General features: G+C 44.1%; 22 protein-coding genes across 34 annotated transcripts in view; 10 read left to right on the top strand and 12 right to left on the bottom strand.

Annotated features, from left to right (window-relative positions):
• LOC128266441 (uncharacterized) overlaps positions 1-2,239 on the bottom strand; it is a 5,738-nt gene extending 3,499 nt beyond the window's left edge. Inside the window, exon 1 of the mRNA XM_053002959.1 lies at positions 448-2,239. Coding sequence (XP_052858919.1) covers positions 448-1,986 — 1,539 coding nt within the window. The 5' untranslated portion in view covers positions 1,987-2,239. The remainder of the gene's footprint in view (positions 1-447) is intronic.
• Positions 2,240-8,839: 6,600 nt separating this feature from the next.
• LOC128266191 (estradiol 17-beta-dehydrogenase 11) lies at positions 8,840-11,792 on the bottom strand. Its single transcript, XM_053002536.1, has 5 exons — positions 11,585-11,792; positions 10,605-10,760; positions 10,345-10,521; positions 9,979-10,051; positions 8,840-9,907 (listed from the first exon to the last, which is right to left on the bottom strand). The coding sequence occupies exons 1-5, from the start codon at positions 11,747-11,749 to the stop codon at positions 9,510-9,512; spliced, it is 969 nt and encodes a 322-aa protein (XP_052858496.1). The 5' UTR covers positions 11,750-11,792; the 3' UTR covers positions 8,840-9,509.
• Positions 11,793-18,380: 6,588 nt separating this feature from the next.
• Positions 18,381-19,295, top strand: LOC128261507 (uncharacterized). The gene has a single exon (XM_052995245.1). It carries the CDS (start codon positions 18,925-18,927, stop codon positions 19,198-19,200), a length of 276 nt encoding a protein of 91 aa, XP_052851205.1. The 5' UTR covers positions 18,381-18,924; the 3' UTR covers positions 19,201-19,295.
• Positions 19,296-19,441: 146 nt separating this feature from the next.
• Positions 19,442-21,499, top strand: LOC128261498 (uncharacterized). The gene has a single exon (XM_052995233.1). It carries the CDS (start codon positions 20,694-20,696, stop codon positions 21,489-21,491), a length of 798 nt encoding a protein of 265 aa, XP_052851193.1. The 5' UTR covers positions 19,442-20,693; the 3' UTR covers positions 21,492-21,499.
• Positions 21,495-25,111, bottom strand: LOC128261486 (short-chain dehydrogenase/reductase family 16C member 6). Of its 2 annotated transcripts, none has more exons than XM_052995212.1 (7): positions 24,606-25,111; positions 22,684-22,839; positions 22,447-22,623; positions 22,232-22,304; positions 21,992-22,169; positions 21,805-21,930; positions 21,495-21,736 (listed from the first exon to the last, which is right to left on the bottom strand). In XM_052995212.1, the coding sequence occupies exons 1-7, from the start codon at positions 24,894-24,896 to the stop codon at positions 21,649-21,651; spliced, it is 1,089 nt and encodes a 362-aa protein (XP_052851172.1). In that variant the 5' UTR covers positions 24,897-25,111; the 3' UTR covers positions 21,495-21,648. The 2 variants fall into 2 exon arrangements, with proteins under 2 accessions (XP_052851172.1, XP_052851180.1); XM_052995220.1 differs by lacking the exon at positions 24,606-25,111 and adding an exon at positions 23,297-24,210.
• A 1,957-nt stretch (positions 25,112-27,068) lies between these two features.
• LOC128256037 (cellular tumor antigen p53) lies at positions 27,069-30,978 on the bottom strand. Of its 2 annotated transcripts, XM_052986118.1 has the most exons (8): positions 30,839-30,978; positions 30,567-30,683; positions 30,466-30,502; positions 30,376-30,402; positions 28,277-28,586; positions 27,968-28,217; positions 27,471-27,892; positions 27,069-27,410 (listed from the first exon to the last, which is right to left on the bottom strand). In XM_052986118.1, the coding sequence occupies exons 1-8, from the start codon at positions 30,874-30,876 to the stop codon at positions 27,388-27,390; spliced, it is 1,224 nt and encodes a 407-aa protein (XP_052842078.1). In that variant the 5' UTR covers positions 30,877-30,978; the 3' UTR covers positions 27,069-27,387. The 2 variants fall into 2 exon arrangements, with proteins under 2 accessions (XP_052842078.1, XP_052842165.1); XM_052986205.1 differs by lacking the exons at positions 30,376-30,402; positions 30,466-30,502; positions 30,567-30,683; positions 30,839-30,978 and adding an exon at positions 28,655-28,812.
• On the top strand, positions 29,100-30,383 carry LOC128256158 (putative gustatory receptor 94a). Its single transcript, XM_052986332.1, has one exon. It carries the CDS (start codon positions 29,134-29,136, stop codon positions 30,346-30,348), a length of 1,215 nt encoding a protein of 404 aa, XP_052842292.1. The 5' UTR covers positions 29,100-29,133; the 3' UTR covers positions 30,349-30,383.
• Positions 30,979-31,810: 832 nt separating the features above from the next.
• On the bottom strand, positions 31,811-34,068 carry LOC128256203 (cystinosin homolog). Its single transcript, XM_052986473.1, has 7 exons — positions 33,954-34,068; positions 33,799-33,895; positions 33,565-33,747; positions 33,118-33,478; positions 32,573-32,861; positions 32,415-32,517; positions 31,811-32,047 (listed from the first exon to the last, which is right to left on the bottom strand). Exons 1-7 carry the CDS (start codon positions 34,030-34,032, stop codon positions 31,948-31,950), a joined length of 1,212 nt encoding a protein of 403 aa, XP_052842433.1. The 5' UTR covers positions 34,033-34,068; the 3' UTR covers positions 31,811-31,947.
• Positions 34,047-39,868, bottom strand: LOC128255965 (scaffold protein salvador). 2 transcript variants are annotated; one of them, XR_008267692.1, is made up of 5 exons: positions 38,904-39,868; positions 37,399-38,346; positions 37,269-37,327; positions 36,430-36,533; positions 34,047-34,074 (listed from the first exon to the last, which is right to left on the bottom strand). XR_008267692.1 is itself a non-coding variant. In XM_052985944.1 (3 exons), the coding sequence occupies exons 1-3, from the start codon at positions 39,746-39,748 to the stop codon at positions 37,273-37,275; spliced, it is 1,848 nt and encodes a 615-aa protein (XP_052841904.1). In that variant the 5' UTR covers positions 39,749-39,868; the 3' UTR covers positions 36,971-37,272. The 2 variants fall into 2 exon arrangements, 1 of the variants encoding a protein (XP_052841904.1); XM_052985944.1 differs by lacking the exons at positions 34,047-34,074; positions 36,430-36,533 and having other exon boundaries at positions 36,971-37,327.
• Positions 39,869-40,162: 294 nt separating this feature from the next.
• LOC128262870 (ubiquitin-like domain-containing CTD phosphatase 1) lies at positions 40,163-41,459 on the top strand. The gene is made up of 3 exons (XM_052997438.1): positions 40,163-40,275; positions 40,331-40,517; positions 40,583-41,459. The coding sequence occupies exons 2-3, from the start codon at positions 40,358-40,360 to the stop codon at positions 41,383-41,385; spliced, it is 963 nt and encodes a 320-aa protein (XP_052853398.1). The 5' UTR covers positions 40,163-40,275; positions 40,331-40,357; the 3' UTR covers positions 41,386-41,459.
• Positions 41,418-47,207, bottom strand: LOC128262864 (uncharacterized). Its single transcript, XM_052997424.1, has 8 exons — positions 46,481-47,207; positions 45,274-45,606; positions 44,986-45,175; positions 43,812-44,052; positions 43,528-43,708; positions 43,247-43,460; positions 42,474-42,671; positions 41,418-42,406 (listed from the first exon to the last, which is right to left on the bottom strand). Exons 1-8 carry the CDS (start codon positions 46,563-46,565, stop codon positions 41,482-41,484), a joined length of 2,367 nt encoding a protein of 788 aa, XP_052853384.1. The 5' UTR covers positions 46,566-47,207; the 3' UTR covers positions 41,418-41,481.
• A 3,795-nt stretch (positions 47,208-51,002) lies between these two features.
• LOC128252129 (proteoglycan Cow) lies at positions 51,003-97,720 on the bottom strand. Of its 4 annotated transcripts, none has more exons than XM_052979619.1 (12): positions 96,882-97,720; positions 95,833-96,457; positions 63,159-63,225; positions 62,959-63,061; positions 62,471-62,854; positions 57,658-57,806; positions 56,804-57,003; positions 56,615-56,734; positions 56,443-56,542; positions 55,549-55,944; positions 54,451-54,588; positions 51,003-53,088 (listed from the first exon to the last, which is right to left on the bottom strand). In XM_052979619.1, exons 2-12 carry the CDS (start codon positions 95,968-95,970, stop codon positions 52,982-52,984), a joined length of 1,902 nt encoding a protein of 633 aa, XP_052835579.1. In that variant the 5' UTR covers positions 95,971-96,457; positions 96,882-97,720; the 3' UTR covers positions 51,003-52,981. The 4 variants fall into 4 exon arrangements, with proteins under 4 accessions (XP_052835579.1, XP_052835580.1, XP_052835581.1 ...); XM_052979620.1 differs by having other exon boundaries at positions 55,558-55,944; XM_052979621.1 differs by lacking the exons at positions 62,959-63,061; positions 63,159-63,225; positions 95,833-96,457; positions 96,882-97,720 and having other exon boundaries at positions 56,804-57,001; positions 62,471-62,746.
• Positions 73,032-74,722, top strand: LOC128252133 (aminoacylase-1-like). The gene is made up of 5 exons (XM_052979628.1): positions 73,032-73,066; positions 73,180-73,276; positions 73,366-73,857; positions 73,935-74,352; positions 74,416-74,722. The coding sequence occupies exons 2-5, from the start codon at positions 73,186-73,188 to the stop codon at positions 74,618-74,620; spliced, it is 1,206 nt and encodes a 401-aa protein (XP_052835588.1). The 5' UTR covers positions 73,032-73,066; positions 73,180-73,185; the 3' UTR covers positions 74,621-74,722.
• Positions 74,827-76,711, top strand: LOC128252131 (aminoacylase-1-like). Of its 3 annotated transcripts, none has more exons than XM_052979624.1 (4): positions 74,827-74,951; positions 75,060-75,768; positions 75,821-76,235; positions 76,287-76,711. In XM_052979624.1, the coding sequence occupies exons 2-4, from the start codon at positions 75,153-75,155 to the stop codon at positions 76,489-76,491; spliced, it is 1,236 nt and encodes a 411-aa protein (XP_052835584.1). In that variant the 5' UTR covers positions 74,827-74,951; positions 75,060-75,152; the 3' UTR covers positions 76,492-76,711. The 3 variants fall into 3 exon arrangements, with proteins under 3 accessions (XP_052835584.1, XP_052835587.1, XP_052835585.1); XM_052979625.1 differs by lacking the exon at positions 74,827-74,951 and having other exon boundaries at positions 75,061-75,221; positions 75,277-75,768; positions 76,287-76,692; XM_052979627.1 differs by lacking the exons at positions 74,827-74,951; positions 76,287-76,711 and having other exon boundaries at positions 75,054-75,768; positions 75,821-75,936; positions 76,010-76,181.
• Positions 77,087-78,689, top strand: LOC128252130 (aminoacylase-1). The gene is made up of 4 exons (XM_052979623.1): positions 77,087-77,331; positions 77,389-77,877; positions 77,937-78,354; positions 78,410-78,689. The coding sequence occupies exons 1-4, from the start codon at positions 77,127-77,129 to the stop codon at positions 78,612-78,614; spliced, it is 1,317 nt and encodes a 438-aa protein (XP_052835583.1). The 5' UTR covers positions 77,087-77,126; the 3' UTR covers positions 78,615-78,689.
• On the top strand, positions 80,154-81,659 carry LOC128252134 (aminoacylase-1A-like). Its single transcript, XM_052979629.1, has 4 exons — positions 80,154-80,306; positions 80,377-80,868; positions 80,920-81,337; positions 81,399-81,659. The coding sequence occupies exons 1-4, from the start codon at positions 80,216-80,218 to the stop codon at positions 81,601-81,603; spliced, it is 1,206 nt and encodes a 401-aa protein (XP_052835589.1). The 5' UTR covers positions 80,154-80,215; the 3' UTR covers positions 81,604-81,659.
• On the top strand, positions 81,894-83,517 carry LOC128252135 (aminoacylase-1A-like). The gene is made up of 4 exons (XM_052979630.1): positions 81,894-82,181; positions 82,238-82,729; positions 82,787-83,204; positions 83,268-83,517. The coding sequence occupies exons 1-4, from the start codon at positions 82,091-82,093 to the stop codon at positions 83,470-83,472; spliced, it is 1,206 nt and encodes a 401-aa protein (XP_052835590.1). The 5' UTR covers positions 81,894-82,090; the 3' UTR covers positions 83,473-83,517.
• Positions 97,721-97,866: 146 nt separating the features above from the next.
• LOC128252128 (uncharacterized) lies at positions 97,867-101,805 on the bottom strand. The gene is made up of 8 exons (XM_052979618.1): positions 101,375-101,805; positions 101,185-101,279; positions 100,929-101,111; positions 100,678-100,866; positions 99,202-100,619; positions 98,812-99,138; positions 98,642-98,746; positions 97,867-98,574 (listed from the first exon to the last, which is right to left on the bottom strand). Exons 1-8 carry the CDS (start codon positions 101,412-101,414, stop codon positions 98,514-98,516), a joined length of 2,418 nt encoding a protein of 805 aa, XP_052835578.1. The 5' UTR covers positions 101,415-101,805; the 3' UTR covers positions 97,867-98,513.
• Positions 101,806-102,219: 414 nt separating this feature from the next.
• On the top strand, positions 102,220-108,024 carry LOC128255547 (arf-GAP with coiled-coil, ANK repeat and PH domain-containing protein 2). Of its 4 annotated transcripts, none has more exons than XM_052985216.1 (10): positions 102,220-102,613; positions 103,995-104,111; positions 104,193-104,286; positions 104,354-104,518; positions 104,588-104,731; positions 105,107-105,402; positions 105,620-105,733; positions 105,800-105,958; positions 106,027-107,181; positions 107,237-108,024. In XM_052985216.1, the coding sequence occupies exons 1-10, from the start codon at positions 102,561-102,563 to the stop codon at positions 107,421-107,423; spliced, it is 2,484 nt and encodes an 827-aa protein (XP_052841176.1). In that variant the 5' UTR covers positions 102,220-102,560; the 3' UTR covers positions 107,424-108,024. The 4 variants fall into 4 exon arrangements, with proteins under 4 accessions (XP_052841176.1, XP_052841168.1, XP_052841192.1 ...); XM_052985208.1 differs by having other exon boundaries at positions 105,599-105,733; XM_052985232.1 differs by lacking the exons at positions 102,220-102,613; positions 103,995-104,111; positions 104,193-104,286; positions 104,354-104,518; positions 104,588-104,731 and adding an exon at positions 104,802-105,021 and having other exon boundaries at positions 105,599-105,733.
• LOC128255575 (zinc finger protein 286A) lies at positions 107,756-110,197 on the bottom strand. 2 transcript variants are annotated; one of them, XM_052985251.1, is made up of 4 exons: positions 109,595-110,197; positions 109,060-109,558; positions 108,867-109,000; positions 107,756-108,807 (listed from the first exon to the last, which is right to left on the bottom strand). In XM_052985251.1, the coding sequence occupies exons 1-4, from the start codon at positions 110,123-110,125 to the stop codon at positions 108,094-108,096; spliced, it is 1,878 nt and encodes a 625-aa protein (XP_052841211.1). In that variant the 5' UTR covers positions 110,126-110,197; the 3' UTR covers positions 107,756-108,093. The 2 variants fall into 2 exon arrangements, with proteins under 2 accessions (XP_052841211.1, XP_052841203.1); XM_052985243.1 differs by having other exon boundaries at positions 109,060-110,197.
• A 458-nt stretch (positions 110,198-110,655) lies between these two features.
• LOC128252917 (uncharacterized) lies at positions 110,656-112,149 on the bottom strand. Its single transcript, XM_052981134.1, has 2 exons — positions 111,273-112,149; positions 110,656-111,200 (listed from the first exon to the last, which is right to left on the bottom strand). The coding sequence occupies exons 1-2, from the start codon at positions 111,991-111,993 to the stop codon at positions 110,863-110,865; spliced, it is 1,059 nt and encodes a 352-aa protein (XP_052837094.1). The 5' UTR covers positions 111,994-112,149; the 3' UTR covers positions 110,656-110,862.
• A 584-nt stretch (positions 112,150-112,733) lies between these two features.
• Positions 112,734-126,978, bottom strand: LOC128265095 (protein hedgehog). Its single transcript, XM_053000915.1, has 3 exons — positions 126,190-126,978; positions 117,798-118,059; positions 112,734-113,657 (listed from the first exon to the last, which is right to left on the bottom strand). Exons 1-3 carry the CDS (start codon positions 126,649-126,651, stop codon positions 112,984-112,986), a joined length of 1,398 nt encoding a protein of 465 aa, XP_052856875.1. The 5' UTR covers positions 126,652-126,978; the 3' UTR covers positions 112,734-112,983.
• Positions 126,979-134,570: the final 7,592 nt, after the last annotated feature.

Raw genomic sequence — 134,570 nt, 5'->3', positions numbered from 1 at the left:
CAATTTCCGTGATTGCCCTGCGCCGCACAATTCATCATCCCAGCGATGGCGCATCAAATGTCAACACGTGCATGATACAAACACAAAAAGGCAAACTAAAAACACACGAAATGGGTTCTCCACGAGAAAAGTCTTGTTTCGGACGCATAAACAAATGTAACCAGCTGGGCTGGCAAAAAGGAAAGATCCATATCAATTGTTTGATTTTGAAAAATGATATTCTATGAGGGATTGGAAAGGTTGGTAAACAGAGAGAAAAAACATCTAAATTTAGGAGTTCATATTTTGCCATACATGAAAATCCTTATAAAAAGTCTTTTTCTCAGAGACTTCGTAAGTAAATAAAAAAAAAAATAAATAAAATAAAAGATATATGTCTATGACAATGGAGTTTTTACTTTTTGAGCTTTAAAAGAAGTAAGCTTTGGGTACGTTTTCTATGCTTACCGGACATTTGTTGGGCTTCTCGCCGCTGTGGACTCGCATGTGGATGAGCAGCTTGTAGCGGGCATTGAAGGGCTTGTACCGCCTGGGACAGTCCAGCCAAAAGCAGGAGAAGTCCTCTCCCTTGCGCACATCCACATGGCACTTTTCGATGTGCTCCACGAAGGCCTGTTGGTGGGGGAACTCCTCGTCGCAGCCCGTCCAGCGGCAGATGAGTGGGATCGTGGCCTCGATCTCAGCCTCCGCCTCCGGATCGCAGCAGATTGAGTCCGGCTTGTTCTCATTCTCCATAGGTGGAGCAAACACTTCGTTGTCCAGTTCCTCCTCCTCCTCGTTGTAGTTCTCATCGTCCTCACTGTCCAGGTTATGGAACTCCTCGGCCTTGATATAGTCATCCGCCAAATAGTTGACCATATCGGATTTACAGATCTCGGATTGCTGTTGCTGCGGTTCATGTTGCTGATGCAGCTGCAACTCCTGCTGCTGCTGCTGTTGCTGTTGCTGCAACTGATGCTGATAGAACTGCTGCTGCTCGCCCAGCATTAGCTCGTCCAGCTCATCGATGGTCCAGATGGCCTTGTGCTCGCGATTGGGCTTCTCGATGGCCTGGGCCATGTTGTTCTGGTAGTTCTCGGTGGTGGTATACCCAGATCCCTGGTAAAGATTCGCGTAGTCCTCGTAGTTGCTGGCGCACATGGGAATGCATTTGGGGGTGCCGAAGGTCGAGCTCATCGAGGGAAGCTTCGTGGGCGAGGTAACCGCCTTGGCCAAATCCAGCTGCTGCTCCTGTTCCTCGAACACATTGCACAATTTTGGCGAGGCGGCACTCGCTGTGGCGACTGCTGAAATCTCGCCAAGATTAAAGTTCAGCCAGGCATCGAGGTGCGGCGATGAGCACGGTGATTGGTTTTTCGATTGGCAATTAATCTCGTCATAATTAAAGTAATCAATATCCAGATTGATGGAGTCACTTGCCGGCTGCACGGGAAGTTGGCTGTTCTGCCCGCTGCAGGGTGTGTACGGTGTGTAGGGTGTGTACGGGGTGTATGGCGTCTGGGGAGGTTGCAGCAGTCCGGGCAGATCCGATTCTCCAGTCAGCCGGGCTATGTCTTCCGGCTCGAAGCGAAAGATGTCCTCGCGATTGAGCTGCGTGTACTGGCCCTGCTGGTAGGGCATTCCCGTATTTCCCGCGGCGGCGCAGACTATGTCATCCTGATCCGAATCCTGCTGCTGATCCTGTCCAGCTGCGTAGCTGTGCTGGCAGTCACTGAACACCGAGTTGGGCGTCTCGGCGGCAAAGCAGAGGTGCGAAAAGTCAGGGAACTGCAACTCCGCCGTGGCAAAGTGACTATGGCCATCGGTTTCCACCTTTGCTGGCACCCGGAAAATGTCCCCCGTCTCCCTGTTGTTTGCCCCAATATTGGCACTCAGCGGGGGCGACATGAATCCGCCGTAGCAGCCGCCTCTCTCCTTGCCCGAAATCTCCGCCGTCTTGACGTACATGCCGCCACTCTGGCTGCTGGTCTTCAGCGTCGAAGACATACTATATTATATGGGGTCGTTCTGGTGATTTGCTGTCCGTTCTTCTTGGCCGGCCGCTTTCACTTTCGCATTTCCGCAGTTGTCTGGGAAGGTTGCCAATTCAGTTTTGTTTCTTTTTTAGTCTTTTTTACGGCCACCGAACGCGGGAAATCCCAGGAAAATCACACACTGCTACACACACGCACACGTAAATCCGAGAGTTCTATAATTTCTAGTTCTACAATATTCGGCTGACACTTGCGATGTTCACGCCACCGCGATCTGGCTGACAATAAGCCGGAGAGCTGCTGCCGCCCGATATTTAAATGCCCGGAACGAGAACGGGATGTCTTACGGGAATGGGAATGTGAACGGGGAGGGGGAACGGGGGGGGGGGAACGGAGATCGTGGAGTGTTGGATCCTGCCTCTGCCGACGTCGCTGTCGCTTTTCCTGCCTTTGGCACGCACATGTGCTACCGCCGCTGCCTCCGTCGACGCCGACGTCTCATTTCCCCTCCCCTCCTCCGCCAACCCTACACCTTGCCCTCTACCTCCACCTCCACCCCCATCCCCTTCCCCATCCCCTAGATTTTCCAGATCTTGGGTGTAGTTGTACTTCTCTTGTTTTAGTCCCAATGCTGCCGCTGTGGTTGTTGCTCTTGTTAATACTGTTATTTTAGGCTGATGTTGTGTATAGAAATTATGCGCGAGTTGTACCGAGTGCCCAGTGGGAAATTGGAAAAACCCATGAGCATTACAATGAATTATTATTGAAAAATTATATCATATATAGTGTAGTTGAATTTTCAAGTGAATGAGTATTATTGTATTAGGGTCTATGGGGTGTTGGATGATTATCTCTGATGAATAATTCACTGTTTTTATTTCTCTATATTTTAAAATCAACTAATTATTTATGTAAATATGTACTAAAACTTCGTATATTTTTTATGTACAACATATATATTTTTTAATCCAAAGATTTCATAAAAAATCAATTAACGAAACAGAATCTAATGAGTTAATGAATCAAAATGTATCTTCAAATTCAAGGTTACAAAAGTTATGATATTCTCTTTTATAATAATATCTGAAATAAGTCACTCAGTATTATTTTCTCTTCCAAATTGGATTTCACCATCAATGTAAGTCCTATTGCCATTGCTTTGAACCCATGAGCCCTTACATTTTCCACAGTGCACTTGACCGTGGCAGTGTCTCTGGATCCTCTGCCCATTTTTCCGATTATTTCCCCGCCCATTTTCCATTTCCAGCGGGACTGTGCACAGTGCACTGTGCGATCTTGGCGGTGCACACATGGTGTGCAAGTGTGCGATGCTCAGTTGCAGTGTGTGGTTTTTGTTGCAGCTAGGCTGTCGAATGTTTTAGCACTATTTTTTATTGCCACATCATTTTCTTCGTTTCACTCCTTTTATTTCGCTGCCTTTTTATTTTTGCTGCACAGAATCACCAGGCGGGCGTAAGTACTGTACTCTATATACATGGGCTAAATTTATTAAGGCAACTCATTTGCCAGTGCGACAAATAGCACATACACATGCTCTGGCTCCAGTGCATCTTGATGTGCATCTCGAGATCCCGCTCTCTTTTCGCTATTTTTAGCATTTTTAGCTCGTCCGCTAATGCCTGACAATATGTTTTTAATTTACGCCACAAAAATGCAATCGCAAAACTATTTGTTCCCTTCTCCATGGGCGTATTGTCCTAGGTCCTCAAGTGCATTGCCCATTGTGGCTGAGGTTTCCGGAGCATGAGTCAGTTCCCCTTTTCCCGCATCCACATCCAAATCCACATCCATTTCCCTTTTTTCAGCCCATCGCGGCACTTCATCATTAAATGATGCCATCTCCCCTATAATCGCCATATATTTTTTTATGATTTTTGGCAAGCGTTGTGCTTTGGCGCACGTTTACCCGGATGGGATGATTTTTGGGATGCTTGGGATGGGATGGGATGGGATGGGCTAGGCTGGGGATGGGGATGGATGGTCTGGCATAGGTTTGGCAGCTGCCCTGGTCGGGGGTTCTGCTCTCGGCCCGACCGCGTCGAGTCAATTCATAAACGTTTAACACACAATTCCTGCTACTTGCTCGCCCGTCGTTCGCGAGTCGCTCGGAGGGCTGGCCAAAAGATTGGGCTCGCGGCCAAAACTGTGTGGCCACTGCCTTTGTTGTCGCACGATTGCGACAACTTACATCATTCTTAAAATTAGTCGATTTTGGCCATACTTTTTGGCGTCAGTGTACTGAGAAAAAAAAAAACATAATCCAGGAAAAAAGTTCAAAATTTTTGAAAGAATTTTATTTTCATTCATTTTTTATAACATGTAAATAAATGCATTAAGTTAAGATTTTTTATTGTATATGAACATAGGTTGGATTTAATACTAAAAGAAAAATGCAACAACACAAATATGTTTGAAATACAACTAGCTAAAGATAAATTAGTAAATATTTTAATGACAACTCAGTCGTTTTCTCGTTGAATCATTTCAAATGGTGTTAGGAATCGATTTCACGTAAGATAATCAATTTTATCATCCAAAACATCGAAAAATAGACTTGGTATGTTTTAGGCACCTATTTAAATTTAATTTTGATCAATTCTCAACTACTTAAATTGCCAAGAAAATCAACCAATTTAATACAACTTAACTATAAGCAATTCTCTTTCTGAAACTTAACTAAATATTAAATATTTTGATTTCATACAAATTTTCTGAGTGTACCGAAGTTGCGTGGCTGACCAAGACCTATAGACCTGATGCCAATGCGAGTTGATGTTTATGAGAGTGGCGATGACGCGCGGCGACAATTCTTGGGAAAACACTCGACCATTTCCGCTGGTGATTATCAATTCTCGCTAGATTTAAGGTAATTTTTCTTGCGTGCGTGGTCAGCGCTGCTGTCGGCCAGTTTATGATTTGTCTGGGACAAGTTTCGATTTCAATTAAATCTCGGAGTGAATCACTTTCCCCAGCAAAACGTTCACCAGTGATAATATATAAAAACCATCCAATTAATTAGCTGCATAAGCTTACCACTTTATCGCTGAATGACCCTTGCCCTACTGCATGTGTGTAAACATTTTTTCGATGAAATTGTAATATTTTTTTAGCGCACTGCAAAAATACGCCGCAACATTAATGGATGAACTCGAAATCCGAATGTTTGGTCAACTTGGGCGGATGGGAATTATGCGGCGTGCCAAGTGACTTTAATGAAAAATCGTAAATAAAAGCGCACACAGATAAAGCGTACTTAATAAAATTTATTTGTTGCCAAGTAATGAGACGGTGCGGTGTCGATTTGTTAATGAAATTTTTAACTTTATGTTTTCCGCTCTCTGGTTCGAGAATATATATACGTAAACATTTACCCGTGTATTTGCTCTTGTTGAGTGTGTGTTTCGGGTGGGTTCATAAATTTGTCAATGATTTTCCACTTGACAATGCTGCAAATGGTCGCGTTTATTTACTCCATATTCTCCATCAAGTGAGCTGCTGATGTGGCGATGGCCCGGATTTTGGGTTGGGGCTATGTCTGGGGTAATTCTTGTTGTGGAAACTACGAAATGGTTATTGCTTTTGTTTATTTCCAATCGTAGACATTATGTGTACGCTTCGAATGAGACTTGGGACTGTCTTTAAATAAATAAATAAAGCAAAGTCTGGAAGGGTTGAGGTTGAGTTGTGATTATCTGTCAAAATAATGTTATTATCTTTTCGGGAAAATTTGGAGATAGAATTAACTTCAAACAATTTATAGCGAACTACTTATAATTATTGTATGTCCTTTCTCTGTATTTCATTTAGAAATTAAAACATCGCATTAATGGGACAAAATTGCCAATTCAATTATCTGAAAGGCAGAAGTGGAGGCAGGCCAAATAAAACATTGTTATTGTAAATGTACTTTTTCTTTGGCACTCGGAAAAGAGGAAAGTTACTTATGTTGAGGTGTTTAAACACAACACATTTTTCGTTCGCCTTCATCGCATTCAACAAGTAAATTTGTCAGGCGGTAATTTGATTTTGTTTAGCCAAGAGAAATGAAAAACTCTGACATCGTCGCTGTTTAATTTGTAATTTGAGGCGCGCAGGCGCGACATTCAACTTGAACTATCCTGCGGCACTCACGCTCCCTGAACCCCCAACCCCCAACTACCAACTACCAAACCCCAACCCTGATCCCGAAATCCCCCTCGATATCCTGTCAAAATGTCAAATGATTGCGCTGACATGCATGTCGGAGTAGTCGCCGCTATCGCTGCATTCAAATATGTTTTAGCATAATTCGATTCCAAACCGATTTCTGGGCTCTCTCTGGAATGGATGTCACTCACTCTATTCGGACTAGTCGGTTGCATTATAATAAGCCGCTGCCGTTGCCGTTGAACCCTTGACATTTTACAACTCGAAAGCCGAAGCCGAACACATGTGGCAAGTTCAAAAGTTGACAGCAAATTGACTGTATTTATAAACATTTTAAAGGCGTCGCACAATAAAAAGAATAATAAGAAAAAGAAAAAGGAAAAGGAAAAGGAAAACCGAAGCAGTTCACGCCCCTCGAAAGAATTTTAATATGCAATTTTTATGATTATTGTGCCGGGGGATCTATGCATCTGTGCAGGATTGGGGCGTTTTTATGATCGGTGCTCTCGTGGGCGTTTTAAGTCCACAGTTACGGTGTCATTTTGTCTACTCATTAAAACGCTGACCGGCCAAAGATCGTTATTTACTGTTTCGTTTAATTAGTAAAACATGTGATTTATGCACCCGAACGGTATCGTATCGCGTTTCCCGGCAGAAGCAGGTCTGTAAAATTACCAACAATTCGGCTGTCAGTCTCTGCTCTGCATACACCAAGAGAAAAGCCATTAGAACAAATAAGTTTCGAATAAAAAAAAGGTTATAATGAAATTAATTTCCAGTCAATTTTATATTTAAATTAAGAATACTAAAAACATTAGGGTATGTATAGGAATGTACAATGTTTTATTCTTAAATTTACAATATTATTTTTAAAAATAATTGTTAAACACAAAATATACTTAACAAAATTAACTAATTTTATTAAAATTATGAACAAAAAAATCGAATATTGTAATTACTAGATAAAAAAAATTTATATAGCATTAATTAAAATGATAATGTGTTCAGCTCTTTAATTTAACTAAATATATTACATTTAACATTTAAATATTTACAATTTGTTTTTATTATGATCTACAAATACGTAATACCTATAAATGTAAAAATAATAAAAATAGAGGGTTGCAATATTTTTTATCTGTGTGTAGAAAATCAATGGGCCATAAAAATTAGTAACGTTAGCATTAGCCGTGGCACTGGCCATGAAACGTGTCCTGGTCAGCTTTTTAATTAGTTTTGGACGGCCAGCAGTCAAAATTCGTCATTTGACAAAAGCGAAGGTTACCGAAAATGGAAAACAGAGATGGGAAAATGGAAATGCAAATGCAAATACAAATGCAAATGCACGTGCAACAGAAAATGAAATTTTGTGAGCAAACTGACACGGGGATACAACTCTTCATTAAATTGATTTCGCGGATTTGCAGCTGATGGAAATGCCCCCAACATGGATGACATGACTGCTCGATTGCCCAAGTCGGAAAATGTGCCATGAAAATGGGTAGTCGCAACCGCAGGTGAACGAAACGAGAGGCCGGGGCACTCAGCCATCCTTTGGGAACTGCATTCGATTTCCCACGCACTTCACTCACAGCTCATAATTAAGCCCAAGTCAGCAGCCGAGTACTATATATCCCAATGGATACCCATAATCAGATGCGGAAATGCCTCGTTTGTCCGCAGACAACCCATCGAAATTAAACAGAGTGTTCGTCGGTGGCGAAGACAAGCAATAAACCCCGACTTCGGGGGCGGATCGCAGTCGCACATTTGAGTTTTCAATCAGGCTGCCATTGAGGCGTTACGTGCGACACGTATGGGCCTTTGGGGTTGCGATTCCCTTGCTCTGGGCCACGCATCATTAACGGCTTTTTAATTGGGAATTACGAGAGGAGACGGAGACTTGGGAGCGATTCCCAATGCTGGCTGGGTTCCTGGGCTAATGCTTTCCCACACAATCGATTTGATTTGCTGACATAATATTATATTTTCCCTATCGACTCTTTCCTGAGAAAAAAAGCCAAGTGGCAGAGTCCTGCCGACTTTGACTCATTTCCTGATGTTATTTTTGCATTTGGCAGCATTATTTTTTCATTTTCGTAAAGCATTTCTATCATTCCACTCCTGCTGCTGGGACGTCTTTTTTTTATATTTTTCTTAATTTCACTAAAGTTTCCATGCATATGTCTTGGGCTCTGAAAGAAAGGGCAGATGCAGCAGGAAAGAAATTCCACATAAATGCAGTATCCTACAGTATCCAGCTATATGAATCTGTGTGTGTGGCGTGTGTGTGTGTGTGCGTGTGTGTGTGTGGCTAAAGCATTTCAGGTTGCAGTGATAGCATAAATAAAATAAAAGCAGCAGGACGAAGATGGGAGAAAAGCGCGTGCAGAGCAAAACGTGGAAATATGCAAGAAATTCATGCTATATAGTCCGCATGTCGGTGTAAGCCTCGCGCTGGCGAAAAAATGAGAAAAATGGAAAAGTCCTCGTCTGCTGCCGCCACTGTTGCAATATTTCTCTTAATGTGTTGCATTAATTTCGCCAGCATAAAGATAAAGGAACAATGAAAAACTGTCGGGCGAACAAAAAGACGAGCTTTTTTCTTCCGTTTTTGTACGGAATCACTTTAACCAAAATACTTTCTGTCAAGCCACTCTCTTTTAATGGTCTTCACTCGACCCTATTAGACTGAAATTTCGTTTGAAGTGGCAAAGAAAAACATTGCACATGTACTTTCACCGCATTGCTCTATAAACCCCTAATAACACATGAAATGCGAGTGAGTCCAAAGGCTTGCAGTTTTCTATTGCACCCGGGTATATGCAACACAAAATTTTGTTGTGGCTCTTTAAGCCTTTGTTAAGCTTTTTTAATTTCGCAAAATATATAAATCACACAGCCTCAATGACCCCATAAAAGTTGCATAATGAGATTCAGCACAAGGATGGAAAAGTGGGAGCGCTGACAAGTTGATTGCATCCCCGTATTTCCCATTTTCTCCATTTTTCCCGTTTTCGTTTTCCGCCCCTCTGCCAACTGACAAATGCAGACGAAGTGAATCCAGACGGAGCTCCAGAATTAAAGCAATGCTGGCTGGCTGGCTGGCTGGTCGGCTGGCTGGCCGGCTGGCTGGCTGAAATTAAATGGAGAGCACATGACTGGAGCCCGTGGCCTGTGGCCAGTTGTCCGTAACCAGCCGGCCGCAAAAAGAATCTTTAATCGGATTTTAATAAAACGCTTTTAAGCAGCGCCTCCACCTGAGAGTCCCCGGGCAGCAGAGAACCTGTTTTTCATTTTTGTTTTTATCCCAGCCCGGAATATACACACACGTGTATATGGTTTTATTCACCTTTAACCGAATCGATCTCAGGATCGCAATCGCACCTCGCAGAACCGCTTGAACTGATTATCGCTGAGCAGCAGAATCATTCGAAGCTGCCAGTCCGAGGGCAGAAGGTACAGCAGCCGGTAGAGAACGGATGCAAGTCCCGGCAACGTGATCTCGTGCTCACCCCGCATCATTCCGGACACAACTCGTTGGGCCACCTCCTCGCCAGTGATCAGGGGATATAGGTTATTGATTCCGATGGTTTTCGTTAGCTCCGTTATCTCATCGTTGGTGCGCAGAAAGGTGGGCAGCACGGTGGTCACATGGATGTCCTTCTGCTTCTCCAGCTGCAGCTCCATTTGCAAGGCCCTCATGTGAGCCAAAGTGCCAGCCTTGCTGGCTGTGTAAGCCGCACTGTAGGGCAGGGGAAAAATACCTGGAGAGAAAGTCAAATCCAGGTATTGGAGCCATCAGATGATTCTTATTTCTAGAAATGAGTTTTCTCACCTGCCAGCGAACTTATGGTGACTATAAATCCGCGGCGCAACGCCTTCATTGGCGGCAGGAACACAAATTTAGTCTGCAAAAAAACAATGAGCATTGTATTGAAAAATTAGGAAATATATCTAGGAATTGAAGGAGCTTTAGAAAAATGTAATATTTAAATTAAATACAATGCATATTAAATTGCATGATTTTATATTAAAATATTTTCATTAATGTTGAAAACATTAGATTTAAAACAGTTTATATGAATTAAATATGGTTTAAATTTAAATTACATTTTTGGATATTAAAATCCCCTTCAAAAAAGTCAAATGAAAATTTTTTAAAATATTTATAATTTCATATTTCAAACTTAAATAAACTCACCCAGAAGTGCGACGTTAGATTAACGTCGATCATTAGCTGCACATCAGCCGGTTCGGGGTCCAATGAATTGCGATGCAACATTACGCCGGCATTATTTATTAGAACAGTAACCGGTCCCAGATCACCAACCACTTTTGAATTGAGCTCAACAATTTCTTTATGACTAGTAACATTTGCCTATGGATTTTTAATTGATTGTTACATATAGTTAAGTAAATAATTACAAGACGCTAATTGATAAAGAATTTAAATTAAATTACCTTGTAGGCCTTGGCGCGAACATTATAGGTTTCCTGAATTTGCTTGACGGTGTTCTCGGCCCCGGACAAATTGATATCCACTACGGCAATGTGGCAGCCCTTCTTGGCCAGCTCCAGCGAAATGGCTCGACCTAGACCATGACCAGCTCCAGTAACCTAGGTAAAACAAAATGTATACTAAGACCAACGCTTATCAAGTTTATGACTCATAAAAAAAACTTTTAATTTAAAAGGTAATGGGGTACCTTATGTACAAATAAACATTTAATTTGTTCTAGAAAAGTTTTTTATAAAAATGCTTTTATAATAACTTAAATACTTTAAAAAGAATGATTTTTTGAAATGAATTTAGCTTATTACGCTGAATTAAAAAACAGAAACTCAGGGTAACAAAATATTTTAATCAAATAATTTTGTTAAATAAACCGATTTTACTGGTTATTCCAATTAATTGTTTTGTGATTGGAAACACAAAAATATCAATAATAAAAACATTATTGGGAGTGCAAACGCATTTGCCATTTATGCGTTATATACCCTATATCTTGTTCAAATTAATGAGTAAATTGCGTGATAATTGTTCTTATAATTATTGGTGCGATTACAGCAATGATTTGAAAATCAATTCTCAAAATTTCCAATTTTATAAATCAATTTTAAAAAAGTCATAGAAATTATTATTTTTTTTTATTATTTAAAATTTTGTTTTAGTTTTTATAATATTCTTGTCAATTTAATAAAAACACGATGTTCCTCAAATAGATTTTATATATCAAGTGTTGCTAAAGAAGGGCTGAAAGTCGCAGTTAAAAAAAGCCAGCAATCGAAGTGTAAGGGAAAGGTATTGCTTTGTTTTGTATTTACACCATTTAGTTCACCATTTATAAATCGAAAGTAATGCGTTGGAAAGCGCAAGTTAAGCCAAAGATTGTTATTTGGTTAGTTCGAGTTTTGTGTTTGTTTGCTGGCCAACAACTCACCACGGCCACTTCTCCCTCGATGCTCTTCGGCGGTGAGCAGCAGCAGAGTTTGGCGATCAGCCGGCTGAGAATCGCGGCCGAGACGAGCAGTGGAGTAAGAGCCACGAGGCCGATCAGTCCAAACAGGGCCTGCAGTTTTACCAGAGCGGCACGGACTTGCGACATTTTTCCGCCGATTGGAGTAACGACCGAGCCGCGAGAGTGGCTAAAACGCTTTGAGTCGCAAGTCGCGAATCTCGAGCCGTGAAACGCGGATCGATCGGCTAAAACTGGCTTGCCGTCGAGACTGCAATTCGAGTGATTCCGCACTGACCCGGTTAGCAGGGTTCGGCAATTAGCCGCGACTTCGAGCGCATTTATTAAATTCGAACGTGTGGCAAGCGCCGAACTGACAACCCATTTACCAATCGAATAGGCGGCCCCAACTCCCCAGGAAAATAGGGGGAGATGACATTGTCAGCAAATATGGTAAATAGAAAAGTCACCTCCTGCACAGATGAGACAGTCGCGGCCGCGGTAAGTAATGTTCAATATGGGCACACAGCAGCAGCAACAGCAACAACAATCACAGCACGAACGCAGCCCATTAGTAATAAATAAAAGCAATTTTTTGTGAACTACAAATGTACAACAGCATGAGCATCCAAACACATATACTTACACAAACATTCTGGGCTCCAGCTCAATAAAAAGAGAACGAAACGAAACGAAAAAAACATCAAGAGATGCCAACGAAAAAATGATTTTCTGACAATAAAGTGGATATCCATAAACGAAAACGAGTAGAGGCAAAAAATCGGAGCACCAGCATATATAGATATGGAAAAAAAAGAATAGAGCCAGCCAAAGGATAATTTTATATGATCGTGGAAATAGAAGGGGGAATAGAGTGGGACAGGGCGAATGCCGGCTGTGGTTTTAGTTAAAAATAACAAAGAGCGAACGACAAAAACGAGATTCGTGAAATATGTATATTTCATATTCAGTTTTTTGTAGGGTGCTTAAGCTGCTCAATACAACTTGCCATTAATTTGCAGACTAATGAAAATATTATCAATCCAGTAGTGGGCAAAAAATATTTACTGTATTTATTGTCATGCTAAGGAGATAAATAATTGATGAATTTATTTTATGTGATGCATTTTAAGCTGAAAAGACTTATCACAATTTATAAATAATTTGTTTTTAATGTTAATATTTTTTCAATTATATTTTATTTGTTTCTTTGTGACCTTCGGCCATATATTTGTTTTAATCTTTTTTTAGGACATTGAAATAAAAATATTAGACCTAAATTTGTTTAAATACAAGTTTCATGTGCAATATGTACACCATTTTTTAAAGGGTGTGGAAAATTTGCTTTTCTGAAAACTAGATGACTATTGCCCATCACATCTCTTTCTTCTCCCGCTCTGACAATGGCATTTTAATAGAGTTTTTGGCCGGGCCAAGGTGCTGCACCAATCGGAGCAGCTTAGCCGCCACTGCGCCAACCCGCGACCCATACACCCCACCCTCACCCAGGCCCACATTTGCGACAACTTTGTTTTTGTATCAATTTATTGCACTTGGCGCACTCGAGGGCATGTGTCGATCGCTGGCGGAATAGCTTTGGTTCAGATACCGCCACCACCACCACCGCATTTTCTTAGCCGCACATATGCGGCCTGGAATTCGACTTTGGGTTCGTTTCCATGCATTTTGGCGCAATTACGAATCCTACTTCTGGGCTGAGGAATCGCTATTTTTTACCACACTGCACGTGATGCAATTTTGTATTTATTTAAGCGAACGCTCGCTTTTAGATGTTGCCAAAATCGGGTCACACTTTGTGCACGTGGTGCCGCCGCGCTTTGCATGCGACTTTTTTGCGGCTATCGGGCTCTGATGATTTATGGGCACGGCGTCTGCGTATTCGGAGGAGCACATGGCACCAGCCAGTGCCTCCCCCGGTAAATGTTCCAATTGCAACCTTATCCGCGGTCCCAAGCTATAATGAAGATACAGACACTCGAGCAGCCCGCTGTGAACCCTTAAATTGTCAAAACTCAGTGCCACTCAGCGGTATTCCGACCAAAACACTTCAGCTTCAGCTCAAAGGGCACTCAAAGAACACTGGCGGTAAAGTGAGGAATGCAAATCAGTGTTGCCAACTCTGGAACACAACGAAAACTAGCCAAGTGTGTCAATACAAATTTATATTTAAACTAAATAAAATATTTATGAGAAATAAATTGGGTATATTCATAAACAAAAATTTTATTCACAAAAAGCCAAATTCATATTCGAAAAAATTAATTAGTGAGAGCACTACCTCTATATCTACTACCTCTAAACTTTTTTAAATATGTAACTTCAGCGTTAAATAGCTTAATTTAAATAGAAAATGCCCAAGTTGATTGCACTGCTTTTGAGGCAGCGCTAGAAAAATGTAGTAAAGTGCTTAAGGTAAAGGATTAGTGATGGTTAAACCTGTGCTCCGAAGTTTCCCACGGCAAAGGATAAGCCAAAGGCAGGAGCCGCAGCTGGCGTTTGATAGTGAAAAGAGTAGAGCGGATTTTGAGCGCTCAAACGCGTTAATCGCTATGCTCTATCCGTTTTTTTCCATTAGTTTTGTAATATATCACTTTAGCATGTCGAGCACTCAGAGCTTAGGAGTCTTGTAAAAGACAAGGGCCAAAAGAAAAAGGGAGAAGGCGAGGCAATTTCTCAGCGCGACTGTCAACACCAATCTGAAGTGCTACCGCATCAGCAGAAACGGCAGCAAACACAGGACATAATGAGACAGCCACGGTTAACAGGCCATTTCGATTATGATCCTCGAACATGTGTTTCAGTTTAGACATGCAAATGCAACAAGTACCCACACAGCCAGTAAAGTAAATAAATTATCTGGTTGTGTAATGCCTAAGGATGCGGAGTATCGAAAACATTCTGCAACACGACACCGCGGCCAGGACTCACCAGCAACGGCAACAGCTACAGCTATAGCTACAGCTACTGCATCCCGGCATCGAATGTGTTTGAATGTGTTTGTTTAGGTGCAAGGATAACGCATTCTCACGCCTGCCAGGAGCATCCGCATGGGCTGCAGTGCAGCCAAAATCCACTTGAACCCGCACTGACAGTTGCATGTCATAATTCAACGGTCGGCAGGTTGCCAGGATAATCAAGTTGCAGCTCCTGCTCCCGTCGCTGTTTGTTTAGCTGAGGTTTTCCTGCCTGCCACTCGTTCCCCATAGTCTTTTTCCCTTTTTTCCCTTCGTTTTATTGCTCCCGAAGATGGGATAATCCTTATTGACATATTTATGCACGGTTCAAGCAACGAAATGGAAATTTTTGGCGTCGCATGGCTCGCTGGCATTTGCCTTTCACGGGGGCGTGGCACTGGGCTAATGGGCACCACATGTAAGTGTCTCTAGGTGAATGAATTAATGTCCCGCCTCCAGAGCTCTTTTGAGGTTCACACAGAACAAATATGCGACACTTTTCAAAAGAGATCAGATCATAAAAATATTATTTTCAATTACAAGTGCTATGGATTTTTATGGAAATCAAAATTGACAAGAATATTAAAGATTGTTTTATTTGTTTACTATCAGATCTAAAGCCCCAAAAACAAAGGAACAACAAATGTTAATCGTACGCAATTATATTTTAATTTTAAAATATATTATATATATATTTTACATTTTTTAAAAGTGTTAAGCTCTATTGCTAAATGTTGCTCTTAATCTGAGTTTTGCTTTCAGATGTAGTAATATTTCTAAAAAATTTCAATCAAGGATACTGATTTGCATTAATTTAAGAGCCTTAAATTTTGTTCTGTGCAGCAGCAGTCTAAGTCTGAGTTTCGAGTTCAAGGTGCAGCACATGGCTGTCGAGTTCTGTGGGAATTATCTAAGGAAAATACGTTACAGCGGGCGGCCAACACCTGTGTCAATGCGGCAGATCGGGCGTTGCGCTGCTTAATTCTTGTAATTAATTATCCGTGCCACAGACAGACGCATTTGCACACACACAGATAAACACACAGACGGAGAAGGAGACGGTGACGGTGACGGTGACGGTAACGGTGACAGAGGGAAAGGACAATGGAGGATGTCCTGATGCAGAGCATTAACTGAGCATGCAAACGATGCGTCAACGATGGTCCTCGGCCCAGGCGTCTAACGCTATTATTTACACAACAAACACTTGTAATTACACAAAGGGCGGGTGGGTGGTTGGCCGCAGGAGCAGCAGGAGCAGCAGTAGCAGCAGAAGCAGCAGGAGGAGCAAAAGCAGGAGCCGCAATTAAAAGCGAAAGGATAAACACAAATAAATGAGCGACACAAAAGGGGCAGACAAGACGGCTGCAGCTGACTTGGCTGACTGGGGCCAAGACAAAGGCAAAACTCCGGACAAAGGACAACAATGACAGGCGGACGGCATTAAATAATTGCTCATACACGATTGCTACGCACAAAAGCAGTTAGAACAGGATCAGGAACAGGACAAGCCAAGCCGGACAAAAAATTGTCCAGCACGTGTTGCAGCTTGCCTCGACAAACCCAAGCCAAACCAAACCAAAGCAAGCCCCTTCCACCGTTTTTGACTCGGTGTGTGAAAACTAGTTAACAGCTTTTATTTACTTGGCAAACAGACTGAAACGTTGTAAAACAACAATTGCTTAAGCCGCAGGATATAAGCATAACAGCACTCACAAGCACACACGTCCTTCCACTGCGGAAAAAACCAGGATTAAGAAACATATCTAAAGTTCCTGATAGAAGACAGATTCGTTTTCAAAGAATTTAAAAATAGTTAAGTAAGTTGAAAGTCTAAATTAGACTTTTATATTTGTATATATTTATTATATATTTTATATTTCATGACATTATTTTAGGCATGGAGACGCAACTTATCGCTCTCAGTGTGCCCACGCAGGGACACGAACATGACCGGCTTGGCCAAAAAGTCCACGTTGTCCACTGTGGTCAGCGGAATGGAGGCGACGCTGATGGAGGCGAGCGTGCAACTGACTGCGGCGCTCGGCCATCTCATAACCAAAGTGAAAAGTTGAAAAACAATAACAGGCAACGAGGAGGCGGGGCACACATGTCCTGCCTAAGCAATCGCCTCGATAGCGGGAAAGCGGGCAAGCGGGATCCTCGGGGCAGGATGGCTTCCTGAACGAGGTCTGCGCCGTGACAAAGTTTATGGACCACAATGGGGCAGCTCACTCAGTATTCGCCTCGACTCACTCAGCTGCCAGTTGGGCAGGGCGGGTACAACGTGGCGTATGCACAACGCACAGCACTACCGCCCTTGCAGAAAGGCCATACACATAAATTATATGCCTTTATTGAGGCAAAACAATGTAAAAAGCAAATGCAACAGCATCAACTTGATGACATGAACAGCAGTACTGGGTTAATGCAACAACAGAAACAGTAAACGGAGCCAAAGCAATGGCAACAATGAAACTTTCAGCAAACAAACGAGGCAAACCAAGCGCTTTCAACTAATGACGTTGACCAGAAACCGAAATGCATTGAAAATGGGCTGCAACCAGTTGAGCCTTAGATTTAGGGCTCGTAAGCTGTGCGGAAAATTCAATAACCAGCCGATAACAGCCTCAAGAACAGATCCAAGCATATCCTTGAACAACCAGGCAGCAACTCGAAGTGAAGGATATCGGCAAGGAAAATGCGTATGCATATGTAGGCCGGGGCGGTGACAACAAAAGCCTGCTTAATGACAATAATAACAGATTTTAGCCAACCACAAAGAAAACGTCAGCAGAGGCAAAGACATCCTTTTTGTGGCCAGCACCAGGACCAGGTCGGTTAATGTCCTGCGAGTCTGGCAGGAAGTGCAGCTCTTCAGTTACGGACTGCTGTTCATATGCGTTCGAGTGCCGACACATCCTCGTTGCAGTTGCTGTTGCAGTGGCAGTGGCAGTGGCAGTGGCACTTTGAATGAAAATTCATTAAGTGAAAATGCGTAAGCCGGACAAAAGAAACAGAAACTGTGGCAGCATCTTCATCCTCTTAATAGCTGAAAGAGACCACATCGTTGAACAACCGCAGTTCGGTCACTTCCCCACTTCCATCAGCCATCAGCGATTGCCTCAATTTGCCTTCAATTAAAAATAAATTGAGGCACCTTGTTCTGCGGCTAACTAAATAGTCGCACCACACTTCCACTCGATTTCCCCCTTTTTTATTTCAGAAAGCGGGGTTCGGGGATTGGGGATTGGGGATCGGGAACGCGACCACCGCAGTATGGGGCCAAAAAAATTGATTTCAACCTCGGTTGCCGCTGCGTATTTATAGGCTGAACTGTCACTTTCCTCTTTTCTGGCTTTTTACTTTATACGAATCCAAAACCCAATCCCAACAAAGAGTTCTCGAAAAGAGAGCATATAGTAAAACAAACAAATCATGCACCGATACGCACACATAAAAATGCATAAATATTCTATTTTGAGTTGACATTTTGACAAGTGAATATGAATATTGCAGGCGTGGCGTACAATTTATAATTGATATGTATAAATAATGGACAAAGCCATTTTGTAAATGGATTTAATGAAATGTACGATTGTAGCTTTGGTAATAGGTCGCCCATTACAAACAAAGCAAAACAAACAAGCAATTAAAGGGGGAATAGACTATCAAGTACCCTAGCTTTAACTGTCAAGATAATCTTATCAGAAGCATCAATAATATGTTAAAATATACGAATATATGCTAAAATATACGAAATTTTAATTGGAAAATTTCAAAAATTGTATTAAAAACTATTGTTTGATTTGAGTATGACTATTTTTTTAACGTAATGATTTACAAATTGTGTCTCTATAATGACTCTTTAATAGACTTTAATGCTGTAAATAATTCAACTCTGAATCAGCTGCACTATATACCCAGAGACCCAAAAATTACAGGTGCAATCAGTTAAATAAAGTACACTTAATATTTCACATTTTCCGTTTATTAAAAGCAAAAGCGACCAAAGTCAGTTAGTTGCAGTTTCAATTAAATTAATTCCGCTTTTGCAAAAGTTACGTTTAGACGGTGAAACAAATTTAACAAAAGTAAATATATACAAAGAACATTTATGTTGTTTTCAATATCAATACATGATTTATGAGAAGGCATAGATCATTTTGTTCAAATACCTTGACCGTCTGACCTTAGCAACATTTGATAGGAATTTAAAACAAAGTTAAATATGTTATACACTTCAAATTTGTCGACTTAAAATAGCACCCCAAAAAATGTGTGTCAAAATCTAGGGTGAAACTAAATTTATGTCAAATTGGCAACTGATTTCCTGCCCTAGTAGTCCAGATGGAAAGCGGCGAGGAGCAGCTGCAGCTCGAGCTGGATAGGATTTCGGAGGCGAGTCACCAGTTCAGCAGCTTCGATGACCTCATGGCCCTGACCACCAACTCGGAGCGCTTAATGGCAAGGGTCAACTCGAGCCTGGACGCCCTGAACTCCGCCCTCGATCGTCTGGAGGAGCGGACGGATTACGTTCTCTTGGAGATTCGGCGGATAATCGGAGCAGGAACGCGGCTGCAAGGTCCGCACGATGGGTGCGGAGATCCAGATGCCAGGGCGTAGGCTGGCAAACCCAATGTAAATTGACAGGTCGTTTAAATATATGCATAAAATGTATTGAAAATATATTAATATTTTTATTTGTTTTACCGGAAAATAAATATTATCCTAAATTTTATAATGAAACAAAAGGGTCATTCTTGGCCAAATTAAAACAGTTATCTTTGCGAATTTCACCGGGATATTTTTATTTTTGCTATCACTATACTTTCGTTTTTAGTTTCCATATAGTCTTAAGTAATGTGGCTTCTTGGGCTCTTATATGATATTAGAATATGTTTTATTGAAAAAAGTCAGAAATAATTTATCAGTTTTTTCTGTTTCGAATCGAATTGGGATTGGAAAACTTCGCGGGGGCATTAAAGCCGGCAGAAGATCCATAAAACGGCAGACAGTTTGTTTGTTTTTTATGAGAATTGTAACCCTAGCACACAAATAATTAGTGAGCTATTTTTATGGATCGGCGACGGGGCTGCGCATGCGCATTAAGAACTGAATATTGAGATCTGAGTACAGAGCACTGGGTACTGAGTACTGAGTGCCGCGGGTGCAGAAGAATCAGGTGCTGGGGGTCTTCATCCACAATCGTAATTAGAATTTCCATTCTTGAGGAGTGTGCGAGTGTGTTGTTGATATTTGTGCACATGTTGCAATGCATTTGAAGAACTCGTCGTGAACTTAATAACTTGAGCCGTCGGCACCATATGGGGTCCTTTTTCTGTTTTTTATTTTGTGTTTTGTGTGTTTGTGTGCCGAAGAGCATCGGCATCTGGTGCATGGAACATAGACAGGCCGGTATAACCTGTTATCCAGATACGGGAAGTGAGCCGAAAATTATGCCACAAAGCTGCTGGCGAATCTGTCACTCGACTGCGTTTAATTAACAATTAATAAAACTTTTAATTTGCGACCAACTGGCACTGCACTGCGCCGTTGACAGCGCTGAATATTATGTTAATGGCAGTGGGGCAGATGGGGAATTGGATAATGCCCGCAGATCCCAGCCATTTGCCCTGGTAATTCTTCATTAATCAGCAGCGCAATCATTTACGTAAAGCGCGAGCGATGGTAATGCGTCGAGCAAGCAAACCTAATTACGAGTTATGAATATCTCATCGGATATTAAATCGATGGCCGGCATTTAAGTCCAACAAGCCACGACCATGATGATGGTGATGGTGATGATGATGATGATGGGAGCGATGAATGGGTTGGTTTGCCCGGTATCGTTGTCCGTCCGTTTGTCCATCTGTCCGTTTGTCCAGTCGGAAGTGGCGACACTTAATTGCGTATTGAGTGCATTTTCAATTTTTATTGCACCGCGCTTCCAGTCGAGCATTATGTGCTGCGGTGTGTCGTGGTAATTTAAATCCACTACCACTGCTGGGAATTTGCAATTTGCCGTTCCCACCATCAGATCCGCCACAGTGGGCGTGGCAGTGATGCCCCCGGACTCATTAACAGTATCTAGTATGCGATAACCACCATAATAATCGATGCTGGAGCTTGTAGCCTTTATCAAATGGCGCGCATGCAAAAATATTCCCAACCCACAATCGGAGATAAACGATGAAGTCAGTCTTCAGAAGTCATCCCAACATTGCGGGCGCAAGAAAATGAGAGCTGTCAAGTGGTTAACTATTATTTTGGTGACCTTGATGGGTCACCAACCCACCGCTGCCGTGGAATTCGCAGAGTGTGCCAGTGCCCCAGAAATGGGCATCTACGTGGCCAGCTCCAGTAATTGCTCCAAGTACATTTACTGCGCTGGTCCCGGATCCTTTGAGGCCGAGTGCCTGGCCGGCCATTACTACGCCGAGGATCTGGACCGCTGTGTTGATCGGGAGTTGGTGAAGAGGTGCCAGGATCCACTGGCCAGCACCACTAAGTCACCTTCGGTGGTTAAGAAACCCCAACCACCGCAGATGGCGGCTCAGAAGGCGGAACCACTGGCCATCACTCTGCGACTCTTACCAAATGCCGGACCCTGTTATCCTTACATGGTGTGCTTCGAAGGAGCGGGCCTCACGAGTGCCTGTACACCCGCTCATCTGGTGTCCTGCAACCGTCGCCAATCGCCGGAGATCATTACCCAGTGCCAGCCTGGAGTCTATGGATTTATGCCACATCCCCGAAACTGCGCCTACTTCTACTACTGCTCCAGTGGCTCGAAGCACATCCACCGATGTCCATTGAACTACACCTGGCACCACGAACGCAGGTCCTGTGTCCAGCCATCCGAGAAGCAGTGCTTCTCCGAGAGAATTCGCCTTGTCAAAAAGAAGCAGCCATAACTCTAATGTTAGGATATAGATTTAATTTAAGTTAAATATTCGTATAAATAGCTAAACGTGTACTCCTAGCGTAGGCAACAGTTTAATTAAGAACTGCAATTGGGAAACAAACAAGCGCTCCTCGCGTAAATGCTTCTGGGATGGGACGTTGCTCCTTCTACTTCCAGTAGAACAGGTGCGAACTGCGCACATCGAAGTGGTAGAATCGCAACAGCATGTAATCCTGCCACTTGGTGGGCAGCAATCTATAGGGAAGCGAAGGTAATAACCGTTGGACTTAATGAACAAATAGCTGGGCTAATTCAATTCCCACCTGAGCAGCCACACACTGAGTGCGAATATTTTTGGCACGTACACCATGCGCTCGTTCAGCAGCACGCCCTTGACAATCTTCTCCGCCACATATGGCGTGGGCAGTCCGGGATAGCTTTTCGCAATGCTGAAATAGGGAGTTGGATCAGATCAGGCTATATTCAGGCTATATAATAACCAATTCTAACCCCGCATCGCTGAGGAGTGGCAGATCCCCGCTGGTTCGCATCAGATAGGCATTGGCCACTGTGGTGCGAACGTAGTCGCAGTCGGACAACCTCAGTTCGGCCCGCAGCGACTCCATGAAGCCCTCGATTCCGTATTTGGTGGCCGTGTAGATACCCGCTCCCGGCAGAGGAACCAGACCTAAATGGAGAATGTGAGGATTCGTCAGAAAGTGCAGTTTAAATATTAAATAGTTTACTCACCCGCCAGGGCATTTACTGCCACCAGGTGACCAGTCTTGCGGGTTATCATTTTCGGCAGAAACTCCTTGGTGGTCTGCAATAAATAAATATATTAGAGTTTTATAAATTTAAGTTTTTAGGGAGATAAAAAAAATATTATTATATTATATAATATTATATAATAATAATTTTGAATATATAGCTTTAAGGCTTTATAGGATTATCTAAAAACTCACCATAATGTAGGAACCCAGATTGAGCTGCAGAATCGTGTCGATTTCATCGCTCTTGAGGGTGGGCGTGGAGGTCATGGGCATGAGGGAGGCATTGTTGACCAGAATGTCCACTGGGCCCAGTTCCTTCTCCACCTTGGCGGCCATCAGCTGCAGTTCGCGCGGCGAGGAGACATCGTTCTGGCATAGAGAAGGGTATTAAGTGGCCAGAATGTAACCCACAGTCCGATGGGATCTCACCTTGTAGGCCTTGGCCACGCACCTCGGGATCTTCGAGAGCAGCTCCACCGTTTCGTAACAGCCCTTGGAGTTGACATCCACGACGGCCAACTTGCAGCCACGACGAGCCAGCTCCAAACAGATCTCGCGACCCAGGCCGCTGCCTCCGCCGGTCACCTGCGTTGCAATCACAGGTTATTCACTGTATACTCAAGCAAATTAATTAGCTTAATTTGCAAACAATCAACTACAGCTAATGTGACTTTGCATTGAACAAAAACCTCATTTACGGACAATTATGTGAGTAGCAGCGGCGACTTATCAGACTTATGAATGGCATTACTCATACGCTCGGTGGGCCTACCCTCTCGGGCACAATTGAGTGACTTTTGACCGTAATTAAAGCGGACCTGGTGACCTCAGCCACCCGTCGGTTGGTGGTTGGGTGGCTGTGTAAAAATGTAACCCGGAATGAGTTCAATCGAAAGTTTGGCACGTTGGTGAACAGCAACGGTATAACAATAACAAATGCGCATTTGTTGTGGTTATAGCATCGCTGAAGAATTTCAATATCATATGCAAATTAACTGTGGCAACACCAGTTGAGTTTTATCTACGCATCTGAGAGATATACCCGGCGTGCTTCGCAGATACTTTTGCCCTCCAAAAGTTCCACACGCTGTTGTTTACAAACGTCAGCGATCGTTCGCGTTCTAAAAAACAAAAGTGAAGTTCCAGAGGTTTGCATTTTTGCGCTCTTTCGGTTCATCTTGGTATAAATATAGCGATACGGAAAACCAGTTTGTGGCTGTTCAGGGGCGCCCCAAAAAGGGGGACTTTGGGATCTGAAATACCCCGAATTCCCCAACAATGATGTCAATAGAATTTATCAACGAAAGTCAATCTTCTAATTAAGTTGCTTCTCACAGCTGGGCTGAGAACACCCCCGACCCCCCGCTCAGTGCACCACTGTGCAACCGCAAAAACGTATCTGTATTTGTATTTGTATCTGAGAAAACGATATCTGAGGGAACGATCGAAAAAGCTGAGACTAAAACAAAAATCGAGGCATCATGATTCATTAGTGCGCTACGTGAGACGCTTATGGCCGGCACACGCCCACGTTTAAAGCCTGAAAAGCATGCTAATGGGTTCCGAATTCGATCAGGTTCTTTACTATACAATATGGAGCATCGCCTCATCTCTCCAGTCACCTACACACTTGACCTTGTCCAGTGGCGTCGGCGCCCCAGCAATTGACTTTTCCACAATAAGGTGCCCCATGCTGCACATGTTATTAATGGAGCGCGATATGGTGTTGCCATGAGCACGATTTTCAGTTGGAGGTTTTCTTTGATTGTAGCCTTTTTACATGGAAATGATGTCACATTAGCTGACCGTGACACGATCTAAACAGTTGGCCAACTACTAAGCGAGCTGGTACCAAACGCATAAATATTTACTTAAACAACACAATCCTAAGCGATCGCCATCGGCCGCACCCAATGCCAGTGACATTAAAACAAGAGAAGAAAATAAAATAAAAGAAAAGAAAAGCGGGAAAGGGGAAAAGGTGGGCGTGGAAACCGGAGGCAGCCACTGGAAAAGGAAAGTGCGTGACGTTGCGACTTGTTTCTGGATGGCTGCTCGGAACCTAGATATTAAATCTCCTATTTAAGAGATACACTAAGAAAAAACATATATGACATAAAGTGTAGTTTGATATAATGAAATTTAAATTTTAATGGTTTTAAAACATATTTACTAATTGAAATAATAATTTGAACCCTTAATTTGCCACTTATGTGGTTAAACATTTATCAAATTTTTCTGTGTGTTATACCCATGTTAGATGTGTATCTGACTAGCCTTATTAATGGCTCATTTGCCAATCGCATATGGCAGCCATTAGTTACTGGTTGGAGAAGCTTTAACGATCTTACCAGGGCCACTTTGCCACTGACATCCTTCTCCTTGAGGCCCAAAGCAAATAGGTAATCCAGCAGATGCTTTAGGAAGACGGCCAGCAAAACCAGGGGCAGGAAGAGCAGAAAGACGATGACTTTCAAGTTGAAGATGGCCCGTGTGGTCTCATCATTGCGATGCGCCTGCGCGGCCACCTGAGCGGCAGTGGGCGTGGCCGCGGAGGCAGTGGGTCCAGTTACCGTTACCGCACCCGCCGGCACCGCCGAAGTGGTTCGCGTTATGGTGGTTGTCGTTGCCGTTTCCACCATCACTCACAGTTTGTTGCACTCAAAAGTGGTTAAAATGCAGGAGGTATATGTATATAGTAGGTATATGTATTTTTTAGGCCAGATATTTTCGCGGTCAAAGCAGTTGTATATGGCACACGCGACTCCACAACAGATGCAACGCGTCGAAGATCAGGCAGCAGACTAAAAGCGCCAACGCCAACGCCAACGCCAAAGCCAACAGCCAACAGCCGAATGCGAATACCAAACAACGTGTACAAGCTTTCGACTTTATGGCAGTATTTCTCCATTGAGTGAAGATCGCCGGGCGAACGCTCGTCGTTATCTGGTTTTCGTATCTACGACTGCAGATTTGAGTGGGCAGGCACCATTGAGTGGAAACGAGACGAGTGAAGTTACCACTTTTCACCTGACGTCTTGGCCGGGCTTTCTGTTTTTTGTTTGGCTCTGGCTTTGTTGTTTTTCCCACGCGCACAGTGGGCACTGCGGATGAAGATGGGCCCCGATAAGAACTCTACCGTGTGTTTGCTTTCCCTTTATCTTCATCTGGCCCGTAAAGATGTGGTATCTAGCTGGTTGAAATGATTAACAACCGCTTACTGTTTATCTCCCGCACTTGACTTCCTTTCTGGACTAATAACGCAAGTGATTAATCACCAGCACCCACTGTACGCAACTTTCGCATTGTCAACCTTTTGCCACCAGCCAATTTAAAAATACTCAAATATTTAATTGGACCTCTAAGGTGAATGCATCGCTGACGAATAATTACACGGACAGAAATTTATAGATTTTGACTTCGGTTAGATAAAAAATGACTTAAGAATCCTATGGTGAAAGCGGAGATTTTTTATTTATTTAAGAACTTTTTAGTAATCATTTTGTCTTACTTTTCTCAGCTCGTCTTTTAAAGCCCTTTCTATTGTAAATACTTCTGAATAACTAATCAAGTACCAAGAAATTTCTAGGGCATGACTAAATACATAATTGCAAATGTAAGCATACAGAATTGTGATGAGTAATAAATGGGTAATAAACGTACACTGATAATGTTATATTATACAAATATAATGTTTCATTTGATTTACACCTACAGGATGCGACAATGTTTCACCAGCTAAGTTACCAAACATTGTGACTTATTTGGTTTTATTATTATTGCACTTTTTTTTATTCATTTTTCATTTTAATTTAGTAAACATTCCTAAAAACTTTAAATTAAGCCGATATTAAGGTAAAAATGATTGCCCTGTTACATGGCTTCAAGTCAATTTTTAGGCCATGTTTTTCTAAATTTATATGGCAACTTTTAACTTAAGGCCAAGCTAAGACTATTATACCTTGAATTAAGAAATTTTTCCTAAAACTTTAGTGAAGTTGTCTTATATACAAAAATACGAGAATATTTCTATAATTTTTTAAGCCTGTTATAACATATTGTATAAAGTGGCTTTAGCTACAAAATATGAGAGTTAGTTTTGCTGAGTTGTCCCATTTAACATTTTCTATATGGAAACATCGACTTAGGCTCATATATTTTCCCTCACCTCAAGTGAACTCAACTTAAAAGCAAGACCGCTTCGTTTGGCGCTCGCCCAACGAGAGTTGAGTGAGTCGGTCCGGTCGCTGAGCGTTTTTCAGTCGACCCATTTTCGAGGTGCCAAACTGGTAGGCCAGCCAGGCGAAAAAGGAAAGGCCCCAAATGGAGGCCGATACATCCGCCTGTTCAGCATTGTGGCGGTGGCCACGATGGCTCCTCCATTCCGTTACAATTAAGGCATACTTAATGCCCTGCCCTAGGTCAATGAACAGCGATCGGATCGGTGTGCTAGCGTAAACATTCAGCTGCAGCATGTGGCAAAAGCTAAAGTCGCCTGCAGCTGCGGCACAGTGTCAACATCTGGTGTTTTTTATTTTTTGCTGCCTCTTTTTGCATCCTCGCACATGTGCAACGTTGGCGAACGCATGCGCCCTGCTTGAGGTTGTTGTTTTAAGCATAGAACTAAAACCAAAGACGCGCAGATACGGGTATAAATAAAATATGTAAATGCAGCCCGGCGATTTTGACATATTAGCAGACTAGCTGAGATGGATCCCGAGGGTATTGACCGCACACAAGCCACACATGTCACATAGCATGCGCTTTGCGGCAGGAGTACAGTAGGGTCTGGGCATTGACGAACACCACGGGCATCTGCTGGTAAAACATGGCCACTCTTTAATTACAATACTTAACTTTTGGCTTTTTTATACAGAGTATGGATAGTTCATTCTTGTGTCACACATAACTTACATATCTCCTTTAAATCTTAGTTAACATCGGTATAATATTATCAAAAATATAAAACTTTTTTCATTCTGGCCTATTTACACATGCCAAAATTGTATAGGAATATCACTGTTAAACACCTAATAAGCAAACAACTTAAGAGATGTATACCTATACCTCGCAGTTGCAAGGTGTCTGATGATTCTAGGAATAGAGTAGTAGAAACGTAGAGTAGCCCTCGAGTCATGGCAGCTCATGGGCGCAGTCTGTAAAGATAGTCAGGTAAGTACAATTGCAACTAACGATCAACCGATTCGTTTGCTCACTCTTCAGGTGCAACAATTTCTTGGCATGGCGACGAAGAGACTCCTGGTTGGGATTGCGGAGCACTTCAGCTGCCGCCTCCTTGATCATGCCCTCAATGCTCTGTAGCAGGCATTCCTTTTTGGGACAGGTAATGGCCAGACGGTACTCGCCGTTCTTATTGCGCGACACGTTCCAATCTGTGATGGTGTCGGCCTCGTGGCTGTCGTTGCTCTCTGTCTCCTCCTTTTTAATATCATTCTTATACGACCCTGTGCGCCGACGCAGCTTCGATGGCTTTACATCCGGCTCATCTTCATCGGTGGCGTCCGCCACGGACTTGCGTTTCTTGACGCCATTCAGTTGGCGTTCGTCTTGGTTACGATCGCGTTTCGGGCATGTGCAGATTTTGACTTCCATAACCTGCTGTCCCAGGATATCGCCACTGCAAGAGGGGGGAAAAAGTTTAAGAAATTAGTAGAGAGCTGCTGTATCTGAAGTTCAGAGTCTCCAATCTCACCTTGGGTTCTCCAGACAAAAGACCAGGCAGGTCTCCTTTCGACCAATGCACGAATTTTGGCAGACAAACTTGAAGGCCAGGGTCTGTCGCACGTGTCCACCGCTCCGGTTGCCAGAGCGACAAATGGTCAGGGGAATCAGCACGGAGTAACGTTCCGAAATGCCCTTGCCCTGTGCAGTTCCGCAGTACGTGCTGTTGGGATTCTCACAGCGCAGCAAACTCTCGCGCATCTTTGCGTTCTGGCTGGTCACTGAAGTATAGAGTAACATTTGAGATAACTACCAGATTTTTCCTCATACATCAACTTACCTGGCTCTACGCTGAGGTGATTCTGGCATCGCAGCACCGGACCGCTCACATCCTTGGTGAAGCAGAGAAAGACACGCAGATTGAGCGGCTGGATGGGCATCTTCGCCTTGAACTGAACGTCCACATTGAAGATCTTGTCCATTCGAATGTAGAGCTTGTTCAGCGGCACCGAAAACATCCAGTGCGACTTGGGCGGCTCGTCCAGAACCATGCTGAAGTTGTAGCCACCGATGTTGTGGTTCTCCAGCTTGGGCAGCGTGTTCACCTGGCTCTGGAGGTCCTGCAGCATCATCTCGCGCAGCACGGATTGCTGGAAAGAAAAGCAGGGCTTTGCATTTACAATGGTAACATAAGCCGGATCTGCTCAAGAGTTCACACTTTGCGCTCGTAAAGCTGATAGAGCTTCATGTCGTTGCTTGCTCGAATAACAAATAGACTGTCGATTTGTTTTGTTCTGGTCTTTCACAAGTGTTTGCAATTTTCACTGTCTGGTGACGACAAGTGGGAGTGGGCTCCTTACTAATCGGCTAGATAAGTGTGTGCTGTTCCCGGTTCTCTTACTAAAAATCGTCATGTTGCTCTTATGAAATTCCAGGCAGAGGCTGAGTCATCAAGGGAATGTCGCTTGCCGCTCGTTTATTCTGTTTTTTTTTTTTGACGAAGCCAACGCAACGCATGCTCAGTAGGTCTTTAAACGGCCAGCGAACAACAAGCGTTAAGCGATGTGTCCAGATAGTGTCGGCCAACATGACAGGTCCTTTAGATGGCATCGATTGGATAGTTGAAAAACAATTAAGCAGTCATTAGTGGATACTCAGTGGAAGCGCAGCCAGTTTGCATACATTGTGTGGTAAATAATGGACTTGACCAGCGACTACGCGCATCGGCGTATTGTGAAATTGCTGACGATCACGCTGGTAGTCTTTTTGACCGCCTTTGGACTCCTGGCCAACCGCTATCGCCCGGGAAGCCGTGAAAAGTTCCGCTTCTCAAAGGCTTTTCTGGCCTACGACTTGCTATGGACCACTGCATTCAGCTTGGTTTACGGACGGCAGATCTACAAGGACTACAGCCAGGGTGAGATCAACATGAAGGACGCCACCACACTGTACAGCTACATGAACATCACGGTGGCTGTGATCAACTATGTGACGCAGATGATGATCAGTGGCCATGTGGCCAAGATGATGAGCAGAGTGCCGTTCTTCGAAACCCTGAAAACATTTCGTCTCGACAGCCGGTCACTGTACAAATCCATCGCTCTGACTTTGGTCAAGTCATTTGGGTTTCCCTTGACCCTCGAAGTGGCTTTTATACTGCAGCAGAGGCGGCAACATCCGGAGATGAGTTTCATCTGGACCGTGTACAGGCTGTTTCCCTTGGTTATCTCGAATCTGCTGAACAACTGCTACTTTGGAGCAATGGTGGCGGTGAAGGTAATGCTCAATGCTCTGAACGCCAGACTGGAATCACAACTGCAGGAGGTAAACATGCTGCAGCGGAAGGATCAGCTGAAGCTATACACCAGCTACTACCGCATGCAGCGATTTTGTACCATGGCCGATGAACTGGACCAGCTAGAGCATCGCTACTGGCTGATATATGTACATGCCGGGAAGTATCTTACTCCCATGGCCCTGTCTATGATCCTGTCGCTCGTATGCCACCTGCTGGGCATCACAGTGGGTTTCTACACACTGTACTCCGCCATGGCGGACACCTTCATCATGGGCAAGCCGTACGATGGCCTGGGATCGCTGATCAGCTTGGTTTTTCTGCTCATTTCGCTGGCGGAGATCTCATTGCTGGCGCTCTTGTGCAGCAACCTGTTGGAGGCCACCCGGAGACCAGCGCTCATCCTCCAGGAGATGAATCTCCGGCACGCGGACTGTCGCTATCGCCGGGCAGTCCATGGCTTCACCCTGCTAGTCACCGTGACCAAGTTCCAGATTAAGCCGCTGGGTTTGTACGAGATGGACACGCGGCTGATCAGCAATGTCTTCTCGGCGGTGGCCAGTTTCCTGCTGATCCTGGTCCAGGCTGATCTCTACCAGCGTTTCAAGGAGTACTAAATATGTTACTTTAATGGTGTTACCCACCTGGCTGAACTGCATCAGATTTTCGGACTGTCGAGAGAATATGTAAACAAATTAGTAGGTGTATATTTATCTAAAAGAGGAGTAACTCACGTTTAATCCCTGCAGAAAGGCCATGGGTTCAGTGGTCCTGGAAGCATATAATAGTAAATAGTAAGTAAGTGCGAAAACCACCTGTGATCTGGTGTACCCACAGTTCAGCTGTTCCCACCACCGCCTGATCAATGTCCGCCGGCACATCCTCCACCGTGGAATCGGCCGATCCCAAGGAGGCTTCGTTGGTCACGTGGATATCATCTTCGGAATCTGTGCTGCGGTGCGATAAGCCAAACAGAATGAAAGTTAGTGCGGCGAAATTGCGACTTTGCTGGCTGAACAAACACGAACGAAGCAAGTACAAGCGTGTAGCAACATGCATGGCTTACGTTTTCCCCAACTTCTATAGACTGGGTATATATGTATGTACCTGATTTTGTGCCACGACATGGGCTGAGATATATACATTCCGGGCAGCTATACCTGATCAACGGATCGCGAGGGTGGGGAGGGTTAATATTATGGATTGCTAAAAACTAACAAATTTACAGCCACTGACGAGGGAACGGATTCTATCATTCACCGCGAAACGCACACACTCGCGCCCAATCCGATATGTATCGCCGCGAGCGCGTGGTTTTAAAATTGCTCACCGCTTGTCTAAGATTTTTGTATTTGATTTGGCATTGGAAATATTATTGGCCAGGTTTCCAAAATTGCTGGCAAACTGCATGTTATTGTTGAGGTAGGATCCTTCGGGTATTGGCAACTCCTGCGTCATCAAATGCGGATTTCCGCTGGCCATGAAACCCTGCAGCAGAGTGGATCCGCCGCTGATCGAGGATCTCAGTGGTGGAATCGCAAAGAGCTCATTGCTTACGACGGGATACAAATCCAGGAATTCCTCGAAAGATCCCAACAAGAAAGTCTGACTATTGTTACGCGAAACAAACGAAGTGTTTCTGTAGGGGAATAGAGCCACTCTTTAGTTTGACAAACTACTTAAATTGTATCGCCGCTTACTGGTTAATAGTCATGCTAATAGACGAGGTTTTCTTGAGCGACATGGCTGCGGATTAAAAGAAAGAAACTTTATTTCTGCATTTGCATTTGTACACAAAGTTGGCGTGCTTTCAGGGTTGTCGCCTTTCGCGAAATTGGCTGCTACTACGGCAGGTGGCAGGGCTGCCAGCCTTTTGCACGCCTATCGATTACCTATCGATTGATGGTTTTTGCCTCTTCCAAACAGTGCTGCCCATAATGCGCCAATTTGAATGTTAATCAATAATCAAATCTTTTTATTGGTTGTTTGCATATAGTACGCCACAGCAGGACAATTGATTTCGCTGCAAGCCCCTTTGAATTGCTGGCAACTCTTCCGTAGGAGTTTTTGTTTCTAAAATTAAATAAATCTTGAGCTTTATTTACGGCTTATTAAAAGCCGCAATTTAGATATAGCTTATGCAGCTAGGGCGTACACATATATTTACAATTCTTAAATGTACAAAAAGTCGCTATTGGCAGAACATAATTAATGAGCTAATATTTCTCAGTCGTCACATCGCTCTGCGATTCAGTTGATCGATTCTGGGCTTCTGTTTCGGTGGTAAGATCAGAGCTCGAAGTTTTTCTCGAATGCCTGGGTAGAAATATAAAACAGCACAGTAATGATAAGTGTACAGTGATGATGGAAATGATTTTGGTTTCAGTACCATACAAAAGACTTACAAAATTATTCTACAGTGATGAAAAATTATTCAAAATTAAACGATCTTTTAAAAATACTTTGACAAATTGTTAGCCCGAGTTAAGCTTAGTTTTATAAAAAAAAACAACTTCGATCGCTAGTTATCGTTTTACATTTGAATTGACTTTGATTTAATACAAATATATTTTTAACAACATTTGGTTGAGAACCAGAAGTTTACTGTCATGGTTTACTTTTATGTGGAAAACTTTAAGATGTCATACGTTATTCTAGATTATTTGAATATACCCCCTGTTACCTGTAGAAAACGTAGTGCTGCAGCATGAAGAAAATGTCGAAGAGCACTGAGAAGAGACCCAGTCCGAACTTGGTGGGATCTCCGAATATGGACACCCAGTCGTCTGTAATTCAAACCGAGATTAAGCCACACCAATCTATATTTAGGATTATACATACCGTAGTTGTGGGCATTCAGGATCATCTGCAGCATGCTTAGAGTGCCGCCCGTGAAGTCCAGCAGGATGTTGCCGATGCTCCAGCCGGAAGTGCTCTTGCGGCGGTAGTTCATCAGAGCCTGCGGCACGTACTTGATGATCGTGATGGTCAGCTTCACGTAGCTGCAGTAGTACAGGAAGTCCAGCCAGTGGATGACATTGCCTCCGGCCAAGCCGGCGGACACAATAACGACCACGGCAAAGATTCCCAGGATTCCATAGGCAATGTACGATACTCTTTGCTGAGCCCTCTGCCAGAAATAAATGTTATAAATAGTATGCTTAGCATAGAAATAAATTTAGTTGCAAAGATGGTATGGTATCTTATCTTACTTCTTATCGAAAATGTTCAATGTGATTCATTTGAATTGCTATTTTCGATTAATACCCATTTATGTTTAAGTACTTAATGGCAGTTCAATTCAATAATTGTTTTCACTTTCGTGATAAAAACGCTTAAAGGTTCATTTGTAGTAGGTAACCAGTGAACTTAACCACTTTTAGTACCTGGTAGAAAAAGCACTGCAGGATCGTAATGACGGTGGCAAACATGGCATGCAGGGAGAACACCACATCGTTGAGCATCACGGGATTCACGCCGAGGGGATGCCGCTCCTCGTACTCGTCCTGCAGATCCTTGACGAAGTAGAGGCCGCAGTTGAACATGCTGTACAGGGTGAAGCCCACGATGTTCAGGGTGACGAAGTCGAAGTTGAGACCCTCCACCGACTTGCGTCGGAAGTTGATCCAGATCTGCGGATAGAAGGACACCGACCAGGCCACAAAGTACACCCATCCAAAGACAAGAGAGGTGTATATTAGAGCCCGTGATTTGGCCACTGTCACGCGCACAAAGACATCCTTTACGCTGGAACGATAGATATAAGTTATTTATATTTATAGCATTTATAGGATACATATATAAATCTGTTCACATTCCAAGTAATTACTCACAGCTCATTGTTTGCAGCATCGCTATCGGCGACCACTTTCACATAGCCAGCACTGTGGCCAGTTATCACCACCGTCTGATTCTGGGTGCTGCCGGCCGGATAAGTGAATCGCGCCGGATTCAGGCTCAAGTGGTCATCGGAATCCGTGTTCAGCGTCACTTGCACATCGGTCGTAAGCACCTCGCTGCAATATTAGAATTTATAGTTTGAGTTGCTTGTAAAAATTACAACTCACTTGGCGAACACCACGAACGTTTCGGTTGTATTCAGGAGTACGGTGATGTCATGGGAATCGACGGTGAGTTGACTGGTTTGTGCCTTTCCCAGAGCAACTGTGGGTAAGACAATGTTCAAACACCTTTTCTGGATGCTGGGCAATCGGAATCTCACCTGTGACCAGGAGCAGGAAAGCCAGGCGGAATGTGCTCACATGCCGGTCCATTCTGGTTTGGTGTGTCTTCTTACTCATGCGTGAGCCTCCAGACCTGTTGGCATCTTCTTCAATGAAGCCCTATATGGGTATTGATTTAAGCATGAGCTACTTCAATTGGCCAATTGGCGACAATCGATGGAATCAATTCCCTGGAGTGTGCAGTGAAACTCCTCGCAATCAATTGCAAGTTTAAATTTAATGGATCACTTATCGACTGTCAATATGTAAAATGTTCAAAAGACATTTGCTCCTCTTAAATAAAATTTAAAAATTTTGGATATATTGTTTTTGTTTTAAAAATGAATTTCTTAATAATATTTTTAGAGCTATTAAAGCGCAAAATTAATGAATCTGTTCAGTGCAATCAATCTTTTTTCCGAGATAAAAAAAAATCAACTTGATCATTTAAAATTTGCAACATTTCATATAAATTAAAACAAATTCTGTTTATGTTTTCTTAGCAGCTTTTAACTCATTTATGTATCTATATCTACCAGATTCTACATGTACAGAATTTTTGTGTTGTGATAAAATTGCTGCGTGAATGGGCAACCTTCAACAAATGTCGCTCAATGTTGTTACAACTTTGCAATTGGAGCAAACTTTTGCACGGCAAACGATCTCGAGCACGCACTTTATTCTATATATTTCTGGGCCGTGGCAGGAAGTACACGGCTTTGTCGGCCAGTTTTGGTCGTAAAACCCAAAAGATTCCAGACTATTTATATGGCGAGTGGTTTATAGGGAGAGGGCCGTGACAAGGCGATTGCCAAGAAGTGTAAATACCGCGTGAGAACTGGCTTATCTCGATCAATGGAGCTGATAGTGTCGATCGAGTTTATTCGTATTATTACGGCAGTATGCCACAACTTACAGATAGCCAATGGATGGGGAAATGCACTACGATCGCCAGATAATTGCCTGTTGCTATTCTGATTGCAAGTCACGATCCGGCAGTGAACTTGGTTCCCCTATAAATCATTCATATTTGTAAAGATTTGTAAATCAGCAAATCGTTCTACAAAGGATCAAAAGGATATTACATTTTTCTTTGAAAATCTTTAAATATTTGTGAACATATCTTTCAATATAATTTTAAATGATTTTAAAGTTCATCAGTATCATTTGGTGGTATTCACTCTATAAATATTGTTCTGTTTAATATGTTTTACATAAAACTCAGATTTGTTGTCCTATCTTCACTATTTATCTCTCCCATCACCCTATAAATTTGCTTTTTTTCTGATAAAGACGTCTGGAAAACACAATTGTTTAAATAACAGCCATTCATTCACAATTCCGAGCACGAGATACGTCTGTTTTGCGTATGTTTCAGCCGGATTAGAACTTTCACTGGCGTCTGGGAAAGCAGTTCGGAGATTTCTGCGTCTAACGAAACACAAATTCTCCGCCCGTTTTGGTTGAAATAAAGATATAAAGTATTTCGGACAGGCTGTTTGCCAAGTGATATACATCCCATCACATCACATCACATCACATCACATCACATCACTCACGTTAAAATTAAAATTAAACAATGTGCCCAACTGACGATTAAACGGGTGTTAATGGCGTCAAATGAGTTTGGAAGCGATGGCGACTCTCCAGCAACTGAGTGCGCGATTCGATGGAGCCGTTTAAATATTGGAGCGGTGCAGTCGCTGCGCAGTCAGCGGCGACGACGACGTTGGCAGCGACGCCCCAAACAACAATAACAACAACAACAACAACAAAAACAACAACAATTGGAGTGAGAGCGAATTGCCGCCGCCTTTATGTTTTATTATATTTTATTTTTGCACTTGAGAACCCATCGTCCAAAAAAGTGGGTACTTGGCCGGAATAAAGCAAATAATTTGACAACTCACTTTGGGGATGAAAGCTACAACAGGTTTTTTGAAATGATCTACTCATTTCTTAGCTAGCTTTTTAAAAACTAAGCAATAGCAATAAACATTTAACTTAACTTGCATTGTAATTCTCAGTGAGCTGAACATTTTTAGATTGAAAAATGGTATTTAGAACTTTAAGTTCCTCCTCTGAGTTTCGCCTAAATTCCAATTGAGTCATGTATTGATAAACAGGACCCGTTCTGTTTACAATGAGTCTTAAAATTTGAATACATTTGGATACACTAGGGATTTTTCCAAAAACAGAGTTTATGTGTTCAATTCAGTTGATTCATTTCAAGCTGCATTCAGCAAAATGAATACTATTGTGAAATTTAATTGTTTTGTTTTTTAGAATAGATTTTTTAAAAAACCAACATTGATGTTGAATATCAATTGAATTTATTACTATAAATTTATTATTGAAAACATAAGCTTTCCCCAATCCATATTATTTTTGAAATTGGTTTGTTTGTTTAAAATGTTTCGAAAAGCCAGTTGAAAACAGCTATGTGAATAGTTTGGTGTTACAATGGAGTTTTACCTTTATTATATAAAATTCTTGAGACTCAACTGCAAAGGGTATTCCCCACAAGCATATTGCAGGCTTTTAAACTTCTTATCAGGCGAGGAAACAGTTTGAGGGACCTGCAGAAAGAGCAACAGTAAAGTTTTATTAGCATTCGATAAGGGCAACGACTCGAACTTATCAAGTTTGACTAAATGGTACACGAGCGTTCCACCGACGACTGAAAATAAGCCAAATCAAACGAAAACAAATACAAGATTCACTTTCTACAAACTTTTTTTTGCTGATGCAGAATTAGCCACGATCCGATCCACTTGTGCCCAATGCATAATTTTGCAAGCCAATCGAAAACTTGGCATGGAACTCGGAAATATGTGCCAAACGAAACTAAACGAAACTAAACGTAATCAAACGAAACCAAACCAAGCACGACTTGGCCACCAACTGCTTTGGTTCTGAATTTCCAAAAACATCCGGGGGAGAATCGGACTCCACTGGAATCACACAAAGGGGGTTCACATGGCACGTCGAATACGATTGCATTGATTCAGTAAGATGATCAGTAAACCAGTTTAATTTTCACATTTTACAAACAAACGCCAAGCTCAAATCACATTTAAGAATATATCGAACGTAACACATTTACATATACGTTGAATCAAGGCACTCGAACTGTCATGGATTAGCTTGGGCTCCCTCCTGCTCTTCCTCCTCCTCGTTTTGTCTTGTCTAAGGCACTGATTTCGCGATGAGTAGATGATTAAATAAGTTAAAGGTCGATTGCAGGACACTATAGACTATGTAGCTGCCAGCGAGTATGCGGTATGCGGTATGCGGTCTGATTCAGTCGTCACCTGGTCACTGGTTCTGGTTCTGGCCAGCGCGTCGGTTCTTCTCGAGTATCAAAGCGCGACTGAAAGCGAAATAAGTGATTAGTAGTTGTTGAGAGAGCAGAACATGGGGCCTAACGACTGATCAACTCACCGGTAGCGCTCGTAGAAGCCTACGATGGTGCCCAGTTCCTGCTTGAAGAGCCGCACCAGCATGCTGTCGAAGCCCTCCAGCTCCGGCAGACTGAACATGTTGAACTGCAACAGGTGGTCCTTGGAGGAGTCCGCCTCCGAGTAGACGGCCAGCCACTTGGGGATCTCCTCGAGCAGATACGGATTGGCCGGCACCAGGGCGTTGTGAGTGTGGGTGGGCGGAGCGTAGAGCGAGGCCTCCGGCCGGATGGCCTTCGGTGGCTCAGCCGACGTGGTGTAGACGTAGTAGGATGTCAGGCACGGATGCTGCCGCTGGCACTGCCCGGTGTACTGGTTCTCGTAGTAGGTGCCATGCATCTTGGACACCACCCGCCGCCAGCCCACCGGCAGTCCCTCGCGCTCCAACGGATGATTCCAGTGCGTGGTATGGGCATTGTGATCGATGTAGTACTTCCGGCCGTGCAGCGTGTACTGCGTGGCCCAGCCGGGGGGCAGTGGCAACTCTTCGGGCTCCGTGAGCGACTGCTGGGACGGCACCTTCTGCAGTGAGCCATTGCCTCCATTGGCACTGCCTCCCGCTCCGCCAGCCGCACTGGGCGGAGTTCGCGGCGGGGCGAACAGCGATTGCACTGAGGTAGAGGCGCCGCGAACGCTACCAGAGCTTCCGCCACGACCGCTGCCGCTTAGCGATCCTCCTCCGCCGCCGCTGCCCGAAGGCACAGCCAGGTGACCCTGGTGGTGGTGCGGCGGAACCACGGCCAGCGTGGCCGACGAGGCCGTCGTGTTGCTGTAGATCGGAGATTCCGAGCGCTGCGACTGGGTGGCGCGCATCGAGGAGACCCGGTAGGGGTTCTCGTAGATCGGATACGAGTCGCTGGAGTAGCTGCCGCCCAGATGAGCCGCCAGTTGCTGGTGCTGTAGCTGTTGCTGCTGCTGCTGCATTGGGGACCTGTGGACGCAGAAAAGGTGGTTTTGAGTAAATAGTTGATATTTTTAACTCTACACACTACCTGGTCAAAATCCTCTCACAGACCTTCGAGAAAAAGTATACATATATAGGTTCTAATTCATATATGAATTTTTAAACAATAAAAACATAAAAAAAAACTGATTTTATTGGTTTGTGTAATTTAACCTTTTTGATTTGCCTTAGCTTGCTATACATATATTATAATCATTCCTTTACCATTTAAATATTGATAAGCTTAAATTTCACATAGTCTTTGTTTTTATATTCGTCTTTTCAACATTTGTTAAATTAATACAAAATTGACATTGCAATTGTTTTTTCATTGATAACATAATTCCTGTTTGTGATTTGTTTACTATTTTTGAGCTACAAATTTAAGTTCAAAACTTGAAATTTTGCATTACCATTTATTAAACAGGTATATTGTAGAGATCACAGCTAATACAAATTAAATACTTTCTAAAGTGGTCTTTAAATTTGTATTAAATTTGTATTGACCCAAAAAATAAGACTGAAGTCGCAATTGAGTGCCTTACCTTGTGGGTTGGTACCGCGGCTGTCGCTCCCTGATGGACATGGCGGCCGGATCGAATCGCAGTGTGGAGCCGAAGGGCGTGGAGGCGTGCTGCTGGTGGATCTGAGGATGCTGCTGCTGCTGCGGCGGCGGAGGAACGGCGTAGTGGGCGGGCGAGTGGGGCCGCTGGGAGAGTTGCAGCATGTTGGCATAGGAGGCGCTCAGCAGGCCATGGTCGGCATCGTAGCTGGCGGCGCCCAGGTGCGGATGGTGCTGCCGCTGGGTGGTGGAGTAGCTGCGCTGGAATCCCCCGGCTCCGGGGGCAGGAGAGGATGTGGTCTGCAGCAGGGGCGACGACTGCTGGCGGCGCATCCTCTCGATCTGCTCGATGTTCACGTAGTTGCTGCTGCTCTGGCTCAGTTGGTTGCTGCTGGCCCGGAACTGGTGGGGCGGCAGGGGCGGATGCGTGTGCACATGGGGATGGGGGGCGGCGGCGGCGGGGTGGGGCAGCGAGTGGGGATTATGGCCGAGCGGCGTGTGCTGCTGCAGCGGCATCTGACTCTGGGCACGCCGCGCATGATAGTAGTCCGGCTGGGAGTCCGTGCAGGAGTAGGTGTTCCGGCTGGTGCTCGAGCTGCGCGGATGGAACTCGCAGCTGGGCGAGGTGCTGGCGCAGCGCTGGAGCGACTTCTTCTTGTTGGCCCGCTGGTCACTGGTCCACACATTGATCACCGGAATCTGCGGCGGGGTGTCCTTCTTCATGTACTTCCCCACCACGCCCTCCTTGTGCGACTGCGATTTCTCCTTGCTGCGCCGCGAGAGCATCGTCGGTTTTCGGTTGCACAGCAGAATCGTTAGATAGTTCATGCAGACTCTGTTTGCACTCTGATCACGGTTCCTTGTCTTTGTTTTAGTCCATTTTTCAGCTAATTTTACGCTATTTGCCCAACTTTTTGTTATTCAGCTGCGGGCCAGTGTTGGTAAACGCTCGACGATCGATACTATTGCTCATTGTTATATTTCAACATTTAGGGTAGTCATGTAGTGAGAAAGTGGCATTTCTGCAACAAAATAAATTATAAAAACATTTATAACATCAAACTAATATTAATCTTATACGGCCTTAACACAGCAACTTAAAAGAGTTATGTCTCTTTCTAGCACATGGACTTCTTACCGAAGAAAATAAATGCTGTTGCGGAATCTAGTCACTGTTGCCGCCAGTGTGAAAAGACTTTAACTATTGTGAAAGTTTTTTCAAACTATCGGATCCGGTCATACCCCAACTATCGATAGCGGCACCGATGACTTGTCATCCCCACTGCATCGACGCTCCAAGCTGTTTATTTGGGCTCCAAAGCGAAGGAAATTCTTAGAATTCAAGAAAAATTAAAGTATTACAAATAGTATAGTGCGAATTAGCTTGAAAAGCCATTGATGGTTTGACAGCCTTGTAGCAAACAATTCGACTCAAAAATGGAGGTCAAAGAAGTGGTGGTGATTGTAAAGTGGAGCGGCAAGGAGTACCCGGTGGACCTCACCGACCAGGACACTGTGGAGGTGCTGCGGCACGAGATCTACCACAAGACACAGGTGCGCCCCGAGCGCCAAAAGTTGCTCAACTTGAAGCACAAAGGTAAGTGGCTAATAAACTTCAATAAACTGGGGATTTCCAGTGATCCGATATCGAATGACTTGCAGGAAAAACGGCGGCCGACAATGTGAAGATCAGCGCCCTGGAACTGAAGCCCAATTTCAAGCTGATGATGGTGGGCTCCACGGAGGCGGACATTGAGGATGCCTGCAGCCTGCCGGAAGACATTGGCGAGGTGGTCGATGACTTTGACGACGCTGAGGAGCGCGAGGAGTCCGTGGAGCACTCCGCCGTATACTTGGCCAAAGTGCAGCGCCGCGTGCGTGACTACAAGATCAAGGAGCTGTCGCCGCCACGCGAGGGCAAGAAACTCCTTGTCCTGGACATCGACTACACCCTTTTTGATCATCGCTCGCCGGCTGAGACGGGCACGGAGCTTATGCGTCCGTATTTGCACGAGTTTCTGGCCTCCGCCTACGAACACTACGACATAGTGATTTGGTCCGCCACCAGCATGCGCTGGATCGAAGAGAAAATGCGGCTGCTGGGCGTGGCCAGCAACGAGAACTACAAGGTCATGTTCTACCTCGACTCCACGGCCATGATTTCGGTGCATGTACCGGAACGCGGGGTGGTGGACGTGAAGCCGCTGGGCGTAATCTGGGCCCTGTACAAGCAGTACAGCTCGAGCAACACCATCATGTTCGACGACATCCGCCGCAATTTCCTGATGAACCCCAAGTCCGGTCTGAAGATCCGTCCCTTCCGTCAGGCCCATTTGAATCGCGCCACGGACACGGAGCTGCTCAAGCTGTCCGACTATTTGCGCAAGATCGCCCACCACTGCCCGGACTTTAACTCCCTGAACCACCGCAAGTGGGAGCACTACCATCCCAAGAAGAACTCCTGAACTCCTCATACGCGATTGTAAGATTTGTAAGATTCGCATAGGTTTAGGTTTATTAAATTAAGATGCTTTTTGTACGCATTGCGTCCCAGCCTAATGTTAGAGTGTGTATCCGCCCTGGTCCGCCCAGTGGACCCTCCTGGCCTCCAGGTACTCCTCGTGCAGCCGCCGGCGCTCGTCCTCCAGCTTGGCCAGCCGGCGGTAGCGCTGCAGCACCATGCCGCAGCCGAAGAGCATGGCCACCTGGCAGATCAGCCAGAAGATGAACAGTGCGATCAGAAGACTCTGGTTGATGCAGACGTTCTCCAGGTGCAGCTGGTCGTCGATGCCGGCTATCAGCAGCACTCCCCGCTCGCCGTACAGATAGCTGTTGGCGTTGCTCTGGTCCGGACCATGCACCCGGATGTTGTAGTTGAGAGGCAGTTCCTCTTGCGCAGTGGACTGGTTCCGCTTGCCTTGTTCCGGTGCCACGTCCACCACGGTCGAGATGTACACTGGGTTCTGGACACGCAGGTCTTCCGGTCTGCGATCTGGCTGATCCGCCTGCCGCCTTCTCCGCTGCCAGGAGGCACTCGCACAGTTGCTGGGCGAGCAGCGCTCCACGCAGAAGCGGATCTTCACGTCGAAGCTCACGTTGGCGGTGCCCGAGAACTTGAAGGCATGGAAACGGGCGCGCAGCATGCTCCTGGTGGCCGAGTGAACCCTTTCCAGGGCCGGAAACACACTGGCGTCCGTGGGACAGCCGCGCTCATCGATCAGCAGCACGTAGTTCTCGTTGTCCGCGGTCTTGGCCACCAGCGAGGTGGCACGAAAGTCCGGCAGCGGTGCCAACTGCAACTCCGTGTGCTCGGCCAGCTGCTGCGGGCTGTACTCCGCCACGATCTGGAGTTCCAGGTTCTGGCCAATCTGTACGTCATTTGTCTCATGCTGGTGCGACATATCCATAATCTGGAGCGAGATGCTGGGATACGGACTGGGGCCAGTGCTGCTGTTGTAGTGGACGACGCCCTCGTGCGGGAACATGCTGCAGGGATTGGTTAGATTGCAGATAGAGGCTATCTTGGAGAGACTTGGATGTGCAGGGGACTTACTGTTCGGCGTACTCCAACGAGGACTCCAGGGCAATGGCACTGGGCACGTGCTCCGAGGCATCCACGCTGCTGTCCCGCACCGAAACGCCCAGCGAGGCGGTGGCGTTGCTCTGGATGCATCCCACCTTGATGAGCCGGTCGCCCTGGGTCTGCACATTTGGGTTGTTCTGGATGACCACCAGGGCAGAGATGAAGGTTCTGGGCAAAGACAAGATTTTGGATACGGTAAGACATATGATTAGATTGGAAAATAAGTTGGGCAGGGTATACTATTATCCATGCTACTTGAGATATGTTTAGGTTACGATTAAAGGTTCCGGTTAACTTTAAACTGGCTTTTTTGAATTATTAGGTATAGATGGGACGTTTTAAGTAGTTATAATTTTGCAATTTAGTCAACAAATTTGAAACTTTTCCCTATAATATACTTATATTTTAGCAATAGATCTAGCATTGTCCGTCCGTCAGTTTCACCAGAACAATCAGAAAAAGAATTTGAACAAAAATTCGAACTTTGCTGTTTTAAACTTTATACAAATATACCTAAATATACTCCAAAATAGTTTACTATTTAACTCGGTCAACGATGTCAACTATAGTAGAGCGAATTCGCCATAAATCTAGATATATTGTCGTTTTATAAAATACTTAATTTTTGATATAGCTGTAAGGGAACATGAATTTAAAAAACAACGAAAATGATTTAACAACTAGTTTAAGGGTACAAATAATCAGTTTGGATTAGATAATCGATTAAAGAGGTATTTAATCACCTTTGGTAGGCCTGAGTCATTTCGTAGGCACGCAGGATGCCACAGCGGTTCTCCTTGACCTCGCTGCCGATCTGGAGCGTCAGCAGGACACTGCCGTTGCCGGATCCTCGGGCCAGACAGTCCTTGGAGTGCATGCTGGCATAGATCTTCCCAGCGAACCAGTCCTTCGGGTTGTACTTGATGGACATCTCGTCGCGGGTGCAAAACACCCTGACTGGAGGGGGTATAGAAACGATTTAGACTCGCACATCCCGCATCGCACATCCCGAAGGGTTACTCACCATCCAAGCACTTGACCCTCCGCATGTAGACGGAGTTATCCCGGAGCTTCAGGCTGCGTGGACCCAGGGACACGATGTCCTCGGAGTGGAGGAGGCACTCGGACGGCGAGAGCTGGTTCACATAGTGGAAGGAGACGCCCTGGCAGTAGAACTTGGTCTCGTGCGAGCACAGCGCCTGACACTGCAATACGGATACGGAGGTGGAGGTCATCAATCACTCAGCCGACTCCCATCGATTTCGATTACAATCATAATGCGCGACAGGCGAAGCGCGGCGGACACACCTCTTTCTGGGAGAGTCCCAAATACCTGGCCTCCGCGTAGATGAAGCTGCTGTTGGCGTACAGCTCGTACGAGCAGTTGTCGCTCTCGACGGCCCGCTCGTGGCACTGGTTCTCCATGTACTCCTCGTCGTAGGGAGCCGCCCGGAAGGCGTCCGGCTGGATGGTCTTGTCCCTGTCGCTCAGCATGCACCTGCCCAGGCGGGGGGAGGGCCTCTGGCCATTACCCGACTCGCCACGGAACCTGCGGGCGAAGGCCAAGGGGGAATCATTGTTTAGTTGGCGAGCTTAGACTTTAATTTACACGGCGACTGATTTATGACCTTACTCCCTGGAAGCGATGGGAACTATGCACACAAACATTTACTTTCAAAAGTTTCTTGTTATTATTATTAATTTATATGAGTTATCCTATTTTTATAAAACATAAATATTTTGCAATAGATGTAGGTCATCTATTCGCCATGACACACATTAGAATAAGATTTTTTTTTGTTTTCATAGATTTCCCCGTTTTTCTCTTATTTAATTTTTTACATTTTTATTAAGGAATAAGAATTTCAATGTCAATATCTTGATACACATTACGCAATTGCCATAAAAAAGGGATAACTATCATATAAGATTTATAGTTTCAAGACATATCTTCCCAATATAGTCATGGTTACCTACTTACGTTATTTGACAAAAAAAACCTTTAAAAAAAAATAATTATTTAAAGTATTTTGAGTGTTAAAAAAATATGAATGTATTAACCACAGCAATCTATACCTTATTTAATAGTGGCTTTAAAAACACAGTATAGAACCCCAGCATAATTTTAATATTTTACCTTTTTTTGGAATTTTAAGTACAATTATTTAATTTTGAAAATATGTAATTGTCTAACTTACCCTTAGAGTTTTGTTTAAGAGTCGTATCCCCAAAGTTGTACTTAGTTCGTATTGATAAAAATTTGTAGACACAGAAAACTTTACTTATGGGGAAAAAAAAGTTCAGAATTCCCAACCTATCCCATCACAATCTGGAGTGATGTCATAAACCGGCCGAAATGCCATGCATTAAAAATGCACAATAAAAGCAATTAATTTGTCCGGCAACAAACGGCGACAACAACAAATTGCAAACAACAAAAACCAAATAACAAGCAACAACCAACCACCAAACAGTCAATTACCGCTCACGATTGTTCCGATACGAGGGCGCAAAGGAGGCGGAGAGGCATTTGAATTGGGCTTCGAAGAAGCAGCGCTCGGCGCACTCACGCCGCGTGACCAGCGTCGGAATGGTCTTCTTGCTCTGGAAGACCAGCGTGCTGCCGGGGATTTTGGTCAGTGCCCAGAGACGCCCTCGGCACGCATCGGGAACTGCAAGTTGGCATTGGATTAGATGAAGGTCGGCTGGTCGGTTGGTCGGATGGTCGGATGGTCGGCTGTTGGCCCACGCCCCCATCCGGACTACTCACCTCGGAGGCAGGTCTTTTCGTAGAACACGGCCGCGCCGTCGGCCACCAGCGGCAGTTCCCCCGAAATGGCCAAGTACCGCGAGGTTCGCTCGAAGTACGAGTAGCCATGGCACTCGTCCGTGTCCAGCAGATGGACATAGGCAATGCAGTCGGGATCCTCGTTGCAGATGCGCCAGCACACCTGGCTGGCCGGCAGTTCCTGATCCTTGAAGGAGCTCGCCATTTCCGGGCCGTGGATCAGGTTCCCCTCATTGAGATACTCGAGTGGTGGCCGGAAACCCACGATCTTCTGCAACTGCAACTGGTGCAGCGGACACTTGAGCAGCAGGGCAACTGGGGGGTGGGCAGAATGGAATGCCATGAATGTGGCTGTAAGCTAAGGGATTCGCATGACTGCAAGCCAAAACATTTTTCAAATTGCCGAGCAGCCATAATGGGGGATCGAGTATTCAATTTCGATACTTGGCATGCGCACTACTGTGACTGGGCTTCAATTAATATGAAATGTTTATGCATAAATAAGCAATGGGAAAATCAATCAAGCATCTTTAGAGCTCTAAGTAGGGGGTTTGAAAATGACTGAGATTTCAGAGAGGTAATTATTTAGCACAAGCAATACTACTCGAAAAATAAGTACATGTTATTTAAAGCAGTATGCAAAACTTATAAAACTAAACAAAACCGAATTAAAATGGTTGTATTTTAAACGATTTTGCTTAAAATCTATTACTAACGAAGGGTAAATTGGTCTGAAAGAATTTGTTATTTCTCTGTATTTATTATAATTATCTATTAAAACAATGATAAATCTGTTACATGCCCATCTTGGAGTTTCCCTATTTTTAATTGTTTAGATTTGCTTTTCTCGCTTTTAACACCAAGGCATTTCCTTGTGTAGGTCATTCTGACATTCAAACTAATGCAAACTCGTTCTCAGGCTGTTTGTTAATAAATCTATAATAATAACAGCTGACATGCACATCTAGCAATCCTCTCAGCGACTTGTAAATTGATCTATGCAGTTTTGGCTTTGGTTTTTCACTTTGCTATTGAATGCAAATTGCGAGTGCATCTTCAGCACTCTCGCAAAAAACGCTCTCTGAATTCGCTGAAATCAGGTAAGCGGCTAAAAATACTGAATGAAACGCGGTGAGCCGCTTCAGGTGGATTTGGCCAATTGGCAAGGTCAGTTGCGAATAGAACTCACCGCTTAGACTCTGCCGGAGCACTAGCAAAATCACTGCGATTGCTAATTTGCATAGCCAGGGGGCGGTCAGTGTGGATTGGTGCATTGTTTTTCAGATGCGCTTTTATGGTGCCGACCGCAAATAGTTTGGCATGCTCGTGTAATAAATTGTAATTGATTTTTGGCTAGCACACGGGTCAGCCTCGTAAACGCGTTACACGAACAGGGCTATTTAAACACTGGCTTTTTGCCTGTTTGCTGGTTATGTTTGGCACAGTTTAACACTTTGGGCACGTGCACGGATTGTTTGCCACTCAATCGCCTGCAGATTGAACTATTTGCATATGCAAATGGGCCAGGACCGAGCTTCCGGGTCCACTTCAGTTCAACTCTGAATCCTGCCCACTTGTAGTGAAATATGAATTAGCCCGATGTGGGTCAGACAGCATCGTTGTGCTAATTACTGCCAAACACGTTCACACTCGCACAAGCATTATTCATGCATTTATTTTCTGAAAATATCGTGTGGCTTTGGCTTTGGCTTTGACTCTTGCCACTTCCATTAGCCAAATGCACTTTGTTTCATCTGTTTACTTTTATTTCACTTTAATTTGATAACGTCTGCGTACGTCTGTCTCGCGCGGCTCTCGACTTGCAAATAGCCGAGTCTGACTCTGATCTGGGCTCTCGGTTGAGAGTTCCATCCCCCAGAGGCTTCCACAGTTTCGGAGCGCCAGGTAGATCCGTAGACTCACTCCGAAGCGCTGCGTATGTAAATGATACGTGTGCTTCTGACGCAGCAGCAGCAGCAGTACACTGGGGAAAGCTAATTATTTCAGACTTTGAAAAAATGTATTTCTGAATAAAATTGGTACAGTTTTTGTTTGTCTTTATTGTATTTGTATGTAAATAAAGTAACCGATTTAATAATTCAGAGTACCCAGTCTTGTCTCATCGGTATACTAAAGTAAAATAAATTAAACTTATTTAAACATGAGTTCCTACAAAACAAATAAATATTTTATTTTTGACGAACTTTAAAGATTATAAAGATATTTAAGGTTAAGCTTAGTACGAATTTAATACTAATAAGGTCTGCAGATATGCATACAAATTTTAAATTAATACATAAATTTTAAGAATAAATATTTTTTAATGTTCTTTAAAACAAAAAGTGTAAATACGAATAGCGACCAAATGTTTCAATGTTTTTTTAAAAATAGTTTATTTAATATTTTAGTAACTCTTTATTTCATTCTTAATGTATAGAGATTTTCTACAACCTTTTAAGAGTAATTTTTATCCAGAAGCATCTGAATTAACTATCTATGCTAAGTGGTTTCTCTCACTGTATATGGAAAATATTCGATCGAGCGTCGACGTCGCGGCTAACCGAGCGTATGAGAAATTTCATGTCAGCGTCGTCGCCGAGATTGCTGATTAGATCGCTGGAGTGTGTCGCGCGCGGAGCAGCCACCGAATTGCTCGCTGGCTCGATTTCAATGTGCAATAAACAAAACTATTTAACGCTTGCGAAGGGATTTCGAGTGGGGCAGGGCGAGGTCCCCTTCCATTCCGGGGCACGGCTCAGTTCAGGTGGGATTGGGTTTGGGATTGGGATCCAGCGCCATCGAACAGACCCATGCCACATCTAGCCATGCATGCTGTCTTTCCGACAGTTTGTTTGTTTGCACAGTTGCGCCCAGCATCGCTGGTTGTTGGATTCAATGGCACTTTTAACAGTTCAGTGGTTTTGGCGTTGACAACGTTTGTTTCCCCTTTTGTAACTGCTGCTTCCGAATGACAAATGGCCGTGCCGTTGGCCCCTATCTTGGCCAAAGTTGGTTCTTACCTGTGGCAAGAGCAAACGGGCCAATTCCGTCGTCAATTGTTTATCGCTAATTAGTGGCAGTGGGAGCCTTTAATTAGTGTGTCATCAAAGGGCCCCCCAGATACGCAATGTATCTGCTGCAGTGTGTGATTGGCGATGGCGACGGCGATGGCGAACTGTGCGTGACCTTTGCGGTTGGCACTTGCCATCCATTGGCAAGTTGGCCAAGGTCGATGGCGCTCTATCTATATTGCCTCAGCGACCGAAATGTCTTGGTTGAGCGGCGATATAGTTGACATAAGGGCACATGCGATTACCCAATTTAGTGAGTGAAGTCAGACTTGAGAGGGTTTTAGAGAGCGTGCGGTTTTGTCATACACATTGAATAGTTAAGAACCTGATAAGCTGTCTTCACTACAAAATCGTAGGCCTAGTTTTTAGGTTGATTTGTGATTACCACAATATCTAGCATTCTAGCTGCGGCCATGGCACAAATAGCTAGCTGGCTTAGCAAAACTTTAAGCGCCAGACTTTTCCAAAAGCCTAAAAAGCACACATTTTATTAAAATAAAACTACACAATGGAAAGTTATAGACATTTAATTTAAGTTGAAAACGAGACATTTTTAAAGTCAGTTTGTATACATAAAATAGTATCAACATCTACTAAAAAGATACATTTAACTATAATTTAAATACTGTATTTTCTTTATGTGTTTTTGAATTCTTAAAAAAACAACTCAATTTTTAAGTAATCAAAGCACTGGAGTCGCCTTATAAAACACTAATAACTTTATTGGAAGCAACAACAATTTCATAAAAGCAACATCGTCAATCAATAAGATTAATCCAATATGCGTACCCATCCAAACGTTGCAAATGAAAACTATAGCAATTTCGTTGAATTTATTAACAACTGCAGCATGAGTACCGCCCCGTCTCGACTTTCGTTTTCGCTGTGGACACACTGCGTATACGTAATAATTCATAGGCATTGCACACGACATGCAATAACTGCGCAATAATTGCCCGTTGCAAGCAGCTACATGCCGCACCCCTTTTCCCTCGTCCAGGGACTGTAGGCCACCCCAAAACAGCCAACAACAAAAAATGGGTTAAATAATGCGAAACATTCAGTGGCGTGACACGGAGCCAGAATGTTGCAGCAACATCGCAGGACGACGAGGGTAACATTTTAAATTTTTAACGCTCCGGCTCCGGTCACAAAAGCCTGCCACAACAGCAGCTGTGAGCTTGTTTCCAGTCCCACAACACACTTTTACGAACTCACCTTGAACTATAAAGTCCTGGTTGAGTGTGTGCGTGGTGTCAGCAACAAGGGCCAAAGAGACGCCTGAATGACGCATAAAAATAAAAGTAGCCCCCTGCATGCAACAGCAAAATAGTGCCACATATCAAAGCACTAATTAAAAATGCCAAAAAGTCATGGGTGTTCCGGGTGGGTGGGGGGTGTGGACGGGGTTACGGAACCATGGAGCACCCATAACCGCCACCGTCTGGGTGACATGAGCTCAGTCTGGCAGAGGGGCCTGAATCTGGCCAAGCAGCCAGCCAGGCGTAGCATGTGCAACTTGTCGCATTGTCTGATTCACAGAATTATGCAAATGAGCCGACGCAAATTCAGCCTGGATTGTTGATGTTTGCCAAATATTTAGCCCAAGCCAGCTAGTCAAAAATCTTGGCACAAGAACAATGATTACATCCAGAAAAATAATAACATTTAATAGAATATTAAATTATTAATATATTATTATTATTCGTCGAGGGCCCTGTTATCCGGTTCTAAAAAGTATGAAAGTGCTTGAATAATGTATGAATTATATCCAGTTTTTTTTATAAATTGTTATATTATTAATTAATTATAAAATTTTCGAAAATTAAGGTCTTGACATTGACTTGTAAATATTAAATGTCGTAATGCAAAAAAAAATGTTCCTGGTTACTATTCTTTAACTTAAGCTGCATATAAAAGAATTAATTAGTAATTAATTTGCCGCCACGCAGACTTTTTCTCTCTGTGCAGCTGTGAAAATTGAGTGACTGACTAACTGACTTTGCTAAGAATGTGAGTGCAACTTTGCCGGGGCACATATTACCCTTTCCATAGTATAGTGTGTGTTGCTTAATTGTTGCCGGGAACTTCCGTTTTGTGCATGCCAAAGTTGCCGCCGGTTTCAGCACCCTTGACACCGCTCTATGGCTATGGCTTTATGCTATATGTCTGGCTATATGGCGATATGGGGACCGTACCCCGCCAACCAACTAGCGTGTGAACTCGTTGGCGTTGGCGTTGGCGTTGACTTGCCGTGCTCCATATATGTTAGACAGCCCCCTCCCCCACCCCACCTAAAGAGCCATCCACACTAATTTTAATTTATTTAAATCTGTGCCATAATTGTTTTGGGGCGCCTGTTGCTGCGCGTCGCCCTCGTTGAGTTCTTCTGGTTTTCGTTTTCGTTTTTCATTAGTCGTGGTTTGGCTTTTTGCTGCTGGTGTTCGCATAAAATTAGCTTGCTAAATTTATTGTCATTCGCAGTTTTGCTGCTTTTGTGCTGTTATGGAGCCCGTTTAAATGTCACAAGTTGCCACAATTTGTTTAATGTAGCCATGAGGCCAACAAAGCTGTTTGCACGCGCCCCAAAGTCACATTATCCTTTACCTGCCGGCGATTAATTAAGAAAAAAGTCCACTCTTGAATTGCATTAAATAATATTTATTGACTTCATCATTCCATATATAAACGAATTGTAGTCGGTAGAAACGAAATCCTGTGCTATCGAATCAAAGTAGATGCTGTTTTCAAAATAGTTTCCAAATGCATTACGTACGTATCATATCGTTGATTCTATTGTAAATTGATATTTATGAGATACAGGAAAATGATATTTGCTAACAGATTTTGTCAAAAGTTGTAGTGCCAAAGGTCTGTTTTGAATGGGTTTACGTTTTTTGTGGTGCTTGCCCTTTGGCTTCCTATAAATTAATGTAATTTGCATAATAATACACAAGTTCATAAATACATACATAAATACAATCGTAATCGTAGTACATAGTCAGTTATAGGGTGTTCACCACAAATACTTTATATTTGTTTTTGCCATGATCTATGCCTTAAATGCAGCCGCTTGATCGCAAATGATTGTTATAAATGTTCTTTTTTGGTTATAAATTTTTGCTATAATTAAAAGGTTTATTTATATGCAATGGTTTTGTTTACTACAATTGGCTATATAATTTCGTTTTGTTTCGCAAGCATTTTTAAGTTTTTATCATTTTCGCTCATTAATGTGTTAAAACTCCGATTTTACTTCTCATTGATTCTCTCGTGGGGAAAATATTTAAGGGCGGAATTAAAAAAATTGGGGTTGAGCTACGGTCTGACGATCTGCTGTTGCTGCCACTTAATTATGCCTCTTATATACTTACATGTTAAACATATTATATATTTATTTATATATGCATGTATAAGCGAATTGCCATTTATCGAATCTCTTGCTGAGTCCTTCCCTTACGTTAATGTTGTATGTCCTAGAAGGGTTTGGAAATTTCAATGCGCCTCCGGAATTTTGGATGCCCAAAATGTGTGGAGGTGGAGTATGTGGGTGTGTTACTGTGGGTGTGTCACTGACAATCGGTTTACATAAAAGCAGGTGCTGAGTTTCGCCCTGGCAGGTGCTGATACAAACGACGTTAGCCCCCTAACAAAGCCTTGCAAGCGCCGGATCTCTCACTATATATCTGGTATGTAACACTAAATGAACGCGATTATGTTTCGTACATATGCAACTATGAGTTCGCCTCCACCAAAACCCCACTCAAACTACTCTCCCTTTGGCCAAACGTTCCTGTGTTTCGTCCTTCGATCCTGTGATCCTCTGACCTTGTGATCTTGTGATCCTGAAAGCCCTGGAGTTGCTAGCTTCTGCCGATGGTTAGTTGCCTTCTCCTTCGTTCGTATTCTCATTCATTTCAAAAACTTATCACATAAATTTTTATATATTTTTTGGGCGGAATTCTTAGCGTGTTTCGTGTTTTGCTTGCGCGAAAGCAGAGGAGGACATATGATAGGGTACAATTCTGCTGCGAAAGGCTAAAATAGACGGATTACTGGCGATAACTGAACGGAAGTCACCCATCCGTGCAAAAAAACAATGATAAAAAAAGGGAAATCGTGGCCGACTGGGCTGTGCTGATTGACTGGCAAAAAAAATCAACTAGCTTGAGCCTCGGATGGGTAGATGTGTTCTTCTTGTTCCTACTGTTGGCATCAGCGATTTGCCAATTTGCATGCGATGCGCCTTCAACTATGCTACAGTTTCTCTTTGGTTTTCGCCCTCCTGTTCGACTTGCTCTTTTTAGTTATCCTTGGTGGTGTTAATTTAATGGGAAGGTGTGTGTGTGTGTGTGTGTTTTTGCTGCTTCTGCTGTTTGCTATACGTAGTTCTATTCAAAAACGCTTACTTGGCTACTGCACATTTATGTTTTTGGTTTTTGGGGTTTGGGTTTTTCGCTGCTGCGTTTGCTTTTACTTCCACTTTCGGTTTGTTTGCAATCATAATAGTAATAATAATATTAAGTTTCTGTTTCTGTTTCTGTTATAACGCTAGCTCGCTGATTGGATGCGCCAGGGCCCAGGGCTATCGGTTTGCCGAGCTGGAGCTGTTGGGTGGCTTAGAAGACCAGCACTTGATCGGCGCTGCCCTCCGCGCTGTCCTCGTCGTCGGCGCCCTCGTCCTCGTCGTCGGATGTGAGCGATGCGGCGTTATTAACTACGGACTCTGTTTGGATTGGTCATGGAAGTGGAATTAGAAAGCGTACTATATGTGTGCTTGAATTTATGGAGATTTCTCGCCACTAATCTAACCCATCCAACCACAATTCCCTGCATGCCTAATGGCGGTCAACCGCAAAACGTCCTTGTTCGTTATTTCTGAACGGGACCTTCGAGTACCCGTTCGCAGCCATCTCATGTGTTATGCATGGCGTATGTGCGATATTAATAGGAAAACTCAATTACCGATCCCCTGGTAATGCCCGAACTGACCGGCTTTTCTCTGTCCTGCATCTGACAACTTTAACAACCTTAAGTGCTGAGTTAAATCAGCTCGGCCAAGAAAAACAAGAGCGCAAGGATGGGCCAAGTAAACGGGGCGGGAGAGATAAGCAGATTACGTATACGCAGCGGAGTGCGAGGTGTTTTCGATACCGAGAGAGGCCGGCACTGCGGCAACGCATAACTCAGCATTGGGCCATAAAAGCTGGCTTAAAGGCTGGTATTTCAATACAGGAGCCATGGCCGGGGCTCAGGTGGCAAACCGTGGGCTGGCTGACACAGCCGATTGCCACGAAAATCGTTAAAGAAACACGAGTATCGTTGGCATATTTCATCCAACGGGATTGCGCATTAATTGGCAACAACCACGGACTGCAGTAAATGCAAACCACTAAGGATTACTTCTGAACATGTTCATTTATATCGAATAACTGCTGGCTTAACTCTCTGCATTAGGTTGTATCGATTTCCACAAATGTATTCCAAAAAAGTTGTCATCATTTTATAGAAATATTCAAACTTTCATAACTCTAATTGTCTTCCAATAAAAAATAAAATGGTGAGGAAAATATATAAGGTATAGAATGACTTGCATTTGAATTTATGCTTTGAGTTAGACATATTATTCATATTATGGAAGTTCCACCGTATACAAACAGAACATGTTGATATTTTTATACAGTTTTATACAGCAAATACTCCTTTTCAAACCCCACATTTCAGATTGCTTTTTGAATATTGCAGATAAGCTCTTTTTTGTTTTAATTGCTTGGCTTCTACAGTAAGCTTTTCTGGTCAGTTTGCCGGACTATGCTGGCCATTTTCAGGACCCTTTTAGAAGCGTCAATTGTGTATGCACAGGGCTAAATGTGGCAACTGACCAGCTTAACCCATTTTCACTGGCTCTCTCGTTCTCGTTCTTCCCCTGCTTATGGCCTTTTGAAACATTAAGTCCCTTGTGTTCTGGGCCCCGCCAAATGTTTGGGCAAAGTGTTTATATCCTGCACCCCGGTTCTACCTTTTTCCAAGCCCAAGCTCAAACCCAAAACCCAAAACCTAAGCCGAAGCCGAAGACCCAGGTACTCACCGCAGTTGGGTTTGCCGCGTGTGCGTGTGTTAGCGAACTCCACTCCGTGCTTGTCCACGCACCAGCAAACTCCCACCGAGTTGTGGCACTGGGTGGTCTTGTAGAATCCCTGGATGTCGCAGTCCGGTGCGTAGGCGCCTAATTAGTGAACAAAGTGCAACGTTTTAGTGAGGGCAACTAGGCGGGACAGTAATGGCTGGGATTGGGGGATTCAGTGAGAAGCGGCACAAGCAAGTTGTTGCTGGATCTATTTTGTTTCGGGTCGTGTGGCGGGCGAACAAAGGATGAAATTATATAGTTGGGTATATTATATGGTGTATAGTGTAGTAGAGAGGGTTCCAAAAGGCAAACACAAAAAGCATCGGACTGTGGCGGTTTCTACAGCGGGGGCGGCGGGGGTCAGAGGTTACGAAAAAGTTCGGTGTTTTTTTTGTTGTTGCTGTTTTTAGAAGTGTTTAATTTGCTGGCTTAAAAGTTGAAGATATATAGAAAAAAAAACGGGGGCAGCGAGCACAAAACGAAAGTTAACAACGAAAGCAGCGCGAAAAAAGGTTACTTCTGTTAACTGCTGGTGTCTGTGTGAATTGGTGTTTGTGTGTGTTTGTGTGGGTGTTTATGCGAGTGTGTGTGCTAGTGTTAGTGTTAAATGTAAGTGTGTCAGGGATTCTATTTAGCTGTCAGGCGCTTAATTATAGTTTGAAAAAGGTTCCAACGCGTGTAAAGTAGGAGCAAAGAGTGTCAGACAAACAAAAACTAAGCGGGCAACAAAGCGCCGTCCGAAAGAGATGGCAGATGGCAGATAGCACTCGAGACAGAGACGGAAACGGAAACGGAAACAGAGGCGAAACGGCGAAAGAGATGGAAAGTAGTGGTGAAAGTGAGAGTAGCGAAAAACCAACTGAAACCAAATTACTCTTCCCGCTTATCGGATTATTGGTTTCTTGTTTTCAGTCTTAGTTTGTTGTATTCTGGTGGTTGTTTATTGGGGGGAGGGGGATATACGTATAACTAAGGCCCAGGACCCCGCACAACTCATACGAATATAAAGAGAACATAGAAGTATTAGTGTTATGTAGCCAGAGAAATGTCCACCTGTACCTATCTCACCTGCAAAGTCGCCGGCGATTCTCCGGCGAACGGCGGCACACGGGCGGTCCGTCTTCTCGAAGCACCGACACCACTCCCTGGTGTTGATCGAGCTGTCTGTGTCCAAGTCGCAGGTGTCGATGAACGGCTTGATGCACCGCTCGTTCTGGTCGTGCTCCAGGTCGTACATCTCCTGCAGCGACAGCTGCCCGTCGTTGTTCAGATCCAGGTGGCCGAACATCCACTTGGCCTCCGTCTTGCAGGCGGGCGGGAAGTGCGCCTTCGACTTCTGGCTGTGCTGGCGCCGCTTCTTGCTGTCCGCCATGATCACCGAGAACCAGTCCAGCAGCCGGTTGCCAATCGCCGTCAGCTGCTGCGGCTTGCACTCCGCCGACTTCGAGGGGTAGGCTGTGGGATAATACAAAATATGCCATTAAAATCCCAATCAAAAATGTAACAATTTCAAAAAATGCCAGCCACATTCGGTTCTTAATGGTTTAATTTCAATGACAACAATCTAAGAAATTGCATATCATCAAATGTAAAACAAATGAAAATCCATTTATCTAGACATTTTCTCTAATGTTTTTTTCTTAAAATAAAAAATTTAAAGGACAAGGTCCTTTTTTTGTATTTTCATTTATAATAGTTATTTTTAACACAATACAATTATACCATATAAATTTTTCTTGGAAATATATGTGATACAAAAAAATGTTTAGATTTTTAAAAAGGAATTCAAATTGTCTAAGACATGTATCCAAAACCGTATTTTTATTTCCTAAAATCGTTAATGATTCCTTATTTTGTTTTAAACCTTTATACATATATTTTGAGGGATACATTTATGTATAAATAATAACTTTGTATTATCTAAAGAAGAGTGTTTTTTAAACAAAGTCTCACCGTTCAAGTTGTTGCTGTTTTTGTTGAACTTCTGCTGCTGCTTCTCGACCACCTCGTTGTAGTTGCGCATCTTGTGCTTGTCCTCCTGGTACTTGGAGTCCTGCCAAGTGAAAATTATTTGGGAATTGGAGATATAGAAATATGGTACTGACACCTGACTCAATCCACTCACCTTCTTGTAGGCCGTGTACTTGAGGTACTTGTAGTGTTTGTTGTCATATTTGATCTCCTCGGGCGTGAATGTGTACTGGGCGTTGATGTGGTTGTAGTGCCGGTTGTTGTCCTCTTTGTCCTGCGGCAAACCCAAAAATTATATTTTACACCATACACTATGTACCACTATGTGGTACCATTGACTTACAGTCATGATCGTGTTGAAGTCGTTGTTATTGCCGCCCATGATGTTGCCGCTTGACATCATGATGTTGTTGTTGTTGCTGTCCTTGTAGGCCTGCTGTTGTTGTTGTTGTTGTTGCTGCTGCTGCTGCTGGTCGAGGCTGATCTTCTTGTTGTACTTGTTGTAGGCGGAGATGCGCTGCAACCGCTTGCCATCGACGTTCTCTGCAAAAAAAAAAAAAAAAGGAAAAGGGAACAAGTTGCAGATTAGTGGTCAGGAAATCGCTGAAACGGGCTAACTTTATGCATCGCGGCTCACTGAGGCTGGTGCTTTATTTTCCGACCAGCACTGTGTTCTCTGGGCTGTGCAAAATTGAAAATTAACGTGGCTGACTGGCTGAGTGGTTTTCAGGGTCCCCTTTCAAAAAGGGGGCGGTGCAAGAATAACAATGGCGCCGACTACTTGTTTGCCGGCCTATTAAATATTTAACGAGTGTTGTGCCGGGGCAAAAATATTTAAAGCCGAAGCCATTGTTTGGTAATTGGATTTTTTAATTGCCAGCCATTTGCTGGAGATTCCTTGCTAACAAATAGCGTTTAGTCGCCGGCTCAGTTTCTGCAGCATACTTTCATGGGCAAACAACTGGCGACTAAGCCTGTCGCAAAATATGCATGCAATTTATTTAGTAGACAACAGAGGTCCTTCGTACTTTGTCCTTCGACTCTGGCTGGCCAACTGCCAGGCCAGAGCTCATTATGCGGAGCATTTGATTCAGCTTCGAGTTGTTGGCTTGCCGTGTTTATTTTGTTCCCGGCGCTCGTAGTCCGTTTGTTATGGCTAAAATGTAAAAACCAAGGAGGAGGAGGACTCAGACTTACCCTTGCAGGGACAGAATCCTTTGCAGGCGATCCGTATGGACGTCGAATGTATGCAATTGTGATAATCCAATCTGCATAGTGATGAGTAGGTCCTGTTGTCGGCACCGCACAGGAACGTTGGTATGGCCACAGGACACGGCTTGCAGTTGCTACAGAAAAAAGAAGGAAAACACAAAGCGCAAAAAGAAGCGGAGTTAGAAAGCCGGCTGAAATCAGAAAAGTAAAACTCAGGGGGCGCAACGGCAACAAATAGATGACATGCAAAATTAATTTTTATGCAAATGAGGTCTGCGTCCTTCCTCTTCTTTTTTTTTTTTTTTGGTTTTTGGTTGGTATCTTTGTCCACATGTTCCCACCTCCAGCGGACAATTCGCTGGGCAGGTATACTATACGAGGAGCTGGCTTCTACATTTATTTAAATATTTATTTAATATGCGCTGCACGCACGCCCAGGCAAACAGTGGAGCCATGAGATTGGCCAGGAGATTGGGGACAAGAAAGAGGCGCAGGACGAAACTTATTTAATAATTTGAACAAATATTTAAGCTGCCAGCCTCAAACCAATAGAACTTGGGCTATACATACAATCGCAGTGCATTACTCCATTTTAACAACATTCGTGTACGTGACCTCTTGGGAGCGAACCCATTGTCCCAATGATTCGTTAAGTAAGACTTTATCCATTTTTAATTGCTACGGCCATTTATCTGCTGTCAATCAATCATCTTTAAAACTCAAAAGAAAATCACACGCCCCAACCATTTTAACTATCATCCTTTTTTAAAAAATAAAACCAACAAAGAGATTATTCCAATTAAGGATTGCTACCATAGTAGCTGTCCATCCAACAAAAAAGGCTTTGCTAGAGGAGTTTTTGTCCGTTTCGATGTCGCTTTAATTGGCCTGCCACGAATTCGCTACCAATTGCCACGAGCACAATTTCCATTCAACGGTCCTATTCCATAATTTTATTCAGATATACATATATATACATTCCCGTTGTTTGGGCTCTGCTGTTGGGACTTTTTTGTCTGGTATCAAATAAAATTTTCGCATTTATGCGGTTGTACTTCGCCAGTTGAAAATGAATGGAAAGCAATTTGCCTAATTGCCCCAATTTGGTAGTCATAATTAGAGGATTTCAACCGGTTTTTGTTATTTAATTTATAGAATTATTAATTAAAAATTGGCCAGTTATTCGGGTCAAGCCAAGGCTTTGCAACATTTGCGGCCTTACACTTTCCATTTGTCTACGAAATTTATTTGCTCTTGTTAAATACATTTTGAGTAAACAATTGTTTAGAAGGGAAGAAAATATTCCGAAATGCAATAAAATACAAGAGTGGCTGCATCTGTCAAAAACTTTTGGTTAAAAACATGGACGTGTGTCTCTTAAGCTGGCCAATTTCACTGCTGTGCCAATGTAAACGGACCAATGGCCAAAACCAAAGTAAACATGTTCACGGATATGCATGTACTATATATCCTTCACATCCCGCTGTGTGTGCTCAATGTTTTTAATTAAAAATTCGCTCGCATGTTCTTTTGCACGCCGGTTCCGGTTCGCTCTCTTTGCCCTTCTTCGCCGGATTGTTTATACAAATTTAATGAAATTCTTAGGACCAAGTAAATAGTGAGATAGTTGATAATGCGATCCTTGGTCAATGACAGCGCCGATGGCATCTTGAATGGCCTGGCCAGCATCTGCGGTTGCTTTGTGCAAATTGCCCATCAAATGCCGGCTCCGTGTCTCTGTGAAAAATGTGTAAATTTTTACTCAAATATTTGCTTTCAATTTTGCAGCCCCCATCCGACCGAGTTTTCGTTCCCCAGACCTGGTTTCTCCTACTCCTGCTGCTGGATCCGACAGCTTCATGTGCATAGACCACAAAACAGCTCAGTGGTTTCGAATAACTGCCAGGGACATGCCCCTCCACACACAGGAATAGCTCAGTTGTGCCAGTTTGAGGTGAGATCCGAACTATGGAATGTGCCCTAGCCAGCGGTGCCTCACCGGAATCTCCAAAACCCTCTTTGGCAACGCCCTATGACCAGAGCTTTAGATATAAGGCAACAAAACTTGGCTTATTAAGCCCTTATAACTTTAAAAAATAGGGAACACAGCTCCTTTGTTGTCTACTAACACGCAATAATAATTTTAAAATAGATATTCCCGTTTACTACTCCAGCAGAAACACATTAGTTCAACATTTCTAAAATATTGTTAGACTAAGTTAATAACAATTTAAAATGCAGTGCTCCCTCGAAAGGGCAAAATTTAGATACTGTCGACACCAAAGGCAACTCAAAGGAGTGAACAGCTCTAAATTTACTATTTCAAGGTAGCACTGAATTAACAACAATATTTTATCCACATTCTTTTGGTGTGTGTGCCACTGTGCGATGGCATATTGTTACAACAAACAATGCCCGTCGCACACATGAGTTATGGCCCGATCTCGCTCTCCAGCTGGTTGCGTGTTTGGGTTTTGTGGAGGTTGCCTCCTGGTCTTTTGGTCTATTAGAAGTGCCCCCTCCCGACGACCCTTTCACCAAGGCAAGTCCTTTGTTTGACTTCTGCCTGACTGGGAAGACGAGAACTGGAGCAGCTCCTGCTGCCATGATGAGTGGAAAATGCTTCGGCTCAAACTATTGATTTTGCCCACGGCGTGACACAATCATATTTCATGCCATTGACATAGATACACATATGCTAAGCGGGGAATATTCGTGAAAGCAAAATTGAAAAGGAAAATTCGTTAGCATAAAAGAAAAAGGAAAACATGTCAAAAGCCATTGTTAATGTCATCGCTGGGAGCTGAAAAACGAGAGAGTGTAGTCGGGCGCGTGATTTGCCTATAGATTGGTTTTTACACTCAAACACCCACCGTGCTGCGTTGTTTGGCAAGTGGATTTTAATTCAATTACTGGCGCCGGGGGACTCACAAAAAAAAAAACATCAACAAAAGCTTGGAAGCGAAGCTAAATTCTTCGCCTTACTTGCACAATTTTTTCCCCTAATTTATGAACGTATGTATTTACGGATAATTAAATTTGTAGATCAAAATATATACGTCAAAGGATCGAAACGAAAACTTTGGCACGTTCCTATTTTTTACCGCCAGACCAAGCTGCAAGTGTCAGCCAGCAAGCATGAAATTAAACTTTGTTCAAGCAAAAGCACAACTGATAAACAAGACGAACATAAACAACAAGTGAAAACATTTTTATAGCACTCTGTGGGGGCTGAATTTCAAAGGATATTGAAGTGGATCACAAGTCCTTGAAGTTGTTTATTGGTTGGACGTTTGGGTAAACAAAATGAAGGGGCTTTAACAGAAAGGAACTTATTTGGTTTAATTTTAGATAGTTTCATTCGAATTATTTTTGTTTTGTTTTATTTATTTTTCCTTCAACGATAGCATGCAAATAATTCTGGTATTATTAAAAGAGTGCTATACAAATAAGCCCCATCCACTTCAAATTATTTAAGAAAGTTTCTGAAAATGTATATAAAACATAACCCTTTGTTTGAACATAGCCTAAAGCTCTTATATGTTGAACAAATATTTTTAGAAAGGAAATCGACTGTTTGTTGCCAACAACTTCCTTTCGCTGCGGGGGAAAATCGCAACCCTCTTTCTGTGGAAACCCAAGCCAATCAAGCCTTGACACCAACTCGACTTTGACTTCATTTTTCAGGCTCTGCCGCTGCCGTTGCCACACCTGATCCTGCTCCTTTGCTTAGCCCAAGGCACTGCCCTTTTTGGGTCCTTCTCGGAGGCACTGTTCGCGTGCCAGTCCACAATTTGGGTTAGGGTCAAAGCGATAACACGGAACAAGTCAAGGGATCCGACGACGGCACGCGTCAAAGGGTAAAGGCCGTAAAGCTGTCGTTGCGGCCCATTGAACCATTCAGGCAGAAGTATGCCAGCACCCAGCACCAGTACCAGCTCAGCCAAAAGGCCAACCCGATAACAGCACAAAAACAGGCCAGGGACCGACGCCCAAAGACCAAACGGCTGCGTGCTAAAAATTGTACCGCTGTAAATTTATTGCGGAATTTTTATACACGATAAAACAATTTGTTATTAGCATGGCGACCGTGGAAATCAGAGGGAGTTGGCCGTGTGCCCCCGTCTTCAATCCTTTTTGTCGACGCGAATTTGCCTAATGAATTGTGAAATCCCATTCAATGGCAAACGAAAAAGTCTTGCCCAACACACGAATGCTACACAATTTAATAATTCTACACTGTAAGATTTCGCAAGATAATTATTGTTACTTTTATCCGAAAGGGATAACTTGTTTTCCACACTGTCCTAAAAACCAAAAATTTATGTAATACATTACAAACAAATTATGCATAAATATGAACAAAAAATGGAATAGTAAAAACAAATATATTACTATTGAATTCAACATTAATGTTGACTTTTAAAATTAAATTCATATTAAATTGCATGATTTAACATTCAGATATTTGATATAATTTTTATTTAAGTGTTTTTAGCATATATTAAAATTAACGCCAAAAATTGTCAAATAACCGATTTAAATATTAATAACATTTAAATATTTTAGCATTTAAAATAACTTAAAATCGCAATGGATGAAAATTTGTTATTTGTTTTAAAATTTTAAGATTCTGGTATTTGCTTTTCGAATCCGAATATCACAAAAATCACGTTAGAGATGTAAAGGACAAATTTGTTTCACTCTAGGAACTCCTCCAAAAAAACTCAGAATTCAGTGAATAATGTTTGTAAGACCTAAATGCGCAATTTATTCAAACTTTTCGAAATGTACTCACTCCAACTCCTCGTCGTCATCCTGCTGGATGGTAGATTGTGCTGCCGGAGGCTGGGATTGCTGCTGCTGTTGTTGCTGCTGCTGTGGCTGCTGCTTATCGCCGGTGGCGATACTGTTCTCATAGAAGACATCATCCTCCTTGGACTCGTCTTCGTCGCCCAGGCTCAGACTCTTATCTTCGTCGTCGGCATCCTCGTTGGCCTGGACATTGGCCTGGCCGTTGTTGGGTCTGCTGGGGTTGGTGTTGCTGCTGCCGCCATCGCTGCTGTTGTCCTCGTCGTCGTTGTTGATGTCCTCCGCGTCCTGGCTGTCCTGGTTGTCCTGCTGGTTGACACGCCGCTTCGCCTCCTCTTCCAAGTATTTGGCCTTGGTGATTATCTCATCACTGGAATGTCGAATGGTTTGGCAGGGTATAAGTTTAAATGGCCATAGGCTGAGACCGCACGATTTAATTGGCCCATACTGATGGGGCCTTGCCGGCCCACTTACCGATTCTTGTGGAGCTCCTTCTTCGACACGCACACGGCGCTGAACTCGTCCTCCAGCAGGCAAATTTCACGCTTCTTGCAGTTCAGCGGTCGGCAAAGGTCACCTGCAGGCGGGGAAATGTAATTCAGTAATGGCGTTTGTTGTGAAAACCTAATTGACCAGAGCCAGGGGCCAAATGGTGTGTAAACCCTTTTACTCACTCGAGGGATCGTGTATCCAGCGCTTGTGCTCGCCCAGATTCTTGTTGCTCTGCGTGTTTTTGTTGATCTGGAAAATAAAGAAAAATAAATTGCATGTGAAACATTTGCTAGTTTAATTTTGTTATTTAAATGCATAAAAAATGCAAAGCGTATACAAGCCAAACTGACGTCTGTCAAAATGCACACATGCACAAACAGAACCCGTTTAGACTCACTGAGGCATACACACAGGGCGTATGCGTGATGACAGTTCACATGGACTTTCAGGACACTATAGCATTTGCACTACTGGGCGGAAAAGTTAAAAAGCAAACAGTATCGAGTCAAGGGGGAAAAATATTTACGTGTTGGGTGGGGATGTCAAAAATGTGTGCCTTTCTAATGATGATCAATAGTTCATCTGTTATGGCAAACAAATGAAGCCGATTTGCTTTGAACTCACAGATTAAAGTTTGCAAATATATACAATTTTTTTGTCAAACCCATAAATTACTTTGTATAAATTAAAAAAATGTCTCTGCCAGGGAATAATTGATGTCCAAAAGGAACATATGCAAATCCGATATGCATACTAAAAATATGGCATTTCCTTGCCGCCTTGCTTAGTTATGCGACACTTCGCTCTTTGCCAAGCAGATTTATTTTAATTTAATTCAATTCAATCCAGCACGCAGCTTAAGCTGGCTATGAAAAGCACCCACAAATAATGTGTATTCCACCCACTCACCGCTGGGCATTGTGAGGCGAACCGAAATGTTATTAGATGCAATGGTGCGTATGCATAATATTTAACTTGTCTATAAAATTTATGACGCACTAACAGCATCTGCAGCAACAAAAATAGCTGCTGCTGCTGCTGTTGTTGTTTCTGCCGCTGGTTAAATGGGGGAAAATAAGCAACGAAAAATGGCAAAAATAAATAACCAACCCCGAGAGCTCACGTTGACTTGACAGTTTCGCAATGGCCAATAGCCGCCACTGTACTGGCTTTGTGTTTGCAGTTTTTGTGGCTGTTGCAGCAGTAGCAGCTGATGCTGCAATCGCCGCTGTCAGTTGGCTTAATGAAAGCGACAGAAGCGACAGGAGCGACAGCGAACAGCTGAAAGCTCTGGGCCTGGGCGGTTGCAAATGCATTCCCTGCCTTCACTGGCCCACATATACAGCCCGTTTCGAACGCGAAATTGCTCAAGTGTGAAGTGGCAATTGCGGGACACACATTCAAACACAGTTGCCATTGGGGCAGCAACAGCCATCGCCATCGCATTGCCATCACCGTCACCCTTCGTCTTTTCGTCCTTTCGTCCTTTGGCTGTAATGCAATAAACTCGTCCAGGACGTGGACGCAGGCAATTTGCATGCGTTAAAACGCAATTTGTGCGCGTTTCCTGGCCGCGGCCGCAACGTTCCTGCCCCGGTTTACTCGTTTTCCTCGCCCCTTACCATGCCCCCAGCTATCCGATGCCCTTTTCCAACCACTTTCCCCAGCCCACTTTTAACCCACAGCACCCTTCTCTTGGCGAATTCCGCTGAGGCTCTTCATGGCACCGGGATCTCTTGCAGCTTTAATACGACCGCTTTTGATTGCACCGGCATGGCTGCACCGAGAAAAATTAAATAATTAGCATTTCAAATGTATATATTGAGTGGTTAATTAAATAAAAAAAATACCAGGGTTTAGTACTGCTACATTTCTAATCATCATGTGGTTCCTAACATGATTTATATGCCTAAATGTAACTTTAAAGTCTATAAAAATTTGGTTGTGATAAGTTTTGTGGTTTGTTTGCTTTTCAAAAATGTTTATATAGGAAACCAAACCAGTTTGCTGCCTGGAGTTATTTTGTTTTCTATACAATATAAAAGAGGATTACTTTTAGACATATTGCGACCAATACCAAATTTTTCCATTTGATTATCCTCGGTTTGGTGCTCTGTATGGGTATGTGGATTTGCTGATTGGCTTGGTCGGAAATCTGCCCCTTTTTGTTGGCTTTAATCGCGCTGCGTTTGCTGCGGTGGCGGTGGTGCTTTTGCTGGTGGTGCGGAAACTGGTGGATACTGCTGGAATCACTGCGATTGACCTTATTGTGGCTTTTCACGGGGGCGAGTGATAAACTTGTGCACAGCTGTGTGCAAAAGGCAGACCGGTGACATGAACAAAACCAGCATGGCACTAAAAAAACGGCCCCACTAAATTGGGTCAAAACAGCAGCTGCAAGTGAAACATAATGCAACACAGCCGGGCGGACAATGTAGGCAATGTAGTTAAGATGAGGGGGCACCACCCACAGATGCACCACCCGGCACTTGGGCGGAAAGTGGAAAGTGGAGAGTGGAGAGTGAAAAGCGGAAGCACCACCACCCGCAACTTGGCCAAAGTTTGCCAGCCGTTTAACCTCTTTGCCAGATTTCTGGCTTTTTAAGTGGCTGGGCTTATTAAAGCCCATTTAATTGTGGGTGCTTCAGCGGCGCCTTCTAGCAAAACTTGACCCTAATTTGGAAGTCCTACGAGCAACGGGAGAACTGGGACTTTTCAGTGGGGGAGGGGGGGGTCCTGCAAATGATGCTCCCTGCTCTTGGGGAAAATATTTTGCGCGGTTTGCTGGGCAAAAGATAAAGCCGGCATTGTTACTGACGCCATTTTTGTAGCCACCACACTGCAGTCGAGCTGCATTGTTCAGACCCGCTGCCACGCCCCTTCCCGCTGGCCACCGCCTTTCCGCCGCAGTGTGGCAATCTGTCAAGCTTTAAATTGAATTTACGACTTTGTTTTCGTTGCGGGCTTATTTCATCTTCTTTTGTTTTTTTTTAGCCGCTGCCTCTGCAATTTCTTGCAATTCCTTTATAGTTTTCTTTATTTGCCGGGGAGGAATAACAAACATTTTAGTGGTTGCTTGCTGGTATTTTTTTTTAGGAGTAGCTGGTGCTGCAAGCCAGGACTGTCAATTCTGGTTTCATTATGTAAATGTAATTTTTAAGTTCGGGGGCTGTATGCCTCCCAAAACTTGCCCCGAAATCAATATCTCCAACTGACGGCTTAAGCTCAACACAAATCCTTTGTGCTCCATTTAACATCCACTCATGCATTAATTCAAACCGATTTCTACCGAATCGATCGATGGCCATATATTTTCTATCCCCTGGCACATAACTCATTGCGGCATTCAGCAATCAGCGCGGCCAAAAGGAGCAAAAATTCGCAATAAATCGGAATTTCTCCGTTTTCAAGCTGAAATTGCAATTGGAATTGGAAATGGAATTGGAATTGGGCGTGTTGCTGGCCCGAAATTGTTGTAAATTATTCAGCGGACGTCAAATGACTGCCAATGATGCGGTGGCTCGACCTCCTGTCCCGAACCTACCCATCCAATACCAATACCCATCCAATCATTAAAATATGAACGCGGTCAGGTCGGGAATATGGGGATTTGAGGCTGTGGCACCACATTTTGCGGCAATTAGGGCGAAAGAGATCAGGGCTAACGAAGGAACTTTATCCATTGATATGCTAAATGCAGGCCCGCAAAATGACCAACTGACTGACTAAATTATGCACTCCACTTGAAAAATGCATTATCCCGGGCTTGGAATTTATGTGTTCGCATGGTATAGTATAGTGTGTCCCCAATCCGCCCGGGCTATCATCTATATGCTGAGTCAGTCGGGATGGAGCACATAAATTGCACATTTTCGTGCACACGAAATGGTAAATCAATTTCTATTACTATTACAGCCGGGCGGATGGCCTAAGCCGGCTGTCCGGATTTTGGGCTGGCACATTTCCGTAGCCGGATCCGGCCGTTCGACTGGGGCTCGAATCCATCAATATATATACCTTAGGCCAAAGTTCTCAAGTGTCCAAAGCCGAGTGCGAAATGGGCGGTCTTGGGGCCAGGAAATTGCATTCTTTGTGATGGCAAAAAGTGTCACCAGAAGTCAGCGAAAATCTCGGCTTGGACGGGATGGGAAAAGTTAATTGCTCTGATTGCCCCATCCTCCCAATGGGACGGACTTATTAGTTATGGGAGACTCATTAAAAGCGCTGTCACTGTCGCTGTCACATGCATAAATTACACAATAATCCCATTTTAATAGTTAATTAAATTACCATAACGTTCAGCTGTCAAAACTGATGTCACGGCGGGGGGCGACGAGTGATTCGTTAAAACAAAAAAATGGCAAAATTACAGGATAAATATTTGTGTCAGTAGCAATAAAAAGAATAATGCGATTCGTGCATTAAATAAAACATGGCTTGTCCATGGCATTTCGTGCCTCATGACTGCAGGGCAATAAACATGGGGCACCTGAAATGGAACGTGATGCCCCGGAAAGGCCTAGCATGGACGTTATGTTTATGCATCATAAATGCATTTTGCAGCTGCCAGGATGGAAGGCAGCCCGAAACCGAAACCGAAACCAACCGCATTGCAGTCATAAAACATTTGCAACAGCGGCGACTACAAGGCGGGCGAAATTGCAACAAATTGCAACTGGTGCAACGACTACAACATCCTGGCCAACAAAGGCCACTAAAATGTGCTTACCTATGTGGAAGAGATACTCTCCGCCATCCCATTCGCCAGTTACATAGTTGCAATTCCTATTTATAAACAACAGAAACTAAGGGCAAACCTGGGGGAAGCACTCTAAAAAAAAATAAGCCGCACTCTGGAGGATTGTCTGGCGGGTGGTTACCATCTGATTGCTGGGATTTTTTATGTCCTGCATTTGGTAACCGAAAACGTGTATCTGAGGGTGTGGTTCCAGAGATTGGAACAAGTTTATTACAAATCCCGGCACATAAACACTGCCCAAGGTGAGCAAGGCTGCAGAGATGCAGGGCACGGATACGGATAATGGTGGAAAGTTATGCCAGGCGGGATGCTGATGCTGAAGGGATTCCGAATCCGATGCCGGATATGAAGGAAGCCGAGGGGTCTAAATGCATTACGGAAAATCGATTATGTGCCGGACGGCAGCTGGAACTGCTCTCGCCTGGCCATTAATCAGTCAGGCATTACTTAGCCAGAAATAGGAACTGAACTTAACTGAACCGTTCTATGCGGGCGGTGCCACGCCTCACGCCCCACGCCCCCTTTTGACCGGCTAATAGGGGCATTTAAAAGCTTTTAACCCCCAGTGAGCAATGTGGCCCGGCCACGCCACAAAGGCCACAGATATGGCATTGAATACTGACTACTGACTACTGACTACCGACTGCAGCGTTAAATGCTCGCTCCTTAAACGCCAATCCTTTGATAAGCCGGCCACACCCAGTCACACGCTGCTGGTCCCCAAGTGCCATGCATTTTCACCGATTGAATAGTTCAATCAATTAGTTAATTGCAGTTCTGGTCGAGCAGAGCGCACTGCACAAATCGAGGCACTTAGCAGCGGTCATTAGCAGGGCGAATCCTGCGAGTCCTTCGACTTCTGCTACGGTTACGGATTTGGATGTGGATGTGGGGGCGATGTGATTGCCAGGAAGGAGCCGAGCTTGCCAGCTGCCAGCTTGCCAGGAAACCAGATAGCTGGAAATGACACTGGCCAACTCGGAATCCGAGGGGCTGACACACCTAACCACGTGTCCACGGTGAAGAAATGTGGTTCAATACCAAAGCCAACGATTTGATATCCTTGTCATTAGTTTAAAAGATAATTGTGTGACTTCCTCTAAAACTGATACTGTGGTCACTGAGTCCAAAAATAGATGTCGTTATCAAACTAAAAATATATTTAAAAATTTTATTCTGAAGCTGATTTTCAAATCTTTAAAAGAAGTACTTAAGTATTGTCCCAACTCTTACAAGTTGAAAAAAAAAATGTAGTTATACACAGAGAAAACTAGCTAAAGTTGTTGGATCATAAACAATGTCGAAACATTTTAATAAGTAACACGCTACATACAAATTTCTTTTTAATTATTGTTACTAAAATGTATTGTTTTACTTATTAAAATGAAAGATAAGATTATAGCTCTAAATTTCTAAGTAAAAGGTGAAAAAATTTTTAAATTTGAACCTGGCACAAATCCATAATTTCAAATTCAAATTCAATTTATGTTCCAATCCATTCTACACACATTTAAATTGTATTTTTCCCTGTGCAGCGACAATTAAAAATCCTTTTGCTTTGGCAGGGTACAGCTGGCAAAATGGGACTGCAATTCATTGCCACACATCGCAAGCTGCTGTCCGCCTCCGAGGAGAAAGTGCAAAAGGGGGCGTGGCAGACAAGAAATCGTCGCCCGCGCCCACGCAAACATACACACACAGAGCGCCGGAATGAAGTAGCGGAAAATGAAGTTTTTCCGAGTTACATCAGCAACTCCCAGACAGAGCAAACAAAAACTTTGCAAATTGCAATTCATCGCTCACGCAAACAGAGGGTGAAACGATGGCAGAAGCACTGTGCTCTGCGCTCTTAATAGAAAATAAAAGCAAGGCAAAAATCATGTTTTATTTTCCGCTTTCCCCCCCACCGCTCACCTCCCATTTTCATTACAAGCCATTCAGACGGCGCACCCTGGATTTCGCTAGCAGTGGCAGCCATTACGGCCCAGCAAAATGGCGGCGGCACCCGGAAGTCGGCTGTAGCTGCTGCCCTCTCTGTCTATCCGCTATGACCCTCTCACTCCCACTCCCACACCAACCTAAACATCGAAGCTCGCTGATGAGAAATGACAGGCAATAATGCCGTTAGCCCTGCTCCATCTGCATTTATCATAACTTTTGTGTGTTATTTGCTTTGATGGCGCAGCTTTGGCCCGCGGGTTTTGTTGGTGTTGTCGGGTTCTGTAATCTCTGTTGCTGTAATTGCCAAGTGCGATGCCTGTTGCCTCCTTATCTGTCCTATCGCGCTTTGGTCTAGAGTTTCGCCCTTCCAAGGATTCGCCATTCCACGCAGTCTTGACTTGCAAGCTCATAAGTATGCAATGAGTTTTGCTTCAGCTGCTTTTAACTCTGGAGTTTAAGCAGCAGCTTGAAGAAAGCAAATACTATCACTAAGAACTACTAATTACTCCAGCCAGCTAAAAGAGAAATCATAAAAGACCAAATGGCAGAAGTACTTCTAAGCTAATTTATAAATATTTTCACATATTTTACCTTCTCCTTCTTCGAAATATTTTTCCTTCAATTCCTTCAATATAAGCTTTTTAGTGAATGAAAGAATTCAAGTACCTTTTATAAATCTGCATCAGTAATATAATTTAGTGCATGTTATCTACAGCATAGAACCACTTTGTATGCTTACATCAAACCACTTCATATTAAAGCATGCCCATTTTGAATGCAAATTAATTTATGCTGAATCCAAGCTGATTATTTAAACCGGCTAAAATTGCATCCAACCAGAACTGTAATATACACCGACAGACATATAGCTAAATAAATATTTGATTTGCTTTATTGCATCTGGCCATTGGTAGCTGCATAATTGAACGCCAAATGGAATTAATTGCCAAAGCAAACACGAATCGGGGGCATCGAATTATGAGAATTGTGAATGCAATTAATTTTAAAGCTAGGGAATTTTTATTATAAATATGTGTAATAATTATCTTCAATCAAGCGATTAATGTCGATCTATTAAATAATGGCTGCTAATTATGTAAACACTTTTTACGCAGGCTTTTGCAGCAGCTTTATGGATGTGCATCCAATTTGCAGGCCGAGTGCTCCAAATTTTGATGACATTTCCAACAACTTGTGTATATAAACCATTTCGAGTAGTTTTGCCTTGTGCACGCAGCACGCATACGCATACGCACTGTTGGCCAGCTCTTTTTATATATCGATGTCGACGACTGTGAATGCAGTTTCCTAAAGTGCTTGCCGAGAGCTCAACGCTTTTTTCACCTAATGCCTGGCCCACACAAATTGAAGCTCTCCGGGAGATGCAAACGCATGCCCGCCGGATTGTCCTTGAGCTGTCAGTTCGCCCCCATCCAACATTTCCATACTACCAAAGTTTGTCAAGCCGTGCGCCAAAACCCGAACAAAGGCGAATACTCGCCCTGGGCAGAGGGATAGGGCAAATGGTAAATGGCAGGGCAGGATTATATCAGAATATTTTTTCTGTTTTTTTTTTTTTTTTTGACAGGTAATGCGTTCATAACGGATTAGGGACACCCAGATTCAGGTTTTCCTCGAGCTCCTACAGCTGGGGGCTCAATGCAAACAGTTGCCGACGATGCCCGGATAATTGTTACAATATACAAAATTTTCATTTAGTTTATTTACCCAGCGACAACATGTCAGTACAACAGCAACATCATCACACAGCCACGCCCATAGCTCACAATGGGCAAAAACTATCTTATTAGACGTAATATATTTATGTTTTAGAAGAGAAGAAAATATAGACTCAGGTTGAAGAGGTAGTTAAAAAAAATTTTTAATTTAAGTGAAAATTTTTTAAAATGTTTCAATTTATTTCACACTTTTCAATTTATATCAACAAATTGTACTTTTGCCCATAGTGCGGATATGCGAGTGTTTGTTTGCAGGAAGTTTTGTGTATTTATTTGACTTGTGTGACGTTGTAAACGAGGGAGTACGAGTTTGTACGAATGTTAGGGTTGGTTGTTATTTAAAATGCAGACATGTGTAGCCCATAGTTGCTGTTATTGCTGCTGGTGCGCCATTAAAATCTCAGCAACATTGTTAATGAACTTTTAATGACTTTTTGTGAGTACACACACTAAAACAATGTCAACTTTGGCCCCGACTACATGCAACACAAATCTGAGGGCTTCGGTTCTGGTCTTTCAGTATAGAAACCAGCGTGAAATCCAAATTTAAAAAAAAACTTTTTTGACACAAGGGGACAACAGTCGCATTGCAGCAACAGTGGCAAGTGCAACAGCAACAGCCACACTATTAATATGCCAAATTTGGAGTGGCTGAAAAGCCCGAAGCCCGGCAACTTGTTTACAGAGAGACCCGTTGGGCGTGTGGGTGCGAACGTGCGCAGTGCATCTTGATTAATAAATCAACTGGAATTGGAATGCGATTGCATGCGATTCATCAGTAATCGGAAATCTTGGCTGCGGGCCAAATGGAGCCACTACCATCAATCCTGTTGCCACGTAACTGTGCGAAGCACTTTCGCCGCGATTTAAGGCAAATAAATCCATCAGCCAGGGGGAATCGCCAGCAAATTAGCCTTTAAGTGGATTCACATGTACTGACACATTTACCCACGCTTGGTGTCTCTACCAATTTGGATGTCACACAAAAATATGTTTATTGGTTTTATGAACAGCGGTAGTCTTAGCGTAAATAATTGTTTATATTTTCTAAATAAAATAGAAAAATGAAATGAAATCTGTAAAATAAACAAATTTTCCTTTATTCTAAAGATTTAAAATCGTAAAAAAAGAAAACGAAGTATCGATTTTGCTTAGGATTAGGTTTTAAAAATTATTTAACTAAATTAAAAATTTTGTATTTAATCATTTCGGCTAACTATTCAAAATTCGGAGACATACTTAAAAACCATTGTTAGAATTTTGTGTATAAGCCATACAACTGTTTACACTCTATTTAATGCGAAATTATTTAACTAAATTATAAATTTTGTATTTAATCTTTTGGGCTAACGATTCAAAGTTCGGACACACCCTTAAAAACCATTGTTAGAATTTTGTGTATAAACCATAGAACTGTTCACACTCTATTTAATGCAAGTCATATGTATAAAAATTAGATAAGCCACCAAAAAGTAAGCAAATGCTTCTGATAAAACACTTTTATAGGCAAAACCGCGAGATTAGAAAATAAGGTTTAGCGTTCTGTTCCGCTTTAATGTCATGCCCTCCCTTTCTCTCGCTTATCGCTGATATTTAAACGCGCCCTTCTCACCACAATCGCACACTCGTCGTCGATCCAGTGTTGAGAAAGGTGAGTGCGTGCGCCCTGGCGTGGTGAACTGCGGATCAGCTGATTGAAGAGCTTTGTTTGGACAAACAATTTAATTGACCAATTATCAACCGGCTAAATCCGTGTTTATACAGATCAAAATGAGTACCGCCAAGTGGGAGAGCAATGAGGAGATCAAGATCTTTCGCGAATACCTTCGCATACCAACGGTGCATCCGAATGTGGATTACAGTGAGTTTTAGTGGCCTTTATCTATATGAGGCTGCGATAAGAACGCCAATCTTAATGACCGGGCCATTAAATGTGTCTGCTATTTATAGCCGCCTGTGTGGAATTCTTGAAGCGCCAGGCGGCCAGCTTGGACCTGCCCGTGGAGGTTATCTATCCGGTCAACCAGCAGAATCCCGTGGTGGTGCTGAAATGGCAGGGATCGCAGCCCGACTTGCCCTCCATTATCCTAAATTCGCACACGGATGTGGTGCCCGTTTTTGAGGAGAAGTGGACTCACAGTCCCTTCAGCGCGGATCTGGATGCAGAAGGTCGAATCTTTGCCAGGGGATCGCAGGACATGAAGTGCGTGGGCACCCAGTACCTGGGAGCAGTTCGAGCTCTAAAGGCCACCGGATACCAGCCCAAGCGGACCATCTACCTCACCTACGTTCCGGATGAGGAGGTGGGCGGCCACCTCGGAATGCGGGAGATGGTCAAGAGCGATTACTTCAAGAAGCTCAACGTGGGATTCAGTTTCGACGAGGGCATCTCCAGCGAGGACGACACATACGCCTTGTACTATGCGGAAAGGACTCTGTGGCGTAAGTATACTTTAGAAAATGGGATAACAGACTGTTCCAATTTGCAATTCATTTTATTACTTTACATTCCACCACAGATCTCCGTTTTAAGTTCAGTGGAACTGCTGGTCACGGATCTCTGTTGCTGCCCAATACGGCTGGCGAGAAGCTGAACTATGTGGTGGGCAAGATGATGGAGTTCCGTAAATCACAGGTACAGAAACTGGCGGACGACTCTTCCCTCACAATTGGCGATGTGACCACCGTGAATCTCACCCAACTGAGGGGCGGAGTGCAGAGCAACGTGGTGCCTCCGCTGCTGGAAGCTGTCTTTGACATTCGCATTGCCGTCACCGTGGACATCGCTGCCTTTGAGAAGCAGGTGCGCGACTGGTGCGCGGAGGCTGGCGGCGGCATTGAGCTGGAGTTCGAGATGAAGAACCCCTTTGTGGAGCCCACAAAGATTGACGCATCCAATCCCTACTGGGTGGCCTTCAAGAAGGCTCTCGACGACCTGTAAGGATGAGGCGCTCACACAAAAGGCATACCTTTGATGTAATTCACGTATTTTTCTTGCAGTGGCCTCAAGACACGGGTTCAAGTTTTTCCCGGCGCCACGGACAGTCGCTATGTTCGCTATGCTGGCATTCCAGCTCTGGGCTTCTCGCCGATCAACAACACCCCCATCCTGCTGCACGACCACGATGAATTCCTGAAAGCCGACACCTATTTGCATGGCATTGAGGTCTACAAGAAGCTCATTCCCGCAGTAGCCGATGCTTAGTGAACTGATTCCAGCACTAAAATAACGAAATTATGCATTTGTGTATTGTTTGGTTCGAAGAACTTTGTTTAAGCATGTCAATAAAATCGTTTTCTAAAAGAACTATGTCAGCTTTACTCGTTTATTAGACAGCGTAAATTATTAGATTAACAAGAAAAGAAGCAGGCTTTGGCAAGTCAAAGTTTATAAGCTCTTGCTGAATTTTATTAGTTTATTTTTATATAAATGGTAGTGTCCTTGAAAACAACAAGTTTATGACAATGTTCTATATGACAAAGACGTATACAGGCAAGGCTGGAACAGGCCGTGTACCTTTAAGATACATACATTGGTGAGACTATAATAGATAACAGAAGTTGAAAAACGCAAGCTGCAGGCTTCCTTATCAAGTAGTTAAAAGTCAACAGCTGATAATCTCATCAAGACAAATCACACTCAGACCTAAAATCAAACAACGTCGGGGATCAGAAGTCAGTCTTTTTGCAACAGCAGGCCATTCAACTCAAAATGGAGAAAGCAGAGCATTGGAGTAATGACGAGGAGATTAAAATTTTCCAGGAGTATTTACGTATTCCCACCGTTCATCCGGATATCGACTATAGTGAGGATTGCTTTTACACGGCCTGGATTTGTTTACATTCAAATTCGGTTTGCAGCTGCGTGCGTCGAGTTTCTAAAGCGGCAGGCTGACAAACTGAACCTGCCGGTGGATGTGATCCATCCCGTGCTGCCATCCAAACCGGTGGTGATTATGAAGTGGCTGGGCAAGAGACCCGAGCTGCCATCGATTTTATTGAACTCGCACATGGACGTGGTTCCCGTGTTTGCCGAGAACTGGACCCATGACCCCTTTGGCGCCAGCATGGACGCCGAGGGCCGGATTTATGCACGTGGCACGCAGGACATGAAGTCCGTGGGATGTCAGTATCTGGCTGCCACTCGTGCCCTGAAGTCCAGTGGCTATCAGCCCAAGAGGACTGTGTATCTGACGTATGTGCCCGACGAGGAAACTGGCGGCGACATGGGCATGGCCGAATTCGTGAAAGGCGATTACTTCAGGGCCATGAATGTGGGTTTCGCCCTGGACGAGGGCATCGCCAGTGAAGATGAGTCCTATCCTGTCTTCTATGCAGAGCGCACATTGTGGCGTAAGTTCGGTAGCATGAGTTATAGTTGCTTTATGGCCTTAAAATTTCATAGATCTCCGTTTAAAATTCACTGGCACTTCCGGGCATGGATCGCTGCTGCACAAAAACACGGCTGGCGAGAAGTTCCAGTATGTGATGGATAAGCTAATGAAGTTCCGGAAAACACAGGTTCAGCATCTGGCAGAGAACTCCTCCTTGGACATCGGTGATGTGACCACTCTGAATTTGACTCAACTTACAGGGGGATTGCAAAGCAATGTGGTTCCTCCTGTGCTAGAAGCAGTCTTTGATATTCGCATTGCCATCTCCCAGGACGTGGATCGGCTGGAGAAGCAGATTCGCAACTGGGGTGAGGAGGCTGGAGGAGGGCTTGAACTGGATTTCATCCTAAGGTGTCCGTTTGTGGAGACAAAGGTTGACGATTCCAATCCCTACTGGCTGGCCTTCAAAAAGGGCCTGGATGAACTGTGAGCTTGAAGGGATTATAGTCTACCCGTCTAATGAATGTGCTATTACAGCGGCCTGAAAACCCATACTCGAGTTTTCACCGGCGCCACCGATAGCTTCTACGTCCGGCAGATGGGCATTCCCGCTCTGGGGTTTTCCCCCATCAACAATACTCCTGTGCTGCTGCACAATCACGATGAGTATTTGCGGGCCGACACCTATCTGCACGGCATTCAAGTGTACAGGAAACTTATCCCGGCGGTTGCTGATTCATAGACTGTTCAACTGAAACACTGCTCTGATGATTCAAAAATGGAAATCAATATGTTTTTATTGGTCTTATCTTTTATGAGTAATGTATTAGTATCGATGAGTGTAGGGCCAAAATTAAATGTATAAATGTTCTGATTACTTCAAAACATATCTGGTTAAATACAAACGAAATGCGAGCACTAAAAGCAAATATTTCCGTGTAGCTTACTTCTTTTTGGACTTTGAGCTCAAACAATATCCAATAACTCGTCATTATTTTTGATGTTTTCATGTTTTCTGTTATTGAAGGTTTAGTTGTAGTTATTAATTTATTTTGTTACAGTACAAATTGAATTTAAATTATTACCCTATTGTTATTATTTGAAAGGTACATTGTAATTTATTTTTGTTTATTTTCATTCAAGAATACCGCACACATACAAAGCCGCATTAACTAGTCAAAAACAAGAACAAAAAACCGCTTTACAAGTAGCTTGTCAAACTTTTAAGGGTATAACCACATCGAGATTTGAACTTTATCGAACATTGCTACTGTTTGTATCAGACATATATTTTGGTAGAATTTTGTGCAAGAATAAGTGCTGTTATCATTTTGTTAACCACAAGCGGTTGATAACGCACTCATTACTTGATAAAAAATGAAGGCCATAAAATCAAAATCACCTAATACGAAAATTTCCTGTATAAGCTTGATTCTTGGCAACCGTCGAGCATTCGAGTTTGGTAACTGGCAGAGAACACATCGCCCCAAAATGAGCACGGAAAACTGGGAAGACAACGAGGAAATCAAAATATTCCGGGAGTACTTGCGTATAGCGACGGTGCAACCAGATGTGGACTACAGTAAGGCTGATCTGGATAATTCTTAGAAGCCCCACTCATGTGTGTTTCAACTTTTAGCCGAGTGTGTGGAGTTCCTCAAGCGTCAGGCCCACAGCCTGGATCTCCCAGTGGACGTCATACATCCAGTGGAGGGCAAGCCAGTGGTGATCATCAAGTGGCTGGGAACCGAACCGGAACTGCCCTCTATCATCCTAAACTCGCACATGGATGTGGTGCCCGTGTTCCGCGACAAGTGGACCCACGATCCCTTTGCCGCCGACATGGATGAGGAGGGCAGGATCTTTGCCAGGGGCACGCAGGACATGAAGTCGGTGGGCACAGGATACCTGGGGGCCATTCGCCTGCTCAAGGCCAGCGGTGTCCAGCCCAAGCGCAATGTGTTCGTGACCTTTGTGCCCGACGAGGAGATCGGCGGAGAGTTGGGCATGCAGGAGTTCGTGAAAACGGAGTACTACAGCAACATGAATGTGGGTTTCAGTCTGGACGAAGGCGGCACCAGCGAAATAGACCTGTTCTATGTGTTCTACGCCGAGCGTATGCGATGGGGTAAGTTGACCTCATCTCTCAGAGTATAGAGGTTACTAAAATGTATCTCCTTTCGGCAGGACTCAAACTGAACTTCAGCGGAACCTCCGGACACGGTTCGATGCTGCTGCCCAGCACCGCCGGTGTAAAGTTGAACTACGTGCTCAACAAGCTGACGGAGTTCCGCGAATCGCAGGTGCAGCGATTGGCTAGGGATCAGACCATCAACATCGGTGATGTCACCACCATCAATCTCACCCAGCTGAGCGGCGGAGTCCAGAGCAACGTGGTGCCCCCTCACTTTGAGGCGGTCTTCGACATGCGCCTGTCCATCACCCTGGATGTGGTGGCCTTCGAGAAGCAGATCCACGATTGGTGCGAGGAGGCGGGCGGCGGTATTGAGATCTCCTTCGACGAGAAGGAGCCCTATGTGGCACCCACCAAGATCGACGACTCGAACCCCTTCTGGCTTGCCTTCAAGGCTGCCACCGATGAGCTGTGAGTTTAAATTCAGTACCTTTTAGAACCTATTTGTAATTATAACATTTTACAGTGGCCTAAAGATCTACCCCATTGTGTGCCCAGGGGCCACAGACAGCAGGAACATTCGGGCGCAGGGCATCCCCGCCTTGGGATTCTCCCCCATCAAAAACACCACCATGCGCATCCATGATCATGACGAATACTTGGGAGCCGATACCTATCTGAAGGGTATTCAAATATACAAGAAAATTTTGGGCAACCTGGCCAAAGTCTGAAAATTAATTCGAAATAATACTTGAGAGTCTTATCAAAATAAAAATTGATCATTTTGTTATAAGTTGATACAAAAATTCCTAGTTTTCTTATCTTATCTAAACTGAGTTAAACAAATATGTTTTCACAGCGTTTTATCAACGTGTATCTAAAGAAAACACAACTCAATATCCTTATGACAGCAAACAGATAATGGGGATCTATTAAACAAAAATAACTTTTAACGAGTTAAAAAATTGGTGACGATCGCACCCTAAGTAAACAAAATTTCTGATCCAATATTGTTCCGAAAAATGAATAAACCTTACACTAAAATGTTCTCATTCGGACTGCTTCAGCAAGGTATTTAAACTATCGCAGCGTGCCGAATGGGAACATTTTAAAAGTGTATTTATTAGACGAATGCTTACACTCTTGGTACGCATTGTCTCTAGATGTGCTGCCGTTCATAGTGATATCAATTTAGATAAAAAGCTCGACCATTGGGTATCCATTAAAGCTATTGTATAATAATCACTTGATTAGTTAGAAACGAGCGTCGTCAATCAGAACTGCGAACTTGTCATATTTTTAGGAATTGATGGATATTATTTGGAGCTATCAAAATAAATTGACTGACGAGCAAAACTGAATACGATATTACAACTTCTAAACTAAAATTAAGAAAAAATGAGAACAAAACAAGAAAGAAAGCAGACTTCGGCAAGTCGAAGTTCATATACCCTTGCAGCTATTGCAAGAATTAAATACTTTTGAAAGCATTAAAATTATGATTTACTTGCGTATATGTTGAAAAACATTGAAGCTATGATGATTTGCAGCTCAATTATTAGATAGTTATTTAATATATTTTTATTATTTCTATGGGAGCTAAATGATATAGTCGTCCGTAATTCTAAAATATTTAACCATTACTTTATGTCGAAGAACTAAATAAAAATTAAAAAAACAGCAAAGTTATAATTTTTTTGTATTTTTTTCCGATTGTTTCTATGGAAAAACAGCAAAGTTATAATTTTTTTATTTTTTTCGATTGTTCCTATGGGAGCTATATGCTATAGTCGTCCGATCCGGCTCGTTCCGACTTATACAGAAAACTGAGAAAGTAGTTTGCGTAGAAACAGACGGACGGACAGACGGACATGGCTAGATCGACTCGCCTAGTGATGCTGATCAAGAATATATATACTTTATGGGGTCGGAAATGTCTCCTTCACTGCGTTGCAAACTTCTGACTGAAATTACAATACCCTCTGCAAGGGTATAAAAATATGAGCGTCTTTTGAGGCTCTAAATATTTTCATCAGCGTATGTTTCAAGAATAAGTTTTAAAAATTTAACCTTTTGTTTTTTGTCGTCGGCTAGCCACAAAAAAAGCATTTTCCATTTGGTAGAGCTCCTAGAAAAGTTGACTTTTTTTGGTAACATACGAGTGGTTTTTGCTGATAAAGCTGTTACTATCGCAGCCACAACCACATTTGATAATCATTTAAAGGCTTTGCCCATAAACTTCAAGCCAACTCTGTGAGACTATAAAATCCCAGGGAATCTCTTATTTAGCTCATTTTCTGTTTATCTCTAACCGAATTAACATTGCTTCAAAATGAGTTTCGAAAAGTGGGAGAACAATGAGGAAATTAAAATATTTCGGGAATACTTGCGCATACCGACCGTACACCCTGATGTTGATTACAGTAAGTTTTAATTTTGTATTCCTAAAAATCTCTAAAAAAATACCCTTTCTTAAAAACAATAATGCATTAGCCGCTTGTGTGGAGTTTCTTAAGCGTCAGGCTGGCTCTTTGAACCTGCCTGTGGAGGTGGTCTATCCAGCCGTTCAATCGAAGCCTGTGGTGATCATTAAGTGGCTAGGAACTCAGCCAGTGCTGCCCTCGATTGTTCTTAACTCCCACACGGATGTGGTTCCCGTATTTCGTGACAAGTGGACCCACGATCCCTTTGCCGCCGACATGGATGAGGAGGGCAGGATCTTTGCTCGGGGCACGCAGGACATGAAGTCGGTTGGCACTCAGTATCTGGGTGCCATTCGCCTGCTCAAGGCCAGCGGTTTCCAGCCCAAACGAACTTTGTACGTGACCTTTGTTCCCGATGAGGAGATTGGAGGCAGCCTTGGCATGGCGGAGTTCGTTAAAACGGATTACTACAAGCAAATGAATGTGGGATTCAGCCTGGACGAAGGAGCCACCAGCGAGAGTGATGTGCACCATTTGTTCTACGCCGAGCGATTGCGATGGGGTAAGATCCCCTTAGTTGGACTACAAACCGATTAACCATCCTCGCTTACAGGTCTCAAATTGAAAGTCAGTGGAACTTCTGGCCATGGATCGCTGTTGCTGCCCAACACTGCCGGCGTTAAACTCAACTATGTGCTGAATAAGTTGACCGAACTTCGCACTTCGCAGGTGGAGAGCCTGGCAAAGGATTCTAGCCTCAGCATAGGCGATGTTACCACCGTGAATCTAACCCAACTGAGTGGCGGAGTGCAGAGCAATGTGGTGCCACCGATTTTCGAGGCGGTCTTCGACATGCGAATCGCCATTACTGTGGATGTGGTTGCCTTCGAGAAGCAGATTCGCGACTGGTGCGAGGAAGCGGGTGGCGGCATCGAGATTAACTTCTTCCAGAAGGAACCTTTTATTGGTCCCACCAAGCTGGATGATTCGAACCCGTACTGGTTAGCTGTTAAAACCGCGATTGATGAACTGTGAGTACCATTTAACTAGTTTCTTGGCGTTAATTATGCCAGAATACCTTCTGTTTTCTAGGGGCTTGAAGATACATCCGATCGTTTGCCCTGGTGCCACTGACAGCCGTTTTATTCGGGCGAAGGGAACCCCTGCAATTGGATTTTCGCCCATTATCAACACAACCATGCGAATCCACGACCACGATGAATTTCTACAAGCTGACGTCTACTTAAATGGAATTGAAGTGTACAAGAAGATTATTCGCAATCTGGCTGAAGTCTAATAAAACCATTTTATATGCAAAGTGCATCGTTATCAGAGGTGGTCTGATTCTTAAAAGTACAGTTCTTTTCTCCCTCGTACATTATCTTATCAAAAGTAAAGGGAGATTTTTACATCTTCCAAGTTAGAATGAATAGTTAATTTCACACATTCTGTTGTGTTGCAATGAATAACAATTAAAAAAAAATTAAGATCAAGCTGAGTTTTTATATTTTAAATAATCTATTAGATTTGGAATTAGGAAGTTATGATCTTGAACCAGTAAAGTTTGGTAATTAGTGATATTATTATAAGTCGGCGAAACCATCTATAGAAAAAAAGTTTGATTTCACACTTTGAATACATTATATTATCATAACCACATAAGATAACCATTTATATGGAGTGATCCATAGATATAAAAAGCCTGCGGATATCATAAGACTATTAGTCCCAGTTTATCACTTCAACTGTCTGTGTTCCCATTGCCGAAGAAGACTTCATCCAAAATGAGTGCTGAGAAATGGGAGGACAACGAGGAGATTAAAATATTCCGAGAATATTTGCGTATTCCATCCGTGCACCCAGATATTGATTATAGTAAGGACTTCATTTAACAAGGTTTTACAAGTGTTTTAAGTTAATTATGTGTATAGCTGCCTGTGTGGAATTTATCAAGCGTCAGGCCGACTCCCTTGGTCTTCCCGTAGATGTGGTTTGTCCAGCTGTTAAATCAAAACCTGTGGTGATCGTTAAGTGGCTGGGAGAGCAACCGGAGCTCCCCTCAATCATTCTAAACTCGCACATGGATGTGGTTCCCGTGTTTTCCGAAAAGTGGACACATGAACCCTTTTCCGCCGATATCGATGAGCAGGGTAGAATCTTTGCGAGGGGCACTCAGGACATGAAATCGGTTGGCACTCAATATCTGGGTGCCATTCGGCTGCTCAAAGCTAGTGGTTTTCAACCGAAAAGGACTGTTCACGTGACCTTTGTTCCCGACGAGGAGATTGGCGGTAGCCTTGGCATGGCAGAGTTTGTTAAAACCGACTTCTACAAGCAAATGAATGTGGGATTCAGCTTGGACGAAGGAGGCACTAGTGCGAGTGATGTTCACCATTTGTTCTATGCCGAGCGTATACGGTGGGGTAAGTAGACTTCACAGCGTTTACGCTGGGGAACTAAGAGCCTTTTCTTTTACTCAGTTCTTAAATTGAAACTTGGTGGAACTGCTGGCCATGGTTCACTGCTATTGCCCAACACCGCCGGAGTAAAGTTGAACTATGTGCTGAACAAGCTGTCGGAGTTCCGTGAATCGCAGGTTCAGCGACTAATTAACGACAAGAGCGTAAACATCGGCGATGTGACCACCGTGAATCTCACCCAATTGAGTGGTGGAGTGCAGAGCAACGTGGTTCCACCGCTTTTCGAGGCCATCTTCGATATGCGACTGTCCATCACCTTGGATCTGGTTGCCTTCGAGAAGCAAATCCGCGACTGGTGCGAGGAGGCAGGTGGTGGCATTCAGATCGAGTTTACCCAGAAAGAAGCTTATGTGGCACCCACCAAGATGGACGATTCGAACCCCTATTGGATAGCTTTGAAAGCCGCTATTGATGAACTGTGAGTAGAAGTTAACTCTATTTCTATTCCTTTTTCTATTTAGTGTATCCTCTTATTTTGTAGCGGACTTAAAATAAAACCGATTGTCTGTTTCGGAGTCACCGACAGTCGATTTATTCGACAACAGGGAACACCTGCAATCGGTTTCTCACCCATCGTAAACACTCCAGTACTGATCCATGATCATGATGAATTTTTAAAGGCCGAGGATTACCTAAATGGCATTAAAGTATACAAGAAGATTATTCGAAATCTTTCTGAAGTCTAACCGATGTTTACTATAGTCGAATAAAAGTGAGCCTAGGTACCAAAACGATTATGTTTATATCCACCCAATTTATTTAACCTTATCTTAAACTCACAATTCACTAATTATGCTTTACGATATACAATTTTAAAAGCAGGCAATTTACTTAATGTTCGTAGTAAATAAGTTTACAACTGTTTAGCGAAACATAAAAAAATATTTGGTAATCATTATTTTATGTCTAGTTGATAGGAACAAAATTTCAAATATAACAATTCAGGTTACCTCTGAGTTTTATGCATATCACAAATTTTTGTGCACTACCAATTTATAATGTTTTGACATACATATTATATATGCTGAATATATTGTCTGCAATCAAAAAGGAGTATAGTTCACTGGGAAAGCAATGAAGGCAATATAAACTAAAATAAGACTGGTACTTTGCTATTGCAAAATTAAAGTTACCCCTTCTCTAATCGAGTGCATGAAGTTCCTAACGAGTCGGGCCGACAAATTGTCCCTGTCAGTATGCCTATTATGCCGATATGGTTGTGGTAATCATTAAATGATTTTCGAAGGTCATCAACACCGGCGAATTGTTTATATAACCTCGTTGGTAAGAGCCGATTACTTCAAGGAAATTGAACGATGGCTTATGTCTAGACAAAGGTGTGGTCGGTCCCAGTGAAACCTTTTACGAAACCTTAGCTGAACGTAGTCTCTGAGGTAGGAAATAGAAATTCAAAACCATTTTTTTGATGGTATGAAATATTTAAAGGGGTTTTTTATGATTTATCATTTTTTCTTCTTCGTTATTCAAATGGAATTCCACTTGCCATTAAACAATGCTGCTAACAATGGCAACTGGCCAAACTTTGCCCCATTTTCTCAATAAATTAAGAGAATTTCGGGGCAAACTTTTTTAAAGGCAGATCCTCGTATCCATTTGGGCGTTATTCTGGTGTTAATGCGGCTTGCGCAGCCCTCGGGCTCTTGCCCATTAACCACACTCCGATTCTGCTGCACAACCACAATAAGTGTGTACAGGCGGACTCCTACCTGCAGGGCATTGGGATCTACAAGGAACTCATATCGTTGCTGTACTAAGCGGGCGCATAGCGCATACGCCCTGTTTGCCCGCCGAACTAGGGGCTGTCATCGATGTGAAAGCATCGTAGAGCGAATTTGCGAGACACTGCTGCAAAGCGGACGAGACAGGTGGGAGTGAGTTTTGTCAGTTAGTCAAACAAAATACATTTTAAGGGCCCGTCACCTGCGAGCTAGAGGAGCGGGGGGTCGGTTGTGGGTTAAACTGCTGCATGTCAGTCTCTGCAAATTGTCAGTTGGCCAGCACTTCGGAATGTCTGACATGTGAGTGGTGCCAGGGGCAATAAATTATGCTGGGGCCGCAGAATGAATAATGGCTACGTGTCCCGAGAAGGACCCCCTCTAGAACCCCCTTTTTCGGCCATTTGTGTCCTGGCTGCAACTGTGACCCTGCGTGCCGATTAGACATGTTAATGCATGTGTCAGGGCAATGAAATATGTATTGGTGGCAGTCCAGCGGGAGCTTTTGTCCTTTGTGCGGCCCGGAATTATGACAATTTATCAGGCGAATGTCAGTTACGTGGGGTGGCGTTTTGGGTGGGGTCGGGTGGCGCTATTGAAGTGCATTCCAAATGCTTTCCACGCAATTAACACTGACCATTAGTGGCGCCAGTTTGGCATAATGAGTGCAGTCCGGGTCCAGCCCTTTAACGCTCTCGTTACCGCTGGCAACTTAATGCATATCATTTTTACTTTTAATGAGCTGGCGGCAGTTGGCAGCACAGCTCGCTCACCTTTTTTTTCGCCCTCCATCGCCTCCTATCTGCTCATCGCTGAGTGCACTTAATGCACCAAGTTTTTGCAGACCACCTGCCACGAACCCACTTGAAAGCAAGTTCTGGGCTCTGGGTTCTCTTTTCCACGGCGCTCTGCTTTGCATTTTAAATTTCCGCCAACTCTCATGTTGTGTGTGGGAGGGGAAAAAGTTTGGCAACTTTTACATTTCAATTTTAATTTCTTTGCCCCACACTCGATGCAAACTTTAAGTCGAACCTGAGCAAATTCTTAATGGCCCACTCACACTAATTAGGGCCTCCAGAAGTTGGTGCGCCTTTAAAGACTCCTTCATTGCCTCCGAGGTAGAGCTCGAAATTTGCATTTGGCAGCGAACTCGTTTTTTTATTGCCGTCCGAAGTTTATGACGAATAAAACCCAACAATCACAATGAAAAACTCGTTCCTAATTAAATTCAATTTACTTGTGACTGCTGCGGCTCCATGTCCTGAAATGTAAGCCTCACAACATTATGGCCGTGCAATTAAAATCTAAGATTAAACGAGCTTAGACTTGTATCTGTATTCTGTGTTCTCCTGAAGTACAGTTGTGGTCTAAATAAAGAGCGCATATTCTATGACTCTTTAGAACTTTAATAAATTGGACTATGTTCAAAAACATGCATTTTTTTAAGAAGCTCTGCTTTAATCGAATCTACTATATTAATATATTAAAGTCTTGCAAGTGACTTTTTGTAAAATAAATTAAAGAAATCCCAATGTATTTGTTTTTATATTACAATTCTCGAAAGAAATCTTAGAGCTACTATTTCGACCTCAGCTGTATTTTCGCAGCACAAGGACCTATATTTGGCGGGGGACAAGAAAGTGTTTTTATGCGACACAAAGGCAATTGCCGCAGCACTTGTTCCTAATGTTACCACAGCTGCACAGTGGGACGAACAGGTGACCAGGCAGCAGGTTTCCATTGCCACATGAAAATTAATTTTAAATTAAGAAAAAATAAAAGAGTGGATGCTTTAGAACCCGAAGAGTGTGGAGTTTAATATGTCGTAGATCAAAGTCAGGCTGTAGATGAGATCTCATTTACCACTCGGCACACACATCCTTCCATTGTGAGCCAAAGAGAGCTTCCTGTTTCAGGGATAATAAACGTGGGTTAGAACCACGTCCTGTTGCGACGGCAGCTGACTGAAAAGTGTCATTAAAGCGCAAGCACACCCGCCCACACGCACTCACACGCTTAATAAAGTCAATTGAAGTCGCCACGGCGCTTATGTGTGTGCGGCAAATAATTTATTTTGTCGTTAAGCTTAACTCCGGCCATTGCGGAAAAGAGAGAGGCAAACTAATTAACTTGTTTAGCGCCAAAGCTGCGTAATTTCTACGCTCGCAGCTTAAGCTAAAGCGCCACTGCCGCCCCAAACTAATGAGCTCCTGTGTGTGCGGCTAGTGCTCGGTTGTGTGGGTGCGACATTAGAAGCGGGAATCTCCGGCAAAATTCTTCTAAAAAGTTGCGCCTGATTAAGCCCTTGCGGCCATGGGTGAATGTGGGACTTGGCTTGGCTAATGGTTCTAGGGAATTAAGCATCTAGTTTCACATACAGTCTCCCATGCATAACTCCAACTTCCACTTGTACAAATACATTGAGTTACGTAGAGCTGGTTTAAAAATTAAGTTTTGCGACTAATTGCTTACAATTTATCATCATACTACAAACTTTCATAGCTTAAACAAATTTTAAAAGTTGTTATTCAAAACTTTCAAAGAGAAACCTAAATTCAACAAGCTGCTGAAATAAAGATTTGCTGAGAATTAAAACTCTTTTTTTTTTTGTAAAAAATATGGGATAAGCTAAGGCAATGGTTACATTTTGGAGTCACATATCGCTATCATTGCCGATTCTTCAGTTCCTCAGTTCATATAAATGTAAATTTTAATAAAGATTAATAGTGCAATGAAATATAAACTCTAAGAGATACTTGGGAATCGGATTATGATTGGTCATGTTTGTGTTTTTTTTTAAGTCAATTTATGGATATTATGAAAGAGTTGAAATCTTGTTTTTTAATTATTAAACAAAGTAGGGTAATGAACAGCAATACAAATTTAAACAAAATAAAATCAAGTACATGATATATGAATTCTTTTCTTGTCAAATGAGTCTTCGAATGCTGAAATTTCGACGGCAGCTTCTTTTCTTGCGTTGTCACTGAGCAAACTTTATTGCATACGCGAGGGCGCAGTATGAGACCGTGGTGGAAATGGCATTGCAAGTCAAGCCAAAAGAGGCAACAGCCAGAGAAATGGCGAAGAAGATGCAAAAGCAATGCAAACTTGGCTTTCTCCGCCCCCTTCCCGCTGCGCATCAACGATTCGCGACTTGGCGTCGTCTGTGTGGGCCAGCAATTGCAATTTCATTTCCGTTCCCTGGCTTTTATTCCCTTTTTTTGGCCCCCTGTATATTGTAGACACCGTTTCGTTTATTTTCGAGAAATAAGTATTTTCGGTGGCTGTTTCAGCTTCTGTTTTAGTTTTTGTTTTCTTTTGGTTCTTTTTTGGCTTTTGCTCAGACTTTCGCACAGATACGGGGAAATTCTTGCATAAACTTTTGCAGCCAGCGAAGAAAGATGGCGGAGTTGGTATCTAATTGAAACGATGCTGAAGAATGCAGTTGGGTGGAGTGGCTGCTGCAGTGTAACAAAGTGCAACAGGAAGTGGGAACGGCGGCATCTGCAATTGAATTTTCCACGAAAATGCAAAATGAAGCTGGAATAAAAATTTAATTTTCTCTTCCTGCATGATTGGTGTGGAGCAGAGTGTAGAAATGTTTTGCAAAGAGCCTTGAGCTCGGCTTTCTGCCAACAGAAAGTCAATCAACTGAGATTCTGTTGGTTGTCAAAGTTTAGATTTTGTTTTTCCACTTGTCATTGTCTGTTTCCGGATTTCTAAGGCTCCTCGGGCCAGCTAATTGCAACATGAATGGAAAACTTTTGCAGCTTTTGTACCCAGGCTACATTTTAATACCCGTTTCACTTACAGTGTTTGCTTTGGCCCCCGAAGGCAGTTCGTCATTGGCAAACGCTGCGTATACGCAATATTATTTTTTCAACTGTCAGCAGTTAGCCAGCAAAAAACTTTGCCAAGAGCCAACTTTTGGAGCGAGTATAAACTTTCGTTGACAATTTGTCAGGGATTTTTGTCTATTTCTTAGGGACTCGGGTCTTGGGACTCAGTACTCAATGCTGACTTGGCGGAAGAGACAATTTTCTGCATTTGATAACTGGCGGAAAAACTTTCGCCTGTGCTTTTAGTTTTTTAAGAACATAATATCCGTCTTGGCCTCAATTCTTGCCGTTCACGTGCCGCCTAATTGCATAATTTGTATGCAGGATTTTGCGGCTGACTGCAATTTCAGTGGAATAAAAACTTTTATGCTCTGGTCCTTAGTCAACGTTTCGTTTTTGGCTTTTGGTTTCGTTCCGAAGGCCTCCATTGTGTTTTGCTTTTATGCCGTAAATTATTATCGCCTGCATGTGTGCCGCTCCCTTTTCTCTTTGAGCTAAAGGATGTAACATCCTACCCAGCCCTTCGTTACCAACTTGCCAACTGTTATTATCTGTCTCCTTGCGCGTTCGTACATCCACGGCTCCTTTCTCTCTCTCTCTCTCTCTTGGCAGGATCCTAAAATTCGTGTGTGTCTGTGTGAGTTATCGCATACAAGCTATAAACTCACAGTCGAAGTAGCGAACGTTATAATTTATTTATGGTAATGCGTGCACACACAAACACACACACACACACACACAAACGCAAAACGAGAAAATGTCTCTGGCAGAAAGTTTTATGTGCGCCATACCTAAGGACCTCACCTCGCACCACGCCCGAAACGTCGTTTCGTTTAACGTCCATGCCGAATCCCTTTATCTCGCTTTTAATTTTTCCGTGGCACCTTGCAGCTGAAATATTAAAACAACTTTTGCCCCAAAACATTCTCGGCTTTTTGGCCCCAGAAACCCAGCAGCGAGACGCAACATGAGCGTCCCTTGGCAATGTCAAATGCCAATCACTACATGAGGAGAAATTTAATATAGTAAATTGTTATGTCAGGAATGTACGTCAACAAAGTCAATATCAAGATGAGTTCTTCGTGGCCATTTATGTAAGCGCAATGACAAGCCAAAGCCAATGTCCGCCGGCATGATGTCTGCAAAATATGACTGAAGAGCAAGGTCGCCTGAATTACGTATACGCATTGTATGCCCACAGGATATCATTGGATTCCATTTTGTGTGGGAGGCTTTTTCATTTCAACTCCTACTTGTTCAAAGCATGGGTATATTGTGTTTGTCTAAGTTAACTTTACAAAGTAAACATTTTTTTTATCAAAATTAATGATTAGTGTATTTATAACATGCTTACGGTGTGGTTTAATAAAATTAAGGAGTATGAAAAATCTTCTCTAACTATGATCTAATTATATATCATATTGTAACATATTGTGCAAAGTTATTGTGTAATAGATCTGAGAGTACTGGAAAAACTCAACGTCGAGATAATACACGTTGCCATTTTTTGTGAGCTACGTTTTGCGTCAACCGCAGACAAACAATTAATATACATAATTTGTAACTGTTTTCGTCTTCTCGAAATCACTGCGAGACTGCTGTCAGCAAACGCTCTTTGAGTCCTTTGGCCATAAATAATGACAGCTTAACAGGCTGGCACTCATCCGCCAGGCCGTGTGACATCCCATTTGACATGTGCTTAGCTGCCATAAAGCCCCAGTGCCTCAGATCCCCGATCCCCAATCCCCGATTTCCGAAAATCTGGCCATTGTGCCGAGTTGTAATTGATAGGCGAGGCCAGGCGACAGTTTCGGGCGACAGAGACGCATCTTCGATTTGGGACGAGGCAGCCTCACCTCTCGAAAACTCATTAGTTGCAATATGTGGCAAGCTCTCCCAAACTGGACCAACTACTCGTCCGGGCATCATCCTGCAGCTATTAATTAAAATTGCAAACATTTCTCTCCGGCAGCCTTGGCTCTATCTCTGTGGCTCTATGGCTCCATGGCTATGAAAATTTAATATTTGCCCGGCAGTAAATACAGATGTTGCTGGAGCAAACAAGAGCTGACAAGCCCACACACAGAGCTCGTCTTACATAATCAGTTAAGTGGCACACACATATGTACGAGGAGCTCAATAGCCGGACATACCGAGTCCTGAGTCCTCCAGCTGTTTTTGGTCCTGCCACACAACAATATGAAAGTGAAAAATGAGTTTGCTCAAGTTTTCCCCTTCGGAGAAAAAGTATTTTAGTTTCGCCTTGGCTGACATCGAAGTTTTGTTGCTTCAAAACCAATTTGTCTTATTGGTAGGGGCGCAGTGCAAGATTTATGAAACGTTACTCTGCAGCAGAAGCCATAAGAAGTAGCTCTTAGGCGGAACAAATACGCTTGTCCCAAATCCGAGCTAAGCACTTAATTAGCGGCAATGAACAAAGGAAAAACCACACTCGCATCCTGCGGCTGTTCTATCGCATTACGATGTTTTGCATACAGAAAAAAAAATTACGTTTTATGTAGAGGACTTAAAACAATAATAAATACATGATAAACATTTTTAAAACACACATAACTTTGTGGCACAAAAGGATCACTCATTAACAACCTTCTATATTTATAGGTACACAAAAAAAAAAAATTAAAATAGGATGCAATATTTTTTTTTTTAAATTAAAACACTGAAGAAAAGGCTTTTAAAAGCAAGCAATGAGTTGCCAATTTTTATTTAATACATTTAGGAACCTTTAAATTTTTGAAAGTCACTAAAATATGGCATTAAAACTAATATAATAGTTGTAGTTTAAATACTTTTCCAGTGGATATAAAATTGCAATTTAATTTTCTTTGTGTAAGCGATTTGCAGCATTTCTTAACCTGAGCTGCAAGCCATTTGCCATTTCCAGGCAGTCCGTGTAGCACACAAGCAGGCAATTTGCTAATGTGTACGTGCAGGACTCGACTCCTGCCACAAAGAAATTAAGCGAAGGGGTTGCGATTGGCAAGGGCGCAGGCCAGGCCACAATGCGATAAGGGAGACCATAAAGCAGACGAAAGCGGAAAGCACAACAAGGCTGATAAGTGGGCGTTGGCGTGGGCGTGGGCGTGGCCCGGTGAACAAAAGAGTAAAGTGAGTAAAGTTTTGCAGCGGATTCATAAGTTTTTCTGTTCGCTTCTGTAGCTTTTATTTCGCCTTTTTTTTGTGGGGGAAGAACAGAGAAATTGGTATGTCTAGTTCTGGTCATATTTTCTTCAGACTGAGAGCTGTGTCACTCCTGGGAAATTTTCATCGCAGAAAGGCAAGAAAATTGCTGGTTTCAGACATTTCAGCTGCTGGAGTTCCCTCGCTGTTATTCGGTTGCTGGCATGCAATATGCAAATCTCTTTAGCCGGGGAGCCGTGGGAATGGTTCTGGAAATTGCAATGCTAATGAAACCCCGAACGGAACGAACTGCGCTCTCCAAGTCGACTTGTTGTCTGCACCTGAACTTCGCTAAGCACCCGGCTGTGAACACCTCCATTTGGCCACGATTCGGGCACCCTAAATAGGTGCTAATGCCGGAGCCAAATAGTTAGACAGCCGAATACTTATGTCGTTAGCTTTAACAGCCGTTTTTATAACTTCTCGGGCCATGATGTCCCTGCCGGCACACACATCACCGATCCTAGTTAGCATCCTGCAAAGTTTCGGCTGCGTGATGGCAATTTATGCAACAGTTTGACAACATAAAAGTTTATTACATAACTTGCACTACACACGAGGGTCAAGCGGAAGCTGAGACCAGACATTATCCATCTAGTGCCCATAAAAATGGATCCTAAACCACTGGCCAGAGGGTGGATTTCAGCTACAAGTAAAGCTGTAATTTTGCACCATTCTGATTTAGTTTTCAGTTTCGCTGGTGTGAGAGAAGGGTGTGTCTATGGGAGGTATATAGTGTCTGCAGCACTAAGTGCCGCTTATACAAAATTATGCATATCAACTTTATGGCTGGCAGCTATTTCACACACAAAAACCCACCAGCTGAGACGTTTACACATAGCGGAGCAAAGGGAGCCACGTTTTGCATATATTACGCACTGTACGCTGCCATTGTGTGTGATCTGTGTGGAGCTGAAGTCTGGTCCCGGCCACTCAGCTTATTTCTATTTTACTCACATTTTATTCGCATTTTATTTTATGCTGCAACGACACAATTTCCCAGCGCTCAAATTGCAAAATGCACAATGCAAAGATTTATTCTCTGCTGACAAACAGAGCGTCATTTGTTGGTAATCGATGGATAAGAGCATCTGACTTTCAGACTTTCCAAAGCTGAGTGGCTGTTTGTCTGGCTGATTATGCCTATGGAGTGGGGGACGGGTTGGGGGCCAAACTAGCTATGTATGTCTGGGGATTATTGCTTAGTTGACAGCCAGCCCGTCGGAAATGACTGAAAATCAGGCGAATTCCTTGCGATCTAAGCTAATTTATTATCATTTTTATGACTAATGCAAAGCTTACAAAACGGATCCAAATTGGACCGGGAAACGGAAATGTATACCATGCATAAATCATAACGCAATCCTGCAGCATCTTTCTCCCCTTCCCTGTGTGCGTGAGTATCCGTGAGCTTTCTCCTTTGTGCTTGATTAACGTCAACTGTTTATGGTTATTTATTTTGTGCTGAATACTTTGAGGCCGTTTCCTTTTGGCGGGGATTACTTCCGCTTTTCGGCTAGAGAACAAAGCAAATCGCCTAGGGATACAAAAAATATGATTTCATTTGATTAAACGCCTGTATCGGCAAAGCATCCCTGAATATGTTTTCTAAATTATTTGGCTAAAAACGAATTCGCCTTACATTTTGTCTCAATCTTTTGTGAAGAGTACTCTTTCGTTTTCCCCGAAACTTTTCAATTAAAATGAAAATCTGGGCGTTACCAAAATTCCAGTCATGTGTCGAAAATTCAGTGTCACAGCAACAATTTGGTTATATAATACTTGTAAAGTCAGAAGTTGGCAAAATAAAAAGTAAAATTCATTGCGAGAAGACGAAAATGTGCGATTAGACAATAAAAAAACTAAGCGTACGGAATATAAAATGGAAAAAGAAAAAAGAGATTTCGGGGACATCAAAGTGAAATTTATGCAGAAACAAAAGCTGACGCTGTAAATTGATCGGTTGTTTGTATGGGTGACACGCACAAAAAACACAAATACAAGGACACATGTGGATTGGGTTTTTGAAACTGTTTAAAATTCTGCGTATGTGGTGCCTGCCAAAAATTTCAAATGCCTTATTTCGTGAATTTTTCTCCCTTTTTCTATGGAAACTTTTGCGAATCGCAATAATTTTTCTTGAAGGCCGCTATTATAAGAGTGTGTGTGTGTGAAAGAGCACACACACTTGCAGAGCAGACTATTAGCACATACACACACAGACGCATTTTGAGAGAGGGTCTCAACAATGGCCGAGCAAAAATTATGGGGAAAGGGGAAGGAAACGCAAAAAAATAAAACCAAAATGGCAAACAAAACAAACACAGCACAACACAGAAAACGGAATCCAAAAAGAAATATAAAGGAAAAAGGAGGTGAACTTCAGCAAGTCGCAATTTTAATACCCTTGCAAGACTCACAGAAGTTTAGATACTTATTAAAATAGGTAGCAAAGGTAGGACATGGACTTTTAATAATATTCTTTTAAAATAATGAAGTCAAAGTAAAATTTTAAAACTAAACCTTTTTTAGCCTTAACAATCCAATATGCAACAATATTTGTCTTACAAAACTACAAAACCCTTTAATAAAGACTTCCATTTCCGTCTGTCTGACCCATAAATACTATTTGCCATAAAAAATTAATGATTTTATTTCCAAAATTATGGTTATTGAAAATACCTTATGAACTGCTTTACAAAGTTTCGTCCTATATTGTAATACCCATTTTTAAGGGTATAAAAAAACTAGTCCAGAGAAGAGAAAAGCTGGAGAGAAAGCAAAGCGCCTGGCAAATAATACAGGCAAATTGGCGAAAAAAAACAGAAAGCGACGACGTTGCGTCTGTGACTAACAGTCATCGATGAGGGTGTGGATCGGGTGGTTTGGGGGTCTCGGGCGGGTTTCTGGGTGGTTCGAGAGGTTCGGGTGGTGCGTGTTGGCAGACCGACTGAAAGCAGCTTAATGCTTACTTCATAGTTTACGCGCAGCCGAACGACAACAAGACCGCCAAATGCTATTGATTTTCCTAAGTTGCCTGGTACCCGCACTCGTACTCGTATCTTGCACTGGGCCTCCTCCTGGATTGGCTCCGATTTCCGGACAGGTGCGTGCTAAAGACCTGAATCAGAAGGGAGCCATAGATAGCCCAGCTCAGCCGGGTCAGCTCTTTGGAGACGGGAATACAGGCTACTACAAATCGGATTTGCGTGAGTAATTGGCACGTCGCATTCTTTTTTTCGAGCCTGAAAACGTAGAGCGGAAAAAAACAAACAACACGACCGGATGTTGTTGGTGTGAAACCTCAGCAACGACAAGCTGGGAGAAAAAAAAAGTTGGGCAAATAAAAGCGCAATTGCGTTATATATGCCACAGAACACACCGAAAAAATTGCCTTTTTCCCTAAGCGTTTCGATGCTTTTTTTTTCAAAATGCCTTACTCTGGCAAGGTATCAATTTACCCCAGTGGTTTTTGATTTCGAACAAATTGGGTTGAATCAGCGTTAATCAAAAATCAATTAGGCAATTTATACCAGTTATATACTTTAATTAATTCTTTAACTTTAATAATAAAAGCTCTGAAGTTCAGAAGTGGGCTGTTATTGTAAGTTATTTTTTTATCAATTTAACTTGACGTTACAAACAAAACAAAAACTCCAGTGAATTTTAACTAAAACTAAAAATCTAAATATTATTTTTTACCCCATATCACTAAAGTTTAAAGGTATACTGTGATTATAAATTCAGCTTTCCCTAAATCGATGTCCTACTTTATAAAAGACTTCAGTAAATTTGAATTATAACGAAAAATCAAGAAAACTTTCAAGGGGTTTTAAATCTTCATAGATTTCTAATTATGTAACTTTAAAGAATATTACAATAGAGATGTGGTGTTAAAGATGTTTTATCTTATTATTATTGGAATTATTTAATTTTTTAGATTAAATTCTCAAAAAGCTAAATTTCTAAAGGTTCCGCCAGGTTCTGCAGGTTGAAGGGTATAAGGGAATTTGATATCGAAATGATGACAATGGATAAAAATATCTTAGATGATCTAGGTAAAATCGATTCCTTTTTTTTTCTCCGTGCACCCGCACACTTGCTTCTCAAAGCGTTGGCAAATGTCAGCAGTCAGCTTAAGGCGTATTAAGTAGGAGACAGACAGGAAGAGTGGCAAACTGGGAGGCCGAGATGGAGACGGAGACTCAGACCGGGAATCCAAGTCGTTGAGTAAATGGGGGCTGCCGTGAAGCCATTTGGGACTTACCTCATCGATAAACTCGAAATCGCCGCCCGTCTCGCCGACGTACTTCTTCTTGTTTCTGGCCTCCGAGCTGCCAATCAGGCTGGATGACATCAACACCAGCGCCAGACAAGCGCTGGCAATCAGCGGCGAGTGCTTCATGGCTGCTTAACGGGCGTCCAACGGGAACAGGAACAGGAACAGGAGATGACAGCGGTGGCGATGGAGGAAGTGCTTCAAGCGATGCGCCCTGTTGACAGGTTCCGCTCTCGCTGGTCCTAATCACTGGTGTCCTGTGGAAAACTACAGACGCCTCCGGTTTTACGCACTCACGCACACGCACTGGCGCTATCCACGCACACACAATCACGCAGCAACTACGCTATGAATGACAATGAGTTCGGTTTTGAGTATTCGTATTGGTTTTTGTTTCTATATTTGCTCTTGCAATCGCAGGCGCCTCCGCGGATGAAGTGCAGCCTGGACACGAAACACTGGAGAACTGAAGGCGACGCGGCCGAAACGTAAACTGAGCGCCGAGTCTAGCTTCTGGGTGGCAGCCATCGCGGTGGGCAGCATTGGAATTTTGCGACACCAGCTCCGTGGGCTAAGAGAGCGGCAGGATGCGCTAAGAGAGCCGCTGGAAGTCCTGGACGCCAGCAGGGTTGTCATGTTATCAGTAAATATAAAAAGTGTAATTACTAAGACATAGGATGTGAAATTAAAATATAATTCATATCTTTGGGTATTAATACTAAAATTTCTATAACTTTTTACTTTTTACTTTATATAGAAAGTATTTCGGAAACGATGTTTGGCAAACACAACCATTTGGCGTTTAAAAGGCAATTTTTCATTTAATAAGTAGTTCCTGTGAAATCAGAAATTTGTTAAATGATTAAACTACTAAACAGAAAACAAAAATAAATTTATTTTTTTTTTTGGTAAATTAAATTCAAGAATTGAAAACTATTTATCACTATTTATATTAAATAAATGAAGTGTTTTTAAATACTTATACTAATTTGAGAATGTAATTTAAAATCAGGATCTAAAGAAATAGATATACCCACCTTTCTCCAATTTTTCGTTTCCAGTGTACCGCTCTGCGTATGCGCAATGCGCCCATGATTTTTCCCTCTCTTCGCCATGGCCACCATCCCCTTGCCGCTGGAGCAACAACTGCCAGGCCCTTCCAGACTGCCACCACCAACAAAACAGACAGCGACTAGCACTCGTCCAAAATCGATTTTCCGGACTCTCTTTGCGCGCCACCCATAGCCAGAGCTCTGGAATGCGGAATGCTATAATGCTCTGCCCGAAATTCTCTTAGGCGATAATTGACGAAGCCTAGGCAGCGGGTCGTGAACCTGCCACTGGCGCCCAATGCGACTTGAGTTCTTGCTGCTAGTGTCGCTGGCTGTTGATTTTTATGTATTGGCGCTTGGCACACTTGGACCGGGACCGGGCCAACGCCGCTGCTGTTGGCCGGGAAACCCCAAAACCATTTAACGCGTCAGCATCAGAGCGTCTCAAAGGCTGGCCAACGCTGGCCCAAGCTGGCATGGCCCTGTAGCCGGAGTCCCAGCCACGTTGTAGCCGGACCCAGACCCGTAGGCTCTGTCAGTTTCAAATTAATAGCCACGCACACACACACACACACTGCGCCGCTGTGTGGGGTGTGCATTTATTATGTGAGTGAGCCTGTGCTTGCCTACTTTCGTCCTCGTCGTCGCCGCGCTCCTTCTCTATTATAATGGCATCATTGACTTGTGCTTTGATGGCTGCTTTGGCCCGGACAGGGCCTCCTTTGGCCCCTTTACGCTTTCTCGTGTGTGTGTGTGTGGTGAAGTCCGCCTCCACTTGATCCCCATTTCGGTACGGACGGCTGGCGCCAGTTGCTGCCTTTTTTGAATATTCGGCTCACACTTGCCACCGCCGCTGCTGCTGCTGTCGTCTTCAGGTCCGCCCTTTTCCACTAGGGGCGCGTTACTTTCCGGAATTTGTCAGTGACCATGGGGCCTGAAACTCCGCTCCGCTCCGCTTCGCTGGCAAGGATTCTCTTGTAAAACTTTACATTTTATTGGATTTCCAAATGATTTTCAATCAACAAGTCCATGTTATGCAATATTTAGTATGTGTACAGTTATTGTTATTGTTTTTCGCAGGCATTGCAATTGCTAATCGAATTGATTTTCACACTTTTGTTCAATGACTCGATAAAATGGCTTTCAACTACACGCTACTAGATGGACCTGTGCTTCATGTCACGGCTTAAAAGCTAAACATTGTACAATAGATACATGACACCGCTTTAAACGTGACTGCACAAAGCACATATTTTGATTATAAACACAAAACAAAAAATTGTATGGTAATGTGGTGGATTAATAATTATTTTTTGGTTAGTTACAAGTCTTAAACGCTTTCTAAACGAATGGAAATGCCTGGAAATGATTATTAGTTTCGGCTGGGAAGAATTGAACCCTTAACGTAAATATATGTTTGCGACGTGCAGCAGCTGCTTTTTGTTCACTGGGCGCCTAATGTTGCTAGTTCGTAATTTGCTCTAAATCCTACATAAAAATATATATCTTGTATAAAAACGTGAATACTATTAGCTGCGCTGCTGACGACACTTTTTTGGCCGCACTTATTTTATGGCTAATAAAAATTGCTTTTCTGCCGGAGATTCCGTTCATGTTTTACAAATGCACTTTTAGAGATTCCATGCGGCTCACAATACGGCGACGCAGTTCGGCGTATCTGCAGCAAAGTTTAGATTTTCAATATGGCATAGCTTCTGGGTATTTAAAATATTTTGAAAACTCACCTTTCCTTTATTTTGGCCACTTCGCGAGCCACTTCCTGATCGTAACGCTCCAGAATGGAACGGCACTCGGGCAGCGATAAATTCAAAAATTGAGCAACTTCATTACTACATTAAGATAGAACAACAATCAATCAACGATCAATCAATCACAATTTTTCAGAGTGACTTGCCTGATTTCATCAGTTTTACGGGAATCCACTAAAAACATACGAGCCACATCCTCATGAGGTCCCAAAGTGACGCGCGTTATTAAAGGATACTCGTCATCCTTCAAACGCTTCTGCTCCCCATTGTCGCGCACAATGAAAAGCGAAAAGTTGCCCGGCGAACTGTCCACCTTGTACTTTTCCAGCACCAGGTTGATTACCTCTGTGGTGGTCACCATCGAGGAAACCCACACAGACATTTGAGAACCGTAGGGAGGCGTAAAGAACGACGTCTCCCGATTGTAGTAGTGACCATTTATAGAGCACCGACGTTTCAGCTTGGTACGAGAACTGTTAATGAAAAAGTATTTGGATGACAAAGCAGATCGGAAAATCACAGCTTGTGTAACTCACCGACGGTTGCCACTGCGTCGCTTGATGGCTGCAGCTCCGGTGCGCGGTGGTCTCCTCAACACCACGCCATCCTCCGTGACGTGCAAGCCAGCAGATCCATCTCCAGCTCCCTCACTTGCCGTATACAACTCCTCAGTTTGCGTGAGCTCGTCGCCGGCAGCTGCTCCACTGGTAATGGACGGAGCATCTGCACGACTTGACTCACCTTCGCTGCCGGCAGCCACACTCTCTTTGGGATAGCAGTCCATCTGGATTTTAATGTACCGAGGCGGGATGTCGCTACGCCTCATGGTGGCCAACCGTTGGGGACGCAGTGTGGCCTCGTCGTCGTCATCGCTGTCGGAGTACACAAAGCAGCTGGGTCCCGATTTGGAGCGGTTAATGCCCTTCTCGAAAAGCTGCCGCCCCTGCTGATATGGCTTCTTCTGCTCCCTGCTGGGCACTGTGGACGCGGAGGCCGATCCGCTCTTCTGCAGGGCGTACTGACGCTGCGTAGAGCGAGGCGAGCCCACACTGCTTCGCAGGTTCATGGTGTCGTTGATTAAAGCAGGATCTATGGAACGCAACGCATGCTCGCAGTTAAAGCTTTTGCTCATCACCGAGTTTTCGCCATAGAGCTTGAGGGAGTCGTGGATGCGAGAGGGATCAATGGGTTGATTGCGCTTCAGGGTGCCCTCGTTGGGCTCCTTAAAGGAGTTGGTCCCGTTCACATAGTCCTGGTGCACGCTGCGCTTAAAGTCCTCGAAATCCATTGGCTTCAGTGTAGTATCATCGCAAGTCTCGAAGTTGTCCAGAGAGGTCTCTGTGGTGGACACCGTCGTGGTATTCTGCGTGTTGGTATTGGCCGTCAACGATCCCGTGGCGGTCATAAAGTTATCCGAGCTGCTGCTGTTGGTCGAGGCCGATTGTGTGGTGCTCGATTCAGTGGTGGTTGTGGTGTCAGTGGAGGTTTTGCTTGGCGAACTGTCGCTGGAGGACTGCGACGACGGCAGTTTGACAGGCATGGTTTCGTAGATTCGATCCTTGTCGTTGTGGCGTCTCTCCACCTGCAGCAGATCGTCGATGTCGTCCCAGTCCAGTTTCTCTAGATTGTCCAATTTGGAAGGCAGCGTGCTGGACACACAGCTTGTGCTAGCCGTGGGCGCCTCTACTAGTGTACCAGAGGAGTCCGTTGTGGTGGTATCCTCGTCATCGTTAGACACTTTCCCATTGGTCACCTCTTTGCCGTTTCCTGTAGTGTTGGCCGAGGCATCTTCTGGGGTTGTGGGCAATTCGGAAATCTCATTCAGGCTGCAGGAGTCGAAGGTCATGCTCTCAGAAAGTGAGACGTCCGTGGAAAGCTGGTCCACCTCTGCCGTAGTGCTTGTAGGCGGAGCCAGCGACTCGCTAGCCTCATTCTCCTTGTCCGAACTGCTTTCCTGTGGGTATAATTTACATAAGTTGCATAGTTCTTAATAAATAATAGGATACGCTTACATTTGCCGCCTTGGACACACGGCAGGAGTTCCTCTTGCGCACTAATATGCGCTGGTCGTCGTCTTCCTTGAGGTGAATCACGCCCTGCACGCCCCAATAAACTCGAAGTGCTCCTTCCAGCACCAAGCGGTTGTTGACCTCGCGGCTGCGTATCTCCAGGCTTTTGTTGTCGTAGAATTGGTTGTAGACCTGCCCATAAAAAGGGAATTTAATGAGTCACATGTATTGGCTTTCCTGAGTTCGAACTGCACCTTCAGCTTGGACTCCAGATGATCTCGTGGAAGTGGGGGGCCATTGGCCTGCGCTCCAGCTGGTTTCTGGGCCCCCTTCAGTCCGTAGCTCTTGTGCGATTCCACCCGGGTGCCGTGGCCAAACAACTGGGGTCCGAACAGAGCTCCATAGCAGGGCACATGACAGTAGGGCACTCCCTTGTGCTGCAATATTATGATTATGATTAGGAGGCGTACGAAGATCATATGACCACCGACCAACAGGTGATCCACTTACCTCAGCATGCTGGCCGGGATTTAAGCGCTTGCCGCACTCCTCGCAGCGCAAACATTCCGGATGCCAGTCGTAGCCAAGCGATTGTTTACGTTCCGCTGCGCGGGGAATAAATAAATATAATTTACAAGTTATTTACGGATCGGTATGTGTTTTTTTTTTGTGTATGCGTGGGTGTTTGTGTTTGTCTCACCGAAGTAAACGGGTTTGCCGCACTTGTGGCACTTCCACATTCTGGATTCCAAACAGGTCAGCTCAACGATTCCTCCGGGAATGGGTGTGTTGTGCGCCTCCTCCGTATTTAGAGAGTTGTGACGTAAAAGACGAGTTTTATGCAAATGAGGCGATTTAAAGCGGACACGAAACGCAAATAGAACGCAAGACAAAGGGTAAACACATAAGGGGGCGTGAGATTCCGATCGGTCACTTGGCTAGTTGGGTTGTATGTATTGCCAAACTCATAGTTTTATAAATGAAACTGGCACTGGGCACACCCACACAAAGTGCACAAGGCGTGTGCATCGAGGTTCGGTGCGTTGTTAAATAGATAATTGCACCAAAACCAAAACAGCACCAGCAAAAAGAGAACAGAACAATGAAACAGTGTTGGGCAGCGGCTACAGCAAAGGGGAGCTCTACAGCACTGGAAGTGTTTGATATTCTTATTGGATGATGTGGTCACCCTAAATATCAGAGCTGGCAATGCTGTATAGCAAGTTATCATTTTGTAAAAACAAAACATGTTTTAAAAAAAATTCTAACAGGGAAAGATAAACTGACTTTGCAAGTGATTTTCCCTTTAATATTTTAATAAATCAGAAGTTTTAAATCTATAACGTTAATCTCTTAAGCATTAAAGCAATTTAAACTTTTTTAAGAAGCAAGAGCAGCTGTTTAAACGGTATTCTCAAAAAGAAAAGTTTTTAGAAAAGTAACGAAAACTAAATTCCCAAATTTAAAAAAAAAATGGTAAAACCAAATTGTCCCGCCAAAGTGTGTGACCATTTGATGCTGTAGGATGTTTTGCCGCAATAGACGCGGCCACACTATTCGAGTAGAAAGTGAGACGGTTTAATTGTTGTCTCTGCGCGCAGTGTAATTTTCGTTAATTTGGCCCCAAATCGCGTAAATCGGCGAGTTTGGCTAATTAGGGCCAGTGCTTAACAAGTGTGGCGTCCAATGTGGACGATGCAAGCCGATCCTTAATCCTCGGCTGTCCGCAATTAAGTTCTCCAGAGCCGCCCTCAAAAATCGGCAATCGAAATCTCCAGCCAGGAAGGCAAAAAAGCAACAGGCCAAAAAAAATTCACAGGCCTCAATTAGCAAAATAGCCAACAGTGCAAGTGCTGCGTGCGTGTGTTCCGTGTTTCGTGGTCAAAATGCGCGCCACCATTGAGTTCGAGGAATGCCTGAAGGATTCGCCCAGATTCAGGTGGATATCATCATGCCCTCATCCCTCATCACCCCCTAGATTTTCACTCTTGACTGAGATTTGCATTGTTTTTATGTAGCGTGACTGGTTGCAATCAAAAACCAGATACAGCCCACCATTACCCACCTCTCCAAGGCAGACCCATCCCCCCCATTTGCCCCCTCCCACCTGAAAACGCGGCTTAATCATCCATCGAACAAACTTTGTCTCGTCAGCACTGTGGAATGTTCAAATGAGCCTCCCCCCCTTTTTCGCAGCTAATTGTCGATGCTCTCGTCTGTATCGTCTCCATGTTCGCTGCTGATTGATAAGATTTCACCCGAAATGCCCAATTGTCTCCACTAATCGCGCCCAAAGACAAAGCTTTCCCCCATGAATGGTGCTCAAAAGCGGCTATAACTCGTTTAAGAGCAGTCAAATCCCCACTTCTTTAACCACCTGCAGTAGATTGTGTTTGGAGGAAACCGGAAATAAAGGTTATCTTCGGGGTCTGGAGCTTAGAATACCCTTGCTGAAGTATTATTTTTCGATCATCGCGACTTTGGCAGCCCAAAACTTTATAATAATAATATAACTTTATAGATCAAGAGCTTTGTAATACATTTAATATAATAATATATAGTCGATAAACTGCTGAGTTTATAATAATTATCATCAGAAACAATGGCATTATGCGCCTTTGACTCAATCGTCTCTATGGCAACTTCAACAATATATAGCTTTCGAATTACGTTTGTTGAAATTCATATATTGAAGGTCATGGCTTATTATCTGCTTATTACTGTTCAAAAAACTGATCCAGAGTAACTATAGTATAAGGTTTCGCAGATATTAAGTACAAACTGCTGCTCCAAATTATATCACCCTTCGAAAAAGTACAATGAATACAAAGTTAAGGAACACAAAGTTACAAGAATAACAATACCCTCTGATAGAGTACTCTGATAGAGTACGTTAAGAGACTGAATACACTGTTAAGACAAAAGCAATGCACGAGAAATCGATGGATGGCACAGGGGAAAAGGGGAGAAATACCCGACGATACAAAAACTTGTCCCCGGACGGGCTCTATTTTGTGGCGAGTCGTCTTCAATTGGAAGCGCAAACAGCGCTTTAATAAGTCCGCATAAATTAAAAGTGTCAACATAAACAGAGGCAGAGTGTCGGCCCCATACCCTTTGCCCATTTGTTGCCCCCCCGCGCGATAACTTCTTTGATTAAGCTGGATGATTATATTTACCCTGCTCAGCCAGCCAGCAAGCCAGTCAGCCAGTCAGCCAGTCAGAGGCCATTCTAATCGCCAGTTTATTCATGCCGAAGCCCATCTTTTGTTTACATCTCGACAAGATTGTGCTAACGTTTTCAATTTGCCTTTCGCCAGACAATTTGTGTCCAAGGAGGAGAGCGACATCGAGCACTTGGAGCAGCGTCTGGAGAAAATCATCAAGCTGTGCAATGTGGCCGTGGACTCGGGCAAGGAGTATGTCAAGAACCAGAGGTAAACAACTCACTGCGCCATTTTCCATCCTCATGCATATTTATGGGCATCGATTCTCCGAATTCTTGTGTATCTCTATAGCGCCTTTGCCATGTCCTTGTGGGATCTGCAGCAGCACTTTCTCGACAACAAGAACGCGCACAATGCGCTGGGGAAGCTGATTCACTGCTTTCAGGTTTGGCTCCTTCCTGGTAGCTTTCTTATGCTATATATATAAACTATAAATCCCGATTGTCTTGCAGGAGATGAACAAGTTCCACACCATTCTGTTGGATCAGGCTAGTCGCACGGTGCTGAAAAATCTCAGTGTGTTTGTCAAAGACGACATCAACCAGGTGAAGGACTACAAGGGACATTTTCTCAAGGTTTCCGAGGGCTATGACAATGCGTTGATCAAAAACGCACAGGTGGGTTGGGGCTACTGTTCGAGAATATATATGTTTACTGGAGCTAAGAGTTACTTTTCTTATTTACAGGCTAGTAAAAACCGACCGCAGGAGATGCAGGAGGCTGCCAATATCCTTTCCGCCTCCAAGTCGTGCTTCCAACACACCGCTCTGGACTATGTCAACTACATAACTTTGGCGCAGGCTCGCAAGGTCCCCTCCATACTGTCCACGGTAAGGAAAGGGAGGGTGCCAAGGTGCCGCCAGATATCGCTTATCTGCCCCGAGTGCCATCAATGCCATGAATGAAGTGGCCCGCGACCACTAATCAAATAAGTTGCTGGGGTTTATTATGCTTATGACGTCACCGTTGTGATATCAATGTGCATTTGTGTGCGTTTCATATCTAAAACCATTGATCAGCATGTTGAGTCAGTTGTGCGCTGGCCAATGCGCCTCAGTTGTCTATCAGGAGAGCTCGGAGCTGGATTGTCGCTGTCGCTGACGCTGTTGCCGTCGTTGCGGTGCGGTGGGAAACGAGAACAATAGCTGCTATACTTGGGCGAAAGCACGTTTTCATGCTGGTCTCCTCTGCTCTTTTTTCGGCAGCTGTTGGACTACTATCAGGCGTGCGTGACCTACTACCACCAGGGCTTCGACCTGTGCAACGACTTCGACGAGTTCTTCAAGAACATCAGCGAGGATTTGAACGCGCTGCGCGGCGATTACCAGCAGCTGGAGAAGGCCATGCAGAACCGCCACATGAGCGTGAATCGCTACTGCGACTCGAACACCAACAGCACCTCCAACAAGATCGAGGGCTACCTGTTCAAGAAGAAGTCGAAGGGCTTCAAGACCTGGTGCCGACGATGGTTCTACCTCAGCGACAACCAGCTTGTCTACAGGTGGGTGCGCGTTTGTTAGGCGCTAACTACTGCTACTGCTTCTCATTTTGTATTTTTGTATTGTACATCCCGAAATGCCATCCCATCTGCTTGCTTAGTTAATCAATCGTCTTCTTTTCGTTTGCAACATTTTGATTTTGTGATGTTTTTGTTGTGTGGTGTGTAATGATGTGATGTGTGTGGCCGTACGCTGAAGTGATTTGGATTCGCATTGCAGAAAACGCAGCAACGAGGACTCGTTCTCAGTCATGGAGGACCTGCGCATCTGCAGCGTGCGTCCGGTGAACGAGGGCGACCGCCGCTTCTGCTTCGAGGTCATCTCGCCGACCAAGTGAGTACTCGATGTGTGTGTGTGTGTGTGTGTGATTTGCCATAAATACAAAATTCCCTTCCCCAGATCTCACATCCTGCAGGCCGACTCCGCCGACATGCTCTCCCTGTGGATTTCCGCACTGCAGCACAGCATCGGTGCAGCCATCCAGCATGACTCCACGCATCACTCGCGACCACAATCGACGAACACACCCAACAACGCTCTGCCCGCAAAGCGTAGAATGTATGTTTGATTCATCTTGCAAGTTCCCCTTGTACTAACTATATTGTATTGATATCAATGTCCCGCAGCCACTGGGAGGAGTTCCTGAAGATACCGGGCAACGCCTATTGCTGCGACTGCAGGAGCCCCGAACCGCGCTGGGCCTCCATTAACCTGGGCATCACGCTGTGCATCGAGTGCTCCGGCGTGCATCGCAGCCTGGGCGTCCACTACAGCAAGGTGCGTTCCCTGACGCTGGATGCCTGGGAGACGGAGAACGTGAAGGTGATGATGGAGCTGGGCAACGAGGTGGTGAACCGCATCTACGAGGCACGCGTCGGCGATGACTGTGCCCTCAAGAAGCCCACGGAGCAGTGCGAGATCGGTGTGCGCGAAGCCTGGATAAAGGCCAAATATGTGGAGCGGCGGTTTGTGTGCGGCATGCCCAAGCCGCAGGAGCTGCTGGCCAGCGAGACGGCCGAGGTCCTGAGCATAGACAGTGGCGGCGTGGTGGAGGATGCAGAAAGTGCCGTCAGTGGCGTCGCCAAGCGGGCCACCCTCTCGCTGGGCGGCACCCGCAAGTGGGCGGTGAAGAAGCTGCGGCGAAGGCAAAAACAGCGACCGCTTCCCAAAACCTTGAGCGACGATCCGAGCATCTATAACACGGCCAAGACGGGCGACGAGTTGGACGACGACGATGATGACGAATCTATCAACATTCCTTCGATGTCGCTGAGCATCTCGCGCGACGATTTGCTGGTGATCGGCGATGACTTGGCCCTGGACAGACTGGAGACTCCGGGTATTCTGGGCAGTGATCAGGAGAGCACCGATGGCGAGTCGGATGCGGAGACCCCGGAGGAGCTGCCCTTCTCGCAACTGGACGCCAATCAGCTGCTGTACATGGCCTCGGTGGTGCACAATCTGCCGGTCATGTGCATGGCCTTCGCCCTGGGTGCTGACAAGGTCTGGAAGAATCCCCAAGACAGGCAGCGATCGTTCCTGCACCAGGCCGTGATCTCCGGCTCCGTGATGGCCTGCGAGTTCTTGCTCCTGAACGGAGCCGCCATTGATGCGGTGGACGAGCTGGGCTACAGTGCCCTGCACATATCCACGGCCAAGGGCCACATCGCCCAGGTTTATCTGCTGCTGAAGCACAAGGCTGCCTACGACCTGGCCTCCAGTGACGGCAAGAAGGCGCTGGACATTGCGGTTGACCAGGAAAACGCCGACATAGTAACACTGTGAGTGGCATAACCCCAGGCTTGGCTTAGGCACTGACTAAGTTTTTTTTTGCAGACTCCGATTGACACAGCTAAATGACGAGATTGGACCCAACGATGAGTACAACGGGGAGGACGAGACGTACAAGAACGTAATGAAGGACTTCTCCAAGTTGCCCGCCAGTCAGACGCGGGTGCTGCGCCAGCGACACGACTCAAACACCCTGGAATCGCAGCGCAGCTCGCTGACCAACTCCGACTAGCAGCGGCAGATGATGGGTCGCAGGAGTTAGAAACTTGGTCGTTATTAAGGATATTGTTCCGATTAGTAGGCTAGGGTGCATATTGGATTGTTATTGGCTTTATAACGCATTAACCAAGCATGTTAAACGGTTTCGATTTCCGGAGGAGGGAAGTCGGTGCAGACTTGTTTCCCTAGGCAATCTCATTTGAAAAGCGCTTCCGATTATACAAGAAAATATTATTCATTGCATTTTGCATTCGAATGGCGGGCATGACCATTCGTTTTCTCTAAAGCGCATTTTGATTACCGTTCTCTGGCGTTTAGCTTAAGTTTAAAGTATTCGTAGAGGCGTTGAGTTTATTAAAAATACGTGTATTTGCCTATCATATTGTACATCGTCTTATGTGGTATTTATTAAAAGATATTGTAAAATGTACGTCTAGCTATATTGGTATCCTGTTACGGAGCTGTTCCAAATGTTCCGATTTGTATTTGTTAGCTAAACTGTTTAACGCTGCATGTTTTCTCAATGTTTTAAAACTATCACGTTGATGATATTTGGTGCCAACTGTTGTGAGCACTTTAAGTTCGCGAATAAAATTGTAAAATATTCAGAGCAAGGTTGAAGTTTTTTAGGTGAAGTAATTGTCTTGGTTTCTCACAACGTCAGTGACTATTCTACTCTTGCTCTACACAGCCTGGAACTCGGTTTCACTGATCTCGGGCTCAGATATGTAGTCCGCGGACTTGCTCTTGACCTTGTGCATTGTCGTCACATGACGCTGGACAGCACTGCGATCGTTGAACTGCCGGCCGCACTGTTTGCAGGAGAACATAACGCCGGCGTGCGTGACCAGGTGGCGGCTCAGGCCCGAAACATGGTTGAAGCTCCGCTGGCACAGGTGGCATTTGTGCGTCCGCGAGTTGCCCATGTGCACTCGGCCGATGTGCTGCTGCAGGTTGGACTTCTGGGCGAAGCAGCTCGAGCATTGGGGGCACTGGTGGCGCTTTGCTCCCGTATGGATATCCATGTGCCGCTTGAGCACTTCGCGCTGCGAGAAGGACGAATCGCACTCGCTGCACTTGAAAGGCTTCAAGCCAGTGTGGATGATCATGTGGCGTTTGAGGGAGCTGGCGCAGGACAGCTGCAACGAGCAGCTGGGACACTTGAGCGTGCCGCCCTTGCCGCTTTTAAGGCCTTTGATGTGCGTATTGTGGTGGCGCGTCAGAAGTTTCTGCGTGGCAAAGGCCACCGGGCACAGATGGCACTGAAAGGATTTCACCGTGTCCGTTACTCTGCCGGCTTTTGGTTGAGGGCAATCTGACGCCTGCTTAAACACAAAGTCACTCGATTTTTTGCGTTTTGCGGGCAACTGCTCGTCCCTTTTGTCCGGCTCCTTTTCCTGAAAAGGCGATACATCCGTTTAAAATAAATATACTACAAAAGCAAATAGTTAATTACCACAATAATGACATTCTCGTCAAATTTAAAGACCTGCTGCTCTTCAGACATCTCTGCATCCAGGTTAAACACAACCACATCTTCGATTTCCTCCGTCTTCTCGCCACTGAACTGAATCTCGCCGTCTTCCTTGACTAAGTTAAGGGTTCAATTAGTTTAAAAGTAAGCACTTTTGCCAGAGTTTCCCACTCACTGTTGTAGGAGGTAATGCCGTCGTCCTGGTCGAATTCGGGTGCGGAGTCGGGCTTCTGATCCTCCGAACTGTTCGAGTTGATAATGTAAATATCTCCATCCTCAGTGCGCACCGTATCGACCATGTCTCCGAAGTCGTTTCCGCCCTCCGTGGGCACTACTTCCTCCAGTTCGAGTGTGTCGAGGTTGACTTCGCTAGCAGCCAAAGGCTCTGAATTGCACTCCAGTATAAATTCCTCGTTCTTTTCCTCTTTCATGGGCTGTGGCGCCTGTGGCTTGCTGGTTGAGCTGAGGCGCCGCTTGGGAGAAAGCTTCAGCTTGTGCCTGGACGAGGAGGAATCTTCCTTCACCTGCGCCTTTGACTCTGGCTCAGATCCTTCCAAGGGCTCCCACTGACCGGCCTTCTTCTCGGCCAGGTACACCTCTAGTTCGCCCAAGAGCATGGCCAGCTGCTCCTTGCGCATTTCCTCGCTGACCTCGTGGCGCAGCTCCTCCCGCACCTGGCTGCGCACCTCCTCCGCCAACTCGTCCCGCACCTCGCTGCGCACCTCCTCCGCCAGCCCCTTGCGTATCTCGGTGGTCAGTTTGGCCCGCAGTTCCAGGCGGGACTTGACCAGCCGCTTGTTGAACTCCGCCGCCTGCTCCTCCTTGAACTCCTCGCGCCACTTGTCGTCCTGCAGCTTCCGCACCTTGTCCTGCCCTTCGATGAACGCAATGGAGTCCTCGAACTCCAGCTCGTCCTCGTCGTAGTCATTGGGATCCTTGGAGAAGACGCGACTCCGCTTGCCCAGGCCCAGGAGGCGGATGTGCTTGCGCAGCTTCTTCTCCGACGCCTGGCAGCGCTGACGGAAGAGGAAGGACTTCTCCAGCTGGTAACGACACTCCTGGCAGATCCTCTTGGGCAGGCTGTCCGCCGCCTTGGCGTCCAGAGCGACGCAGGCCATCAGACGCACGCGAATTGAGAGCTGCGAGTCGTCCTCCTCGAAGATCGCGTACGCATCCTGGTGCTCCTTGAGGCACAGGCGGCAGAGGGTCGCCAAATCGGGATACGACGCCGGCGCGTCCATGGAATCGGCTGTTTTTGGATATTCCAACTTATTTACTCGGTGGCGTCTCTGGACATCGCATTAGTGTGACCGCAACCAGGTCGGCAAAAAATACCTACTTTATGGTCAAATGCAAGCCAACACAGCCACACCTTTTTTTAAATAGATGTTTAAAATAAAATGTAAACATTGTTGGTTTTTTAAAGGCCAACAAATTTATTTTTAAGCAAATCAAGTTCAATATTATTTAGACTGCGTTTTTTTTTTCTGCTGTAGAATTTTCTGAAACTTTTTCGACGCAAATATACAGTAATAACGTTTGTTCATTTAATTTAAAATTACATTTTTGAAAGTTATCTAAAAGAAAGTTCTTACCAAATGTTATTTTATTTTTGATTTCCCATTTTCATATTTTTTAATTAAACCTTGAAAATCATATATAAATAAATATAGGCACTTAACACGTATACAAAAGTTTTGTTTAAATACAAATATTTAATTTGTTTTTAAATTAAAATCTAAGTTTTCCAAATTGTGGAACACATACCTATTCTATATGGAGACATTGAGAATGCAAGGAGAGCATAAAATTAATTTGTTTTCAGCAAACCAGTTTGAACAAATGGCTTAGTTTAAGTATCTTTTAGTAACATACGTGCACAGAAAAATTCTTAGTAGATATACGTTAAAACAGCAGTTTTGAAAAAATTAAATATGCGAAATAGAGTTAAACACATTTTTGAAAACAGCATTGCTGGTTAGGACACTGAGTTATTAAGCTTATCCGCTCCCCTGAGACGGCAGCGCACACAACTGGCGGAGTCGGCGGGCACCTGGGAGTATCTTTTTGTCCAGGACCTGTGCTTCCCGCAGATTTTCTCGGGCGTCTTCTTGGGGATTTCAAATCGGACTTTCTTGCGCCTAGGGGACGGGGTTTTCACAATCTTCTTGGGAGACTTTGAAGTGTCCAGAAAGGCGTCTTTGTTGAACTCCTCGCGTAGATGACTCAGCTGGGGGTCGTTCATGTTAATCTCGACCATGGGTACGGCATCCAGAGGTGCGGGTGCTGCCTGACTGCTGGTCTCTGGTTCATCGTCTGTAAATAAGTATGTATTGTAAGATAAATACGATGTCACAAAGGTAACTGGGAAAAAAAGATAAAACTTGCCCAGTAGCTCCACCACGCTTATATCTTTGGATTCCACTAGATCCTCGCCAGCCTCGGCTTCGTAGAATCCATCGGATTGGTCTTCAGCCAGCTGACTGCTCGAGCCCATCCGAATCTCGGAGTCGGAGGCTATGCTCTCGGTTTCATTGACCTGCCCGAAGGCCGTCTCGTTGCGCTTGCGCACAAAGTAGCGCTCCAGTTCGTAGAAGACGTCGTCGAGGACGCTCAGGCGCAACTGCTTCTTGGCCTCGGCCAGGATCACCTCCTCCAGTTCCGTGCGGAGCTCCAGTTCGATTTCCGCCCGTACAGCCTGTTTGCTGGTGCTGAGGAGCTCCTTTTTGTAGGCATCGATCTCGGTGCGAATGAGCTGGGCAGCCTGCAGGCGCCACTGGGCATTGCTCTCCGAGCAGGCTGTCGCTGTGCATCCTGCCACGTCCTGCAGGGCAGCGTGCTCCTCGCCCATCTCCTCCAGTTTGAATTTGACCCCCTGCCGCTGCAGCGCCTTGTGGCGCCTCAGACGTCGATCGGCCGCATGGCATCGCCGCCGGAAGCAGTGCATCTCCTCCAGGCGTAGCCGACAGGCAGGGCATATGTGCTGTGGCAGACCGTCACCGGGCTCGATCTCCAGCGATGTGCAGGCCATTATCCTCAGGGCAGCCGTGCCATTACCGAAAACAGCAAAATCTGCTTCTTTTGCCAGACACAATCGGCAAACATTCATTTTTTGTTTCCAGGATAACTGGAGGATGGCAGTAGAATACGCAGGGGTTTTATTGAAAGTTCGGGACGTAAATTGTTCCTGTATAATCTTTTCTGGGCTCAACTTAAAATTAAACACAAAAAAAAAATTTGAAAAGAAATAAATATAAAGTAGAGGTGGGGCAAGCAAAGTTAATATTATCGATATTTCCATTAAACATCGATAGTCGATAGTTTTTCAATAATCAGCTGACATTTCTCAGGTTGGCAGCTCTTTCTCCAATGTGACCGTATGTTTGTATAACAATGCCGGCTAAAATTCAAAACTTTTAAAAAAGTTCTCCTTTATTGAACACCGTATTTCTTTTAATTTCCCAGTAACTTTAATAAATACCAACGAAAACACACTTGCATTTATCAAACAATTTCATTATATTTCATTAAATATTAAGTATAAATACGCAGTTAACTAATAAGTATTATATACACAATTACAATAAAGTATTCAGTCACTATAATGCTTCTTCTATATACAAAGTACGATATATTTATATCCAATGGCTTGAACTCGCCGCCTCACCTCAATAAATTATGCAATTCAATTCCATTATAATATACAGTAACAGTCGTCTGTGTTCTTCGGGAGTTTGCCGATTGAAAAAAAGGTGTATGTACGTTTCTTTTCATTTAAGGATCTGCGCCGAGGATTGCCTACTTATAGCTAAAATGTTTGCAAAAACAACAAGTCGGGGACGTTTAACAGTGTTTTTTTTTGTTTTTGTTTTTGTTTTCGTTTTCGTTATTGTTATCGTTTTTGATTTCTTTTCCAATAGCTCTTTGCTTTATCGCTTGGGTGGGGTGTTTTGTGGGTGTTTGTTTTGTTGTTTGTGGTAAATAAATAGTACGATCGATTATAAACGATATTCAACATTGAAATACATCAATCATTAGGCATATACATAACTACAGGATATAATACAATACAGGATCGTGGATCGCGGCCAGGGAATGCTCAATCGTGGCGCCAGCTCTGCGGCAGCACGTAATCCTTGACCTTGTAGAGGGCATTGGCATACCAGTGGATGCCATTCTGCCGCTCCGCTTGGGTCACCACCTTCGGCGAACTGTGCAGCTGCTCCTTGGCGGGCAGCCACGCCTCCAGCGTGGACAGAAGACGCATGGGGGCCAGACCCCAGTGGGCCAGCGACTGGCTGTCGATCACCGCATAGCAACTGGCGGCCACCGAGTTGACCACAATGGTGCCCTCGCGGGTAAGGGGCGCCACCACGCCCTTGCTGCGCACACTGCCCACCCGGACGACGCGCTGGGGTCTCAGCTCGCCCGTCTCCGCATCCCGGACGAGCACCTGGTTCTGCTCCACCACGCGATCCGCAAACACGAAGGCCAGCTCCTTTCGCTCCGGCTGCCAAACGCTCACCAAATGAGCCGGCGTCACCGTCAGCACGGCCCCACCGTCCGTGTGCAGCTGCACAAAGTTCTGCATCTGCTCCAGGTTGCGGTCCATGAAGAGGATCACCTCGCTGAAGACGGCCTGTCCGTTGGCGGCCATGCTCAGGACTCGGTCTCCGATGGAGAGCTCACCGAGCGGCTTCTGGACTCCGCTCTCCAGCAGCGCCGTGCTCTCCGGAGTGAAGCAGCCGTGCACGTGGGAGCTGATCGAGGAATCTGCAAGAAGGCAAGGAAAGCATGTGGTTAGAAAGATACGCTTCAAAAGGATTGAACAATTAAATCTTAAAAAATATATATGTTTCACGGGTTTAATAATGCTTTGAAAAAAATTTGATTATAGGTTCTGGATTTTTACAGATTTGGCAACAAATCTTTGCCAGTTTCCAGATTTTGTGGTTCTTCTTTAAAACTAAGCCCCAAAAATAGTTTGATTTTATTTTAAGTCTTATTTCCTTTATTATAAACAAGACTAAGTACCATCAAAATAAAGTTAAGTTCAAAATATGGTTGTTTGGTTGTTTTAGATTTAAAGATTTTGTAATCTTGCATAAAAAAGTGCCTTTTACAAAAACTAAACAATCCCAAAATTTAAATGCTATTTCTGATTTCCAGATAGCTTGCTCGCCCAGGTAATGGCATTAGTTTGCTAATCTAATTTGGCGTTAAGCATCCAATTGCCAAGCCCAACAAGTCAAAAAGGTTTTCACAGATCCGGGGCTGGCCCGTTGCAGCCCAATGTGAAACAATGGGCCCGAAAGGACTGAAAGGACTAGGACTGCCTTTTGCGGCTCGCCAACAAGCCAGTAACATAATGCGATCGGGGAACACAGAGATCGGAGATCTGAGATCAGCAATCTGCAATCTACCACCAGGCATATCAATAACAAGCGGCCGACGTGTTTTTGTTTCGGTTTGCACAAAAATTGTGATCTTGTTTTTCCTACAAGATTAGCCGTGGGATCAGCATCTCAGCATCAGCACCAGCATCATCCCAAGCCGAACTCGAGCCAAAGCGGCTTAGGAATCCCATACTGGCAAAAAAAAAATACAGAAAAAATACAGAAAAAAAGGGGGATGGGCCAGGTAGCAGTTCGTGGTTTGTTTTCCCAACCTTTTTGGCAACCTGTTGGCAATTACCGAACATGCTGCAACCCACCCAAACAATAATCGAAGCGCAGGCCACATTAATCATCATTAATGGGTATCGCATTGCAGGGCCGAACAGGGGCCCACCCAGGTGGATCTGGAAAAATCGGGATGCATTTTGTAGAACTTTCTCTGGGGGCCTTCACACCCGAAGCGCCGCCACTAATGCTGCTGATGCCGCTGCTGCTGCTGCTGCTGCTGCTGCTGCTGCTGTGCTTGTAAAATTCAAATTAAAAATTCCAGACCAAAGGCGACCACTAACCGCGCGCTTTATTATAATGAGTGGCCATAAAATGGCCTTGTTGCGGCTGCCGCAGCCGCTGCCAATGGAATTCCAAAGAAAATGCACCTTCCCAGTTGCCAGCTCGAAATTCCCATTGATGCATTTGGTAAACACAGACGGGCGGACACACAAAAGTGTAGAAACAATAAAAATCGGATTAAATACATATGGCCAGCGGTCTATAAAACCCATAATCGATGGGGACGGGCAGTGGGATCGGGATCGGGATCGGGTTCGAAGTTGGTAGTAGTAATCGGTATAGGGCCCAAAAGAATCGAGTGGACACAAAAGGCAACGGAGAGGAAGCGCGGTAGTAACAAGAAAAATTGGTGTGAAATCTACCTTCAACCAAAACAGGCAAAGGCACAAAAACCCAAACAGAAAACGAAACAGAAACAGAAACCAAAACCAAAACCAAAACCAAAAATGTAAAAGAGGGACAAAAAAGAAAAATCTCAGGCCTCGTCGACGGCGGTGAGTGGAAAGTGAAGAACTTGAAGGGTCATAAATTAATAAACCATTAAAGTGGTTAAAATTATCGTTATTTTATCTTTGTTGTGAAGACTAAACTGATAAATTATTACAAAACAGAGGACAGCCGCTTGTTGTTGGCTTGGTGACTGATCGTTTGGACAGCATTAACATGAACATGCAACAACAGCAAAAGAAACACGAACAGCAACAACAACAACACGCGCTTGGGGGCTTTAATGCGCGCGCGCGCGACACACCAACAACAACAGCAAAGAACAAAAAAATAAAAGAAGAAAAAAAAAATTAGTGTCGACAAAAAGGTTTACAGCCATTACTCTTCGTCGTCGTGCTGCTGCTGCCGCTGCTGCTGCTGCTGCTGCTGTTTAGACCCCCAAACGAAAGACTTAGGCAGCGAACTCGAGGCGCAGCGAATGCTGTGCCAAAACTGTCATAAGCCCGTGGTTTATGTGCAACGGCCTATCAGCAATCAATCGCCCCGTAATTTATTGATAGCTCGCAGCAGCAGCAGCAGCAGCAGCAGCAGTGGGAACACATGGTTTTCGAGCAGGAGCAGAGGACCAATGGACCACACACACACATGTGGCTGGATGGCCGCCTGCTTGCCACTTGTTCGTCGGCCGACCTTTTGATATTGCCCAAGAGGAGAGTGTGAGAGGGCCCAGGATGACAGCAGGATCCAGGTTCAAAAACTAACGGCGGCGGCTCCTTTCATAAGCAATTAGATGCAATGAGCAAGGACACTCGGCTCGGTTTCCTTTCCCTTTCCCCTTCCCCTTCCCCTTTCCCTTCCCTTCTGATCCTTTGTCCTGCCATCCTGCAATCTTTATGGGCCGCCACCAAAAGTCACAATATTGTGACTCGACTGACTGCGTGTGTGGGAAAGAGGCGTGGCATCTCTTGTAATTGTACATGGAAATTAAATGAACAACTGACAGCCAGTCGCACCCAAAGTGTCTGTTTTGTGTGTGAGTGTGTGGGGGGAAACTTGAAAGGGAAAATCCCTGTAAAGCCGCTAAAGAAATGCAAAAATCGAGAAAAAATAAAAGGCCAAAGAAGAGATAGAGAGAGAGAGAGAGAGAGAGAGAGAGAGATAGAGCAAATGTTGGCAAGAAAACTTAATTGTCTTGGCCCGTTTTTGGTTGGCTGATCGGGCCCGGGCCAAAAGCATTTTCTTCTCGGTCTTTGGGGCAGTTTCGTTATGTTTCGGGGAAAACTGGTTGCTGGCCATAATGGCAGCTCACAGATACACACTTTGAGCAGCCGCAGCCAGGCCCGTCTTAACTGATGATGCTAACTTGCTGGCCGTTCGGTTTCAGTGTTTTTTTTTCAATTAGGCCCGCGCTCAGGTTTTAGCCCGGCATTTAATTCATCTTTGCCCCGTTGCTGTTGCCCGTTGCCCGTTGCCTGTTGCCTGTTTCTGTTGCCTGCTTCTCCGTTTCTTGGCCACTGCTGCTGCCTGAGAAACGCTTTGGGTGTCGTATCATCAATTCGTTTAATTTGACAGGCGCAAACCTAAACATGTCAAAACAACAGCCATGCGGTTAGTGGTGGTTGCCGCCTCTGGAGCCGAGTCTCGGGTCCAGTCCCCAGTTCCCAGAGTCCGGTTTTCGGACTTTGTTGCCGCTTGTTGCTGCTTATTCCCCTTTCGATCTTGCCACTTTGGACAGGCACAGGCACAGGCACAGGCACAGGCACAGGCACTGCAGCAGCCGTGGCCAATTTGGCGGATGCGAAGTGCAGGGCGAGCGGCTGAAATTTGCCAACGCCTGTCAGCTTAGCGATCGCCAGTACGAAACATGCGAAATTACGCTTGTTAGTGTCACTTCTGGCTAACTGAGCAGGCCCACCCATCACCCAGCACCTCACCCAGGGCTTATTACTTCCTACAGATGAACTAACTTGAAACAGCTTCAGTCATTTCTAAGGTCTTTCCTAAAATGAGTAACTACATCTAATTAAAAGCAGTTGTTATTGCTCATCAGCTTTGAGTATAAGCTAATCTAAAAAAAAATACGCCAAATAAATCTATTAGACATAAACTTGTTTAATAAATTACTTTAAATACTTCAGTTTTGTATCTGTAAGAACACTAAATTTTGGAATTCCCTAACTTGTTTTTCGCATAAAAATATTTTGTTTAGCTTTGAATCATGAGATGACTATTCAAGTAAATTTTTCATTACTATTTATTACCAACTATCTTCTATTTTTCTGTCTAAGCAAAGTTAAAGATTACAAATGTGAGTAATAGTTTAAGATTAATCTTAGATGTAATGACATTTTCAATAAACGGAATAGCTGGTTGCATAACATTGGTAAAACCACAAAACCGGAAAACTGCCCGCTATGAATAATGACCAAATCATGAATGTCAAAGCGTAAGCCCATTAGGGGCCCCTTCCCACGATTAAGTAAATTATGTGGACAATTACCTGACTTGACGGAGCAGTAGATGTGGCGCCGGCTGACGTAGGAGACCCAGTCGAAGCCGGCCTCGACGGCCAGGCGGGCCAGCATGCCGTACTTGGACTGGTCGCGGTCGGAGGTGGCGATGGTCACCGCCCGGCCCTCGTAGTGCAGCGACTCCTGCCCGTGCTGGTAATCCTCGTCCCAGCTCTCGGTGACCAGCAGGCGGATGCCGGGCCACTCGTTCATCACCGAGTAGGCCAGCACGTTCAGCTTCTCCTTGCAGCGCTGAAAAGGGCAGAGAGTGGAGATGGAGATCGATTAGGCATTAGGTATTGTTAATAGCCAGGCCAGCGCCAGACGCCATGTTTAATTCACCACTGCGTGGTATATACCACGCACACGTGCAAGCGAGATGGATATAGTGCTTGTGAGGGGCGTGGCATGCGGGCGTTCATTCCGGTGGCCCAAAGGGCACAACGCGTTCATTTTTGCTTGGTCTTCAGTGGGGACTGACATATATGTATCTCGGTTTACTAATACACTTAACACAAAAATTTAAGAACGAAAAAATCAAAAACAAATTTTTTGTTTTCGCATTTTTAAGGAATATTTTTTATTGAAAAAAAAAAAACAATGACCATTTGTCTAGAATTTTGTGTCTGCCTAATAGGAAAGTGTGGAAATCCCAAAGTGTTTTATTTTTTTTTTTGGTTTTTACAATAATTAAATTGTTTTACTGCGTATTATAAAATAAATAAATGTTAGAAACCCAAAAATTTACAAAATCAAAGGTGCGTTTATAATTGCCACCAGGAATTCTCCTAAAATCATTTTTGACTTAATCCGATTTCAAAAAAGCCATTATTTTGGAACTAAACCACTACGAATGTACTCAAATCGGGGTAGGCATTTTTTTTCCAAGTGCACCCACCTTTCCCGATCTGTGAGTCTGCCCTTTTTGGCCGCATCCTTTGAACCTGTTGCTGCAACCTCAACAAACAGGCGATCGTGTTTGCCCAGTTCCCTTTTGGCCAAAGGCTTATTTGCCCATGCTTACGCGCAATTCAAACACTGACCCTCCATGGTGACCCTAACCCACGCTCAAACTCGAACTCGAACTCGAAGATAGACCTTTTATTTTCTCCCTTTTCACTCTTTGTTTTTCCTGTCGATAATATGAAAATGCTTACGCTTTGTTTGCCAATGTGGTGGGTGCTCATCCGTTTGTCGGCTCGTTTCCATTTGATTTTTTGTGAAGTAGAGGATTGGGGTGGAAATAAATATGCCAGCCAAGCAGAAAAGGATTCGAATAAGTCTATGCAAATATTTGAGATCCGAAATAAGAAAAAAAAAATTACCAAGACGGCAACAAAGTATCTTAAAGATTGAGTCGGCCGCAAAATCAATTATCAACGGACAGAGCCCGGTTGACAGGATGTTGCCTTTGTGGGCAAACAGAATTCGAGCCGTAAAATCAATTTGCGCCACAGAGATCCTTTTTTCTTTTTTGTTTCTTTTTTTCTTTTTTGACAAACCACAGCGATCAGTTTTTGCCCTTTTGGGCTTATGTTTTGATGAGGTGTGGATCTGTAGCGGCCTGTGTTTGCTATTATTTGGCCAAAACAGAGCTGCCAAATTTGTCACACAGCTGCGGAGCACTCGCAACTGTGGCAAATTGAGGTGGCAGCGGCAGTGGCAGTGGCAGTGGCAGGCCGCATTCCGGGAAGAGTTCAATGATATTTGCCTACGCCAACCCTGCAGCAGTGCAACTTTGCTTTATTAAAAGGCTTAACCAGTCGAGAGTCGTGAGTCGAGAGTCGAAAGCCAAGAGCCAAGCCGTGCTAATGAGCACAAAAAGCGTAACGACAAACAGAGGATGGATATGGACATGTGTATGGATATATCCATTGAGCTATGGTTGGGGGAAAGACAAACGCTTTTGTCTTAAGCACTGCCAACGATGTTTACCCAACATGCTAATGCATTGAGCTCGAATTCGAATCGATGCGCTGGACGCGCAATGAACAAACAACGGCCGGCTCAGATCTCAGATCTGGGATCTGGCATCTGGGATCTGGGATCTCGAAACTCGGTTCTTATAGATCGCATATTCCAGGGCCCTGGGATACGAACTCCCAGTTCGTTTGCCGACGGGTGCGTAAGGTAAACATTTACGGATACACGGCGTCGGCAGCCCAAAAAGATGGCTAAATAATGTGTGTGCCTGGTAAGTGGCCGTTAGACAACAGCGTCAAGTGTAAATAAGCCCGTGCCCGGGCATCTCGGGGCATCGGAAAACCCCCATTCCATACCCATACCCATACGCATACCCATACCCATACCCATATACATAGCCCCTTCCCTTCCCAACCAAAAAGCTGCATTAATTAGACATTCAACAAGGTGTGAACTTTGCCCAACCATTACCCCGAAAAGGGGAAAATCAGAAATCCGACCACGCCCCATTGTGTGTGCGTGTGTTTACACGGGACTGCATTCGATTGCCTACAGCTTTCCACCTCAAATTTGGCTATTTCGGTTTTAGTTTTTTTTCTTTTTTATACCCCCACCATTTCGACTGATGCGTTTTTAATGGCCGCGCGACTGCAGTTTTATTGATTTAAATTGTCTGGCTGGCTGCCAATTTGACGCTTTTAATGGTCGGGCGAAATTATTATGGCACGCAGATTATTAGGCACTCATCATCATTAGGCCGTAGCCAAGACAAGACAAGACAAGCCAAGACGAGTTGGCCAAGTCAAGTTGGCTTAATAGCCCGCTCCTCGCACCCGGAGACAAGTTTGGGGGCTTTGTTTGTTTTGGCCAGGCCCATCCCATGCCAGTGCCTGTTTTTTTTTTTTTTTTTTTTTTTTTGCAATGGTCTCGGATTACTCGGTACCCCAGGGAAACCGACGATTAGGAAACGACACAATTTAACGACATAATTCAAGTGCGCATTAAGTTACCGCAGCCAGGGGAGTCAGAGTCACCCCTTTTTTTTTTACCATATTCCGATGCACGTGCTCTATGGTGTAAGCAGATATGGCATATCCTTTGATTCCCGGCACTGATTGCGATCGCAGAGGAAGCGAAAACTTACAACTGAGGAAGCGACACAGGATATAGTCAAAAAAAAAAAAAAAAAAAAACAAGACGAGCAAGGAGAAACTCCGAAGAAATCACGTCACCCACCCGATGTGTATAGTGTGTAGGTATAGTATGCGATATGTGTGTCAACGGGGACTGAGGTGGGCCACTTGAGGGGCCGCCACTTAGGTGGCAACTTAGGGTTTCTCGGATTCTGGAGTCTGGATCTGGATCTGGAATGCCTCTCGTCTTTTAACGCCCTGTGTGGCCCACTTGAGCACACAGATTTCCTCACTTAATTGGCGAACTGTTATGGATCCCCTGATTGATTCAAGTGCAATGGGCTCCAGGGCCAATGCCAATCCGCAGCTCCATTCACTGTTTATTTGTGTTGCAAATCTATTCACAGCTCTCTTCGTTAGAATTAGCGGCGGTCTTTGATTGTTTACGATGCGCTGGCAGCGCAATTATTACAGCGCAAAAATCGAATATCGACAGAAACAGAAATAAAATGGGAAAAGCGAAAAGGGACAGTCCAGCGTCTGAAGCTTTAATTAATTGGAAACGGACTGTGTTTACGGAATCTCGAGTGAGATCGCCGCACACTCAGGGTCCGAAGTTTGCTCCTGTCTGTTTGTTTTCGCTTTTTGTTTCGATTATAAATGGCAGGGCATTAAAAAGTGGAAACCTTTATTGGATTAATGGGGGATTAAGATTGCTGTATGGCTGCTAATTGAATTTTTACCACTTTGAAGCATTTCTTTAAAGAATGTGTTGGCTGACGCTTGGTAAGTTTGTTCCTCATACCATTTACTTGTAAAAATGTTTATTTATTCAATTTTGTAGCCCCCCCCCCCCAACGCATTACAAACGCTCGTAAATCTCGCGTCAAATAAATGTCCATAAGAGGAAGGCGTCATTTTATTGTTATTAATTAAATGCTATTAATTTGCAGAAATCGTAAATTAAATCTCAGTTGTGGCCTATTGCCTCACCTGCCTCGCGTCTGCCTGCCACATTTAATGTCCCCCCGGCGATCAGCAAAAGTCATTTGGAGGAGTCCCAGTCTCAGGCTCAGTCTCAGTTTAAGTCTCAGCAGTCACAGGTAAAAGCCGAGAGTTCGGGCCGGGTCTTAAATGATAAGCGCCATAATCCCTGATGTGTGATTAACTTTGATGATGAGTTATGAGCCGCACATTGGCACTGATGGGCCAGCGAGGATGGGGCTTCGCGGGGCTTTGGGCTTCAATGCTCCAATGCTCCAATGCTCCAATGTTCCAATGACTTGCAGGAATTGAGAGGAGCCAGAGCCATGTGAAATGTGAGTCACTCGCCCAGCAGTAATGTGATAGCCGCGACGCGATCTCTGATCGCCATCTCCTCCGGCGTAAGTTCATAAAAGTTTTATGCAAATAAAGCAAAAGTCAGAGCCAGAGACAGAGACAGAGGCAGAGCCAAAAGGCAGAGCAAATATCGATGGCATTTTGGGCCAACAAATCCTTGAACATTCGCGCTTGAGTGCCCTCGTAAAAGTATCAAATTGATTAATAATAATATAAAAGCATCTCGCACAAAAGCAAAACAAACAGCGCGAATGCGGAACGAGCAGGGACACTCCGCTTTATATGGGTTTTTTGGATGGCGATGGGGACTTTGGCGATTTGTCCACTTTGCCTGACTGATGTTTGTTTGATAAGTTTGATTACTTTGTTGCCCGCAGGAATGTTCCCACGAAATTGGCTGATGTTTTGCTTATCGCAGCATTTGACGTGATTTGATTTGAGTTTTTTTGGCAATGGAAAACTGAAACTAAAGCTCTGACATCATCCCGCCCAGCGTTTTCTTCTTTAGTTTTTTTTTTTTTTTTGGTTTTTTGTCATAATAGGATCAATTTTGAGTCATAATGCTCTATTAAAATTCCTTGGGCTGAGGGCTTACTTTGATTTGATTTGATTTGAGTTGATTTGATGGTGATGTTGATGTGCATGTCTGGAAGAGCAGAGAATGAAGTCGGAGGAGTAGGACTGGGACTGGGACTGCTGCATGCATGTCAATAATCATATCGGATTACCCATTGGCTTTGCCCTCAGCCCCATTGTTGCTACAATTTATGAAATTTTAGAACTTATGCTGCGGCTTTTGACGCATTCTTTTGTCCATCCACAGCCACAGACACATCCACATCGACAGCCACATCCATCTGTCCGCTGCGGTTTCTGCTGCTTGTCTAATCCCGTGGCATTCGAGATACTTCAGTTGGCACCGAAAAGGCGTGTTCCCTAGACACATTTGCCTGTAATTACCTCAGCCAATGACTTGTCATAAGCTTCAGCACTTTACGATGCTCTTTGGGTTTTGCCACTTTATGCCCATTGCTGAAATGCAATTTCGCAATTCGTTTATGCAACAAACTGCACAAAACACACCCACTCACCCCACAGAAACAGTCAGGGACACACAGTTAGCAGTCCGTTGTGTGAGCGTTTTAAATGGCCACAACGAATTGTTTACCGGCTGAAAAATTCACGCACAGCGGCCAGTAAGTCACTCGGTCTGATAGCCACATCCAAATCCGAATCCACATAAAATGCGTTTTAGTTGCGCTGCTGGTCCTCAAAAACTGAAATACTGAAAATCTGAAAATCTCAATGTCACTGGCAATGGCAATGGCAATGGGAATGGCACTTCGGTAGCGGAACAGTTGCCGTTGTAAATATTTGCCTCGGCGAACAACAGGATTTTTATGGGCCCCGAGTGTCCTTGGCCGTTTAGTCAAATGCCCGAAGGACCTTGGCCTTTGGTGTCACTGCGATACTGCTGCCGTGCGAGCAACTGTTAATTGTTCGCCAGTTTCTAGAAAAGGCTGCGATACCTTCTGATTGCATATCAAATTCAAGGTAACATCTGAAATGGCTAAATGGCTAAATCGCTGGCCAGCCATTTAGAGTCCCCCGATGGGCGCGTGGCAGTTGCAAAAGGCAATTTGGGAAAAGTTTTTCGAGTGAAACTCTAGTCGGCCAACAACTGTTTCGACATGTGGATTATTCGAGTGTGGTTCGAGTACAGTAAAATCAGATCTTAGAGATCTGAATCTTTACCGGGAACCACTAACAACTGACTAACACCATAACTACACCATAAGTCGATATAGTGAAAGTCATTATAGCAATAGTGTTATATTATAATCTTAAATCAACTATATTATTCGGTTGACAGCCGTAATCTGTCTCCTCATAGTTTTGATTAAAGTCGTGTTGTTCAACCTTAAATCGTGGCCAAGGAAACTGGAAGTCCACCATAAAAGTTTAATAGCCTGTTTATGAAGCTTATCAATAATAAGGTTATTTTTACACCTGCTTAGCACTTAAAATTTCATTAAAATAACAAAAAACTGCCAGATAAGCGACCGTGCCCATGAGAAGCGTGCCGATTATATTGTATATCAGCCACTTTAATGTCGGCCCTCTTAGGGGGGCTTGACTGTTGACCAGTCTGTCGACGGTATTGCAACCGCCACACTGTTGGCTAATTGGAACTGCTGTGGCATTAACCACTTGTTTTAGCTGTTTAGCTGTCTAGCTGTTTTGCACTTTAAAACCCAACCAACCCCCCAGCGAGTGGCCATCCCCTCTTAGCTTTCCCGGCCCCTCCCCTTCCTCCCCCGTTTTTAGGGCGATAAGATATTGCTATTCCTCGCCTTAGCCGGCGTCTTAACATACATTTTTCTGCCAGCGATATAGCACAACCTTCAAGTACTTGCACAGAAAGATAATTTTAAATGTTCAAAGATTTACCGATTTTGATTAGAAAATCAGAATGTTCTCTTTTTCGGGTTGTAATATAATACAATACAATAAAGACATGTATAAATGAGAATTAAAAGATACCAGATATTACAATTTTGTTAACAATATTTCAATATAGAAGTCTAGCAATAAACTTAAAAATACAAAATTCAAAACTAAATTAAAAATTCGTATAAAATATTGATCTTGATTGTTTCAAGGTGAACTTATTTTTTTTCGGTGCCAGCATATAGCTACACATGTTGGCAAACACAGAGTGACTATCTGGTGGATAGTACGCGTGTGTATTGGCAAACGGGCTACTTTGCTGCCGTCCGCTTATCAGACAAACGCCGGTGATAGGCGGCAAATGCTCGCGTGCCTCGTTTTGGGGGCACAGACATGAGGGGGGGGGCGGCGGAGTGGTGGTTAAGTGAAAACCTGGTAAACACCGGCACTCGTAATCCCCCGCACTCGATACCCTGTTTGTTGTTCAGCGCGAAACGGAAAGTGCATTCGAACGCTGGCGAACGAACACAATGTTGATTGAACTATTTGCAATGATGATCCCCGGATCGATTGGGCCTGAGGTTGTTGAACGCGACATTTGTTTGTTTGGATTTGGGACCGCTTGGCAGCTTTATGGCTCAGTTGCCTGGAATTCAGTGCGCTATCTACCTTTCGTCCCCTTGGCTTTCAAGTATCGGGCTTCCTGTTATTTGGCACTGGCGAAATAAGTGCAGCACTGCGATAAGATGCATAATTAATCATAATGGCCAATGCTCAAAACTAATGCGATATTTTTTTTTGCCCGCCTTTATGGCTCGCAGCCATAAAGTTTGTGAAATAGCCAATGCGAGCCGATGATTGGGCACTTTTCCGCCACGTAGCGTTTATCAATGGGCACTGAGTGGCACAATCTCGTGCCATCGCCATCGGCTCGATCGCTAGATAGCGACCACACCAGCGCCAGCGATTAGCGATTGCTAATTTGACAACTGAATTTGTGTTCACGGGTGGGCAAAATATGAGGGCAGTGCGCAATAGGGATGGAATTAGCCTAGCCCCAGAACGGAACCCAGCAGTCTATATAGACATGGCTGTAGCCCCAGAAATCGGGGCAATATCAGCTATGAAAATTCCATCTGAGTGCCGTACTACAAGCCACAAAATTTCCGATTGATTTGTTTCTATTGCTATAGACTAACAAGCGTGCTCATATCGGAAACTTGACATTTCATTTGATATAGGTGTTAGTCATTTTATTGTTAGCAAGGGTTATGACTTGGTTTTATAATATTTTCTTTCATTGCTTCTTAATTTAATTGTGTCACTTTACACTAATAGAACGTTAATCATGAATAATGGTAATATGATTTGAACAACATAACATGGATTAATCATTTGGAAAAACTAACATAATTAGTCATCCTGCATGACTTAATATTGGGTGGTAATAATAACTTTCTAAGTCACGTTGGATCTCCCAATTTTTGATATATCACCAGCACTGTCAATTGTGATGTATGGTTTGTTGGCTTACCTTGCTCATCAAACGATCCGCTCCAGTGCCCTCCTCGTCGCGGAAAAGGATGTCCCGGTTGTAGTTCGGCACCAGGTCCTTGAATTTGGGCGAATCCCGCCGGATCTCGCCCTCCCGAGGTCCGGAGGCGCCGTTTGTGTACTCGGAGAGATTGGGTATGGTCTGCTTGAGGACCAGCGGGTACAGGTTGCGCGCCCTATGACGGCCCAGTCCTCGGCCAGGACCGCAGCTGTGGCCCGGGGTGAAATTCAATGGCAAGACCAGCAGCAGCATGGCCATCAGCGAGGTCAGCCTGTTGATGCAACGCTGCGTATGCGCAATGTGGCGCATCGTTTGCGATTCTAGAGATGCGGAAACGGAGCTCGAGTTCAATTTGGCGCTGGAACTGTGGCATTTGACGTCCAACGAGAGACAGGTGACACTGGCGGCACTGGCCCAAGGCACAGAGCTGATGCTATCCATTATTTATTTTGGATATTTGTTGTTCGCTTTATATATTTTTTTTGTTATTTAGCACTTCACTTTTGGCACACTGAGACACTGAGGCGGCGACGGCGGTTTATTTTTATTTTTTTTTTTTGTTTTACTATCTAACCTGGCTAAATCGAAACTTGAATCGGCGGAATCGCAGGTCCTAACTTAACTGTCGCTCTTACTGTTCTCCGCTGAACTGGCAGTTAGCTCTCGGATCGGACAACCGTTGCGCTCGCACTGTGATTGACAAATGACATTTCCGAGCGGAGTATCGTGCGCGCAGAGTGTTCGAGTTCGAGTACGAGTACGAGTACGAGTACGCGTACGGGCACGGGTACGAGTAGGGCAGCGAATACGAATACGAGTATGAGTACGAGTACGAGTACGAGGGTGCTTTCGAGAACCCTAGGCCTTGCTGCTCGCTCACTCACTCACACTCGCACACACACACACACAAACACTCAACTGCCCGGAGTTCATTCTGCCTAAGGATGTATGGGTATGGCACTCCACGATCGGGACTGGAGTTCATTTCTATGCTGCCTTGGGAAGCCAAACGAAAGAGCGGGACAACCAGTTGGCATGTGGCATTGGCATACTGACAAGACTGGTTTCCAGGTATTGGTGCCTGGGTCTTCGGGTCTTATGTACTCCTACCACGCCAAGCGATCCGATCGATGCTGGCAACAGATGTTGGATGGTAAGGTATGGATGGTACGGTCCATGTCCATTATATTGCCATACATACATATGCCTGTTGCCAATTGGATGTGCTGGTGTGCGTTCAACAGAAGAGCCGCATCCTCGGCTGCAATTTCTCTTAACACTTGCACTACTAGTCGACTCTTGTGGCTTGTTAGCCTCTTCTGGCCCTGCAACTCCTCCATCTCCATCTCATTGTTCACTTTTTTCCGTTGCCTTTCTTCGTTTTGTTGTTCGTTTCGCTTTATTGCTTGTAAATTAATAATGTTCCGGTTTTTTGTGTATTGTGTGACTCCTGGGCAGCCTTATATGGTATATGGTATGTGGAGTATATAGGTTCAATGCCGCTTCCGTTTGGTAATCTTGACTGAGGAGTTTTTTGCGGGGATATCGAGCTCTAGAGCCTCTAACTTAAGTGTTTTGCGATTGCCATATAGTCACCTAATGAGTAATTAATGCCCCCTTAGGAAGTGCCCGCAATTCCGATTAGATATGGCCCCAGGATGTTTGAATTACTGGCAAATCAGTCGGGGGAATTAATCTCCGTTGTACGCATTATAAACACTTGCGAATATGTCTATACGTTTTGCGCAGGCGATAACGAATTTGGCAAATACGATTTGCAATTAGGTACTTTATATTTATGCATTGCAAACAGCTAACTGGCGACTGATGCCGCTTTTGTAGAGATCAATAAATTTCCGAGTTTGTATCTCTGTTGACGTTGCAAATATAGAATTCTCCGGAACAACTGGGGACCTGCGGTTGCCATATCGACTTTGGCTTTTTCGCACATCTTGAACTTGGCTCTATGTGGTGCTACAATGCTCGCGGCCCCGCCTTGCCATTGTTTTGGCTCTTTCTCAAGACCTTTTTGCGGTTGCACCAGGTCTATTGACACTGTCACTTGGCGAGCGCGAATCGCGGAATAAGCCCGCCCGTGTATGCCCAAGAAATTGCCACCTTTGAACTAAGGGCCAAGGTGCACCTGTCCATGTAACCGACGCCAAGTGGCCAAATTTCTTCTTGATTTTGGGTAACTCTCAGGAATGCAAAGCATAGCGTAGCATAATTTCAACAAAAAAACGAATCGAAAGAGGAGAAATACAGAAGAAAAACACATTCAATAGCTGAGCTGGTCGTGGCGGCAAAAGATATAAGGGAAGGCAAAACGCCATCAACGAGATACACGGAACCAAATTAAAGCTAAAGAAGCTGGAGGGGCGGGGGAGAGGGGGAGAGGGGGCTGGCACAGTACGAACTTTGGATGCTGGGGCATCGGCATCCGCATCGGAGTGTGAGTGTGCGAGAGTCTGAGTCTATGTGGCTGCCACATAAATTTCTGACTTCGTTGTGTGCGCGGCAACTCATTACGTTCGCTGGTGTGTGTGTGAGTGTGTGTGTCTGTATTCAGGTTGTGCATGTCTTGGGTATCTGTGTGTGTGTGTGTGTGTGTGTGTGTGTGGGGCGGAGCTGCTTAAGGCGCTCATTTGTGAATGAACACACCGTGAACAAGGCAGATACAGATACGAAGACCATCATCCCGGGGCCCAGACAACAATCGCTGCGGCACTTAATGAGCATGAATAAATGGCATCGCCGACCGTGGAGCAAGCGAGACGGCCAGCGGGCCTCATAATCACGATCATATAGATCGCGCTCTTAGCCGAAACCCCCAAAACCACAAAAACAAAAAAAGAGCTAAAAAAGCACTAAATAAATAAACTAACAAAAATACTTTCCCGGCCCTTTTAGATAAAAAGCCGCAGTTTAGTTTCTGTAATTAGATTTGGTCCAGCATTGATTTATGTGAATATTAATGGGACGACAGTTATAAACCGAAATTGAATTTTAATGGCAACCTGTAATGCTGCACAGGAAAAAACTTTGTATGATATTTAATGGTCAAATGAAATACTATTTTGAAACACTAGCAGTCGTTAGGTTAAATGATTTATTAAGTTAAGTTAACGATTTAAAGGCGTTATAAACCTTTCATATATAGTATTATTTAATATAAAAGACATTAGTAGCTTAAATGATTTATTTAGTTTAAGTACAGACTTCAAAAAGTTTGTATCATATCTTAAATATTATTAGTTGATTTAAAATTATCACTTTTCAAAGAATCTAAACATGGACCTTAATAAAAATTTAATATTTTAAAGTAAGTTTCAAATATTTTGTTATATAAGTAGATGATTAATAATTATTTATTATACAGAAGGATTTTCAATTTATCTGATAACTTAATTAAAAAACCGTTCCCATAAATATATATTTTACACTTTTATATTTAATTTGTTTATACCTAAAGTTTCGCATCGAAAATGTTTAAAAGTTTCTTAAAAACTACTGCTGTAAGAAATTTTTAAAGAGGCAATATTAGAAGTACTCGCAAGCACCAAATTTAATTTGAAGCAACTTAATGTTAATCTTTTTTCCGTGTGCCAGGGTCTCCGAATAGACGAACCGGAAATGCCCAGACCATTCGCTGGCCAACTGGAGTCCCAGAGCCCTGCCAGCAGCTCCTCTTGGCCAACTCGGCTCGGGCTCGGGCTCGGGCTCTGGCTCGGCATCCATGGACAGATGCCAAAGAGCAGATGGAACGCCATTTTCTGTGCGCCATGGCGCGTCCGCATCCAACGGCGTCTCCGTCTGCTTTTAATTTCTTTTAATGGAAGTTGTTAACATGGCTGCTGCTGCCTCGTCCGGCTCGTCTCCACCTTTACCTCCACCTCCAGCCGCCTCGATCCCTTCCTCCTGCTTGGCGGGTGATTTTCGGATCGGCTTGGATCCCACCATTCCTACCATTCCCACCAACGCCATGGGTTGCGGTTGCGGCTGATTTGCTCTTTTTGTTTCTCTCGTACTTTTCGTTGGTGTTTCGATCATAAAACTTCGATATGAAACTTGTATTTTTGTTTCTTTTTTTTATGCGCTTACACAGGTTGCGGGTATATGGCTTATGTAATGCGATTGGGGGAGGGTGGAGCAGGAGGATTATGTGAAAAAAAGGAGGCACTTACTTTTAATATAAAGTATAAAACGAACGGTCTGAGTCGTAAGCCAAATAAGCTCGTTTAAAGGAAGAGAAATTCAAGCAAATTACATTGTAAGAGAGTTTCATTTTGAAAAATGTGTTTCTTAAGCCTTAATAATCGAGCAGAGAAAATAATTAAGATATAAGACATATATTTATTGAATTCTATAAGTAATGAAATGAAATTAAGAAAATTATGAGAATATAAATGTAATTGAACAAATAAAATGGCAAATAAAAAGTAAATATATATTTATGAATAATGAGTAAGGGAATTATGAACAATGAATGAACAATTTTAATAACATTTAAATAATTCTTCTTTCAGCAACAGTTTCTGATTAACAAATATGTTTTTTTTTCTATAAATCATTTAAGCGAGATTTTGAAAATATAAGTTTTTATTTTGGATCTTAGATTAAAATACGCCTTTTGACTATTATTTAATTACAAGTAGAGTATCTATTGTTCGATTCCACGGCCGACTTCACAACTATGCCGCTCTCGCTTGGGGTTCATTGAATTTCAGAAGTGCTTTATGATCACGGAGCTAGCTGAAGCTGGCAAGTTTGTTGCCAAAGTCTTTTGTTTTGGCTGCACAAGTCGAGCGGCTCTGGCATTAGAGAGAATCTTGAGCGGCCACATAATTAACAAATAATGACCATAACGCGTGCTTTGCCCCGTCGCACCGGTTTGCTCGGCTATCTCTTGTGAAGGTCGCGGTAATTTAATAACTGATACTAACTAATATTTACGAGAATATTTATATTCTTTATGGCCACCTTTGAATGGCAGATAAAGGGGTTCGGATACCGAAAGCAAGCCCAACGCTGTTCTCATATCGAGCCAATGCTGATTTCGATTTGATTCCAAGAACCAGCCACTCAATCATGCTGCGAGTTGTGGGTCTCTTGTTGTGACTGCGGCGGTGGCTGTTGGCCTCATAGCGTGCGACAAATGCCACTAACGGTTTGAGGTCTCTAATGGATGTTGACATTTACGGCTACCAGGGATTGGAATTGGGACTCAGACTCGGACTCGGACTCGGATTTGGATTTGGATGTGCCGCCGCACTCGCAGGGGCGGCAATTCTGGCTGTTTAATTCACATAAATCCAAGTGAAATGCCATTGGGGAATTGCTGCCGAGATAGAAATTAGGCAAATGGATGGATGAGGATGTGCCTCCGGAATTCCGAAGAATTTGCCACCACAAAGGCAGGAACAGCCACTGCACTGAATGGGACCGGGAGCAAAAGGGGCAGGGGCCAGGGGCTTGTAACATAAACATTCACAGCCAGAGTCCCAGTAACTGGACATAAAAAGGGTCTCGGTAACACTCGGCCTGCCTGCCTGTGTGTGTACAAACATTTGTCAACCGGACTCCTTTTGATCCTGGCCGGCACGAGAGTCAAAAAGTCGTAAGCGGCATAGTTATCATTGTGCAGTGGGTCCATTGTGCTATCAGCTGGCAGCGATCGATGCGGTTTAAACAGCAGTCGGGCAGTCGAGATCACGGTGAGTAAGCAGCGACCGTTGGCCCAAAGGAGAGCCGAACAGGAAAGGCATCTTGGCCACATGCGGCGCGTATTTGGCCAACAGTTTTTGCACGAGACAAACCACAAAAATGCTGCTAAATGCGACGAATGTTACAGCCAAATCAGTACACAAATCAAATTTCGGTAGATATGGAAACATATGCCATTTGTTTCCTAAAAAATTGAACCACGATATCTACTATTTCTTGGAAAAAAAAGTATGGCCATAGGGTTATCAATATTTTTTTTTCAAATATTATTTTTAGTTCTATCCAGTCTGATATAAGAAAAATACCTGGTTACCAATTTGCAACTTTAGACAGTTATTAAGGCTATGAGGTTTTATTATTCAAAGCCCAGTGAAACACAAACTTTATTTGGGATTAGCCAAGCAGCAACGGTCTGCATTTTTGTTTTAAATTTGGAAGTACAAAATGCACTTAAGGTACAAATAAACCGATTAAAAGAAAACCGTCACACAAATCATGATTTTTATAAGTGCAAAATTAAATATACCTCTACTTTTGTTTTTGATTATTTTTCAGCATCCCACTTTTTAAAAGAATAATTTTAAAGAAACAAAGAAGGGTTTGAGAAACAAAGAGTGGCCTTAAAAGACGACACCCAAATTATATTAAAAAAATAAAAACTTTTAAAAGGTATAAACCACTTTGTCTTAAGGGCCCACACTCCCGATTTGCTGTTCACAAATGGCACTGCATCATAGAAGGAATCCCATGGAGCTTCTCCCATGCTGACCACAAAGCCAAGCGGCAGCACTTACTTAAAATATTAAACAACACTGAGCCGTTGTTGCCCTCTCGAGCACCGAGCACCCGAGCATCGGGCATCGGGCATCTGAAGATCCACATTCGAGGAGTTGGAGGAGCTAGATCCAACCCAGACGCAGACGAGTCACATGGATGCCCTCTCAAGTGGCCGTGCAGGCGACAGCATAAGGGGAAGGGGGATTTCTTCTTCGAGGGGCATGGGCTCTCGTATTTAAATGTGTATCATGGCGGTGGTCAAGTGAAGCGCATGCGTTGATGGACTTGAATTATATGCGACTTAAGCTCTGCGGCTGCTGTTGCTGATGTTGCATCGGCATCCTCGGCAGCCAGTGCCATAAAAATTAAAAGTCATTATGGCCTGGAACAGCATTTAAGCCGTGGCAATGCGACTGTCTTTCTGAATGTGCCGAGATGGAGATGGAGTTGGAAATGGAGATGGGGATTCGTGGCACATTCCCACAGTCGGAGAGTCCCAGTCCCAGATCCCGGGATCGGATCCGATCGGCTCGAGTGTCGCTGGGCTGTCAGAAAGTGCCATGAGACGGCAGCCACATGCGTCCACTTGGAGTGGGTTAATATTTGTTTGCTTTATCATTTTGAATTGACAGCAAAGTGGCGCTTGTTGCTCTTGTTGTTGCCGTTGTTGTTGCCGTTGTTGTTGCCGTTGTTGTTGCTGTTGTTGTTGCCGGCGGACCCAGCGGGCGGGCCGCGTCGCAGGCTCAAGTTGTTTGTTGTCTGCGCGCCGATTATGGAAAGTTGATGACCAACAACAGCACGTAAAACACATCATTGGTGAAACAACGAAAGCTAAAGCTGTGTGCTTGTGTGCTCCCTCTCAAGTGCTTTGGGGTCTTAGAAAATTGCACATTTTTATCTTCGGAGGATTTCCAATTTCGCAATGCCCGTACCCTGTACTCCCTTTTTGTTATGCGCCGCTCGTGGCCAAATGCCGCCCGGCCGCAAAAACCGCACGCGGAATGCAGCCACTGCCGTAGAGTCACAGCCGCCGGCAGCCAGGGGTTAAAGGGGGCTGGAGGGGCGGGAACTGCCAGGCAACACTTCGTTAAGTTGGGGCCAACATCAACGTCAACGCCTGTGCCGGTTAAATAGATTTTCGATACCCTGCAAGCGATATGCAAGCGGCATATGTGATTTTATAACTTTCATAAAAGTTTATTTATTTTATTAATTTTGGTTTAGTGAAAAGTTTAATTGATTCTATATTAGTCAAAGAAAAAACACTTTGAAATGAAACAATTGTAGCTACATTTAATTTGCACAAAAAATCAAATAACTTTGCATTTTATAGCTTACTCATTACCCAACCATAAAATTATGTATGTTTATGTATGTAATGGCCATTTACATTTATCATCAGAAATATAAGCTGCTCATTTCATGCTTAATAGAGCTTTGCGATTTACCACATGTTAAAAGTAGTTAATCCTTATTTAAAACAAATTAAATAAAATATTTGAAGGGTATCTATTGCTTCGATCTACTTTTTTTAAGGCAGCCTTCTTGTCATTCTTTTTTGGGGTCGTCTTGCGCTCTCCTTCGCTTGGCTTTGATCTGCGGATGTTGCAGGCAGGATGGCAGGCAGGCAGGCAGGCAGTCGGTTAGTTAGTCAGTCAGTCAGTCAGCCAGTCCGGCAGTCAGGGCCCAGAGGTAGTCACACGAGCCCCATTCCATACATCCCTTCGCATCCCGACCAACTGCAGCAAATTGAAAATTGATTTTTGGGCAGAGCTTGGCGTGCCAAGTTCGCTGCCTAAGTCTTTCGTTTCGTTCGTTTCGATTCCTTTGGATGAGTCAAGGTACACGCCGTGAAATTC

The sequence above is a fragment of the Drosophila gunungcola genome, chromosome 3R, assembly GCF_025200985.1.
Source record: "Drosophila gunungcola strain Sukarami chromosome 3R, Dgunungcola_SK_2, whole genome shotgun sequence".
Taxonomy (NCBI): domain Eukaryota; kingdom Metazoa; phylum Arthropoda; class Insecta; order Diptera; family Drosophilidae; genus Drosophila; species Drosophila gunungcola.
Note: the sequence above shows the minus strand (reverse complement) of the source record. Positions and strands in the feature narration are given on the sequence as shown.

Bases quoted from the DNA above. Each gene is read 5' to 3' on its own strand.
- LOC128266191 (XM_053002536.1), bottom strand. From the start codon at position 11,749: ATGTCGCAAGTCCGTGCCGCTCTGGTAAAACTGCAGGCCCTGTTTGGA. The intron at 10,522-10,604 runs GTAATTTAATTT...AAAAATCCATAG, and splicing joins TTCGCGCCAAGGCCTACAAG to GCAAATGTTACTAGTCATAA. The intron at 10,052-10,344 runs GTGAGTTTATTT...GTTTTTTTGCAG, and splicing joins ATCTAACGTCGCACTTCTGG to ACTAAATTTGTGTTCCTGCC.
- LOC128256203 (XM_052986473.1), bottom strand. From the start codon at position 34,032: ATGAGTAAGAAGACACACCAAACCAGAATGGACCGGCATGTGAGCACA. The intron at 32,862-33,117 runs GTACTAAAAGTG...TATTTCTGGCAG, and splicing joins TGCAGTGCTTTTTCTACCAG to AGGGCTCAGCAAAGAGTATC. The intron at 32,048-32,414 runs GTAACAGGGGGT...ATTTCTACCCAG, and splicing joins CAGCACTACGTTTTCTACAG to GCATTCGAGAAAAACTTCGA.
- LOC128252128 (XM_052979618.1), bottom strand. From the start codon at position 101,414: ATGTGGAAGTGCCACAAGTGCGGCAAACCCGTTTACTTCG. The intron at 101,280-101,374 runs GTGAGACAAACA...TTCCCCGCGCAG, and splicing joins CGGCAAACCCGTTTACTTCG to CGGAACGTAAACAATCGCTT. The intron at 100,867-100,928 runs GTGCAGTTCGAA...TTTTATGGGCAG, and splicing joins ATCTGGAGTCCAAGCTGAAG to GTCTACAACCAATTCTACGA.
- LOC128256037 (XM_052986118.1), bottom strand. From the start codon at position 30,876: ATGTATATATCTCAGCCCATGTCGTGGCACAAAATCAG. The intron at 28,587-30,375 runs GTGGGTAACACC...TTTTCTTTCCAG, and splicing joins ATCTGATGCAGTTCAGCCAG to CAATCCGTGCTGCGCGAGAT. The intron at 28,218-28,276 runs GTAAGTTGATGT...TCTATACTTCAG, and splicing joins TCACCTCAGCGTAGAGCCAG to TGACCAGCCAGAACGCAAAG.
- LOC128252131 (XM_052979624.1), top strand. From the start codon at position 75,153: ATGACGAGGAGATTAAAATTTTCCAGGAGTATTTACGTATTCCCACCG. The intron at 75,769-75,820 runs GTAAGTTCGGTA...AAAATTTCATAG, and splicing joins TGCAGAGCGCACATTGTGGC to ATCTCCGTTTAAAATTCACT. The intron at 76,236-76,286 runs GTGAGCTTGAAG...GTGCTATTACAG, and splicing joins AAAAAGGGCCTGGATGAACT to CGGCCTGAAAACCCATACTC.
- LOC128261498 (XM_052995233.1), top strand. From the start codon at position 20,694: ATGCTGGAGCTTGTAGCCTTTATCAAATGGCGCGCATGCAAAAATATT.
- LOC128261507 (XM_052995245.1), top strand. From the start codon at position 18,925: ATGGAAAGCGGCGAGGAGCAGCTGCAGCTCGAGCTGGATAGGATTTCG.
- LOC128252133 (XM_052979628.1), top strand. From the start codon at position 73,186: ATGAGTACCGCCAAGTGGGAGAGCAATGAGGAGATCAAGATCTTTCGC. The intron at 73,277-73,365 runs GTGAGTTTTAGT...TGCTATTTATAG, and splicing joins GCATCCGAATGTGGATTACA to CCGCCTGTGTGGAATTCTTG. The intron at 74,353-74,415 runs GTAAGGATGAGG...TTTTTCTTGCAG, and splicing joins AAGAAGGCTCTCGACGACCT to TGGCCTCAAGACACGGGTTC.
- LOC128255575 (XM_052985243.1), bottom strand. From the start codon at position 110,125: ATGGACGCGCCGGCGTCGTATCCCGATTTGGCGACCCTCTGCCGCCTG. The intron at 109,001-109,059 runs GTGAGTGGGAAA...CCCTTAACTTAG, and splicing joins CGGCATTACCTCCTACAACA to TCAAGGAAGACGGCGAGATT. The intron at 108,808-108,866 runs GTAATTAACTAT...TCGCCTTTTCAG, and splicing joins ACGAGAATGTCATTATTGTG to GAAAAGGAGCCGGACAAAAG.
- LOC128252917 (XM_052981134.1), bottom strand. From the start codon at position 111,993: ATGAATGTTTGCCGATTGTGTCTGGCAAAAGAAGCAGATTTTGCTGTT. The intron at 111,201-111,272 runs GCAAGTTTTATC...ACTTATTTACAG, and splicing joins AAGCGTGGTGGAGCTACTGG to ACGATGAACCAGAGACCAGC.
- LOC128252135 (XM_052979630.1), top strand. From the start codon at position 82,091: ATGAGTGCTGAGAAATGGGAGGACAACGAGGAGATTAAAATATTCCGA. The intron at 82,730-82,786 runs GTAAGTAGACTT...TCTTTTACTCAG, and splicing joins TGCCGAGCGTATACGGTGGG to TTCTTAAATTGAAACTTGGT. The intron at 83,205-83,267 runs GTGAGTAGAAGT...CTTATTTTGTAG, and splicing joins AAAGCCGCTATTGATGAACT to CGGACTTAAAATAAAACCGA.
- LOC128255547 (XM_052985208.1), top strand. From the start codon at position 102,561: ATGCGCGCCACCATTGAGTTCGAGGAATGCCTGAAGGATTCGCCCAGA. The intron at 102,614-103,994 runs GTGGATATCATC...GCCTTTCGCCAG, and splicing joins AAGGATTCGCCCAGATTCAG to ACAATTTGTGTCCAAGGAGG. The intron at 105,403-105,598 runs GTGGGTGCGCGT...CGTACGCTGAAG, and splicing joins GACAACCAGCTTGTCTACAG to TGATTTGGATTCGCATTGCA.
- LOC128265095 (XM_053000915.1), bottom strand. From the start codon at position 126,651: ATGGATAGCATCAGCTCTGTGCCTTGGGCCAGTGCCGCCAGTGTCACC. The intron at 118,060-126,189 runs GTAAGCCAACAA...TGCCCTTTTCAG, and splicing joins CGGATCGTTTGATGAGCAAG to CGCTGCAAGGAGAAGCTGAA. The intron at 113,658-117,797 runs GTAATTGTCCAC...GCCTTCTTGCAG, and splicing joins CTACTGCTCCGTCAAGTCAG to ATTCCTCGATCAGCTCCCAC.
- LOC128262870 (XM_052997438.1), top strand. From the start codon at position 40,358: ATGGAGGTCAAAGAAGTGGTGGTGATTGTAAAGTGGAGCGGCAAGGAG. The intron at 40,518-40,582 runs GTAAGTGGCTAA...AATGACTTGCAG, and splicing joins GCTCAACTTGAAGCACAAAG to GAAAAACGGCGGCCGACAAT.
- LOC128255965 (XM_052985944.1), bottom strand. From the start codon at position 39,748: ATGAACTATCTAACGATTCTGCTGTGCAACCGAAAACCGACGATGCTC. The intron at 38,347-38,903 runs GTAAGGCACTCA...CTGCGTCCACAG, and splicing joins CCGCGGTACCAACCCACAAG to GTCCCCAATGCAGCAGCAGC. The intron at 37,328-37,398 runs GTGAGTTGATCA...TTTCGCTTTCAG, and splicing joins GGCTTCTACGAGCGCTACCG to TCGCGCTTTGATACTCGAGA.
- LOC128252134 (XM_052979629.1), top strand. From the start codon at position 80,216: ATGAGTTTCGAAAAGTGGGAGAACAATGAGGAAATTAAAATATTTCGG. The intron at 80,307-80,376 runs GTAAGTTTTAAT...ATAATGCATTAG, and splicing joins ACACCCTGATGTTGATTACA to CCGCTTGTGTGGAGTTTCTT. The intron at 81,338-81,398 runs GTGAGTACCATT...TCTGTTTTCTAG, and splicing joins AAAACCGCGATTGATGAACT to GGGCTTGAAGATACATCCGA.
- LOC128256158 (XM_052986332.1), top strand. From the start codon at position 29,134: ATGGACTTGACCAGCGACTACGCGCATCGGCGTATTGTGAAATTGCTG.
- LOC128252129 (XM_052979619.1), bottom strand. From the start codon at position 95,970: ATGAAGCACTCGCCGCTGATTGCCAGCGCTTGTCTGGCGCTGGTGTTG. The intron at 57,807-62,470 runs GTGAGTACATTT...TTTTTTCTGTAG, and splicing joins GATGACGACGAGGAGTTGGA to CAACTGCAAGCCGTGTCCTG. The intron at 55,945-56,442 runs GTGAGACTTTGT...ATTATCCCACAG, and splicing joins AAACAGCAACAACTTGAACG to CCTACCCCTCGAAGTCGGCG.
- LOC128262864 (XM_052997424.1), bottom strand. From the start codon at position 46,565: ATGCACCAATCCACACTGACCGCCCCCTGGCTATGCAAATTAGCAATC. The intron at 45,176-45,273 runs GTGAGTAGTCCG...GCCAACTTGCAG, and splicing joins CGAAAAGACCTGCCTCCGAG to TTCCCGATGCGTGCCGAGGG. The intron at 42,672-43,246 runs GTGATTAAATAC...GTCTTTGCCCAG, and splicing joins ATGACTCAGGCCTACCAAAG to AACCTTCATCTCTGCCCTGG.
- LOC128261486 (XM_052995212.1), bottom strand. From the start codon at position 24,896: ATGGTGGAAACGGCAACGACAACCACCATAACGCGAACCACTTCGGCG. The intron at 22,840-24,605 runs GTAAGATCGTTA...ATTGCAACGCAG, and splicing joins TCAGTGGCAAAGTGGCCCTG to GTGACCGGCGGAGGCAGCGG. The intron at 21,931-21,991 runs GTTAGAATTGGT...TCCCTATTTCAG, and splicing joins CCACTCCTCAGCGATGCGGG to CATTGCGAAAAGCTATCCCG.
- LOC128252130 (XM_052979623.1), top strand. From the start codon at position 77,127: ATGAAGGCCATAAAATCAAAATCACCTAATACGAAAATTTCCTGTATA. The intron at 77,332-77,388 runs GTAAGGCTGATC...TTCAACTTTTAG, and splicing joins GCAACCAGATGTGGACTACA to CCGAGTGTGTGGAGTTCCTC. The intron at 78,355-78,409 runs GTGAGTTTAAAT...AACATTTTACAG, and splicing joins AAGGCTGCCACCGATGAGCT to TGGCCTAAAGATCTACCCCA.